At 35.2% G+C, this 103,460-nt stretch overlaps 5 protein-coding genes across 6 annotated transcripts; 3 read left to right on the top strand and 2 right to left on the bottom strand.

Moving 5' to 3' along the window:
- The first annotated feature begins 17,758 nt into the window (after positions 1-17,758).
- LOC129001001 (general transcription factor 3C polypeptide 5-like) lies at positions 17,759-27,819 on the top strand. 2 transcript variants are annotated; one of them, XM_054428124.1, is made up of 9 exons: positions 17,759-17,809; positions 20,233-20,350; positions 21,125-21,323; positions 21,807-21,970; positions 23,043-23,246; positions 24,578-24,788; positions 25,975-26,177; positions 26,514-26,688; positions 27,681-27,819. In XM_054428124.1, exons 2-9 carry the CDS (start codon positions 20,312-20,314, stop codon positions 27,779-27,781), a joined length of 1,296 nt encoding a protein of 431 aa, XP_054284099.1. In that variant the 5' UTR covers positions 17,759-17,809; positions 20,233-20,311; the 3' UTR covers positions 27,782-27,819. The 2 variants fall into 2 exon arrangements, with proteins under 2 accessions (XP_054284099.1, XP_054284098.1); XM_054428123.1 differs by having other exon boundaries at positions 17,765-18,009.
- A 563-nt stretch (positions 27,820-28,382) lies between these two features.
- LOC129000955 (transcription initiation factor IIB) lies at positions 28,383-32,885 on the bottom strand. Its single transcript, XM_054428052.1, has 7 exons — positions 32,605-32,885; positions 31,532-31,642; positions 31,168-31,354; positions 30,640-30,855; positions 29,997-30,129; positions 29,022-29,143; positions 28,383-28,668 (listed from the first exon to the last, which is right to left on the bottom strand). Exons 1-7 carry the CDS (start codon positions 32,616-32,618, stop codon positions 28,507-28,509), a joined length of 945 nt encoding a protein of 314 aa, XP_054284027.1. The 5' UTR covers positions 32,619-32,885; the 3' UTR covers positions 28,383-28,506.
- A 3,835-nt stretch (positions 32,886-36,720) lies between these two features.
- LOC129001450 (FMR1-interacting protein NUFIP1-like) lies at positions 36,721-56,589 on the bottom strand. The gene is made up of 7 exons (XM_054428739.1): positions 55,848-56,589; positions 44,126-44,352; positions 41,901-41,998; positions 40,968-41,135; positions 39,336-39,500; positions 37,244-37,656; positions 36,721-36,887 (listed from the first exon to the last, which is right to left on the bottom strand). The coding sequence occupies exons 1-7, from the start codon at positions 56,367-56,369 to the stop codon at positions 36,789-36,791; spliced, it is 1,692 nt and encodes a 563-aa protein (XP_054284714.1). The 5' UTR covers positions 56,370-56,589; the 3' UTR covers positions 36,721-36,788.
- Positions 56,590-58,753: 2,164 nt separating this feature from the next.
- On the top strand, positions 58,754-70,294 carry LOC129001781 (transmembrane protein 18-like). The gene is made up of 5 exons (XM_054429223.1): positions 58,754-58,896; positions 61,234-61,351; positions 63,367-63,421; positions 64,641-64,734; positions 67,393-70,294. The coding sequence occupies exons 1-5, from the start codon at positions 58,837-58,839 to the stop codon at positions 67,516-67,518; spliced, it is 453 nt and encodes a 150-aa protein (XP_054285198.1). The 5' UTR covers positions 58,754-58,836; the 3' UTR covers positions 67,519-70,294.
- Positions 70,295-79,466: 9,172 nt separating this feature from the next.
- On the top strand, positions 79,467-96,311 carry LOC129000084 (clavesin-1-like). Its single transcript, XM_054426962.1, has 7 exons — positions 79,467-79,710; positions 82,781-82,872; positions 86,150-86,306; positions 88,175-88,368; positions 92,888-92,998; positions 94,451-94,601; positions 95,495-96,311. The coding sequence occupies exons 1-7, from the start codon at positions 79,506-79,508 to the stop codon at positions 95,524-95,526; spliced, it is 942 nt and encodes a 313-aa protein (XP_054282937.1). The 5' UTR covers positions 79,467-79,505; the 3' UTR covers positions 95,527-96,311.
- Positions 96,312-103,460: the final 7,149 nt, after the last annotated feature.

Here is a 103,460-nt window from a genome sequence, read left to right as displayed (position 1 = left end):
TCAAAATCTATGTCCATAGGTTCAACATTTTCTAATTTCATGTTTGCTCCACAATTGTCAAAATCTATGTCCATAGGTTTAACATTTTCTATTCTAGAAACGTTCATTCTCCTCCTGAATGCATCATCGCTTATTTCACTATGAGTAGGTGGATGATAGTTAATGTTTGTTTCTGATGCAGGTGTATAAAGAACCAGTCTGCTGTTTGCCATCGCCATCGCCTCTATATAGAGAACAGTATTTTCGCAGTCAAATGAATTATTCAGCCGGTTAGCAGAAAGCTATTTCAGAGATTGCTGTAACTATTTCGGTTGCAGATAAAATATCAACTTAAAACCTTGAACGATAATAAGTTCTTGAGTTCACACTGGGCCGAATGAACCTCTCTGTTTTACACAAACATACATTCACTCAACCTGCTCTGCTACATTTATTTGTTAACATAAAAATTTCAACTTGATATATAATTTTTCTGGAAAAACCAATGCTTATTACTATGTAGTTAGTTTTTACCTTAACATATTTTTTATAATTTCTTTAAGCAAATGAAAAATCATTATTGTTTTTTAACACCATTAAAAACATGAAAAATGTAGTAAGCGAGGAACTTTTTTGATTTGAAGCTTTTTTTGATACAGAGTCTGCTTGTATCATTTTTAAGCGATTAAAAATAGGCATAAAATCGCTTGGCGCGGCATTGGCGCTAGGAGCTCGGCCGGCATCAGTTTACGGGATCTAGATACTGCGTTTCTAGCATTTATCATTTTATTACATCAAATATGTCATTACATTACGAAGAATAGTAACTAAATTTACAAGCGTATGTTTATGCATTTTAATGCTTACCGGTAGTCTATAGTTAACAAAACTATGAGCTATAAGGTTTTATGGAAATGTCCAAAGTGTACTTAGGTCGCACAGTATTCTGTGGTGTATAATTCCAAATGAACTCAACATATTGCACAACAATACACCTCAAGCCGTAGGACAGTAGCCAGACTATGAATGTGTTTAGTGTAACAACATGTGGTGTTGTCCATTCTTCATCATTGACACCACTCTTACTATACAGCCCAGTACACCGGAACAAACCAACCGCCTTTTACAAAAGTTCTCTCTAATATATCAGCTAGATCCGTACATTAAACTAACCTAGATACACAGTGTAGCAATGGTGTTACACTACTAGCTACAAGGTTTTATGCTTGTCCACAGTGTACCGACCGGTCGCACAGTATTCTGTGGTGTATAATTCCAAATGAACTCAACATATTGCACAACATTACACCTCAAGCCGTAGGACAGTAGCCAGACTATGAATGTGTTTAGTGTAACAACATGTGGTGTTGTCCATTCTTCATCATTGACACCACTCTTACTATACAGCCCAGTACACCGGAACAAACCAACCGCCTTTTACAAAAGTTCTCTCTAATATATCAGCTAGATCCGTACATTAAACTAACCTAGATACACAGTGTAGCAATGGTGTTACACTACTAGCTATAAGGTTTTATGCTTGTCCACAGTGTACCGACCGGTCGCACAGTATTCTGTGGTGTATAATTCCAAATGAACTCAACATATTGCACAACATTACACCTCAAGCCGTAGGACAGTAGCCAGACTATGAATGTGTTTAGTGTAACAACATGTGGTGTTGTCCATTTTTCATCATTGACACTGCTCATACCGCACAGCACAGTACACCGGAACAAACCAACAACCTTTTACAAAAGTTCTCTCTAATATATCAGCTAGATCCGTTCATTAAACTAACCTAGATACACAGTGTAGCAATTGTGTTACACTACTAGCTATAAGGTTTTATGCTTGTCCACAGTGTACCGACCCGGTCGCACAGTATTCTGTGGTGTATAATTCCAAATGAACTCAACATATTGCACAACATTACACCTCAAGCCGTAGGACAATAGCCAGACTATGAATGTGTTTAGTGTAACAACATGTGGTGTTTCCATTCTTCATCATTGACACCACTCCTACCATACAGCCCAGTACAACAGAACAAACCAACAACTTTTTACAAAAGTTCTCTCTAATATATCAGCTAGATCCGTACATTTAACTAACCTAGATACACAGTGTAGCAATTGTGTTACACTACTAGCTATAAGGTTTTATGCTTGGCCACAGTGTACCGACCGGTGTCCACCGTCACTGGTGCTGACAGGGAAAATACACCTTGGTGCATTCTTTATCAGACACACAGTAACAGCAGCCCGACTAAGTGACAGCGACAGCCCTTGGGTCGAGTCGTGCACAATAGCTAGTTTTACACCCAGCACACCAGAACGGAACAATAACCATTTACAAACATTCTCTAACACAGCGGCATGATCTGTACATTTAACTAGTCTAAATACATAATCTTGTAACAGTGTTACACTATGAGTTATAAGGTTTTATAGCAATGTCCAAAGTGTACCGACCGGTCGCACAGTATTCTGTGGTGTATAATTCCAAATGAACTCAACATATTGCACAACATTACACCTCAAGCCGTAGGACAGTAGCCAGACTATGAATGTGTTTAGTGTAACAACATGTAGTGTTGTCCATTCTTCATCATTGACACCACTCCTACCATACAGCCCAGCACACCAGAACAAACCAACCGCCTTTTACAAAAGTTCTCTCTAATATATCAGCTAGATCCGTACATTAAACTAACCTAGATACACAGTGTAGCAATGGTGTTACACTACTAGCTATAAGGTTTTATGATTGTCCACAGTGTACCGACCGGTGTCCACCGTCACTGTTGCTGACAGGGAAAATACACCTTGGTGCACTCTGTATGTAGCAATGGTGTTACACTACTAGCTACAAGGTTTTATGCTTGTCCACAGTGTACCGACCGGTCGCACAGTATTCTGTGGTGTATAATTCCAAATGAACTCAACATATTGCACAACATTACACCTCAAGCCGTAGGACAGTAGCCAGACTATGAATGTGTTTAGTGTAACAACATGTGGTGTTGTCCATTTTTCATCATTGACACCGCTCATACCGCACAGCCCAGTACACCGGAACAAACCAACAACCTTTTACAAAAGTTCTCTCTAATATATCAGCTAGATCCGTTCATTAAACTAACCTAGATACACAGTGTAGCAATTGTGTTACACTACTAGCTATAAGGTTTTATGCTTGTCCACAGTGTACCGACCGGTGTCCACCGTCACTGGTGCTGACAGGGAAAATACACCTTGGTGCATTCTGTATCAGACACACAGTAACAGCAGCCCGACTAAGTGACAGCGACAGCCCTTGGGTCGAGTCGTGCACAATAGCCAGTTTTACACCCAGCACACCAGAACAGAGCAATAACCTTTTACAAACATTCTCTAACACAGCGGCATGATCTGTACATTTAACTGGTCTAAATACATAATCTAGTGACAGTGTTACACTATGAGCCATAAGGTTTTATAGTAATGTCCAAAGTGTACCGACCGGTCACACAGTATTCTGTGGTGTATAATTCCAAATGAACTCAACATATTGCACAACATTACACCTCAAGCCGTAGGACAGTAGCCAGACTATGAATGTGTTTAGTGTAACAACATGTAGTGTTGTCCATTCTTCATCATTGACACCACTCCTACCATACAGCCCAGCACACCAGAACAAACCAACCGCCTTTTACAAAAGTTCTCTCTAATATATCAGCTAGATCCGTTCATTAAACTAACCTAGATACACAGTGTAGCAATTGTGTTACACTACTAGCTATAAGGTTTTATGATTGTCCACAGTGTACCGACCGGTGTCCACCGTCACTGGTGCTGACAGGGAAAATACACCTTGGTGCATTCTGTATCAGACACACAGTACCAGCAGCCCGACTAAGTGACAGCGACAGCCCTTGGGTCGAGTCGTGCACAATAGCTAGTTTTACACCCAGCACACCAGAACGGAACAATAACCATTTACAAACATTCTCTAACACAGCGGCATGATCTGTACATTTAACTAGTCTAAATACATAATCTTGTAACAGTGTTACACTATGAGTTATAAGGTTTTATAGCAATGTCCAAAGTGTACCGACCGGTCGCACAGTATTCTGTGGTGTATAATTCCAAATGAACTCAACATATTGCACAACATTACACCTCAAGCCGTAGGACAGTAGCCAGACTATGAATGTGTTTAGTGTAACAACATGTAGTGTTGTCCATTCTTCATCATTGACACCACTCCTACCATACAGCCCAGCACACCAGAACAAACCAACCGCCTTTTACAAAAGTTCTCTCTAATATATCAGCTAGATCCGTACATTAAACTAACCTAGATACACAGTGTAGCAATGGTGTTACACTACTAGCTATAAGGTTTTATGATTGTCCACAGTGTACCGACCGGTGTCCACCGTCACTGTTGCTGACAGGGAAAATACACCTTGGTGCACTCTGTATGTAGCAATGGTGTTACACTACTAGCTACAAGGTTTTATGCTTGTCCACAGTTTACCGACCGGTCGCACAGTATTCTGTGGTGTATAATTCCAAATGAACTCAACATATTGCACAACATTACACCTCAAGCCGTAGGACAGTAGCCAGACTATGAATGTGTTTAGTGTAACAACATGTGGTGTTGTCCATTTTTCATCATTGACACCGCTCATACCGCACAGCCCAGTACACCGGAACAAACCAACAACCTTTTACAAAAGTTCTCTCTAATATATCAGCTAGATCCGTTCATTAAACTAACCTAGATACACAGTGTAGCAATTGTGTTACACTACTAGCTATAAGGTTTTATGCTTGTCCACAGTGTACCGACCGGTGTCCACCGTCACTGGTGCTGACAGGGAAAATACACCTTGGTGCATTCTGTATCAGACACACAGTAACAGCAGCCCGACTAAGTGACAGCGACAGCCCTTGGGTCGAGTCGTGCACAATAGCCAGTTTTACACCCAGCACACCAGAACGGAGCAATAACCTTTTACAAACATTCTCTAACACAGCGGCATGATCTGTACATTTAACTGGTCTAAATACATAATCTAGTGACAGTGTTACACTATGAGCCATAAGGTTTTATAGTAATGTCCAAAGTGTACCGACCGGTCACACAGTATTCTGTGGTGTATAATTCCAAATGAACTCAACATATTGCACAACATTACACCTCAAGCCGTAGGACAGTAGCCAGACTATGAATGTGTTTAGTGTAACAACATGTAGTGTTGTCCATTCTTCATCATTGACACCACTCCTACCATACAGCCCAGCACACCAGAACAAACCAACCGCCTTTTACAAAAGTTCTCTCTAATATATCAGCTAGATCCGTTCATTAAACTAACCTAGATACACAGTGTAGCAATTGTGTTACACTACTAGCTATAAGGTTTTATGATTGTCCACAGTGTACCGACCGGTGTCCACCGTCACTGGTGCTGACAGGGAAAATACACCTTGGTGCATTCTGTATCAGACACACAGTACCAGCAGCCCGACTAAGTGACAGCGACAGCCCTTGGGTCGAGTCGTGCACAATAGCCAGTTTTACACCCAGCACACCAGAACGGAGCAATAACCTTTTACGTTTGTGTGGACAACATTACACCTCAAGCCGTAGGACAGTAGCCAGACTATGAATGTGTTTAGTGTAACAACATGTAGTGTTGTCCATTCTTCATCATTGACACCACTCCTACCATACAGCCCAGCACACCAGAACAAACCAACCGCCTTTTACAAAAGTTCTCTCTAATATATCAGCTAGATCCGTACATTAAACTAACCTAGATACACAGTGTAGCAATGGTGTTACACTACTAGCTATAAGGTTTTATGCTTGTCCACAGTGTACCGACCGGTCGCACAGTATTCTGTGGTGTATAATTCCAAATGAACTCAACATATTGCACAACATTACACCTCAAGCCGTAGTAGGACAGTAGCCAGACTATGAATGTGTTTAGTGTAACAACATGTGGTGTTGTCCATTCTTCATCATTGACACCACTCCTACCATACAGCCCAGTACAACAGAACAAACCAACAACTTTTTACAAAAGTTCTCTCTAATATATCAGCTAGATCCGTACATTAAACTAACCTAGATACACAGTGTAGCAATGGTGTTACACTACTAGCTACAAGGTTTCATGCTTGTCCACAGTGTACCGACCGGTCGCACAGTATTCTGTGGTGTATAATTCCAAATGAACTCAACATATTGCACAACATTACACCTCAAGCCGTAGGACAGTAGCCAGACTATGAATGTGTTTAGTGTAACAACATGTGGTGTTGTCCATTTTTCATCATTGACACCGCTCATACCGCACAGCCCAGTACACCGGAACAAACCAACAACCTTTTACAAAAGTTCTCTCTAATATATCAGCTAGATCCGTTCATTAAACTAACCTAGATACACAGTGTAGCAATTGTGTTACACTACTAGCTATAAGGTTTTATGCTTGTCCACAGTGTACCGACCGGTGTCCACCGTCACTGGTGCTGACAGGGAAAATACACCTTGGTGCATTCTGTATCAGACACACAGTACCAGCAGCCCGACTAAGTGACAGCGACAGCCCTTGGGTCGAGTCGTGCACAATAGCCAGTTTTACACCCAGCACACCAGAACGGAGCAATAACCTTTTACAAACATTCTCTAACACAGCGGCATGATCTGTACATTTAACTGGTCTAAATACATAATCTAGTGACAGTGTTACACTATGAGCTATAAGGTTTTATAGTAATGTCCAAAGTGTACCGACCGGTCACACAGTATTCTGTGGTGTATAATTCCAAATGAACTCAACATATTGCACAACATTACACCTCAAGCCGTAGGACAGTAGCCAGACTATGAATGTGTTTAGTGTAACAACATGTAGTGTTGTCCATTCTTCATCATTGACACCACTCCTACCATACAGCCCAGCACACCAGAACAAACCAACCGCCTTTTACAAAAGTTCTCTCTAATATATCAGCTAGATCCGTACATTAAACTAACCTAGATACACAGTGTAGCAATGGTGTTACACTACTAGCTATAAGGTTTTATGCTTGTCCACAGTGTACCGACCGGTCGCACAGTATTCTGTGGTGTATAATTCCAAATGAACTCAACATATTGCACAACATTACACCTCAAGCCGTAGGACAGTAGCCAGACTATGAATGTGTTTAGTGTAACAACATGTGGTGTTGTCCATTTTTCATCATTGACACTGCTCATACCGCACAGCACAGTACACCGGAACAAACCAACAACCTTTTACAAAAGTTCTGTCTAATATATCAGCTAGATCCGTTCATTAAACTAACCTAGATACACAGTGTAGCAATTGTGTTACACTACTAGCTATAAGGTTTTATGCTTGTCCACAGTGTACCGACCCGGTCGCACAGTATTCTGTGGTGTATAATTCCAAATGAACTCAACATATTGCACAACATTACACCTCAAGCCGTAGGACAGTAGCCAGACTATGAATGTGTTTAGTGTAACAACATGTGGTGTTTCCATTCTTCATCATTGACACCACTCCTACCATACAGCCCAGTACAACAGAACAAACGAACAACTTTTTACAAAAGTTCTCTCTAATATATCAGCTAGATCCGTACATTTAACTAACCTAGATACACAGTGTAGCAATGGTGTTACACTACTAGCTATAAGGTTTTATGCTTGGCCACAGTGTACCGACCGGTGTCCACCGTCACTGGTGCTGACAGGGAAAATACACCTTGGTGCACTCTGTATCAGACACACAGTAACAGCAGCCCGACTAAGTGACAGCGACAGCCCTTGGGTCGAGTCGTGCACAATAGCTAGTTTTACACCCAGCACACCAGAACGGAACAACAACCTTTTACAAACATTCTCTAACACAGCGGCATGATCTGTACATTTAACTAGTCTAAATACATAATCTAGTAACAGTGTTACACTATGAGTTATAAGGTTTTATAGCAATGTCCAAAGTGTACCGACCGGTCGCACAGTATTCTGTGGTGTATAATTCCAAATGAATTCAACATATTGCACAACATTACACCTCAAGCCGTAGGACAGTAGCCAGACTATGAATGTGTTTAGTGTAACAACATGTAGTGTTGTCCATTCTTCATCATTGACACCACTCCTACCATACAGCCCAGCACACCAGAACAAACCAACCGCCTTTTACAAAAGTTCTCTCTAATATATCAGCTAGATCCGTACATTAAACTAACCTAGATACACAGTGTAGCAATTGTGTTACACTACTAGCTATAAGGTTTTATGATTGTCCACAGTGTACCGACCGGTGTCCACCGTCACTGGTGCTGACAGGGAAAATACACCTTGGTGCACTCTGTATGTAGCAATGGTGTTACACTACTAGCTACAAGGTTTTATGCTTGTCCACAGTGTACCGACCGGTCGCACAGTATTCTGTGGTGTATAATTCCAAATGAACTCAACATATTGCACAACATTACACCTCAAGCCGTAGGACAGTAGCCAGACTATGAATGTGTTTAGTGTAACAACATGTGGTGTTGTCCATTTTTCATCATTGACACCGCTCATACCGCACAGCCCAGTACACCGGAACAAACCAACAACCTTTTACAAAAGTTCTCTCTAATATATCAGCTAGATCCGTTCATTAAACTAACCTAGATACACAGTGTAGCAATTGTGTTACACTACTAGCTATAAGGTTTTATGCTTGTCCACAGTGTACCGACCGGTGTCCACCGTCACTGGTGCTGACAGGGAAAATACACCTTGGTGCACTCTGTATCAGACACACAGTAACAGCAGCCCGACTAAGTGACAGCGACAGCCCTTGGGTCGAGTCGTGCACAATAGCCAGTTTTACACCCAGCACACCAGAACGGAGCAATAACCTTTTACAAACATTCTCTAACACAGCGGCATGATCTGTACATTTAACTGGTCTAAATACATAATCTAGTGACAGTGTTACACTATGAGCTATAAGGTTTTATAGCAATGTCCAAAGTGTACCGACCGGTCGCACAGTATTCTGTGGTGTATAATTCCAAATGAACTCAACATATTGCACAACATTACAACTCAAGCCGTAGGACAGTAGCCAGACTATGAATGTGTTTAGTGTAACAACATGTAGTGTTGTCCATTCTTCATCATTGACACCACTCCTACCATACAGCCCAGCACACCAGAACAAACCAACCGCCTTTTACAAAAGTTCTCTCTAATATATCAGCTAGATCCGTTCATTAAACTAACCTAGATACACAGTGTAGCAATTGTGTTACACTACTAGCTATAAGGTTTTATGATTGTCCACAGTGTACCGACCGGTGTCCACCGTCACTGGTGCTGACAGGGAAAATACACCTTGGTGCATTCTGTATCAGACACACAGTAACAGCAGCCTGACTAAGTGACAGCGACAGCCCTTGGGTCGAGTCGTGCACAATAGCCAGTTTTACACCCAGCACACCAGAACTGAGCAATAACCTTTTACAAACATTCTCTAACAAAGCGGCAAGATCTGTACATTTAACTAGTCTAAATACATAATCTAGTTACAGTGTTACACTATGAGCTATAAGGTTTTATGGAAATGTCCAAAGTGTACCGACCGGTCGCACAGTATTCTGTGGTGTATAATTCCAAATGAACTCAACATATTGCACAACATTACACCTCAAGCCGTAGGACAGTAGCTAGACTATGAATGTATTTAGTGTAACAACATGTGGTGTTGTCCATTTTTCATCATTGACACCACTCCTGCCATACAGCCCAGCACACTAGAACAAACCAACCGCCTTTTACAAAAGTTCTCTCTAATATATCAGCTAGATCCGTACGTTAAACTAATCTAGATACACAGTGTAGCAATGGTGTTACACTACTAGCTATAAGGTTTTATGCTTGCCCACAGTGTACCGACCGGTGTCCACCGTCACCGTAACAACATGTGGTGTTGTTCATTCTTCATCATTGACACCACTCCTACCATACAGCCCAGCACACCAGAACAAACCAACAACCTTTTACAAAAGTTCTCTCTAATATATCAGCTAGATCCGTACATTAAACTAACCTAGATACACAGTGTAGCAATGGTGTTACACTATTAGCTACAAGGTTTTATGCTTGTCCACAGTGTACCGACCGGTCGCACAGTATTCTGTGGTGTATAATTCCAAATGAACTCAACATATTGCACAACATTACACCTCAAGCCGTAGGACAGTAGCCAGACTATGAATGTGTTTAGTGTAACAACATGTAGTGTTGTCCATTCTTCATCATTGACACCACTCCTACCATACAGCCCAGCACACCAGAACAAACCAACCGCCTTTTACAAAAGTTCTCTCTAATATATCAGCTAGATCCGTACGTTAAACTAATCTAGATACACAGTGTAGCAATGGTGTTACACTACTAGCTATAAGGTTTTATGCTTGTCCACAGTGTACCGACCGGTGTCCACCGTCACCGTAACAACATGTGGTGTTGTCCATTCTTCTGTCCATTCTTCATCATTGACACCACTCCTACCATACAGCCCAGCACTCCAGAACAAACCAACCGCCTTTTACAAAAGTTCTCTCTAATATATCAGCTAGATCCGTACATTAAACTAACCTAGATACACAGTGTAGCAATTGTGTTACACTACTAGCTATAAGGTTTTATGCTTGTCCACAGTGTACCGACCGGTGTCCGCCGTCACCGTAACAACATGTGGTGTTGTCCATTCTTCATCATTGACACCACTCCTACCATACAGCCGAGCACACCAGAACAAACCAACCGCCTTTTACTAAAGTTATTGAGCTGGTAGAAAATCAATATCAATACTAAAGTTTATGTAGAAATATTTCAATACTTAGTCTTGAGAAAAATAATATTGCTGCTATTGAGGGATTGCTCTGGGGCCTGGGGCCCTCTGAGCTACAAACCTGTCAGAGACACCCTTCAAAAAAATGTTAAACCAAGAAACACGTCCGTTGCCGCTTTACTACCAGGGCACTAGAGGTGGACAGGAATACAAATCTCACTTTACAGAGAAACACTACAACACAGAGGCTAGTCACTGGCAAATCTTCCTAGCACTCTCTGTTCTCCTGGTACTTTGTATGACAAGAGAGAACCAAGACTGCAGTATCTACGTTCCCCAAGGTTGAAGTTGAAATTGTATTTTCATCACTCCTTAACGAAAGTAACTATTTTCGATAACAGCTGACATCAATGAAAGTAGTCGTTTCCCAAGCTATAATTTAGGGCGAGGGAAAATCAATCAGCTGATTTTCCCTCGCTCTAAATTTACTTTCCCTCGCTCTCAATTAGTTCTCCATTTATTCACTACGCGCGCTAGTGTTTTGTTACGGTTTAATTTAATGATTTTAATCAGCTGTATGTATTTTTAAAAGTTGTATTATTCTTTTATTTTGATGTTTAAACAAAATTTATTGAGAAATATACGTAGGTTTCTTTTTAGAAGGTTTTATTTTATTTTGATGTTCAATCAAATTAATTGAGAAATAAAATTGTTTCAATATTACTGAGGTCTGCTATTCTGTGTTTGTGTATTTTTGCGTCGTGATGAAAAGTATCGTTCATAACTCGTACCGAAAGTTATTATCCGGCACTTGCTCCATTATTCCCGTCCTCGGCTTCGCCTCGTACGTGAAAATAGCTCTCACATACTCGGCTTCGCCTCGCACGTGAAATTGGGGTTCCCTGTGTTCGGCTTCGCCTCACACAAAAACTTGAGCGCGCGACGGAAAATGCCACTTTCGGTCCTAGTAATGAAATATACTATTACTCGAGAATCTCTTGAGTCTTAAGTCTTACATTGGTACAGCATTTATTGTTTTTAACGAAAGTCGCAACAACTAACAAGTCGGCATAGTAATTTTATTATTAATGCATCTACAGGTACATTCTGCACATTTTGTCGCCACGCCGACATTTCAACAAAGGCTTGTTACATTCACTTTACTTTAAAATCGTTGACTCCCTTTGGCATCATTGAAATAGTTTTTAGGCTTGCAAAAATATATTAATTTAGTTGGAAATTAATGGTCTTTAAAACGTACTCTACTTCTTTTTGTGATATAAGAAATAAATTAGCTCTTCAGTTCTTCATGACCACTCCAACTATGTATTTAGAGTTCACTCATTTGGTTGAAATGAATCGAAGGCATAAAAACAAAACAAGTCGCGTTGAAGATCACAGACATATCCTCATCTCTATCTCTCATACAACGTTGTCTTTCTCGTTCCCTAGACAGTCTACACATCAACACTGACTACTGACAATCCCTCTAAGGCCTCTCGCCCACTATACGATTTCGGTCGTACGACACTGTGTCGTACGATATTCTTATCATATGTGTGGTCCTCGCCCACTTTACGACACTTTGTCGGATAAATGGCCAGTTGCTCGGTAGTCCTGGAAGAGTGAGGTGTGGGTGTGTTGCGCAATATCTTAAAACAGTGGTTCTGTATCAAATAGTAAAACAATGATTCCGTTACGTGTTGTTGCAATGTGGATGCTGTGGCGTAGATTAAGCGATAGTGGCCAATGTAGGCCTACAGCATTAAAGAAACATTTATTTTTATGTGTAAATTATTTTTTAGTTAATGTATTGAAAGAAATTTTCAAATTATATTAGTCCATGCATTTTACAAGTTTTTAAATTTACCATAACTATCATAGGGTTTTGGGATAGTCTGGTAAAAAGTATGTATGTTAATTGTTTTTGGATTAGTTTTTAAATGGATTTAATTTTATCAATATAATCTACAAAAATATATATTTATATGTTTTAGTGAAACTTTTTTACACAATAATATAATTAATAATTAAGATTATACAATAATAATAGCCAAACTCGCATTTTTCAATAATTATTTTGGTATATTTACTCATAAGTGATGCAGTATTTAAACATAATATAAGGAAAAATATAAACAAATTGTAAAAAATAAATAGGAAGATCAAAATTACGCAAAATAATGGTTGGAAAATAAGACCAAGTGATATATCAAACATTATAATAAAAAAGTATGAATGAATTGTAAAAAATATTTATTCACGATAAAAAATACGCAAAGTGATATAACAACTATAATAATGACTAAGTATGAGTTAATTGCAAAAAGTATATATAAGACTACTGGGGAGAACGCACGACATACGATAAAAATCGTATAGTGGGCGAGCGCCCATTTGATTGTGTACGCCACTGCGAGTGAAACAGTCGTACGACAGTCGTGGATCACAGTGGCAGTGGACGACTGCTTCACGACAGTTTGTCGTAGTCGTGCGTACAGTGGGCGAGCTCTCATAAGATCCAATGGTTCACTGTGGAAATGTTGTCGTTCCGACACAGTGTCGTACGACCGAAATCGTATAGTGGGCGAGGGGCCTAACATCAAACGCCAATCGTATGCCGTTTCGCCACGGTCGGTCTTGGCCCGTTCTCTGCCGAATCGACAAATCGGATCGTCCTAAACGCTCGGCTCTCCCTCTGGAACCAATCACAGACCGCTGATCCGAGCCGCGAGTGCAACAGAACCAATCCTGACCGGTCTGTGATCAGGAGAACAGAGGACAGAAGAAACGCAGTTGCAAAGAGTCCGTTTTCACCACATTTTACTTTGTCAGGACACCATTGTGAAAATAAAGTTACTTGTTATTAAAATAGTGGTCTATATTCATTGGTATAGGACGACTAGGACTAAGAATTTAATTTGTATTGACAATATTTCTAAGGAGATTATTTTCTGTCTAACGATTAACTCTTCTGTAGTGTTCGTAGCATAATAATCTAATAATTATTTATAATAAGTTTTATTAATTATTTTACACATCTTAGTAACTTACTGTTGTACAACGGGAAAAGTGTTTATTACAAGTTATAAGTAAACAATCACATGCACACACAACATGCGCAAGTTCCCAATTTTTTTACACTTAGCTAATTCATGTGTTTACTTGCATATAGTATTTGTATTTCTGCAAATTATGACAGTTTTGTTAATGAAAGTACAATTAATTAGTAGACCCTACCACTGTCCTATTAACTGTATTTTTTCAATTAAGGAACGTTATTAGATAATATGATTGTGTTAACTTTATATGATAACTCAATAAATAACTTGTTAAACTAAATTAGGTGATACAAGTTGGTTATAGGGTTAAAGTGTAAAATATGATTGATTTCGAGTTTAGTAATTTATCATACTTTGGACTTGATTTTGTTTATTGTTGTTGAGAAAAACTGGCAGAATTTTTCTTTTACAATTAATTGTTGAATCGAGCACAAACTTTTAATTCGCTTATTCCAATCTATCAATCCAAATTTGTCAATAAACTTGTTGTTTCGCTTCTAGTACTTCTACCAATTAATTATACAAAATCGCCGAATTTACAACCTCAATTAGCTAGGCCTACTTGGACCCCTTGAAACCTCACCCGTTCTAGTTTGATTGGATTATAGCATGAATAATAAGTGATGTTAAAATTTATATTAACCTCAATAGCAGTATAAATGCTACCACTTTTGCTTTGTAAAGAATGATTTGATTACAAAACGTTTAGTAACACATCTTCTCAGTTTCTGTCAGCGCTCATTGAACGCATTCAAAGTGACGGAAGTAGTCTTAATTAAAATGCAAGAGCCAATTGTAGTATCCAAAAGTAATACTAAAATATAGTATCTTTCACTACTAGTCACGAAAGTGACTCACTTCGGGGCACGGGGCGAAATAGCTTTTCCCATGCTCGTCTTCGACTCACATGCAACATGCAAAACATTACTGTCTCGTCCCGAAATGGGACTTTCGTGTCGAGTTTTGAACGATACTTTTTATCACGATGAAAAAATTCCTTCATGAAACTTCTGATATTTCGTAATCTATTAATTTTTCTAATACAAACACAACTTTCTTCAGTTGTAACCACGATTACTAGAAAAATACTGGTATGGATCATAAACATAAACAAATGACGATTTTGGCTCGAAAATAAACATTATTTAACATTGCTTAAATGGAACTGCCAAAACATATGTTCAATGCTATTAGTGTATAGGATTCGGGCCAACAACGTCATTTGTTTATGTTTATGATCCATACCGCTATTTTTCTAGTAATCGTGGTTGTAACTTTATTGATGTCAGGCAAAGTAATTGTGTTAGTGAAAGTAAAGTTTATGTCAGGAAAAGTCAGCTGATCACTATTTGTTTTTTGTGTATGGAAATTGACGATTTTCAAAGAGCTCAGCTGTATGGAACTGGGCTGTTTTCGAATATCTACTAACTGAGTGATAAAAGTTAATTCTAAACCCGTTTTTATTCCAAACGCAATATGATAACCAAACAAAAGTGCCAATGTTATGTTTCTATATGTGAAAAGACAAATAAATAAAATATTAAATAAATAAGAATAACCTAAATAAAAAAAATACAAACAGTTTTCATCCTGACTTTTAAAACTTAAAAAATACTAACTAAGGTAATTTTTTGCATGCTTAATAATTTGAGTTGACAGATAAGTACTGTGATGGGAGATAAACATGTGGTTGAAGACGGAGAGTTTTAAATGTCCGCCTGTGACCGTTCCGCTGCTACCATTGGCGGACCGGGAGAATGCGGGCCAATCACCATGCAGCAAGTTTATAAATGACCGGGAGGACGCGCTCAGAGCCAATGTGTGACGCGTTGGTATCAGGATGGCAGAGGTGCGTAGCGGCCCGCAACAGCTGTTCGTTACAGCGCGCCACAAGTCATAGCCCGACCCATCCACGGTAATTTTTCACAGATTACATAGGATATAATTACACATTGATTCTGAAAACGACGATCCTCGCTGGGTGATAAATATCTAGGAAAGTCAGAAAACGCAATACTTGTACCTACATAAAGGTGGACGTACCAAGTGAAGCTGGTAAGTGTGTGTATTGAAATTAAAATTTGAATTTAAAATTGATCATCATCATCATCAGTCTTGTCTAGTAAAATAATGCATTAAAATAAATGCATTTCAACAACAATTCAAAAGCTTTACATTTACCCTATTCTCAAAATAAGTTTCCACTGTAGGCCTACAGTAGGGTAGGGGGGTAGGAAGTGCACTAGGTTAACAACTGTACTTATTCAGAGGCAATTTTTGGCTCCCTTCATTGAGTATTGTCAAGAAATGCGTTAAGTAAATTGTAGAAAATTGTTTTACAGTATCTTTCGGAATATTATCTTTAACTTTGGTCGATTTCCTCACCACTTAAAAGTTATTTGCAAAAACGTTAAGCAACCTCAGAATTTATTATTGTGGTGAAAAAAGTTGGCGATTTCTTTTTAACTTTGTTTTGTATAGTTAAATTTAAAGTTCTATTGGGTAGATTTTGTTAATAATGTTTCGCTGGAAGGCAAGGCATTGCTTTTTCATTTGATGTGTAGTTTATAGCGGTAAGTTTAATGGTTTAGTATAAAAGCACAGAAAACATACTATCATTGACTATTATTTATTTATTTATTCCAACGGGAACACTATTGGACTATTGGATACTTACTATGTACTAGAAGTTATAAAGCTTTAAAACCCCAATATTCATGTATAAACACCCAGTACATACAGACATTGACTATATAACTATGACTGTAATCTGCGGGTAATTTTTGGTGAAAGTGGTTACTTTAGGCCATCGATCTCGATCTCTATTACGCCATAACCGCCATTGTTGCTTAGTTGTATATATATATATGTTTAGTGTTTTTAATGTTTTTTAATGTAAATAAGACGAAATCAATACAACTTTGTTGGTCAAGGATGAAGTAACCAAGTATCAAGTAAGTAAGTACAGTACAATTAAATAGAGATCGATGCTTTGCTTTAGGCCAGGCGCACACAGGCGATTTTGAGTTGCGCAACAGTTGCCCGACTAATCGGGGGACTGTTGCGCAACTCTCTCGGAGACTCTGAAGTCTAGCGACAGTTGAGCTGGAGTGCGCACACAGGCAACTTTTTAGTCGCGGATCTAGTCTTGAGACGTGTTGGAAATACATTCGTTACAGCGTTCCGAATGGATTTCAATGATACAGCCGTAGTATGTGCTTTGTTGCTGAAGTTTCGCGCGCGAAAGAAAAAGAGAAGATACTGGGTTCATCCCATATATATAGTGAGCGACTTGTGAAAGGACAGAGTCAATGACTTTAAATATAGTCGGCCTCTTCTCAACTTCATCAACTAATTGTTCGACATCCTCACCACGCACACTCATACTTGCAATTTTCTAAAATCTTCACACAACAAGAGAGCAAACACTAGTGACAGTTCTGGCCACGAGTAGTTGAATTCCTGGGGTGAGACTGAGCGACACAGCAACTATTTAGTTGCATGTGTGCGCATCTACACTTGTTTCAATGGATACCAAACCTGGAGCGACAGTCCCGCAACAATTCAGTCGCAGAGCAGTCGCTGGCAAATTGGGTCCGGGAACATCGGTTGCAACAGTTGCGCGACTGTCCCCAGACTGTTTCCTTCGTGTGCGCACTCCAATTTAAAACAATGTTGAACATTTTAGTCGGGCAACTGTTGCGCGACTCAAAATCGCCTGTGTGCGCCTGGCCTTAGGCAGGTTGGCAGGTTCAGTGGACAAGTGGAGGAGTTGGCAAACCTGACCAACAATTGCGTCTGCGCCGTCTGCTGACTGAGTGACTGACCGACTGACAAAAGTTTGAAAAAAGAGGTTATGTATTTGTTTACTGTCACACTCACACAAGTAAGTTAGTTATTGGAAAGCAAAACAAGACATAAGTTAGAAAATTTACTTAATCGTTTGTATATTTGCTGAAATGATAAAATGACCTCACCATAAACATTTGCAGTCTTATATTTTCTTTGGAAAGAAGGTTATCTAGCATCAAGTCAAGTGATAAACAAGTTAGATCTGTTGGTTGTATGTGTATCATAACAAGACATGTAAGTAAGATTAAGGTCTATTCATGTCATACTTAATGCACGTTAAGTATCAACATACTATCTTACACGATTACTAGAAAAATACCGGTATGGATCATAAACATCAACAAATGACGTTTTTGGCCCGCTATCTTATAGTCCTACTATAAATTTCTATTACAATCAATATAGTTTAAGTTTTATTTAGGCAAAGTTTCCTTGTTGATCAAATCAATACTTTTATGTTCGATTATGGAGTCGGATAATCGAATATCAAAGTTTTGCCACTTTGATTTACAAGATGGGGTAAGTTACAGTTTCTTAACTGGGCTACGCTAATATCGATTGAAATTATCGATTAATAATCGATATATTTAACTATATCAATTATAAAATTAAACTGTCATAACCTAACCTAACTAACCAAACTTGCTGATAATGAAAAAATCGAATGAAGGTTTACTAATCGAATTGATAGTTTCAATCGATATTAGCGTAGCCCAGTTAAGGAACTGTACCCCATACACTAGATCAAACAAAAATATCATAATTTCATGAAAATATTTAACCTAAACCAGTTGATATTTTCAATTACGACTAGGGCCTTCTCAACTGTTAAAAGTGTCATAAAATGCTTTATATCCTAACCTAACCACCTTGAATTGCAATAAAAACTATAAAGTAGGCTATGAAGAGTTTTTAGTACAGTAGTCCTATTATTCATCAACGGATTCACCATTTACAAATAATATAGGCCTACGTGTTTTACACACTTAAGAGCAGAATGAAATGATATCAATTGCATTGCAAATAACAAAAACAGCAAGTTATATATTTAAGCTTTGAAAAAAAAACAACATTGCAACAAAAATAGCAACAACAAGACATCAACATTGTCAATTTGGCTAAATATTGAGTTAATTTAATCACAGTAAGTTATCGAAGTTCTGCTAAAAATGACCAAACCTACTTTCTGAAGTTTATATGAGTTCAGAAAAGTCTAGTAAGTAATTATCTTGTAGGGCCTAGATCAAGAACTCTTTTGGTTATTCAATTATCATCTCTTATTCTATTGAACTTTAAGCTCCGTAAGTTAAACTAATTACAGGTACCTAAACTTACTTAGGTCGAGAACACTGATCATGTGTATTTACGAAGATTATTGTGGGCTTCACTCACCTTTATTTTTGTCTGTGATGTTCAGGACTCGTTAAAACACATATATACACACAACACGAAATCGTCCATGGCTTAAAAAATCCGATGTTTAGCGGAACTCAAAACGACTCAGAACCAGATCAGAAACAGAACTGATCATGTGGTTGTAAGTTAGGTGATAATTACCAGAACTGTAAAAAGAAAAACAATGTTTGGGAAGTTAGGCTCTATAGTTTTAATGTTTGAAAAATCTAACGTAATTTAGGCCTAGACGTAAATTTACTTATGTTTTATTAAAATAGAATAGGCCTTAGAAACGTTGTTGCTAAAAACAAGGACTCCCGTTTTTTTGTAAACAATCAAGTATTATTTATATTTAAATTATTTTATAGTACTTTGCCTGTTTTATTCGAAGTAATTTTTTCCTGGTATAAAATTGACTTCTAAAAGGGTGCTCTTAACCCCCTTTTTTCCAGGATTGACACACTAATGTAGACAAAGTAGCGGTAACCTATTTTTAAATCCCAATATAATCTGCACTAGTACGGGCTGTCCAGTAAGTAATCTTGTAGTCAGAGATTCAGATTTTTAGTCTATTAATGGTAATTTTCATGTCATCGGATGTCTGTACATCTTCCAGTCCAGTTGTGTTGCTTTTCAAAAAAGTTGTGAAATATTATGTCAAAAGGTTTTAAAACTTAAATGTGTGTTCAGCTTCACTTTTGAGCAGAGCCTAAAAGCTCAAATGATTGAAAAGCTTAGACAGAAAATCAAGCCAGCTTTTTCTCACAATGTCAAAACTTATTGCGATTGCAGAAACCATCTGCAGAAATTGCACAGAAAATTCACAAAATGTCTCTGCTATCAGGGGTAATTGTTATGTTTTGTCGTGATCTATATAACTTACCCAATTTTTACATTTTCCTACAACATTTTCCAAACAAGTCGTCAGCTTTTTAAAGTATATTGTACAGAGTAATATTTAGGTTGTGAACTGTCTTTGTACAGAACATACATTAACATGATGTTGAATAGGTAATTCATTTGAGAGATTAAACAGGTTCAATTTATTTTTTTATTTTTCAGGAATACAGAAGCAAAACATAATTTTGACACAAGTTTCGTCTGTGTTCAGTACCCAGGAGTTGTAAAAAATGATGATAAAATGCTGGAGTCTATGGGAGGTATAAAAAAAATCTCGAAGGTAAGAGTTGAAAATTATTAACGATAAGTTTAACTGTTTCTGTGAGGGTAGAAGTTAAGGTAGCCTTCTTAGCCTAGGTGTTCTATGGATACGTGGTATTATGCATGGTCCACCTGCATTTTTATAGCTCTCGATGAAACAATTTTTTTGTATCAGTGGCTGTTGTTTAATACTGTATAGACCTAAATCTTCTACCAAAACCAAAATCCTTTTTTGGGGAATCACTGGAGATGTCTACCCAAGACGTTGAATTTTCCATAGGAAATCCTACCATCCCTTCAAAATGGCTGGCTGGAGCATTATTAGAACTTAAACATAATTGTTTGAGGTTATACAGTCAAAGGTACAGCATAATACCGGTACGGCAATTAAAAATACAGACTAGGAAACTTCTAAAGTTATTTTTTTTAAGATTTGTTCACAAATTGGTTTTATCAGTACCTTTTTGGTTAATTCCTTTGATACCTAGTCAAAAATTACTAGCAAAGAGAATGTTATTATATACCTAATATATTTTATTAAAAAAAAGCTTTGGGGAGCAAACTCGTCTAGTTGGGGTTTCGATTCTTGAGGTCCTGGGTTTAAATCCTACCAATCACCAGATGTTCTGGTGTGTTTGCAACAATCTGATATATTTTGATGAAGCACCTTAAGACCTTGGTCCACCCTTTATAGAAAAGAGGTCTTTTATTTTGACCATTACTATTTAATGTTTTCTCTTGTGATTGTATGTATCAACAGAAAGATGTAGCTGATAACAGTATGTTTTACCAGGTATATTCAGAGAGAAATCGCAGGCTAGAGCTTCGGTTTCGCCCAGACGATGTGTATTGTCGACCCGCTTGTGCTGATAGACAGAAGGTCACAGGACTTTTGATGTCCGTCAAAGTAAGAAGAAAAAAGAATAGTGGAGAAATAATAAATATAACTCCCACTGTGTTAGGCAAAGTCTGTGTAGCGTTCAAATTCACAAGTAAGTTAAATCTTTTATTGTTGTATATGGTTATAGGCTTTAGGGCTCTGTTGGTATTGACTAGGATGTATATTTTGGGCTCAAATAAATTTATTGGACCACTGACTTCATAAACTGGCTGGATATAGTGCTTGCCTCCTGAAGTCCACCAATTTTAAATTAAATTGGGTGTTTTGCTAGCCTAGTGATTGGTGTAGACTTCAGTGTGGGAAGGCCGGGTTCAATTCTCCACACATCCACAATCCTATGGGTTTGGACCACTTTCCCTAAAAGTGTTTCACTAACACTCTCTTCTCTGAAAAGAGACCACCGGCGTAGACAAGAACAAACAAAACTTATCTGATAGCATTTTAAGGTTTGAAAAAATTTTAGTTTTCAATATTAACTGAATGGAGAACTCTAGTACCGGTTCCTTAATAAGTATATTTTGGGCTCCATTCTACAACTGAATCCCAGATAAATAGGGATTATTGTTTGTTTTAGGTTTATGTGACTTTCAATACCTGGCTATGGACAACTCGAGTGGTCAAATGGAATGTATTTATGACAAGTTGGTTCCCAAAGGTATTTTAACTCCCGAGTGGTTCACACAACCAGCCCCGTATTTCCTACCACCTGCTACGTTCTCCAGAATGGACACTGTACAGGTAAACCAATGCTCGTTAGATTTAGTGTTCAACATTTATTGAGCTTTAACTTTTTACCATAGTATACACACCACTTGGCCGCTTTGAACAGTAGGAGTTAGTCATTTTCCCATAAAAACCTGGGATTACTAAAATAAAATAAAAAATTCGCTTAAATTATGATCAGTATGTAGCAGCCTATGTAGAGTTGTATTGAAAGAGAGGAGTAAACACATCGTCTAAGTTTTAGTAGAAGTGTTCAAGTAAGTAATAATCAAAACTAGGGATCAGCTAGCTTAACTGGTAGATAGAGTCCAGATTAGCTTTGGTAATACACAAAAAACAAAACAGTAAAACTTAATATTTCCCTGTTACTAGGAACTTCCTCAGAAGGAAGAAAAAATAAGACTGGCAGTTAAAGTTCAAATTTAAAAGTTCCACAAAAGTTCTGCCAACTCCAAGGATGAAATATTAAGTTTTACTGTTTTGTGTGTGTTACCAAAGCTAATCTGGACTCTTATCTACCAGGTAGAGCTGATCCCTATCCTTGTACATAATAATCCTAATCAGCCAATTGGCTTTTCCTTCATTTCTAATAATCAAAACTGACTTAAAAACGGTCTTTATTAGGAAATAAATAGATAGCTCGGTCAAGTTTAAACTGGAAGAAATTTGTTAGGAAAAGTAAAATCATACAGAAAAGTATTACATCCAACAACGTAAAATTACTAAAAAAAACATTATATCCAACAACGCACTTAAAAAATGTTATTTGGAAGCATTGGGACGAGACCCAGTCACTGAAAGTGCTTTGCCCTTGGAATGAGGAGCCTGTTTCTATCTACAGTATTTCCCCAGGTGAAATATTTATAATGTACTAGGAACAAACAGCCTTTACGAAAGCAAACCACACTTAGATGGGAATGCCACTAAAACAATTGGAGATTATACTGTTCTGTCCGATTTTAAACAGCTATTTTATTTTTACAAGTTCCTTTTACATTGCTCCCTAATCGTTGGTGTCATAATAAACCTGGTAAAATATGTCCGATGATGAATATTTTGAGGTGAATAATGAACCATCTGTCACCAGAACTACCAATATCGCCAGGAGAGTGTTGACACCAACACTAGTGTCCAACCTTACCACATCGGCCGCACCAGACGACGTCGCTCAGGTCATGCCATCTTTGTCACCTTCTCTACTGCCTCACTCCCTCTCAAACCTCGGCCTTCTGCGCTCAAGTTTCTTGAAATCAAGTTCTTGTGTGGAGACCACTTTAAGAGGATAAAAGAGGTTGGTGTGTAAACATTTTACTTGCATTATCACTGGGTGTAAGGTGTTTCAGGGTAAGAGCTATAAACTTCACTAGTGTCTTGAGATCAAGAGTAACAAAAGCATACAGACACATGTCAGTTTCGCAACTGTAAGGTGTGGTAATGTTTTGGCCATGTTTGTTGTTATTTAGCTAAATTAATTGTAGAGCCTTACTCATTAAGTCAAAATTTGAGAAACAATTGCAATTTCCAAAGATTGAAAAGGTTTTATAAAACGGAAATTGTTCCTATTGGTGACAAAATAAGGGTTGATGTTGCTTTGCTGGTTAAAAATGTTTTATACTCATGATTTAACCAGCCGTTTCCTTGGTTAAACAAGGCTTTTCTTCCATTCATAAACTGTTACTGATATCCCTCCATATACGAGGGTTGTCCGCAGATTAAGGTCTCTAAGCTCATGTCACAGCCAAGGAAGACAGTTCAAATATGAAACCAATAGTTTGTCGTGTTCCTTCCTTCATTCCCACTATTATAGCTGGTCCCACCCTTATGGGACGGTTAGTTTCTTTACAGTATTGAAAAACAAAATGAAGGAAAACTGATGCTCTTGCCCAGTATGAATTGTGTTCCGTGATAGTCTTTTTTAAGAAATGGGTCAATCCATGTTGACATATATATATGCAGAGCAAAGTGGCCTAGGTAGCTCACAGCACCGTACTGATCTTCACACAAGGAGTGTTCATCCGTTTCCACTGATACAATGATAGAATTCAAAGGAAACTGAATGTGATGTTCGATGTGTTTCAGACTCAAGGACAAACTGTAATCCTTGACAGTCTTATATTGTCGTCCCTATTAGTTCGCCAGTTTCTCTCATTAAGGCAAACCGCGATCTGAAAGCAAAATTCCCTTAATGAGACTGTCACGATCTACCTACACCACAAAAACCATTGTGAACATTTTTAAGACTACCGGTACCTCCAAATTTCCTTCACTTTTTGCACAAATTTGAAATTTTCTACATTGCGATGGACTTGGTGGTTGACAATTGAGACATAAGAAATCTAATCTCAGTATGCAGTTTTTGCTTGGCAGTAGCATCAATTGTCTTTCACGCCATTTCTGAATACCATTACATGACCAATAGTCCCATAGGAGTGGGAACCTGCTAGTAGGGAATGCAATAAGCAACTTGACGTTGGTCTCAGATTTGAAGTTTGGACAATCTTGCTTGGATGTGACAGGAAGTCGATGGAGACCTTAATTTAATAACAACCCTCATATAAGCCCACCATAAACCACCACATCTACTTTCTACACTGTCACTAACACTAATTTCATTTTGTGTAGATGTTTCAAGAGCGCCCAGTATGGTCCAAGGTTGCTCTGATGTGTGTCACTGGCTACAATCAAGAGCAGATGAAGTACTTGTTACCGTCCGTTGCTTACTACTTTGTAACTGGACCATTCCGCATTATGTGGGTCCGTTTTGGATTCGACCCTCGCAAAGACCCAAGTGCTCGGATTTACCAGTCCATCGACTACCGTATTAGAATACAAGGTAAGAAGGCATGTGTTCTTTGTGGGTAGAAATATTTGAACTTAGACAAAATAATAAAAGGTTGCTAATCCTGAGAAATGTTTGATGCATTTTGATGATAAAAAAATCATCCAATCTTTTGTAGTTATTTGGGGTTTTAATTAGTGATTGAGACTTCACAATTATTTTTCAATCAGTTTATCAACTACAAGGATGTCATGTCACTCATTGTACAATATCACTAGTTAAATAAGATGGGCATACAACTTGGTGTATTGGAACCCAAACAGGATCAGGGCATAAAATAACATGTTAACTGGGCGACACCAGTGACTATGGGTGGTGCCAGCATATTTTTTTAATGATTCACGTTTTAAATGTATCGGAATTTAAAAAGTATTCTAGAGCGAAAATTGCACATTGAGGAAACACGTTAAAAATCATATTATGTCATAATTATATCTACAGATAATTACAGATTTTTTTAAATCGCATACTTATAAATAAATTTGTATTACAATAATTATGGTTTTGATTTTTACCTGTATAAAAATAAGTGGGAATATACAATTTAGTTTTAGGTTTTACGTAAATATTTTAAACATGTTTGTGTTCACAAATTGTTTAATGTTTGTAGTAGTACACTTTAGAAATTGAGCTATGATTTTAGCCCAAGAGGTTGTGAAGGGAGCCTCTTGGCCTCTTACAATGTTCAAGAAGTTAAGTGAGATTATTTAATGAAATGAAGAGAATATATATGATATAATGAGGACAGATTATATAAGTGAAATTGAAATTATACTATTTACAAGCAAATATAATCGGAACATTCATGAAAAGATACGTAGAAATGTGTCATTTTCACTTTATTTTAAGCAAAATTTTTCCGGAGGAGAACCCCCAGGCCCCCGTTTTTCTGGGGGGGAGGGTGGGGTATTCCACACCCCCCGATACCCCGGTAAGTCTGGCGCAACTGTCGCCCAGTGGAAATCTCTTAAAATATGCTCTGAACAGGATGTGTAGAATATAGATACCTTGCATAGTACCATTGTACTGACTGAGGTCAGTGGGACCTTTTACCAGGACCATAATTTAGCCTAGTTCTAGATAGCTGGGCCCAGTTTAAAACACAATCCTTATAATTCATCTTCACCTTAACCCAAGCATGGTTTTAGCGTTGTAGTTGGTGATTCATCACATTTTACAGGTGGTGGAACAAACTACGTGAAAGCTAAGCGCAGTTACACACAGTACTTGTTGCCGTACAAGTCCACGCCGGCCAGTCGGCCGAAGACAGCTGTTATCTCTCAACAGGCCGAGGAGAAACCTGCGGAACCGAATGTAGTTCATGAGAACCAATATGTCTTTCGGCCTGGAACCATCCCTCCTTCTAGGCAGATGTTCTATCAGGTGATTTTTGTTAATGTCGGATCAACACTATATTCTGGCATTTCACATGCTTTTTTGTTTTTATCATCTATGCAGAGCTACAGTCACAATATCTGTCTTGTGTATTCCATGAAAGATACAATAGTAATAAAAACACAGTGTTTTTGTACCTAATATTCCAATATAGCTGGCCTTTGGTGAATCAATGTCCTTTGGGGGTCCTAATTGCATGAATTAAAATTTAAATTTATATGTTGATGTCAATTTACTGATTTCCGTCGAATATACAAACTTTTAAACAAAGCCGTTGTCAACCAGACGTTGTGGTAACACTTGTTCTCTGTTTGCATGTGACAGCTGTGTGATATCAAGGTGCCAGAGATTGAAGCCATGGTTGAAAGGTTACCACGGTTGCCACCCAGCTCCAAATGTCACGAGAGGCTTGGCTGGTTGCCGCCCGGGTTTGCGGAACAATGCCGAGACATCATGAACAGCCTGGTGTCCCAACAGATACAAAGAGAGCAGGCTGCAGGTAATCAAACTATTGGCTACAATGATAATTTTGTTATTCATTTTAAAATTAACTTTTGTTCCAGTTAGAGTTTATGTTACATTATGTAGGGGTGCATCTGTGAATGACCGTTTTGTATAAAAGCTTTTGGGTCAGAAAAAATTACACACTGTTAGATCTGGTAAAAATTCTCTTACTCTGTACAAAATACAAAGTTTTTCTGTATAGCTGGTAAATTCATCCCAAATATTCAAAAATAAAAATATTGTTATTGTATTATTATATCAATGAATGACCGATCATCAAAAATGTGCAACGTCGATGTGTCCAACATTGTTTTGTATGAAAATGCCATGAATCACATAAAATGAAACTTTATTCAACTTGAAAAGAATAACATGACTTGCTTGTAAAAACTATAAACATACATTGACCTACTGTTTTTGTTTTGACAAAAAAAAATTTTATTTTAAATAATTATTATCACAATATTGTGTTACTTTAAATACAGTTGTAAGAGATTGAACATGATTAACTGGTAGATCGGCAGTCATTTACTTGTGCACATACCCCACCATAGCATAACCGACTAATAGACAATAGGCAATAGACAATTCCTTTATTACAATTTCATCAAGAAATGTTACAGCTTAAAATTTCTGTTTAAATTTCTGATTGTTACAGCGATCAAATGTTACAACTAAGTTGTATAATTAGGAAGTACAGGCAATATGTTCATACTCCCTTCACTGTAGATTAAATTGTTGTTTTTTCTAACCCTCTGTTTGGACATAATATAACCCACTAAGTTTTATAGTTAGGAAGTACAGTCAATATGTTCATACGTTTCCCTTCACTGTGAAAACTTAAGCTTAAAGAATCATTCACTGGTACACTCATCCTATCGAATTACATTCCCAACATCTCACTCAAGAATTTTTCATCTAATTACCTGATATCACTTGATGCAATATCAACGACTTTCCAAAACGAATCCGTTTCTTTGTCAACAGATTCCCAACCTGGAACCAGTGAAGCGTATGATGATCAAGGAGATTCTCAAGATGAAGATCAATATAATGAAGATGACGTTGACTGGGAAGACTATGAGTAAACCAATGTCTGGTTGTTATGTAAATAAACAATTTTTTAAAAGTGTAATACATGATTCCATCTAAATTTTAAATGTGTAGGTTCTTTCTGTGTAAAGTACTATGATATTTTTTTAAATTTATAATTGTCTGAGTAGGTATAAGACAAAAAATATAGGTTACTTAAAGTAACTATGAAGACTTTGAAAGTGAACACTCTACAAAATGTTATCAGCCACAGATGACTTAGTGATATCATTTTAGACTCAAGCTAAATCCCTGGGATAATTGACCCTTTGCATGGATTGGTAATTCACCAAAGGAGTTTCAATATTGTCCGTACAATTCGGACTGTATTGACTTTATGCAATCATGAATACGTCAAGGAAGAAAGGATGGATATTGAATACACAACTAACTTAAAGAAAAGAGTTCTAGGTAGGTAGTTGAAAGCACACAACAAAAATCTTAACACAATAAACTTGATATTTCAAAAGATAGAAGTTGAAATACCTTGTTTCATGTGCTGTGAACTTTTTTGTGTGCTTTCAACTACTTGGAACTCTATAATTTTTCCTCCAAAATCTTGGCTTAAGGTGATTTGAACAAGAATGACATCCCAAAAACAACTTACAAAACGAAATATTTTATTATAATACAAACATTTTGCGAATGTGCAACATGGAAAAAATCGTACACATAATTAAAAAACCTACCAAAGTCCTTAGGTCTCAAATTGAACACAAATTTACATTTGAGGTAAAAGTTCGATCGGAGTAGAGAACTTGAAGTCTTCCGGGAACAGTTTGATTGCGTGGGGATACATCAGTTTGTAGGATTGTCTGATTGTGACATCCGCCACACCTGCTATGTCTCCGATCTCCTTCTGACACTTTTTGTCGTCTGAGGCCTACAACCATAGAGAGGATCGTAGAAACATAATCAGAAATATTTTATACTACCATCACAATAATTCTGTAACAAGTTGTGTATTACATCATCGATTTCTACGAAAAGAATTTCAAAGCTCGCGCACTGCTCAATTTGTTTGGCTATATAGAAAAGAAGAATTTTGTTTCTCTTGTGTCACATTTTTTTCCTGGACGAATTTTCAAAACGTTCCCTATTTCCTCAATAACTTCCATGAACAAAATTACAGTGAGGCAAAATATTCATTGACGGACAAAAACACAAACTGAACAAATCATAGATTAAATACACCAGAATAATTGACTCTAGCCGAAGCCGAGAATGTTCCATTACCTGAGAGGCCATGTAGATAGCAGCAGCTGCTACAGAGATGGGTGACCGACCAGGCACAATGTCCAACTCTACGGCCTTCCTGGCAATGTGTGTGGCTGCCCTCTGCACCATGTTGGGTAGTCCTACAAACATACATCACATTACACTACAAAGCTCCAGTGACATTGCACATTATTGTCAATACTAAGACTAGCTAACTAAACGTTTTATTTAAACACTCAAATTTAATTTTTTAGTACTGACTACAATACTTAGAAAAAGGCCTCAAGCTTTAGATTATAACTGGGGAAAAGTTACTGCCTAATAGTGATTCTTGTTTCCACCATCTTGGCATTCATAAATTTTTTTTATAGATTCATTTAGCCTAAATTGTTACGATTGCAAAATTTGAATTTGATTTTGTAAGCTGTATAAACATGCTGAAAAAATAAATTTTTTGTCGTCCGTTTTAAATCAACCCTTCTTGTCGTCTGTTTGAACGACTTTGATTTAAAAACAAGATATTACTGGGATTTTTCCTGGGAAATGAAATAATAGTCGAAAATGAGTGTGAATGGATATATGAACATTTTAAATCTATACTTACTTAGCCTATACAGTTTAGGGTAATGAAATGAGTATGAACTATTGTAACAGAAAACTAAACAAAGGAGGTGACACACGGAACTGAACTCAGGAGGCTATACGCGGTGACAGCACCAGTAATCAAACTATTCATTAGCCCCAGGCTAACTATGTAATTTAATCTACATTGTCGAAACAGGACAGTTATATTTTGTGTCCATCTATTTCATATTCATATTTGTGTTTTGCCTTGTGATTAATGACAAATCCCTTGGAAATTCACATTCCCCTGAAGTTAACATTTAACTAGCTGTGAATTATGTTAATTGATTCAGAATAACATCATTGTGGCAAAACATTCACTAACCTCCACATGTAATGTGTAAACGGATAATATGAAGAAGAAATTACCCAAATTAGAACAGAATCTTGACATGAAGTCTCCTGTTGTTATGAGATCCACACTGGTCTCCAAAGCCTTCAGAATCAACTTGAAACATCTTCCAATCTCCTTCTTACTGATCTTGCTGACAGCACAAATTTCCTGGTAAATTCATTAAGTTAAGAAACCACAAATAAAACTGAGTTGATAACAAGGTTGTATTTTAACCGCCAAATGATCTACCATAATTTCTACACACCAATAAAAATTGCACTGAAATAGTTTAAACCTCAAGTTTACCAACACTTGCATTTTAATTTAAAACTAATCACACCTCATTGATACACAACCTAAGACATATGAACTGTTAAGATTACTGCTTAGCGGTTATAGCAAGAATATATTATTTATTATGTATTTTTGTTACTCTATTTCCAGAGTAAGTTTAAAAGCTACTATCTGATAAATGTACAAAGACTGACAACTTGCGTTTGAGCAATGTTGCCAGCATACTAACAGACTGGTCACAGTAGGCCTAACCGATCGTCAGTTTTGTTTAATATATAAGGCTGCTAATGACTCTCAGAGCAGTTTCTATTTAAATGTTGACTGGCAACTTGCTAAATTAATATTATCAAAGAATTGTGGACAGTACAATTTCATAATACCGACCTTAAAAGTACGAGGAACACCCTCCTGACGACAAGCTATATACAGACAGGCAGAAGCGATCGCATCATTGGCTCTTCCCTTGAGATTTTTGCCGTCATGAACCTGTTTAAACAAGTTGTTTGCTCGGTCGACAATCGTCTTAGGCAGATTGATGCGGTCTGCCATGCTGTTGATCTCACGGAATGAGTTGATCAATGCTCTATCTGAACTACTCATCTGGAAAAAATTGTTTTACATTAGTTAAAAGTAATTATCAAAGATGGCTGGATCCAGTTTTGAACCATGGATTACATTTTTTGACTTTTCAAAGATTTGAAACAGTGACCCTATGTTTATCTATTCAGCTAGGAAGGTATGTAGTAAATTATTAGTAGTGGAATGCATACAGCTTTTATTCAAGGATATGATCAATGAAAGATATAAGTTAAGATAGTTCTGTAAGTTGTAGACAAAAATCAAATACCTACAATATATTTTACAAAAACGATCAGGGAAGGAAATTATTTAAGCAAAAGGAGGCCTACTTACAGTACGACGATTTTGGTATTTGGATACACCAAATTCATCAAACGAAGCATCGCCCCTGCCCGGTCCAATCATTGTAGAGAGATCAGATCCGTTCAACAGTGGGTTCTCAGGACCTCCAACACGAGAAGGGTCGACTCCATTTTTCTCATTACTGAAGGTTCGCCATTCTGAACCAACGTCTATCACACTGTAAGGGTAAGAAGTGTTATAAACTGATACATATAGCCCAACTAAAATCCTACTAATTCTACCATAGGAAACGACAGGTATATTCCTGCATCACCAAGTATACGCTTCTCATGATTAAGTTGTGAATAAAATTATTATCTACCACCTACAAATTGTAAACTTTTAGCAAACTTACCGATCACCTACAACAAGACCACATTCAGAACAAATCTGATCACCAGCTCTATAATCCTCAATGAGGGGAGCGTCCGGATGCTGATTGCAGCATACTTTGTTAACATCCATTCTGAAAAATAAAACATTTAAGTTAGCTTAACTTAGCTTGAATAAAATAAAATAAAACTTATAGGCCCTGGCCTAATTATTCTAAACAATATTTGAACAGCATAGGCAATGTTTGGGGTAGACTACACTTCCATATCTGTTGACACAAACAACCGAATGAGTAAGTTAATATTGACTAAACTTATTTGATTGTTTAATTCGATATATCGTTTGGTTAGGTTAACCTTACCTAACTAACCAGACGATATATCGAATAGGCTATAATCATATAGCTTATCGATCAATATTTTCATTCGGTTGTTTGTGCCAACAGATATGGAAGTGTAGGCCTATCCCCTATACAACCGAATATGGTTTGAATATGCTATATTGCGTAGAATCTCATGTATTTTAATGTATTTGGCTTTGGTTTGATTTAGCCTTTAATTTGGCCTAATGCCTATTGACTAGGTTACCATCTAGGAAGGTGGACATAAGTTATTTAATTCAAAGTTACAAGTATAATAATCCCAAGTGTTTATTGCCAAATAAATCAAGGTCTAAAACTTATTGACTGCTCTTTATTTCTCGAACTAGCCTAGGGGGTACAGTTTCTTAACTGGGCTACGCTAATATCGATTGAAACTATCGATTCGATTAGTAAACCTTCATGCGATTTTTTCACCATCAGCAAGTTTGGTTGGTTAGGTTAAGTTATGATAGTTTTATTTTATAATAGATATATTTTAAAATATCGATTATTAATCAATATTTTCAATTCGATAGTTTCAATCAATATTAGCATAAGTTTAGCCCAGTTATGAAACTGTACCCAGCCTAGGTCTAATGAATGTGTTTATTGACTCTTCTCTTACAAAGGCATTACTTTATGTTATCCTATTCAAGACCAGTGGATTATTAGCATAACAGGGCCTAGGCCTATTAGAGTTTAGGATTTATGCTAATAGTAATGCAGAATCCTACCTGTAAGAAGCCATCGTAATCTTATTCAATCTGTTAGCCTTTTTTGACTTTGAAAAGCACAGTTGCAAAACAGACTATAAAAACTATATAATTTTTAAAATACACGGGGAAAAGTTAGATATAAACAATTCAGTCTGAATCTTGTACCAATGAAACGACACCAAAAAAATTAATTGCAAGTATTTGTTAACATAATAACATGAACGCAAAAACACAGTTTTCACAATAAAGGTTGTCTTTCTTTGACAAATTGACAGATGATCAGATGATATTCTGGTTGGTCGGTTTGTGGTACGGTAATGGTAACTAGCGGCTAGAGCCTGACCACCAAATCTGTTCGGGAGCGAAACTTCTATCCAATCGACGTTCTGTACCCACGAGCACCTCAGCTTCCACATGCACAGAAGGCCTTGGAACAGTTCCTGGGATAACAGGTATTTGTGTAATAAGCTTCACTGTATATCTTTATTGCACCTGTTTAGATAGTTGTTTCTTTCAGCAGTTGCAGTTGCGAACTGTGCATTATGATTTTGTAAAGGTAAAGGTGTTTATTCTTTACTGTTTGTTTACTTTTGACTTGAGCTGCTTGAAAATGTGTTTTATGATTATGAAAATTAAAGTGTTGTGAGTGTGCTGAAGCTGATTTGATATTAGGTATATTGACAATTAAATGTTTTGCGTGCATGAATTATTTATGAAGTGTTAAATGTTCACTTAAACTGTATTTTTCGGACTCCTCAAGAAGAGAGGTTAGGTTGGGTTTGTGTGTGAATTTGTTAGATTACAGTTTTGGTGTTGGTGGTCTAAGTTAAGGCATTGAGTATGGTTAAGGTAAACTTAGGCCTACCTACTCTTATAAATAGATAAGTTATTAATTTAACTTTTTCAAAGGCAATAACTTCTAAGACCTAAACTCAACTGAAAGGCCCAAAACTAACTTAATTAACCTAGACCTAGACCTACCACTACCAAAACTGCAATCCAACAAATTCACACACAAACACAACTCAACCTAACCTATTAACAATCACTCTTGAGGAATCCGAAAAATATATGTTAAGTGAACATTTAAAACTTCATAAATAATTCATGCACGCAAAACATTTAATTGTCAATACCCGATAACAAATCAGCTTCAGCACACTCACAACACTTTAATTTTCATAATCATAAAACACATTTTCAAGCAGCTCAAGTCAAAAGTAAACAAACAGTAAAGAATGAACACCTTTTACCTTTACAAAATCATAATGCACAATTCGCAACTGTAACTGTTGAAAGAAACAACTATCTAAACAGGTGCAATAAAGATATACAGTGAAGCTTATTACAACAATAGCTGTTATCCCAGGAACTGTCCCAAGGCCTTCTGTGCATGTGGAAGCTGAGGTGCTCGTGGGTACAGAACGTCGAGTGGATAGAAGTTTAGCTCCCGAACAGATTTGGTGGGCAGGCACTAGCCGCTACTGTACTACTATAATGGTATGACACCTCAGTCGAGTCTTTTTCTAACGTACTGGTTTGAGTGACAGAAGTGTGTCGAGTGCCGCTGGAGCGTTTTGATTCAATCCAGAGTAACTAAAACCATTGACTACGGAGATGCATGACGGAGATGTACATTAATCATAAACCATAGATTAATAGCTCAAGCTCATTTAATCAATGATCTAAGTTACTATTAGAATAAAATTGCATTCTAGAGTTTATGGTAAATAGATCAATGTTCAAAACAATTTACACATATCCAATGGAACTTTTTTTCAATCCTCAGTTGAAGTTTATATGTTACAAATCTGAGTTGTTACACTATGTAAAGTGCAAAAACATTGCAGCTATTCAACCAAGAGGGGGAGGGGGGGGTTTATTTGGCAATAATAAGTAATTCTAGTCATAATAGTAAAGATAAGATTCTTAAACAGCAAATAGGAATCTACCACCAAATGTACAAACACTCCTAATGGAAAAAAATTGCAAGCTATGGCCACCATTACTAAAATTTCTAAAAGAAACAGAAATCCAATTTTAATAATAGCCCAACAAGACATAAAAAATAAAATAACATAAAATGTTCCAGATTGGAAAAATATAGGGAACCGGGTAAAACTATTTAGGATAACATCTAAGACCCTAAAATAATCAAAACTCTTTGTACACTAGCAAAATGTCAAAATATTGCCTAGTAAACTTTAAGTCCAAAAAGAGGCTTACCAGGAAGCTTTTACGTTGGCTCTTTTCTTTCTTTGTGTGTTCTCAGAGAGAACCGTTCTCCCTATAATCTATTTAAAGTGCAAGGTTTTTCAAAGTCCCCAGAGATTTGTTTGAACTGAAAGCTAAGAGGAATAAAATTATCCAAGAAATTATGGTGATTTTTGAAGAAATGCTGAAATGAGTACGGTAACCGATGGAATTTTTAAGGGCTTACAAAGAAATGTCATGTATGTTATTTATTTGAAGTAGTTCGCGAACCAGCACTATGGGACTATGGGAACGGGGGTTTATGGTGGGTTTTATGGGGTAAAAATTGATTTTTCCCATTTTTAACCCTTAAATCACAAAATATCATAATTTCTCCCCGAACCCATTTGTAAAGCTTAAAAAAAGAAATAATTTTGTATATATTGAAGCATGGTTGTATGCGCCCAACGGTTACAAAGATAATTTAAAAAATTGTAAATTAAAAATTACCATGTTATTCTTATGGAGAATAAACAACCTGTTGTAGTTTCCTTGTTTAAAGATATTTTAACCAAATTTGGAATTTTTTAAAATTTAACACTAAGCAATCAACATTGCAATAAAAAACACACCTCCATGTCCCCTGTAGCAGCAAACCTAAGTACTCACTAAATGCTATTTTTTAATAGGAAACAAATCTGACAATTTTTAGGTAATATTTTAGTAGAAATTCAGCCAGGTAAATGGAAATTCGCTTAGTCTGCAGGTTTGCTGCGATAGGGGTATTTATAAATCCAGGGTAAATAGTATTGAATTTGACTATTCATTAATTGGGGTGCTGTCATTGCCTCACTCTGTATATCCCTCTAAAAATGGGGGGGGGGGGGGTGACAACCACCATGCAAAACCTAGTTGTCTAATCGCCCCCACTTAAAATTTGTTAGAAAAAAAAAACAAACAAGAATAGGTTAATAACACTTTCAAAGTAACTGTTTAAACTCATAAATATTTCTGTTAATGGATTTCAATTTTCACTTTTGAACTTAACATAGTAAAAATGTGGTTAACAAGCTAAGGCTTAATATTAGGGCAGAGCTTGACAAAAATTACCCTGACATACAAGTCAACAGAAATTACTTAAAATGATCAGATAAGTTGTCAAAATGATATCATTATTCAACAATGTATTCTTCTGTAAATTGAATGTTAAGAAGACTATTTTAATCTTAGTGGAAACTTTTACCTGGCCACTCTCAAAATAAAAGTTACACTCATACCTCACATAAAAACTACCTTCCTAAAGTCATGACACTTTCAGTCCTTCAAATACAAACTTACCTCAGAGATTTTAAACCAACATAAAATTTAAGTTTAGACTATACTCAGTCATTGATCTGACTCAGAGCCCCATTGCACTAACAAAAGTGGTAATCCCGAGGCCGGCACATGTCCAGAACAAATAATAGAAGAAAATGTTTGATTATGTTAATCTTGATGGCCAATACAATATATTGGTGCTAGGTGCTATACTTTAAGGTTTGTTGGGAAAGAGATACCCTCCAATTATGGTTCACGTTGATTGTTTCAGTTTTTTGTAGTATTCGATTGCCCCACATTGGAAAGGTGCACCACTCATTTTACTATCTATCTTCATATGACCGAAATCATAGTTAATTTAAAAAGGGAACTGGACCCATATACAAAATATCTTACGATAAAAACATTCAAATTTGAAGGTAAGCACTCTCATACTTGGGTACCTTGTCAGTCATATCAGGTTTAGATTGTCAGATATGATGAGGCTATTGTTATACAAGATCCATAAAGAGACACTTCAGACAATTATTAGCAAATGTTAACTATTCAATTTAAATCATGTGTCTGTGTACACTAAAATAAAAATAGGAAAATATAATTTCACAGGTGGATGAAAATACAAAGCTGGATCTACATCAGTTTATTAGCCTCAAAAAATGTACAAAATGTGATTTTACTGGTTGCAAACAATCTCAAGATTTACTACCACAGCCGAAGAAATTGTTGTTGACGACGTAGCGTACACACTGAAGAATAGCGGTCCTTTCATGACGTATCTCATTTTGCAGGAGCTACAAAGAAAAGAGAAAAGACAGGCATGAATTTAACAATCACATACAACAATCAAGACAACTGAACATTCGATTTTGTTAATATCAACAATTGAGGCGGAATTAGTAAAATAAAATTTAATTAAAGAAACAATGACTGTTGAATGAAATACTAAGCCAAACTGACGAGCCAATTTAAAAGCGTGTCGCTGGCTTTCGGAATATTTTTGAAATTTCTATACGTATCGTAAAACTCACATATTGTATGGCTAATTTTATTTTAAGATAATAAACAAATTATTAATGCCCTGTAGGCCTAATGTAGAACTAGCAATTTTGAACCTGGATGTTTAAATACTTCTAACATAAAAACTTACCTTTTCCAAAAGTGAGAGCTGTATCCTTTTCATTGGTGGTCGAACTGGAGGTTTGGGCCTTGTGATAGTTTTTACTGCCTCGTTTTTGGATTTCACAGTTTTGTCCTCTTGAGGCCTGTCAGTTTGTGGATTTAACTTTGGGATTGGGGCATTCGTAGTGTCCTCTCTGTGAATAACAGTTTCCTCTGGCCCACTTTCTGGATTGTCTTTCTCTTGTGTTATTTCTTCAGATTTTATTATACCAGTCTCTTCTGGTCCACTATCTGAATCGTCTTTCTCTGGTTTGATTACGCCAGCTTTTAATCTTAGAAAACCATCACAAGGCAATTTTTGTTGGTTGGATATGGGTCCGTTTGTTTCATTCTTCACAGTTGAAACTGTAGGAGCTGCAGGAACGTTGTCTTTACATTCATCTGTAAATAATTTACTGTGTAAACACAAAGAATACCAAGACTAAGAATAAGCACTACAACATTAGGATTTAAGCAATGATGTACAGTCACTAATAATGATATTTATTCAGAAAATTTACAACAAAATACGGAAACTGGTGCCAGATGTCTTTAATTATTGAGTTTTATCTAAAATAATGAAACAATTTGACGAAGATTAACTTGAGTCCAGTTATAAGGTAGAGTTCTATTGAACCCAAAATTACAAATTTTAAAAGAATTTGTAATAAATAGCTAAACAGGTAAACTAATAGGGAAGAGATTTTCTAAACCAAACAATCAAGCATTTAAAGTTTGAATAGTCGTAAAACTCTTTTGTATAGGTTTGATCAACTTTATCTAGTTTGACACAGGAAAAAAACATAACACAAACTTACAAGTGTGACTCCCTCAACAACACTTACTTTACAAAACATTTGATCCAACTAGGACCACAATCCATTCTAAGTCTTTGGCAAGACACACATTTTTGACATAATAATTGTAGCGTTTGGTACCAAGGTGTTTAGTTCAACCTCCACAATAGTTTCAATGTCCCGCCCAGAAGGCAAACATAGTCAAGCCATTGTACAACCGAGGAGGACGGTGCTCGCGCATGCGCAGCGGGCACATCAGGTTAGACTAGTGAACCACAGTGTCTGTCATGCCCCATCGTTGGAACGAGGAAGATGGCTTCGTAGACTCGTGGGACATGGGGGTAAGGCCCCTTGTGAGGTATTGTATGGTGTTATACGTTAATTAATTTAGTTCCAATAAACTTATTCTTTGCATATTTCAGCTATAAACAACATTAATGTAATTTCCAGTGTCAGTGTTTTAATTCCAATATTAATTAAATTAATACCTCATGTTGTGTCCGGTCACTTGATCTGTAATTATTATATTCGTTGAAGGATAATAGTACAGTATTTCTGTAGGAAAAAAAAATCATTAATTAGTACCCCCATGTAATATATCCCCATATATTCCCATACATCTATATGCAAGTTTGAAGCCAAGAAAATAGATGAAGTTCAGTACCATCTCAACAAAGTTTGCTAGTGTATTGGATTGAATATTAATAACCAATGTATAGTTCGGCCGCTTAGAAAGCGACCTCCTCCAGCATTGGTTTAGCATTAGCGCGAAGGTCGTTTTCTAAGCGGCCGAACTATAGTATCATAGCAAACAGCTGATTGATTTATCACTTAACACAGAATATTGTCATTAGTCGATGACCATCTCAACAGATAGCACCAAATTTTTTTGGCTTCAAAGTTTTACATTACATGGGAAGTCTAGGTATTAGCAATCATCAAAGCTGGCTTTTTGGGCCTGTGATTCGCAGTAACCTGCGTCCTCTGATTAAATTTAAGGCCCATCGTTTCCAACATGAATGGTTATGTCGTAAAAGTCAATCAATCGACAATAATCATCAATACCACTCCACCATAAAGGTATACTCAGGACTGGAATGACTCTAGCCAAAAAACATCTAATTAAATACAATATTTATTATACACCCTAGACAACATCAGGCCTTTAAAATTATTCAATTAAATTAAATCTATGTTGCTTTGTTGTTTTAATGTTTCTTCATTACCTACTAAGTACATAAAAGTATCATAATTAATCTTTGAGTAAACATACGAATAAATTACCATCGGTGTCAGACCCATAATTCGCCATTAGGGAAGCCAAAACACTGCTGAACAAGGGTTTGGAAACTGCCACATCTTGCATGGTGTTTGGCTCCGATTCATCGTCACTTATATGTTTTTCTTCTCCAACACCCATAGGTTCATCGTTGACTACAAGGAAAGCACCTGAAAAGTATTATGATATGTTATAACAGGCAATTAGTTACCAATGCAACATAATAAAATCAAACAAAACGGCAACCTCAAGCATTTCCTAGGTTTAGGTGTAGTATTAGATTGTCTACAAATCGTAAAATATGTTAGACCTAGGCGGATAAGCACACACTTATTAGGCACACGGGGAAGCAATTATTACAAGGAGTCACAATAATGATCACGACAAACTACATCACACTAGAATATCGGTAAAAATACTCATAAATATAAAATACCCCCGCCGCAGCAAACCTGCCGACTAAGCGAATTTCCATTTGTCTGAATTGATTTTCAGTTAAATATTTTATAACATTAGGTTTAACGAGTACCTAGGTTTGCTGCTACAAGGAAACTAATAAAGTGTGTTTTTGAGTAAAATATTGATAGCTTAGTACAAAATAAATAAATTTGCCAAGTTTGATCAAAATATATCCATAAACAAGCAAACTACAACATTTGACAATATTCTCCATAAGAATAACATGGGAATTTTAAATTTACAATTTTTTAAATTTTCTCCGTTACTAATAATCGAACAAAAATACTTTTATATACTAAATTATTTGTTTTTTTAAGCTCTTTAAAAAGGTCTAAAGAGAAATCGGGAAATTTTGTGTTTTGAGGGTCAAAAGTGAGAAAAACCAATTTTTACCCCATAAAACCCCCCGTAAAGCCTCGTTCCCATGGTCCGATCGTGCTGGTTCGCGAACTCATTCAAGTTTATCCCGCTTTACACCTTTAAACCAAATTTCATCAAAATCGGACAAAAATTACTCAAGTTATCGCGTTCACGGACGTATATATATATATATATAAGTCTATATATATATATATATACATATATAAAAATTTGAACGAATGGTGTTTTTGGCCTCTGGGGACATCAAAATGAAAAAGTAAATCGGTCCCGGGTCTAGGTCTTACCGTGCCACCTACGGTAATAGCTACTTCCCTATAGGGAAATTCGCTAACAATACAAATTACTTTGAATTACACAGTATAATATTGACTAGGCCTATATAACTAAGTACAAATCACTCGGCCAAGAAAATAGCAGGCAGAGAGATTTAGCTTCTCCAGGAAATTTCACCCTCTTCCATTGCCAAAACTGGGTTTCAATCATCATTCTAAGCTATAACTCTCAATCAAGATCGACTTAGCCTCAGGCCGGCTTTTATAAACGGGCAGACTGGGCATAATGCCCAGGGGCGCCGGTGGTTTAAGGGCGCCCGCTGGGTGCCCCCAAACCTCCGCCCGCCAGCACTAGGAAAAAAAGGGGGGCGCTGCTCTTGGGTTTGCCAAGGGCTCCACTGACCCTTAATGCGGCCCTGCTTAGCCTAAATAATTTAAGTATTTTAAAAACACATTTAGACTCAGATTTAATCTTCGGTTTATTTGAGGGGTAGCCTACCTACATATTTTGTACATTTTACTCACCAGTTCCAGGGAATTTGGGTAAGTCTCCCCTCCACGCATCTGGATCTTTCCACTTGGTTTCATTATTAGTAACATGTTTGTCCCTTTGTTTCTGTCGATTACCATCTACATTATTTTTATTCTGGTTTCGCCGTCTCTTCCGGTCTTGCCAACTATCGTGCCTCTTATCTGAAAAAAAACAACAAATTTTTGTAAAATACAAGTGGTTAGATTTGAGGTATAGGAAGTAGGAAGGAAAATATAGTATAATTTTAGAGTGATCACTGTTGAAACAAAAACAGGAATCGTCTCTTTTATTTTAAGATTTTGAGCATGTAACGATGCAATTAGTTAATGATAATTGATAATTCCTTGACTAGTACAGTGGTTTGGATCCCATCGTAAGCTGTAAGAAAAGTCTCTAAGGTAGTACGAACTATATAGCTGTGGTTACGATATCTTGTCATAAAAAGCAATTTGTTAGTACAGTAAAAGTTCATAGACCGGTATCTGCTGGTCCAGTACTATCTATTATCCGGTGTCGGAATACAAATAAAAAAAGTTTTATGCTGTTTTAAGCCATCTTAACGCTTTTGAAAAAAAACTATGGGAGCGATTGATTACACTGTACCTAGATACAAAACAGTATTATTATTACAAAGGATGGTAACAAATTATTATTTGGACAAAACTAACGATAAGAAAGAGATGGAAGAGGTTATTATCGTAACTTGAATTCAACAAACTTCTCAGTGCAGATTTTTTCTTAAAAGTTTCAATTGATTGCGAATATATAATTTGTCAAGTGTATTTAATCACATTATTTATTATTTCTACCCTTATACCTAATTGTTTTATGCCTCGCTATTGTTTTACAGAAAGGTAGTTCAACAATCAGATAGTATGTATTTTAGGATTAATGTTCAATTTTATCACTAGAAAATTCAAACTTACGGCGGGAGTTTCCTTCCATAGGCATTCTTTCACCGCGCTGGATCATTTCCGATTGTTGAGCCTCTTTCCTCTCCACATTTACTTTAGTAGGGTAGCGACTGAAATGCAAACAAACCAATCAGAATGATAAATACCCCCGCTGCGCAAACTTGCCGACTAAGCGAATGCTGAAATCCCATTTGTCTAAATTTATTTTCATCCAAGTCTATTTAAATAACATTAGGTTTAATGAGTACGGTAGCTAGGTTTGCTACTACAAGGAAACTAATAGTGTGTTTTTTTGGTAAATTAGCTTAGCATAAAATACAAAAAATTTTCCAAGTTAGATAAAAATATTTCCATTCACAAGCAAACTACAATATTTTACATAAATACCCCCGCCGCAGCAAACCTGCAGACTTAGCGAATTTCCATTTGCCTGATTGGATTTACTCTAAAATGTCTCCTTAAAAATATCACATTTATTCCCCATTTAAACAGAATTAATTTAATGAGTACTTAGGTTTGCTGCAACAGGGAGGGTAAACGTTTTTTTTAAATGTAAAATGTTAAAAGGTACTGTAGTTTAGTAAGAAATTAATGTATTTTCCAAATTTGATCAAAATAAGTTCATAAACAAGCAAACTACAACAGTAGACTTATTCTCCATAAGAATAACATGGGAATTTAAAATTAATATTTTTTGGAATTTTCTCCGTAACAATTAGGCGCATAACAACGCTTCAATATACTAAATTATTTGTTTTTTTAAGCTCTACAAAATGGTTTAGAAAGAAATTGTGAAATGTTGCGTTTTTAGGGTAAAAAATGGGGAAAACCAAATTTTACCCCATAAAACCCCCCATAAACCCCCGTTAACATAGTCCGATCATGCTGGTTTGCGAACTCATTCAAGTTTATCCCACCTTACAATTTCAAACCAAATTTGATCAAAATCGGACAAAAATTACTCAAGTTATCGTGCGGATGGACATATATATATATATATATCTACATATAGATATATAAAAATTTGAACAAATGGTGTTTTTGGCCTCTGGGGACATCAAAATGAAAAAGTAAATCGGTCCCGGGCCTAGGTCTTACCATGAGACCTACGGTAATAGCTAGTTCCCTATAGGGAAATTCGCTAAAACAACATGGTAATTTTAAATTTACAATATTTTGAATTTTCTCAGTTACTAACAACCGCGCAAAAACACTTTGATATAGTAAATTATTTGTTTTTTTTAAGCTCTTTAAAAAGGTCTAAAGAAAAATTGGAAATTTTTGTGTTTTGAGGGTCAAAAATGAGAAAAACAATTTTTTACGCCATAAAACCCCGTTCCCATGGTCCGATCTTGCTGGTTTGCTAACTTATTCAAGTTTATCCCACCTTATACCTTTAAACCAAATTTCATCAAAATCTGACAAAAATTACTCAAGTTTTGGCGTTGATGGACGTTTATAAAAATTTGAGCGAATGGTGTTTTTGGCCTCTGGGGACATCACAATGAAAAAGCTTAGGTCCCGGGCCTAGGTCTTACCGTGCTACTTACAGTAATAGCTACTTCCCTAAAGGAAAATTTGCTAAAACATGGAACTTTGGCTAAGAACAAAAACCAGCATCAAACCAACCAAGTTTACCACAGTCAAAGATCATCAAGGTTTAAGCTAAGGTTTTCTCAGGAAACAGGTTCCATGGTGGTTAGGAAAATCTTATACAGGGTGGGGAAAAATGTCCAGGAAAGTTAAATATTCCAAAAATATAACACAGAGAGAGCTTGGCACAAAGTTACTGGGCATCAAAACAATTTTAACACTTTATTCAGTGTTTTTCTACTTCCTCAGGCAGACATAAGTCAGAAGAAAATCTTTAAAAGTAAGGATAGGTTGATATGCACATTAAAATTAAAGGTCTTTGTTAGTCAAATACAATGCCGCAAACCTAAACTCATAAGAACAACGGAGTCTAAAATGGCAGCCAAGATGACTTAAATTTGCTATTTAGAATTTTTGAATGGCGACAATTTTTGACTCAGTTGTTCTTTTATTTATTTAAAGCCTAGTGACCATAAACAGCTGGATCTTGTTTAGAACCTTTAAAAAATCTCTTGACATTTCTCAAGATCAAACTGGTAACCCCACTAATTACTCAGCGAGCCTAATGAACACTTGGCTACCCAACTTTTTATAACCAAACACTAACCTCGGTTAGTCTCCGTCCGACTTTTTCCAAAACTCACCTTTTTCTAGCAGCGATCCACTTAGCAACCTCCTCTGGGCTTTGAGAGAAGACAATACTCTTGTACAGCCCTGTGTCGTGTTGTAACTTGACGTGTTTATCCACGACCTTCGGATGAGCAGTAAACACACACCCGTCTCTTCCGCAGACAACATGTTCCGCAACATGGGCGTCCAGCAGTTCCTGGCTTTTGAAGGTACGGTCACAAGCTTCACAGAAAAATTCACCCTAAAAATCAAAATGAAATGTTACAAACTCGATCGTCTTGGAATATAGGGAGAAGGATTTGGAAAACAAACACCTAACTGGGCAACAATTGCTTTACTTATTGACCTTAAACAATCTACGATATAAACTAACATAATTGGAACTAAAATATTCATATTACTAAAGCTTAGTTGCCAGATAATACTTTTAAATGATGTGTTACGTGTAAAAAGGATATTATGTTATGTTTGTTAATAAATGTTTTCAGTGGATATTATTATGGTACCTACCACCACTAAGAGTTTTTTTTTTTTTTATATAGGAAAGAACCAAACCCTGGCCTTATCAATATTCAATGTCAACCTGATCATTGAATACAGAAATGAAAAATGGGTCATTACAGTGGCCTACTAAGGATGTTATATATATATTTTTTAATTCTGTAAGTAATTTTATTTATGACCAGACATGTTCATCACAGCATTGTATTCTTTTAAGTTAGTTATCAGACATCATTATTATAGTTTTGGAGTTATGAATTAAATCGTCATACTCAATACTTCAATGCTTAACATTTCTTTGTACCCATGGGCACAGAAATAAATTATTTTCGGTCAATCCTTGATCGACCTTACCAAAACAAAAACACACTCAAGCAAGATTTTTGTCTTAAAGAATAACATTCTAGCTGAACAAAAAAATTGAATAGTATCAATTATAAAAAAAATGAAATTATCTTTAGAAGACTAATATGAGATTGAATTATACAAAAATATTGTTAGGAAAAATTTAAACTAAAAAAAAAACTGATCATTGAAATAACCAGTAATGATTTTTAAAGTTAAAACTTTTGAAAAACAAAAATATGTTTAATTTAAACAAAATATGCTTTTATAGTTACCTGGTCATCCAAATACTCAGCTATCTGGTGCCATTCCGTCAGGAATTTCAAAAATTATGAAACTTTACAGCAATCAAATTGTACAACAGAATCCAAAATTCCGTTGCAACAGCTTTAACATAAGACATTGAAAAGTTTTTGTGATCTTGTAAATTAATTACTCTTTCAACAGAATGGTATCTCTGTTGATGAATCCAAATGGACTGAAATGAATTGCTAGAATAGGATATACGCAATGGTGTCCATTCGTATCACCAATGCTTTCTATCAAATCAAAATTAATTGTAATGATAAGTAATCCAAGACATTCAAATTGAATTTAGCTTTAAAATCAGTACAAACAACAGTGATTGTAAAACAGAAACAAATTATACTTTGAAAACTTAATGAATTTTGTAATTTGAAAAGTTTTCCCAAAGGATTTAATCTTGAAAATATTCAAACTTGAAAAAACATTTTGCATGCTTATCTAGTTTCATGTAGTTAAAAGTTTAAAACACTTTTAGTTTAACATGTCTATTAGCTGTGGGATGTAATTATATGATACATTTTTGTTTAGTAAATTATGTCCTTCTGATTTGATGGTAACTGTTGATTTTATTTTGTATTATTCGATAATTTACAGGAAAAAGTAGCCTACTTGTTCAACGCTGAGTTGTAGCAACTGTACAACAAACATTAAGAGATTGTACTGGGATTTGTTTAAAATTTGAACAATATTTCCACTAAGACAGACTATAAATTTTAAGTTTAAAGAGTTTCATTTTTTCGGTACAAAAATGTACGCCTAATTTATTGGTTTTAACTGCCAGTGGTTGGAAATGAAAACTGTGATTAATACAAATTTTACAAGCATTTTGGGAATATGGGACATGGGTGAATAATCAAATCCATCAAAAATATATTAGATTGTCTACATGTATTTTACTACAATTAAAAAATCTTATCGGCTTAATTTACAATGAGATTTTATATACCCTGAAGATATTTATTTGTACTTATTGAGATTGTGTTGGATTTCAGTTAATTTTTATAGCTAAACCAGTTATTAACAACATTTTTGCCATACTGCAGCAGAAACAGCCGTTAAAGGGGGGTCTACATGCAAGGATTGTGCGAACGTTTTATCTGCGCAGGTAAAACGTTGCAGTCAAGTCGTTGCAAAGAAATGCATCCACACGGTATAGGTTTCAGCTACAACTTTTAGTGTAGTTTTGTGATAACGTTCAGTGTATGTGCATGTAATATCAAGGAAGATGTGTTTATGTGGTCGATTTCTGCAGCCAGTGTTACAAGAAAGCAAAGAAATAAGTCTGAGAGACTACGACGCTCACTATGGTCAAGACGTTGGTTACTAAAAAGACAACCAATTTCATAATAGTTTCTCTGTTCACATTTGAATCTACTGCTTTGTATTTTTCAAAAGTATCTAAGTCTTTTTCTTATCACAGTCACTATGTTCCTTACTCTTGACCCTCCATAAATTAAGGAAAACTTCTGTACAGTTCAATGAATTCATCAATAAAATCACGGGAACATTGGTGAAGATCTGCGATCGTAATTAAAAAACACACTTATACTTCTTGACAGCACATGAAGACAACACTACATATTGGGGTTTTGAGTGTGAAGACGGAGTTGAAACGGATGACAGTGTACAAACGCAACGACTTGTCTGAAAACGTTGTCAAAACTATGCTCTCCCCAATAGTTTTATCGCTCCGTCTTTCGTCTCCGCGCAGTTCTCAAAAATGCACAGTTTTGCGGTACACACGCAATGATTTGACTGCAACGTTTTACTTGCGCAGGTAAAACGTACAGGTAAATCCTTGCGTGTAGACCGGCCTTTATACATGCGTTGCGGGTCTAAAGTAGCTCTTTTCTCCCTAGGGAGTAAAAAGTGTGTTTAGAGAATGGAATGCCCCGGAATGAAGAGAGTAGGAGTTTGTTCCGTTATTTATCCATGTTTTAAACATTTCTGTGGATTTAAAAAAAATGGTCTTTTCTGTTAAAATCACAGGATTTACTCATATTGAAAAGTACCCGTATTAGCAAAATTGAAAAGAATTTGGAAGTAGTTTTTTGGGGTTATCTTAACATGATTGTTTTCTAACATGGTTTGCTGGTGCAATATGACAAAAAAGTCTATCACAGGGGCAAAATGTATCTTTTCAACCCTCGCTCATTTTCCAACTTCTGCTTTGCCTCAGTCATAATCTTGAGCTGTGATTGAAAAGAGTAACTTAACACCCTAGAGACGAAATATACTATTATGTATCAGCTGTACATCAACTGTGCAAAACTTTGTTAAATGGCAGTGAGTGGTTCTCATTTGTACTTTAGACATACTGTTCATTCACAAGTAAATAGGTTGATACATGTGTGTAATAACATGTTGAATAATGTCCATATCTTGTCATGTATTTTAGTTATTTTCAGCCTTATTATTATTGCAAAGGCATCTAGCTAAAAATAACTTTTGTTAAAATTTTTAAACAAATAAGTCAATATATAATAAGTTCAAAGTCATTAAATGTAAAAGATTATGAACACACTGCATATAATGGACTGATTCACAGAAGAAATCCAGTAAAAAATTTAATATAGTACTTCTAAATAAAGAATTGTAGAAGCCCTGAGTCTACAACTGATAAATATATTTGTTTAACACATTGAAATGGTATTTGATTTTTTATATGAACAAAACCGCAATCCACACATTTAGTTTTAATACTAAACAAAATATCATCTGAATTAATTTAGAACTGAAATAATTTTCAATTCTTCTATTATTAACTATATTATTGTAAAATTAAAAATACAAAACGATGCTTTACTTCACGTCATTTCAGAATTTTCGAGTATACAACTGATTAATTATTAAAATGATTAAATGTTATTTTATATTAATAAGAACACAGTACACACACATAGTTTTAATACCTCAACTAAACCACGTATTCTATAAATTAGGATACTTAAGAACAAAAATAATTTTCCTATTTTGAACTATAATTTTTTAGGTTTATAAATAACTGAGGTAGTTCTCAACTTACACACAAAGTCAAATGCTAAAATCCTAAATGGCTTGATTAAACATTAAAATACTTTTAATTTTCACAGTAACAGTGAAAATATATATTTAGTTAAAACACAGAAATGATATTAGAAACCATCAACTACATTTACGAATGATTACATCAACCCTTGGCCTTTAAAAGCAATACTTCACATAATAAGCAATCCACAGTTAAAACTAGATTTATAGATAAATCTAAGAAAATCACTTTAATTACTTCTCCTCCGTTTTATCCTTTGGGCGTTGCTCCAAACATGATTTGATCAACATCCTGCAAAAAATAGATTATGTTAGTAAGATTTCAAGATGGGTAGAAGATTTAGAATACAGAAACAAATCAATGAAAATAATTGACCTGGTCCTAATTACAGAATCATAAACAAACTAGTTGTACAATGCATATGTCTGCTTGCAATATTGAGCGGAACAAGTTATTATTATTTCATAATTATTATTAGTTTTTTAGAGGCTTACTGTAAGAAAGGACCATGTGGTTCTAAGTTCGCCTCAATAAAGAAGCATTTTCATTTCAACAAGTTTATTAATTTAGGAAATGTAACCACAAATTGATTGTTCCCAATAAACTCGGGTTCACATAAATGGGAAGTATATTTACAGTACCCAAAGTCAATGGGAGGTCTACATGCAGTATCTACAATGATACAACTGGTTCACTTCTATGGAATATCTAATTGCAGTATCTAAATTCAATGCTGCATATGTTTCACATAAATAGAAAGTCTAATTGCAGCCAATGATCTGATTCACATAAATGAGATGTCTACTTGCACAGATTTTGAATTCATTAATTAGTACATCTGGTTCACGTGGGTGGGATGTTTAATTGCAGTGGTACACATATGGTTCACGACAATAGGACATCAACTTGCAGTATACAAAGTAAATGATGTATATCTGTTTCACGTCTATGGCATTTCTACTTGCAGTATCAAAAGTCAATTTCACATCTGATTTTAAGTAAAATACCCCCTCTGCAGCAAACCTGCAGACTAAGCGAATTTCAACTTGTCTGATTACATATTTACAAAAATATTTCCATAAATAAGAAATATTTATTCTGAATTTAAATAACATTAGATTTAACGAGTGCTTAGGTTTCCTGCTACGGGGAAGGTAAACAGTGTTTTTTGACCAAACGTCAATAGTATATAGGATGAAATAAATAAATTTGCCAAATTTAATCAAAATATAGGCTATCCATAAACAAGTCAACTACAACAGTTTTCATTTTCTCCGTAAAAATAACATGGGAATTTTAAATTTGTCCTTTTTTTAATTTTCTCCGTAACCCTTAGGTATACAACAATGCTTCAATATACTAAATAATTTCTTTTTTAAGCTCTACAAAATGGTTGGGAAAGAAATTCCAAAATTTTATGTTTTTAGGGTCTAAAATGGGAAAAACCCATTTTTACCCCATAAACCCCCATTCCCATGGTCCGATCATGCTGGTTCGCAAACTCGTTCAAATGAATGTAGGTTTACACAGGGTGTCTAGTTTATTTCCATTACAAAATTCAAGACTAATTCCAGATTTTTCAAGACTAGTTTTTTCAACAATTAGTGGGTGTTGATACCAAAATGTATCGATTCTCAATTCTTGGTACCGATACCAATTTTTATAGCTTAACCAAATTTTCTAAATAATACTACACCAACCCCTGTCTTTGTCATAAAGTAGTATTATGATAATGTCGTGTTTTCAAGTAAAGAAATAATGCAGAAATAAAAAAATTCTAACTAGCGAATTTGGTTTTTTTTTATCACGAAATCTTACGCGTACCGTACGTTTGACTGCGATCATCATTGACTGCAGCGGTTACAGAAATGTGATCATCGTCGACCAAGATCACGGCAAAATCATGAACATTTCCTACGGCCTTGTAGACATCAATGACATCATCGTCATCTCCCGCGGTCACGGAAACGTTATCATCGACGTCCGCAATCACGGCAAAATCATGAACATTTCCCGCGGCCGTGTAGACATCATCGTCGTCTCCCACGGTCACGGAAACGTCATCGTCATCTTCCGCGGTCACGGAAACGTCATCGTCGTCTCCCGCGGTCACGAAAACGTCATCGTCATCTCCCGCGGTCACAGAAACGTCATCGTCATCTCCGGCGATCGCGACAAAATCATGAACAAATCCCGCGGCCGAGCAGATAACATCGTCGCCTCCCGCGGTCACGGAAACGTCATCGTCATCTCCCGCGATCGCGACAAAATCATGAACATTTCCCGCGGCCGTGTAGACATCATCGTCGTCTCCCGCGGTCACGGAAACGTCATCGTCGTCTCCCGCGGTCACGGAAACGTCATCGTCATCTCCCGCGGTCACGGAAACGTCATCGTCATCTCCCGCGATCGCGACAAAATCATGAACAAATCCCGCGGCCGAGCAGATATCATCGTCGTCTCCCGCGGTCACGGAAACGTCATCGTCATCTCCCGCGGTCACGGAAACGTCATCGTCATCTCCCGCGGTCACGGAAACGTCAACGTCATCTCCCGCGGTCACGGAAACGTCATCGTCGTCGTCCGCGATAGCGACAAAATCATGAACATTTCCCGCGGCCGAGCAGATATCATCATTGGTTTTCGCGGTTACTTAAACGCAAGACGACGATCGCGGCAAAATCAATTCCCGACTTTGAAATCAAATTTTAAGACTAAATCCCGACTTTTCAAGACCATTTTAAAATTCAATAATAATTCCCGACTTTCCCAATTTTCCCGACTACTAGACACCCTGTTTACACGTTTATACCAAATTAAAACAAAATCGGATGATTTTTGTTCGCGTTATCAAGCTAACGGACACACACACATATATATATATATAAATATGGCCAATATATATATGAATTTGAACGGATGGTGTTTTTGGCCCCTGGGGACCTCAAAACAAAAAAGTAAATCGGTCCCGGGTCCACCCTTACCATGAGACTACGGTAATAGCTTATTCCCTATATGGGAAATTCGCTAAAAGGATGTCTACTTGCAATATCTAAAGTCAATCGGCACATCTGGTTAAGTGAATGGGATGTCTCCTTGCAGTATATAAAGACAATGGTACATCTGGTTGACGTAATTGGGATTTCTACTTGCAGTTTCCAAAGTCAATGGTATACGTGTTTCATATAAATGGGATATTTGCAGTAAGTCAATGGTGCATAGGCTCTATATAGTTTTTCATTTAAAGGTTTTTCTGTAGTGGATTGTGCGATTGTGTTCAACGCCAACGGCATTGATCCAATCGTTTTTTACTTTTGTTCTGTATTTGTAATGTTCTTGTTTAAATTGCTTGAAGTTTGTTACGACTCTTGTAATTACGGTTTTATTGTTATATTGCAAAAGCTGTCATGGCAACCAATTTACCCATAAGGCCTGTGTTCAATTTCTAAAAGGTTAAAATTTACGTAGGGAAAATCCCCTGTAGTCTGATTTGTACCATTTCAGATTTATACCTTCTCGTCGTTGTTTACTACGGCTGACGTAAATTTTGAATGGATCACTTCAGCCGTTCAGGAGGAGTATGTGGAAAACAAAACCAGGAGTGTGGTATAAGAGCTTTGCTTGCTCTACTCAAAAAAACAAATTAATATTGAGTTACCATTTCATCAGATTACAATAAATTCAAGTTTATTTATTTATATTATTTATAGTTTTGGGTAGGCTTACCTATATGTATTGGTTAATCAGTGGCAAAACCAAAGTTGAATATTAGCGAAGCAAAACATAATTTAAAATAACAGTTCAAGTTGCTAAATGTTTGTTAGAGAAAAAACAACAACAGCTTGTCAAAAGTTAACATCAAGCAAAACAGGCTGCCTGAAAAAAATTTAAGTTACCAGTTGATGAAACTAAATATCAGTGACATTAGGCGAGGATATAAAGTAAAAACGCAAGACCTGAGCTAACGATTGCCTGCTCTCAAAATATGTCCGCTCTCTCACTAATTCTGCAATTAATTATTTAGCCTAATTTATTTTGTGTCCACGCCATTAGCATTTAAAAATTGTTTAGTTAAGGGAATGGTGTAAACCCGTTGTCTTATTAGTATCTAACGTCAACCTTTTATTTAGTTAGCTATATTAATTCCAATGAAAAATTACATCTTACTCCAGTAACAATCACACAAAGAATGGAACCAGCACTGAATTAAATCACAGTCTGCATTCTTTCAGAATCGTGCAAAAAAGGCAGGGTCCGAGAGCTTTTTTTTTTTAGGTTTGATTTTTTCTGTGACTAATAGGACCTTAAAATGTAAATCCGTTACTTTTTCACGACATCGGTGACCCCTTAGTAAATCAGAGACTTTAATGATTTCCGTGACTGGTAGAAACCCTGTAAATACAATAACACAGCACTCCTACTCAAAGTGAAAAAATTCAAAAGCAAACATAGTGGACTCGTAAAGCTAAACGAAGGTGTATATTTTCAATACATAGGCCTAGGTAACTAATATCATACCACATTAAAAATAGCGGGCAATACTTACAGCTTCAGGATGAGATCCCACATACTCCAACTTGGCCGTGTTAGTCATTTTACCAACAAGTATTCTTTGATCTTTGTAAGCTTGCCAATCACTTTCGGTTTTCTTTTCTTTAGCAGTTTCTAACAGCTGATATTTCTTTTGTATTTCGACTTTCAATGCTTCCGTTACCCACGGTTTATTCAGCTCCATTTCCTAAATTATTAATGGACTAATAAAAAAACTCAAGATCCAAACGTTAGGACCATATACGAAAACTAAACTGCCTTTTACTAGACCGATTATTATGATTATTAAATGTGCATTAAGGTGTCTACGAGGATCATAGACAATGTTGTAACTGCTGACAAATTGCTTTGAAATAGTCTACTATTTTTCAGTACAGGATTAGGCTTGGATATGACAAAATATTGGTTTTTAAAGAGTTTAAGAGGGTTCTACTCAGTCAATTCAAGATGGCGGCTAAACATGCTACTGTTCCTGAATATGCCTCTACGGTACAAGCTCTCAACATTCTAAATTTAACTAATTTGTTTCCAATGATTGTGTGCTTGTTGTGCTCATAACATAGCCTATCAGAGCTTGCAGTGGGTGGAGTAAAAATAATTTTCAACTATTATTTAGAAGTTAAAATTCAACAATTGCATATGGAAAAGACTAATTTAGCCTACAGATTTTCAGAATGATTAATTAAACTTAAAATACCATACTTAAAGAAACAATTATGAAGTTTTAGTTCAACCAGTGCATAGTTCCTTTGTGAATATTATACACTGTATTTCAACTTGATTGACACTTTAATAATGCCAGGAGGTTTTTTTTGTAGGACCATGCTTACGTGGTAAACAGCCGGCGGGTGGAACCCTCTTAACAAGATTTTGTCATTGCTTTTCAACTTTCGAGATTACTCATTCAAATTGTATACTCTTCGAGCTTGGGTTGTTGGGCTTACTTTTGTAAACATAAAAAGAAATAGCCTAATTTACGACCAGCAAATGAGGTGACCGAGGGGATTTAAATGATAGAAAAAAGGTAAATGGGGTTCAAAAACTTTCTTTGACTGTATGATTTTCCATACCTAAAATACACAAAGGCAGTATCCATTCATTGCCATAATAGAGGCAAAAAGCTTGTCAACATTATTTGATGAAAATTCCCCTATGTTTTAACATTGAAGCCGTAGGTTCTGATGATGCCCCTCCGTCAAACCAGTTGTTAATCTAAAAATCAATAAACTTATGCCCTAATTCATTGTCATAACTTAAGCGGTGAGTTTTGAACACCTTAGACCCTATACCAGCAACTTCTGGTCACACAATAAGTTAGGCTATGGATGAAATTAATTCCATTTCCATGGTACCACCAATCCAAACCTTGCCAATCTGCACTAATTTAAGTTACTTAACTTCGTCCAGCTTAACTTATCCAAATGGATGTGAAAATTCCAATAAATCAACATTAAGTTAAGCCACCTTGTCCAAACCATATTTTGGAAGAGGGAAATTAAGTTAAGTCACTGAACTAAAATAGCCTAAACATAAAATTAAACTAGGCTACCGTAATTTAAATTAAAGGCCTTTTTTAAGTGTGTGTTTTAGGAAAATACTAAGTACCGGTACCGTAACATAAAGTCTAGCCTGTATTACCGGTACTTGACAACTGGGCAATTATTTAGTATGAGGTGCCTCCAAAGGAATTTTCTATTTCGATACTTTTTTAAGTTTTTTTACCTCCTGAATCCAAATATACCATTATTTGTCACAACAAATGAATACTATTGAATATATCACTGTTTAAAAATACAACTTTTGTATAAACAAAGTAGCAAGGATAAGATTTACAAGAGGAATGATCTGAGACTAATTCCATGTATAACTTAAACTTAGTTCTTATTTAGGAATGTTAAGGTGGTGGGTCGAGCTGTTAAACGTATTTGGGGGCTGTATTAAGTGTTTTGAAGTTAGGTTGGATTAGGAAGAGTAGGGTTTAGGTTATAATGAATCAAGTTGTTGGTTTAAGCTACCTAAAGACTGTTTTTATACAATTAAAACCCTGAAAAAACCCTTCAAAATAGCATTCATAATAGTGTTTTGGAGTGTTTTTATGGGTTTTAATTGTATAAAAACAGTCTTTAGGTAGCTTAAACCAACAACTTGATTCATTATAACCTAAACTTAAACTCTACCTTACCGGTACCTAATCCAACCTACCTTCAATGAATAAATACAGTCACAAATTCACATAACTTAAAGCCCGGCCGACCACCCTGACATGCCTTTTCTGACATCAAAAGGAGTTTGCTGACGTTCTAGAAGTTTGGTTCAGTTAGGTTATGTTAGAACAGCAGCCCCATTTTCTTACATACGGTAATCCCATTGTAGACAATTTACTATGGGGATTAACTTCTTATATTGTGATTCCACTCTAGTAAATGTTGCCTGTCTTATACCGCACCTTGTTTAAACATTGAAATACATTTCGACAGCTAGGATCTTAGTTAATATTCAATTGCTGTGAAAAATAACTTGGTAGGCCTATGTATTCCAGTTATACTTAACTTTTAGATTCATGACGTAAAAAACTAAAATAAAGTTTAACATCAAAATTAAAAATTTGTTTGGGGACATCTAAGTTAGGCTACTAACTTAGGCCTAGGCCCTACTATAAATAATTACCGACAGCTGACTGGGAAACCAGGAGTTTTAAGAGAATTTTGTTGACTGGGAAAATGTCCATGAATCATGCAAGAAAAATTTGAAATTTTGGAATGATGGCTAAAAGCATTAGGCAAACGTCGATTCATCACACGACACTACGTTGATTCTATTTTAAGTTATAAGGTCATTGAGTGTACGAACACAACCACAGGAGATAATTAGGTAGCCTATCCATGTAACTTAGGCTAAGTTAACGCAAGTTAGGCCTAGGCTTGACTTAATATTCGTTAAGTTAATTTAGAACTAAGTTAAAGTGAACCAACACTAACTTAAGTAACTCAAATTGTGAGACTAACCTCAGTCTTCTCTTTCCGTTTGGGATTCTTCTTTGCCCGTCCATTGGCAGTAGGTCCCAGCCTCTTCACTCCTCTTCTCGCAACACCTCCTCTCCCTCTAACAAAGGGCTGGCCTGGATGCATTGGTGGAGGTCTTCTGAGTGGTGGCATGGGGGCCATTGGCAAAGGTGGCATTCTAACACCAGGTCTATGAAGCATCGGAGGTGGAGGGAGTGGTCTTCTACCCATGGGAGGAGGTAAATCTCTGGGAGGAAGAGGGGGACGATGTGGTAGAGGTAATCTTCTTGGAGGTAGGCCTAGTGGAGGTGGCAGGCCTAGGCCAGGTGGAGGTGGTGGAGCTGGACCCATTCTGGGAGGTGGCAATCTAGGTGGACCTGGCCTTACTGGATGTCCTCTAAATGGTCTACCTCTATGCATTCCAAATGGAGGCATGATAGGTTCAGGTCTCATATGCATAGGCATCGGTCTCCCCATTCCTCTGCCTGGTGGCCCTGGTCTCGGCATACCTCTTAACCTTACCATGTCAGAAGCTCGTGCCTTAGCCTAACTATCCGAGGAAACAAATAGGCCTACCTTAACAATAGTTTGTATATTTAAATATGTAAAATTAATATTAAAATACACAGAAACAAATTTTAAGCTTGAGAACACAACAAAGAATCTCACACTTCACAATAACTGATCAAATAAATATAAAACAATGATGAAGCATTACATTTATTTACTAAAGGTTAACAAGATGGCGTCGTTGACTGTCGTTCGTCGTGCCAAGCCAAGCCAATGCCAAATAAATTAGATGCCTAGTTATTCACACTACTTTCTTGCCATCTTTTCCTTTGAGCATAGATTAAACACACTCTTGTGAGTCTTGATCTCAGTGTCTACGATAGAGGTCAATGCTACGATCTAATCTTATTGGGCTAATGGGCTACAGTTATGACCACCTTTGGTCATAACTGTAGGTAATATAAATTGAAAATGTATTTCAGTACATGTAAAATGGAGTCAATATTTTCTGTTCCAGTAACCAAGCTTTCGCATTCGTAAATACGCATAAGCTGCCACCGCATTTAAGCCCCCCACACACTACCAGACCAGACCTCCAGACCAGACCGTCTGGCTGCAACCAGACCGTCTTGGACGGCTCTACACACTCCCAGACCAGACATTCCAACATTCATAATTGAGAGACCGTGGTGAGAACTCCAACAAATGGATGATGAAGACTGTCACGATGGTCGGCCGTCTGACAGACAGCGCTACACACTCACAGACCAGACAAAAATAGTGGTGGGGGAACCTCAGACCGTCTGTGGTCTGAGGGTTCAACCATCAGACACGCAGACAGTCTGGTCCGAGAAAATCGGTCTGCAGACAGTCCCTCACACGATAAGACAAGTGCCAGACGCCAGACCAGACGGTCTGGTCTGGAGGTCTGGTCTGGTAGTGTGTGGGGGGCTTTAGCTGCTAGCTAGTTACATCGATCTCTAATTATTACAACAATAGAGATCGATGGCTAGTTATAGCCTCCAAACAAAAACAGCTGTAACAGCACTAATTACAGTGATGTTAATTCACTAGGTTAAGAATGTTGACTCAATTCAATGTACAATTAAAGATATTGATGAAAGGGTCAAAATCCATTACGTGCCAGCAACTCTATTTTTTCCCCAATTACACGTCTATAACTTATTGAAACCTTTTATAGGTAATAAATAATGAAAAATATAAAATTCAGAAAATGCTTTTGATAAAACGCTTTCTAGATTTGGAGAATACACACAAAATAGTAGGATAACTACTGCAAATTTTAAGCTTCGAGAAGTTTTTGGTTGGTTGGGTTAAGATTACACTGTTCCAACCAAACTTCACAGATAAGATAAGACCGTAAACAATGCCTTCGTAAATGCATGGAAATGATTCCATTTCACAAAGTACTCTGTCATTGAAAGCTACGTTTTTTACACTTTAATTTTCATATTAAGAAGTTTTATGGAGTTGTGGGCACGTAACGGATAATACCACTTCAAAGGCCGCCGCGGTAGAATTGGCAACGTCGCAATGATGTTTAGCACCATTCGTGCACCTCCTATAAGCTACGACCGATTATACAATTAATTCATCGTTCAGTAATGTACACAATTACAATGGATTTCGTCAAAAAGAATATATGCAAAGGCTAATTTTTAAAATCTAGATCATTGTTTATCAATTTAACAAAAAAAAAAAAATATATATCGTACTCGTACATTGGATCGATTTTAAGCCACTACAGTTTGTTAGAAAATACATTTAAAGGCAAAGAGCTGAAATCAATCAACAGGAAGCTGATTATTAAATATTTTAAGACCCAAGTACGTATGATAATTTTGAGTTCTTGACAGCCTTACTCTATCTAAATCGAATGTACCTCCATTTCTTGTTTGGCAGTTATGGATACTACAGTAACTCTAATTATATAGGCCTAGTTGTGGTATTTTTTATATCGAAAATAGACACTTCATTTATGTACTAATTACTGTTAATATGGTAGACAGTGTTAAACAACACTACTGACAGAAGACTAAAGGTATTAAATTATATGAGATCTGAGCACGGCCACCTTTAACTCCAGCCCGCGGCCGTGAGACGGGAAGCTTTCTTAAGGGGACGTCTGTCACTAAACAACTCTACTTGCGACGTAACAAATTCAACCAAGTCACATTATTTTCCTTCCACCATGGCCACGGTCTATAGTTAAAAGTGGTCGTGCATCTGAGGTTTGTTCATCGGTTTTGGTCTCTTCTTTGACCTGTGTTTAGACAGAGCTACTGGACTGCTGAGGTCTTTGTCTTTGTTTCTGAATTTTTTTTGTTAACCAGAGACCAGCCGAAATCAGACCCAGCCGTGGAGGCGTGACAGCTAATGGTTGAATGATTCTTATGGTTGTGAATATTTATGTAAAGTGTCAAGTCAATGTAGTCAAACTCATCGAAGTCATCTAACTACGATGGAAGAATCAAAACAAAATGTTTTACCTGAATTCAGCCTGCTGTTATTCCTGCAAAGTGTAAGAATTTTAACTTAGGATTTTTTTGATTATAAATTGCTTTGTAACAAAATAATTGTTGAATTCAAAAGGCTAAATTAGGCTAGGTTAAATTAGTTGTAAAAATACAATTTCATAAGTCCTATGTTCATTTGGGGTTGGTAGGGCCTATGTTGAATAAAATCTGGGCTTTAAGAAGTATTTGAGGGTTATTTGTGTAAGTTAATGTAAGTTATTTGTGTCAAAATAATATAGGGATCGATACCTAACTATACAGTCGTCATTAATATACAAACAATACACAATGTTAAATAGTAACTTTGATTTATGATTTAATAATACGTTTTTAAAACATTAACAATCTTGTACCCTAGGCTGCAATGACGATTTGTCAATATCCTTGTCATATCCTTTGATCATAGGCTATTCTTATCTCAATCTTAGGTCTAAGTAGGCCTTAATCCTCAATGATTTTAAACCAAGTAAAAACTTTGGACCTATTTTTGCCATTTTGCTTTAAATCATTATCATCTCCTGTTGTGATGAGTTAGACAAAACTTGACACATGCTCCATTATCGATTGTTTCAATCAGTAGCCTAGTATACAAAGTTTGGTATGTTGTTTTGCTAAGGTAGGGCCCTATTGATTAATTTGATACTTTTATGTTCAATATTAAAGGACAATGTAGTCGGAAGTCAGATATATTAAAGTTTCGCCATAAATATTATAATTTATCTTCAAGCTTTTTATTTTTTTTCATAGGGGATGTGTAGCCTATGGTTTATCTGAGTGCCTCCTCACTACGTTTGCAGCCTGGCTGCCCGGAGCATGAACTAAGAGTCTTTTGCTGGATCTCTCTCATTATTAAATTTATTCTCCAGTATAGGCTAATTCAATTCATTTCAAAATATCTTTATTGATTCAACAATACAACAAAATAACAATTGACAAATAATATAGGCTACATTAGATAGAACACAAGACATAGTTAAAACCAATACAAATTGAGACTAAATAGTTACTAGTTAGGTTCCTCATTTTCTCGTGTTGAGAAACTATAACAATCTAAAAGAGGTACTGGAGAACAAAAACAAATAATAAATTATGCTATGAATAAAAATAAAACATAAATAATGGCAAATTTGAATTCAAACAATTTAAGTATATACACTAATTTATAATATAATCAATTAATTAAGACAGATCTGACGTTTTCTTCCTGAAAACATTGATGTTTTCACAACGTATTGGTACATTGATGGTTGACCTGTCGATGCTCATCCCTACTTCATACCAATGGGATAGTTTTAGAAGAAATTAATATATGGTTGGTAGCTTATTAATATATGGAATACTTGAACAGAACTGGTAGCCTATAGCCCCTGCCCCCCCCCCTCGCAAGTTTGTTTGCCCCCTCACCCGATAATCTTTAAAAACATGTTCACATGTATTACCAACTAAACTTGCATTTTTGCATTAAACTTGACAAGGTATCTCCCGAGGCCCCGAGGCGTCATCATCGTTTTCCATGATCGAGAATCCCGGTCAAGGCTCACGGGTCCCCCTAGTTGCTGGCCCGAATCCTATAGGGTACTAATATCATTAACATATGATTTTGACAATTCCATTTTAGCAATGTTAAATAATCTTTATTTTTGGGCCAGTAACATCATTTGTGATGTGGAAAGCGAATAAGGACCTCTTGTCGGGAATGTTCGATTTTGAGTTATATACATATTTGAATTCCTTATTTAATTCTGAATCATTTGGTGCAAGTCCCATGCACCTGCCATTTTTAGCGAATTTCCCATATAGGGAATAAGCTATTACCGTAGTACTCATGGTAAGACCTGGACGCGGGACCGATTTTTTTTTCGTTTTTAGGTCCCCAGAGGCCAAAAACACCATCTGTTCAAATTCATATATATATATGTGTCCGTCAACACGATAACTCGAGCAAAAATGATCCGATTTTGATGAAATTTGGTACAAACGTGTAAACCTACGTTTATTCGAATGAGTTCGCGATCCAGCATGATCGGACCATGGGAACGGGAGTTTACGGGGGGTTTTATGGGGTAAAAATAGGGTTTTCCTATTTACTTAATTACTTAGGCCTATATCGGCCGTACTGAAAATTTTGCATCGCCGACAAGAGGTCCCTTTTCGCTTTCCACATCACATTTATGTTTATAATCCATACCGAGGTCTGTTTAAGTATTTGTAGTTTGTAGTGTTTATGATATTTTAAAAATTAACACATTAGGAAAAAATTGAACAATTTATCATTTAAAAAAATATAAATTTTAATTGTACATTGCTCTTAGTATTTTTTAAGTCAAGCTTTAATGTTTCAGATTGAATGGCGAGACCCTTGGTTAATAGGTTTAGTCATGTTCCACATCACTATCACCGTTATGGCCATCCTTACCAGGAATCACAGCAACTTCCAAGTTGTCCTATTTCTGATGTTATGTAAGTTTCGGAATTTTAGTTTATATTTAAAACTCAAAATAATTATAAAAATCAAGGATGGAGATTTTTAGCTGTTTGGAAATTATTCTTCAATATTTTCTTCATAACATTTTTGTGTTTATAAGCAATACCAAATTTATAGTTGTCATGAGATTATTTTTTTCCAATCAGACACTATATTTGAACATTGTCTTATTAGGGAGACTATGGTTTTGGCTGCAATGGCTTTATTCAGCTATGTAACATGCTAATTTGCTATGGATATAAATATGAAAATAAAGTTTAGTCTAGGTAAAATTTGATAAAATTGTTAATCCAAACTTATGCATTATATGTCTTATAATTTTTGGGTCTAGTCTTTACTAAAGCCACACCCAATTTTTCCACTCTAATGCTAGAAACTCACAAGATAGTGCTATTCATATTCAGTCAAACTGCTCGTTAGCTAATTGTGGTAAAATTGTTAATCCAAACTTATGCATTATATGTCTTATAATTTTTGGGTCTAGTCTTTACTAAAGCCACACCCAATTTTTCCACTCTAATGCTAGAAACTCACAAGATAGTGCTATTCATATTCAGTCACTGCTCGTTAGCTAATTGTGAATAGGCCCTAACTGTATCTTTTGTGAGTGGTCTAAATTTTAAAATTTTATTGGAGAGTACTCACTATTGATGCGTGATGAGTCCAGTATGTTTCCGACTTGATTGACTCACCTTGCAAGCTGCCGCTTAATCTAGTTACGAATTGAGTCAGGCTCGACTCGGACCCGTCAGCTGGTTCTGAGTTTGTGTGTGTTCTTCTTCTCTGTGATTGTTCGTAGTTTAACAAGCTGCAAGTTGAGTCAGACCCAACTTTAATAAAATAAGTCTTATGTCATTTTGGTTCTTGATTTTGGCCAAAAGTGTACAGTAGTACAGTTTTGTGAGTCGGACTAGCTTTTTTTCAATAACGGTTCAGGGTTGCGAGTCAAGTTAGCTGTAGTCTAGAGTTCAGATAACTTCAGACGTTCTTTGCGTGAGCTCTTTGAGTGTAGATTGTACATTTCTGCTTCCTTCAGATTTACTCGTCAGATTTTACTCGTAATAGGCTTCTTCACTCGAGTTGAAAACAAACTGACTTGAGTCCGTAGCCTACTCAACTTAATAACTTGACTTGTCATGTCACTAGTGCTGTCAACTTATCAGACTGGCGTAGTGATAGACCTAACAAATCGCGTAAGGACAAGGTTATACGTAATGTAAATTAAATTGAATATAATAATGTTAAAACTTTAAAAATTGTATTATAGAATGTATATTGCAAAAGATGTTATCATTGCTTCTAAATAATCAATGGGAAAAACAAGAATAAATACCTCTACGTTTTTACTATTTACAAAATGCAGGACCAACATAGAACATTTTAATACAAAAATAATGTTAAAAGGTCGGATTTACTTAGGAATTCCGTTACGTTGAGGGTTTTTGTTTAGGAATTCCTATATTAGGTAACCGGTAATAAAGATCACTTTAAGAAAACAATAATAATAATACAAAAAAAGGTTTAAATTACCTGCATACGTCAAGTGATCCTAGATTGTAGTTTGTTGACTACAGCTGTTTAGTGTTTATAAACACATCTTCAGGTCACACCGTCTACCGGCGCCGCGCACGTCTGATGCCTTTTTTATACTTCACGTTTTTTATATTTGTTTTTTGGCCAATTAATGTTAAATGTTTCGTGTACGTGTTATTTGTGAACTTTCAACCTCTTGATGACCGTTCCATGGAATAAATCAATGTAACATTTGACCTGAAGATGTGTTTATAAATACAAAACAGCTGTAGTCAACCAACTACAATCTAGGATCACTTGACAGATACAGGTAATTTAAACCTTTTGTTGTAAAAATCTGTGATCCAGAGGCTATACCATAAAAATAAAACAATAATGACTGGTATTTAAAGTCAATTTACAAGTAGGCCTACATTTATTAAGACTTGCACTAATAACATTATAACATTGTTTTCAGTGCTGCTGGTGTACTTCTCAGAAAATATTAATGAAGTGGCTTCAAATCATTGGAGGTAACTAGCTATAAATCAATGTTGCGATTTTCTTTATTATCTTAATAGCTGAATTTATCTATACTTAACTTATCTTGAGTGTGAGAGTGAATTAAGTACAAATAATTGTACCCGGGTGATTGCATGAACAATAGCACAATTTGTTATCAGGATAATCAGTTTTGAGCACTCCAAGCATAATGCTTGGGAAATATTATTTTGAGATTAAATTTTTATAATACTTTTATACAGGGTGTTTTTTATGCAACCTAAATGAAAAGTTCTGTGTGACACGGTTTAGTGACAAAACTAGCTTAAATGTTGGTACCCCTGTTTAATTCAATTCATCACTGATCTGCTGATATGCATTGTTGCATAATTATCCATGAGGTTTAGTGTTACAGTAAACCCCCTCTTAACGGGCTTCACATTAACCAATCTGCCCTCACTCGTAAAATATTACAATTTGTTTTAACCGACCTTGTTTTTAGAGCAGTTTGGTTAAAGCGCCATTTTCTATGAATCTCGGCATTTCCTCTCCCTTGCCCAACGATGGGAACAGTACGCTCAAATCTACAGGATGTTACTGGCTATAAATAAACATCCTGTCTCTTAAAGAAATTGATGCTTGTATCTTTAATTTCTACAACACGTTCTGTACTGTTTTACGATAGAATTTGAAAGCATAAATTAATATTACCAAAGGTATTAAAATAAGTATTTTTATTAAAATAAGGGGTTTATTTGTGAATTTGCTACTATCAATACTATAGAAAAAAGGAGAAGAGTGCAGATTATTTTGTAAATAAAGCACACATGACTTCAGAATAATGATTATAAAATGTATAGCACTTAATTGTTTTAAGTTTTTAGGGGTTGCCCATTTTAACTGACCTTTTGATTACCCGACCTATGTCCGGTCCCAGGAAGGACGGTTATGAGGGTGTGTACTGTATCGGGACTTTATTACAAAAGACTCAACGCAATGTTTTTGCTAGCTCACATAGAGTATGTTTTATAGGCTAGATCTAAGTTTTTTGTTTTTCACAAATCTAGTTTCCGAGCATTTTTGAAAAGTCTATAATGGAGGTATTGGGTACTGGAACCACACCTAGAAACTTAATATGAAACCTTTCTTGTTGATATCTTTTAAAACTCTTTTTCAGTAACCCCCGATATGAAAGTACATTTATGAAGATTTCTTGTTAAATGTTAAACTCATATTTCTGTTTTGTTTCAGAACGTTTTCTAGACAGCAATACTTTGACAATAAAGGACTATTTATTTCACTGGTCTTTTCAGTTCCTATACTTTTGAACTGCATGCTCATGGTTGTAAGTATGAGTTCATAAAATTCTTAATTGTTTTTTACACACCCATTGCAGTTATGCTGGTGATGCAGTGGCGTAGCGACATTGAATAACTTTAGATTGAGTGGTGCGGTTTCTCCAGAGCGGTAGGCTCTGGGGTCGGCACATCTCAAGAAAATAACATTGTCTTTGTTCCAAATGTTGGATATGTTTACACTTTATATACCTATATTTATATAAAGGTTTAGCGATTTGATGAACATATAATATTTATGAGCAATTAAAGCAGTTATGAAACGAAGTGTCGATATCCCAAGCCTGCTGGAATTTTCTCGGCCAACTATTGGTTTTTGACATCCCGGGTGTTCACGCATCTAGACCACCTATCCCTGTGGGATGTAATATTTTTACCATTTTCACCCCCCTGCAGGCCATTTATGTATTTCAAAATCATCGAATAAAAATTGCAATAGTATTCTTTGAAGATTCAATTTCTTGAGTCTGTTGATCTAAAGATGGCAGGAACTAACTCCTATGTAACTTGTAATTTGATGTAAAATTAGGTGTTGTTAAAATTGGTTGTATTTTTTATGCTGATCAACATTACGTGTGGAATGAGTAGATAAGCAGTATTAACATCAGTTATCATAAATTTTGAGTAGTGGGCATTTATTAGGCCTATGTCATTACCATGTCTATAATCCGTGTTCATGGCACTATCGTGTTCATATTTCCCAATAGTGCAGAAATTTTGGTCTCCCACAATTGTGAGGGCTTCATCATCAACCTCCGTGATCTCAGAAAAATCTTGAACATCCCCCCACATAGTGAAGACATCATTGTTGTATCCAATTATCGTGAAAAAGTTTTAACCATCTAAAGCGATCCAGAGACATCACTATTGTCTGCTGCAATTGTGGCAAAACCTTGAATATCCCCCACTATAGTAAATACATCATCTTCTTATCCCAAGATCGCTGCAAAATTGAGAGCATCTTCCCTTATTGCGAAGAGATGATCTACTCCAGTTGTTGTCAAATCTTGAACATCTGCCGTGATTGCGGCAAAATCATTACATTAACGTCTCACGCGATCAGGGAAACATGATCGTGTCTCGTGATTGCAGTGAAATTATTGCATAACATCCGACAAACCAAAACTGATTATCCATCAATCCTCGGGTTCAGTCTTGATGAAAACCAGTAAACCAACAATCGGTTTTAAATCGGCTGAAAACTGACTCGACCCTTTAACAAGGTATTTATGTATACAACTGGGTGATACATAAATAGTTTGGGGGAGGGGGGGGGGGGCTTGAGGTGTTTACTGCTCCAGGGTGCTCCAAACCTGGCTACGCCACTGTCGTGATAGTAGTTGTCACTGAATACCTGTGACCATTTTGCTGATAAATTACTTTATTACGTATTTATTACAATCATGTCTAATAACAGCAATTGTATGGAAATCAGAAGTGAATCAGAGCACTTAGTTCTATAAAACCTTGACCGGTAGCAGCATAATGTGCTATTTGCCCTTGTATACTTGTTAAGAACTATAGTCCGTTCATAAAATTTAGGCGGTTTAAGGGGAAGACTTCCTGGTTTTTTTTTTGCTTGATGTATACATCAGCTGATCAGCTTTGGCGTTTTATAATTAGGTTGAAGTGGAGGGGATGGAAGAACTTTCCCTCAAACCACATAAGTTTTGTGAATGGAATATAGTCTGATAAGTGTTATCTAGACTTCATTTAGTAAATTAAAAATGTATTTGATAAATAGTCAGAGTAGTAAACTATTCAAAGTGCTTGCAGTCTTCAGATTCAAAGAATTGAATTTCATTTAGTCATTGTAGTGTGTCAGTAGTTCCAGTGAATGCCCTGAAAAAAGTTGTCTGCAACTAGACCAAAATGTCAGTACTCGGTATGGATTAAATAGCACATTAAATCATTTTCAGAACATAGATAAGCACACTCCCTTAGTAGATTAGTCATCCTTATGGATCAGCTGAAGACAATGTTCCATCTCGTGCTGTTGGGGAAGTGTTTTTGTTTGCAATTTGTTTCTTATTGATTCAGTTATGTAAAACATGGTTTAACAAAATAAAACAATCTAATCATAAAATTAACCCTAGTTTTCTCGACACTAGCCCTCAGTGTCACCAACATGAACTAGATATGAAAAACAAGCTTTAGATTTTACAATGGGGTGAGAAATCTACTGTATGTGGTAAGAAGTTTCCGTCTGACACAGTTGTAATCAAAAGACCTTGTTTGCTACTAAAACCTTCTACTTCCAGCCACTACTAACAAAAAGGTTAACTTTGAAATCTGGCTTATTCTTCAGAATAATTTCATATGCTCTTCTTAAGTAGGCCTTCGCGGCCAGTGTCATGAGACTCTATCTATGACTTCTGTCTATGGACTTTCTATTATTCCATGGTGGTGTTTTTTTTTTTGGTGTCAACTGCGTTGCCACCTAGGATGCCACTTCGCAGAAACGGGGAATCGTCTGGCAACAGTCTATTAGTGACGACACAGTTGACGTTATAAAACAAAAAGCACCACCGTGAACTCTCATGACTTTATATTATGTGTTCCACTTCAATTTGATACTTTTTTTTAGGTCTACACTTTATTTACAAAAATTGAATGAAACTGAGTTTGATTTTGACATGTGTTTACAGAGCAGCTGGTTGTATCAGTCCAGTCAGCTGATGACACAGTTGAAGCAGGCTCAGTTGCGCCAACATCAGCGAAGAATAACACCAACAAACAACTCTGCAGACGACGCTCGGCTCAAGTCTGACTAACCTCACTCTCAGTGCCTGTCAATCTTGCCATAAACGTCACGAATTGTTAAACTGATTTCAATCACAAATTTGATGCCTCGATTGAAAACAGTCATTTGTTACTGTATCTTTGTAAACGTAGATGTGTTTATACTCGAAAGGTAGGTAGTGAATTGTGTCGATTTTGTGAATTTTTACCGACTGGAGTTTTTATAATGTTTTTCATCGTAGAAATGTTAGTAATTTAAAGACTGGTTTTGTCTGTAATAAACTTTGATGTTTACTTACTGTAACTTTGAAAATTCTGGTTTTGACTAGTTTTTAAATTTATTGTTCTGGATTAGTTTTAAAATCAGTTAATGACCAAAACATCCTTGATCACTAATAGACATGGTTTGGAGTAAAGAGTGGGACATGGAAGTCTGATCCAAAGGTGTTTTTCAGTAAAACTTCTATTAACTGTCAATCCATGGGGGAAAATGAATAGGCTGATGATAGGAATTCCTTTTTTAAACCCTAAGATTTTGGAAAATTACAATAATGTTAAAAATAAATAACAGTCAACAGTGTACACATGAATTAAACATACAGTATACTCGAGATCATGCAAGCCCTGGTTATCCGAGCTATGGGTTAGGGTTATCCTAGGTTGCTAAAGACCTATATATAATTTTTTTTAATCAATACAATTTTTTTTAATTTAATACAGTATTTTCCTGTTTATTGTAAAGTAAAAAAATTCAAGTCATTATGATTTGTTTAAAAGAATAATTGAAATAACCTTAAGGTATTATTTTAACTTAAGAATGATTCGCAATAACCTAGAAAATGAAAATCACTCAGTACTCAACTTGCTGTCGACCATTGGCAAGCTGGACGTTTCAAAGAGTGACCAGTTAATCAGTTAATTGAGGTTCCACTGTACCTTTTATAACATTTCTTACTTTATTTCTATTCAACTTAGATTTGGAACCTAACCAGTATTTCCTGACAAGAAATAACAACTATCCGTGATTGTAATTAGCTTTTGAGACTCCAAAAATAATAATTAGATATAAACACTCAACTTAATTTTTAAGAGAGTACACACTTTTGAAAACCAAATTTTTAAGAAACCTAATTGTTTTTATCAATTGTGGGAAGAATTTGTTTACATTATAATCTTCTTTCTCTCTTCCTTTACTGTCATAAATATAATTATTGTTTAATGCACTACTTGTTCAACTACTTAGATTTGTCAGATAAACACATCACAAAATATATAATTTGTAAGTTCTCTAAAACATTACCAGTAAGGTACCTGAAACACAGGATTTAACTTGTATTTATTACATTAAAAAATTTACATCCGATTTAGGCCTACATTCAGTCAGTTTAACCACATAATATTTTTTAATGAAAAGCAATTTTTTTTTTTAAATACTTGATTAAGAGGTTTGTACGCATGAATAAATATCTAAATAGGTTAGAAAATGAAAATTGTATACAACCAGGCTATGTTCGGTTCTAACGTATAATGTATTACCGAAGCTCCTGATGCAGGTAATTACCTTAGCGATATTGAAGCACTATCAAAAAAACTTGTCCTTGTCTTAAGATTCACCCCATTTCCTAAACTATGTCATTTCAGTGCCTATTTTTGTGCTTTAGAAACTTTTTTAGTACTTTTGACTCTATCAATACTTAGGAAATCAACTATCCGCATTAGTTGTAGGATAAAGCTTACCAATGTTTAGTTTATTAAGTTGTGTAGATAATCAATCAAACTTTTTATGTAAATCGGATGTTTATCGAAAGTTTATGAATCGATATTTAAGTCAAAAACATTTTGTGAGATTATTTGCATAAATTTTATAATGCATGACAATTGGTTGCCATTTTGACCACGGTTTTTTCTTTCCAGAATCTTAAGTGCTGTCTAATTTTGTAAAGACTTTTTGAGTTTTGAGTAAGCCAGTTTTTTGGAACTTATGGTAAATCTTTTTTATATACTGTGATATTAAGATCTAGTTTTACTATGGTGGAATTGATTTTGATGTGGTCCAGTAAAACAGCATTTATTTTTATTTTTTATTTTCATAGTACATTTTTTCATTTACATAAGCTCCACTAACAGCCTGGGCTATGGGAACTGATACAGAAAGTAAAAAAGGCAATCAACACAAAACTTATTGTACAATTGATGGGTTGTTGCCTTATTAGTGTTTTTACTAGTTTTTCGCTTAGTCAATATTTTCTCTTTGAAATGCCAGTAATATTTTAGCTTTGAAATAATTTTTAATCACTACTTTTGAATAAAGTGCAAATAATATACTGAAATGCCAAAGGGTATTTTCTTTAGTACAAAAATATAAATGTAAAATAGAATGTTGATATTTTCAAATAGTCGATACTTTGTGAATTTATTTTTATCCCTGTCCCATAATTATCCTAAAATGAACCTTAAATCTGCCTTATAATTTCTTGACAAAACAAAAAATCTATTTTAGTCTTATAGTCAAGTTATCTCCAATGATCCATATATGAATAAATATAATGATAAAGTATATGATCAGGTTTGCAACATTTTAATGCTCTATGACTTTGTTAAAGCTAATGGTATGTTTCTTTCTAGATCGTCTTTAGATTATTTCTTTGTTGTAAGTGCTTAATTATTTATATTGCATTCCTCTTTGCCTTATGTTAGAAACCTTGAGTATTTTGTTAATGTTAGTGTATACGTAATAACTCCTTGTAATACTAATTTTGGTGTTGTAACCAGGAGTTAAGTGTAAATAAAGAGTGTTGATATTGATAATGAATAATTTTTTCCACCCTTTATTACACTGAAAAATGATGTTATAGGTACCAATATTTATTGACCTATTGGTGGATTTTTTAAATGAATGATTTTTTTATGAATAAACGGAAAGATCTTGATAAAAAACCGAACAAAACCTCACTTTGGTTCATGATAATTATTTACTTCCACTACCATTGATTTCCAATTCAAAAGGAAAGTTGACTGTTTATTGCCAGTAAAAGCTTCAGACAACATATTAGTTAAGAATTAAAATGGCAAAATATTCAATTTGTTTTTGTAACTATCTGACTGTACTTAACTAGTTTAATTTGTCAATTTGATTGCTTGTTCTAATTTGACAAATTAAAAAGGATATACTTTTTGCATCATGAAAATTTATTTGAATTATTATACTACTAAAAATTAATGGTTAAATATCATCTATGACTCAAAATTTACAAACAAAATAAATTTACCCATTGCACTCCTAATTGAACACTGCAGCCTATATGAAACTTTTACTTGCGATGGATTGGTATTGAAATTAGGTATGATCTTTGGTTGAATGGTTTATAAGTTTATTTTACAGGAGACGTCGTCAAGGGGGGGGGGGGTGTGATCAAGGGTTCGATCCTGTCTAAGTGTGTTGGTGTGTCGGTGGCTCAGTTGGTAGCGTCACGGACTTCGGGCCCAAGGCAGCGATGTCGTGGGTTCGGATCCTGGTCACTGCCGCAAACATTTTATCAGTATAGTTCACCTTAGTACTGTACCGGCTCATCCCCTTGCTTTGCTGGATACGTTCCACGCACAGATCTGTAGTCTATGTAGACAGGCAAATGCAAGGTTAAACCAAGCCAACCTCTTTAAAAAAAGTCAAGATTGGTAAGTAGCCTATGAGGAGGTAATGATATAAACCATAAGGTTGGTGATGACCACCTATAGTCTGTATGATGGTACCTGTCCACCCTGGGGGTACTTGCCAATGGTTATATGGTTACCAAACGAGCCAGAGCCGGGTAGTTGGAGGATCAGGACTCAGGAGACAGGTTTCTTTTCACAGACTTGTCTATTAAATAATCGTACTGACATAATGAAAGGTTGTGTATTTCTATTTGAACAAAAACCCCAATCTAAATCTAAAACAATAACACAAAACATAATGTTGAACAATTACCATATGTTATCAACATAACTACTACTGTCACAGACTATAGTGGATTATATGTGTTGTTTGTCTGAACTTACAAAATTAAGTTATTTAACATATTCCGTTATTATTACGAACTTTCCTCGACACAAACTTGAATAATTTTCAATGCTTTTCACTGTTTATGTGACAATGTGTTTTGTATTTTATTTTAACTGTAATTTTCCAAAAAATTGTGTCCTGGCAAAATATTGATGACACATTTTGACGTATTGGTAGGCCTACTTTAAATCAAACATAACCCTTATTGTTCTATCTGAATCTTATAGTTGATAAATTAATTACACGAATTACAGTATTGATAATACCGTATTGATAACGCCTTAAAAAGAAGGAACTTTATGTCTGCTGGTATGATGACGATGACAAAGAAAAAGATTGAAGAAAACATTCCTACAGAAAATATTTCCCATCACTTCATGAAAGCTCCTTTTCAATTTTACTGACAATTTCTTATAAATTATAGGTTTCTAATTGACTTGATCCCATAGTAAACTTTTAGCTGGATCAAATGTACCGATTCCATACAGGATGGAACCTTTTAAATGTAATAAACTATTGAATGTAAATTTGAACGAGTGTCAGAGTGCAATTTTTCGACAGTTTTATTTATGTGGTGCCTGGCAGACATGCTGACTCCTCAGACGAACGACCTTGACCTGACCACATGGCTTCTGACGTCACCAAGTCAGCATTGTTGCTGAAGATATTGTCATATGATGAAACCAACGACTGGCTTCAACTTCCAAATGCATGCGAGATTTCAGTATTATGTATTATGATTATGTAGTCAGTTACAAACTCCAAACCAGAATAATCGGCAAGTCGAAGGCTAGTTAGAGATAGTGAAAAGAATTAAATTAATTGTATGATACATCAATCAGGTATATTTAGATAAATATTTAGTATACATGGTTGATTTGCAGTTTTTAAGTTCAGCCAAGTAAAACTTTGTTCCATTTGCTTTTTCGCACACTCTGAAGGGATTCGTATACCCGCACCGATCCACCCCCTGAAGAAACAATCTCTCTAGGATACATTATTAAAAATGGGACTCCATTGCCATTTGAGGAAACTTGAGAGAACTTGCCCCTTGAACCACTACTGATAAAGCAAGGTAAGGTTTACTAGGCAAAACTCTCTCCAGTTGTGAAGTTTTTACAACCATTAAGTGGTTCCATTTTTTGTAATAGGCCTAAAGCAATTTTTTTAGTTCAAACCCCTATCCAACGCAAAGTAGGAGTACAGAATAATTATTAACATAAAAAAACGAACTGTCCATAATTTTCTTACGGATTTTAAGCTACAAGTCCCTCGTTTGCTCCGTTTCTTGGTTGCAAATGTCTAATAGAGTTGCAATATGACGAAATCAGCTACTTATAAAAGAGAATAGAATAAGATATTCCTCATCTTACTCTGATAGGTATCGTTGCAGAAATAGGCACTGCAAGGCAATATTTGGGTTAATTTGCCATCCAAGGGTCTTATAAATAGGTCCTCTATATTGAATTGAATGTTCACAAGTATATAAATTTGATTTTACGGTGTTTTAAACTTCACAAAAACGCTCGTACGATTTTGATTAAAATTAAGTATGCTATGACCCGTTCAACTAAAAAAAAATGTACAACCCCATATAGTGCAAGAATTACGGTTCAAAGGCTATGTAATTTTTTGTGAATTTCCCTATGAAATATCAGTTACTCCCAGAACTCCCACCGCTTACCTAGGGTTGTTGACAAGCTAATGGGAGAAAGTATGTGTCAGTTTCTGATTCTGATACAGTTTATTTAATACTATACAAGTTGGTGGTTGAAAAAACGTGTAATGCGTTAATGTATTTATTTCTAGGCACGAGATTCATTTGAAGTGCAGATTCCTTATTTATAACAAGTTAAAATTCCAACACGCTATCAGGCATAGTAATTTATATATGTAGAAAAAACAAAACAAAACTATACCCTATATTATTCATAGACATGAGTTAGAGTCTTGAATAGTAATCAATCATAATCTCTAATTACATAACCTTTTCAAAACGATTCAGTGAATCACTCCCTCGGTTGAAATACGAGGGAATAAATATTTTTCTTTTTAATATGAGACAATTTTGTTTGTCTTATTTATCGGCAACGATAGACACGGTTTATATGGCTAATCAAATATTGATTTATTGATATCGCCCGTGAGAAAGTCTACAGATAGTACATAATATTAGTGTGGATTACGGTAAACTATGATTCGTAAAATCCATTATCACTATTTTGAGACAGCGTGCCATCCTTATAATAATACGGGAAGGTGATTTCTACGAGACACCACTCCTCCGTTAATAATGGACGGATTTTTACAAACGATGTGTCAAAATTAAGTATTTTTTGTGTAGACGCCCCCTTTCACCAATTCCTGTAATCAAAGTCCTCGGGATTTGCCCCACAGACCATCAAAATCCCAATGTATTTCTTATGAAGAAAATATTTTGTTTACTTTAACAGACGAATAATTTGTATTAACAAATTGCATACTATATCAGCTGTTCATAGTAAACACATGATACACACAAGAGCGTTCGTCTTCATTTGCGATAACTGGAGTGCAGTTATTGATTATATTGTCTTTGAGTTGACACTTTTAAGTCATCGGAAATTATGACTGATATTTGTTTTGAAATACTTTGCAATTGCTCGAATTCGAGCAACATGTGCACTAGTAATGATAAATAGGTGCGTACTTTGGACTGAATGCGAATGCAAGATTGTAGAATGGAGTGAGATTATCATCTGGGTAACATCAGTTTCCTTAAAAACCAGATGTTTCTTGAGCCACGAACATTTAACTCCAATCATCAAAAACAGCTGGGCCCAGTTACGAACCCTCTATCGGCCTTACTAATGAACAAACTGGTGACCTTTTTGATTGACAGTTGAACACTTTAACTACTCACCACTCATATACTCATCTATGTTATTTATTTTAAATATATAATGCATAAAGCAGTTATGATTCAAACAATGTCAGTAGTCTGATTAAAATGAGTTTATTTTATTTCATAAAGACAATTTTTCATGGTAAAATGGAACCTCTTACATTTTGTTGTATCATACGAATATAAGAAGCATAACGAAATCGCAAATATTTGAAAAATGTTGAAAGCTTTCTAAATGTAGATTTTTTGATAAACATAGCCCAAATGGGAAAGGTGTAGGAAACAAGTTTTTTTACACTAATGCGATCTATCTTACGGCTTCAGCAGGCGAAATTTCATTTTGAACTTAGCTAACTAGTTTAAATTGCAGAATGATAAATTACTAAAACTAGATTTATATGAAAAAATAAAACAGTCACTACTTTTGCTTTTTTACCTTTTGAGAAATGTTAATTTTGAACAGGGATGCGAGCTGGGCAGCTAAGTAGTTATATAGTGCTCGCCTGCCAGTCAGAAGGTCCCTGGTTTGATTCTTAGAATGGTCAGTAGCTTTTTGATGCCTTAAAAATAGTTCCAGCTGTATATATTTTGATTTTTATAAATGATCCTGGCTAAAATAATTGGCCACAACTGTTAGACCGACATGCCACTTGTTCGTCAAGCCAGTTGACCGACATTTTACGACAATTGTCGACCAAATGACCTGTCGGTCAAATGGCATTCACTCTAAGACACAACTAGATGTAGTAACCATGCTTCTCAGACCATCCTTTCTATTCAACACTCACACTGCATTTTGGCTTAAAGCATGAACACATTACGTCACTGACAGTAAATCCGAATTTTTGTACTAAAAACATCTTCTCTTAAATTACAAAGTACCTGTGCCATTTAAGCACAACAAAGCACTATCAAGTCCGTTAGATGAGTCGCACCTTATCAGTTCAAAGGTTGGCACGCGCGTGTGATTAGGCGCTTTTCAGGTGGACGAAGTCCCTTGTAGTAGTACAATAGACAAAGAACCCGACAAGTAAATATACGGGATATCAGCTGTATCGTCGTCCACATTGCATTGTCGTGTCTTCCAAGCAACATCACAGCATGGAGGCAGGTATGTAAATAAAGATATTTTTAAAAGTTTTAAACCTTATTATCTGCTAAATTGGAAGCAAATTTTTATTTTTAGACTAGGGAATATTATAGTTTTTACGATATTGTATAACATGCATATGGTTCTATTTGAGTTTATGCCTGTGAGGAGTTGTTAAAGAAAATATTTGTCTATAGGTTTACTAGCTTCAAAATATAATTGTTCGATTTCGGAAGAATTTATTTATCTATTTTCATTACACTTATAACGAGGTACTATTAAATTAGGTAAATATAAGACAAAATGGCTGAATTTTTATGTTGATTGTAAAATGAATTCTTCCTCAAAGTTTTGGAGAAGAAATGTAATTTAATGATTTTGTTCCTTAAAATCAAAGGACTAACCCTAAAGTAAACGATTCTCGGGGTTTAGAATATAATAAAATAGAAAAATATTGTAAAAAAAGCTATTATCTGGGGAGGCACTAGAGGCATTATTTTGATTAACTTCTTGATCAGCATCGTGTTATTAAATTACCTGAAAAAAACAAAAAGATATACGTCTAATAACACTAGTATTAATATATTTACACTTATACTGTTGACTTACAAGACGGTAATTACATATGAAAGATGGTAAGTGGTGATCAATTTCGATTAGATACTCCAATCATCATCAGACCCAATAGGCAAATAGGTCTGATGATGATTGGAGTGTCCAATCGAAATCGATCACCACTTACCATTTATGAATTGAACTTGAACCTGTTATGATGGAATTATCAACATTTTATGTGAACTAAATACTACATAATAAAACAATTTACTAAAGTCTAAAATGTTTTTAGTAGTTTAAATATCCAAAATACTGTACTCAACTTTTTAATCCTTGTTATTTAATATGTGTAAAAAATACTCCGGAATACGTAATCAATCATGACAAATATTATTATTGACTGACGTTATATATGTTATCTTTTACCATGGTAAAAAACTTGTAGACTTTTAGATCAACTGAGCAGATATTGATGATTGTAAAAAAAACTTGTTTCCCAACACTTTTGACCTCAAAGATGATCGTCAGACTTTATCACGATTATGCGCATCAGATCATTTATGACGTAAACATGAGACAATGAGTGTAATCATTTTGTTATTAGTTTTTTAAATTACCTTTATACTTAATTACATTAATAATATACTCCTCCCAAAAGGTTTAAAGGTGTATAAAGACGATTTGTGAATTCAATTTAGTAGGGGATATCCTAAGGCTAGAGTCATGTTATGGAAAATATTGTTAGTAGAGTTATTCAAGAGATTTCTTCCACGTATCTCCCAAAATTAACAGTTTTTGCCCTAAATTTATCATTTTTTGATTAGTTTTTTAAATTACCTTTCTACTTAATTAATAATATACTCCTCCCAAAAGGTTTAAAGGTTTATAAAGACGATTTGTTAATTCAGTTTAGTAGGGGATATCCTTAAAGCTAGAGTCATGTTATGGAAAATAGTTTTAGTAGAGTTATTCAAGAGATTTCTTCCACGTCTCTCCCAAAATTAACAGTTTTTGCCCTAAATTTATCACAGTTGCCTAAACTTGATATAAGTTTGCTTATCTACACGCACTCGCTTTTATGACGTAAATTTTGAACGTTGACCAACGACGCATTTATAGATATTTTTTAGGACAACAAAACAAAAATGATCTGGTTTTTGATAAGCTATAGCAGCACAACATTTCGGTATGTGTCAAAGTTTGTTTTTCTACAGATTTTAGAAAGGTTCATTTCCAAAAGAACTTTTTAACTCTGTTATTTTGGATAGTTTTTAGATTAAATTATTCCTAGATTTAAGTCCAAAAATACTAATTTAAACTAGATGTTATTGATTAATTTAATCTACGTGGCTTACAGTACTTGTTGTCCATAGTTGGGTGCTACCTTTTTAAAAATTATCTATATATTAATAGGCAAGCATGTTTCTTTAAAATCTTTTTTCTCAGCTCGTGTGCATCGCAGGGAAAATCTACGTATACTGACTGTTGTAAAGATATTTTCCTGTAGATGTGCAGAATCCTTTTATAAAATAGGCTAAAAAATAAGCACAGACATTAATTTTAAATTTCAAAGAAATTAACATGGGGGGTGACGAAAAAAACAAAATATAACCAGAAAATCAAAACAAATGGAAGAAATTCCAATCACAAGTTTATTAATGTTAATGTTGTGTCGTGGGGTAAAATAGAGATGTCTGTACATTACATATTTTTGGTCGAGTTTTCGACCACTGGACGACCTCTAGTGCTTATAAATTGACAAAACTAGTGGAAATACAAAATACAATATAACAAAGAAACCTCGGTATTTTTTGTACGAATGTTAAAAAAAAATATATGCACAGACAAAACCTAGGACTGTACATGGCTAAACAATGCTAATACAATGCCCCTTTCAAGTCAATGAAACTTTTTACTACGAAATGATAATGGCGTCTTTGTCTGTTATCTTAAAACTCGCCAAAAGAAAAATTAAAACAAAAAATCTTAGATAAGTACTAAAAGTCTATTGACCTTACGAGCCAAAATGATTTTTATTTGTTTTCTAATGTTACTCGTGAATGCCTTTATTGATTTGCCTAATTTCCTATCCTGTGTTCAAGCGCATGATTAACATAATCTGTTACTGCAATTAATTGTCCCAACGCAATCATAATTTTTATACAGGGTGTTTCAGACCTGTTTACCAATATGTTACCACCTGTTTCTAGGTTAAAATCTGTTGCTAATTTCAGAATATCACAAACAAACTTTACGAGAGTCTCAAATCATTTGTAGAATCGCCATTTTGTCTTTCCAAATAGTATCATAGGCTACTTGTTATAAACTGATTAATTTATCGATACTTCTTTATAAATTCAGTTGTAATCAAGATTCTTATAGTAAAAAAATCATAAAAATCCCTAGCTTAAAAACTATAAATTATTTCTTAATATAATTCCCAAATAAACACATTTATTTGACTAAAAAAATAAGGCACAGTTTCTAAATAATGTGAACAAACTAAATTTGTATTAAATCATCCCTAATAAATGTTTAAAAAAATCTGTTTCTTAATATTAGTTTTTAATCAGTTGTTTATTTATTTTTTATATTTTGTTTTGATTATTATTTAGAATCATTTATTCAAATTTACCCGTGCTAAGCTTGTATTCATTGGCAACTCTCAGTGTTAAGTAATTCCTGGTTACTATGTACTAAATAATTGATTTGAATTTTTAACAGGTAAACGTTATAAGTTGAAAATATACCTTAGAAAATGCAGTGATAGGCCTAAATATTTGTCATAATTAATGTTGCTATCTAACAAAGTTATAGATTGTTCATTCACTAGACCAAGGTTTGGACAATCCTCTGAAAAAATTTAAAAACCTAGTAAAACACATAAAGTAACAAAAATAACACAACTAATGTATAATCTAACAGATCATGCGATCATTTTCCATTACAACTAGTAAAACGAAGATGGTAAAACAAGGTTTTCACGACGTTTCAGGATCTGGAATCTGACCCCGTCCTCAGGTGAGACATTTTCTAAAAAAAAATACAAGAAAAGTACACAACTCCAGCCGAAGCTGGGAAAATCAATAAAAGCCACCCACAAACAGTCAAATACAGGTAGAACAAAAATAAAACCTTAAAAGTCCTTAATTTAAACCCTTAGACAAAACACTATGATATGTGGGTCAATGATTCAATGTGTTCTATTAAAAACAAATAGTCCAAAATACCAAGCGCTTACTAATTTACTTATCACCCAGAATTATGCTAGATTTAAGTTACAAGCCGGGTAAACAAACCTATTGGACACTCTGAAATCATGCCATTTCAAGAAACTTAACAAAAATCCCTGTGTAAACAAACGGGTGCTTATCAGTGAGCTGATAAGCTATAAGACGATGCTGCGGAGCGTCGCGGTCAGTCGGTCTGTATCTCCCGGACTCTCACCATGTCTCCCCGCCCTCTAGCCCCCTTGGACAACAACTCCGACATGAGGATGAGGTGTGCTGCAAACATGTCGGGGGTGGACCCTAGGTTCCGGATACAGACGGAGCCGCTGGACCAGGAGGCGCAGAGGGTAGCGGAACAGCAGCTGCGCGAGACCCCGGCCAGGGTGCGCGAGGCTACAGAGCAACTCAGGAGTCTGATGAGAGGTTAGTCGAACAAAAAGTATACAGTCATGTAGTAAAAGTTCCTAGTTAAATTCTATGCAGTGTTTAAATTTCAACCACAGTAACCTGACTAAATACATTTACCTAAAAAAATCTTGTAACAACAGTAGCGGCAAAACGCACCCGCTTCCATTAGGAGATTAACGTAATCTGCAGGGTGTTACAAAAATCATAGAGCGCTACTAATCATTGAATGTGGCACAACAAATAAAAATCTAAATTTTTTTAATTCCTAATTCCATCCATAGTCAATGTTTTTATCCAACTGTTTTCCTGTTTCCATTACTAGTACATTCCCATAATCTGCAGGGTGTGCCATACAGTTCAGTGGGCAACATAAAAAATGTACAGCAGTAAAAAAAAAAAAAAAAAAAAAAAAAATGTATGTATGTATGTGTATGTATGTATGTATGTATGTGTGTGTATGTATGTGAAATGTATGTATGTGCAGTGTTGTATCAAAATGTAACAATAAGTCGAAAAAGTTTGGTAAAATTCGTTCTATTTCGGATTAATTTAGCAGTAATTTGCCACTTTGTATTAAGATAATTTAGGAAACCTATAAGGATGTTTATACACTTGGCAAATATCGTAATGTAGATATTTCGGTGTACAAATTACTAAACATATTCTTCAAACTAAAATTTTTAAAATCTTGAAAGTCCTGAACATTTGAAACTCAGGAAAATCTGGATAAAAGTGACTAATTGTAGGCTATATGTCAGTTATTAAATAACGTAAAAAATTACGCAATTCAGTAAAAAACAAAAACAAAACAAAAAATACCGAGCTACGTTAAACAATTCGTAAAAAATCAAAGAAGAAATCTCATTGTTAATCGTTTTAAGGGATAGAATGTAACCGATAGGGTTCGATCCGCCGGCTGTTACCACGTAAACATGGTACAAAAAAGAACCTCGTGGCATTATTAAAGTGTTTGTCGAGTTGAAATGAACTGTAAAATATCCACAAAGATCCAAACTATGCACTGGATGAACTGAAACTTCGTAACTGTTTCTTTAAGTATTTACAAAATCATTTTGAAAATCCGTAAATTAGTCTTTTTCGCATGTGATTTAGCTTCTAAATAATAATTAACACTAGGCGAAACCCGTCGAAATCGACGGTTACTTTCAAGGCTTACGTTAATTAACGGAATAAAAATATCTTGAACTGAACGGGTAGAACCCTCTTAAGAATAAAACTTTTAATAAACCACTGCGTTATGGAAGCGGTAAGAGGATAAGAAAGAAAGTGCGTCAGGGTAGATGTCATTTTCCAGGTGACTTGAGCAATAAAGATATGTTGTGAGAAAATGTTTTCTGGGTAATTTGTAGAGATAGGTAGGCCTAAAATACTTATTATGTTTAAAACTATTAAAATTAACATCACAAATCTTTTATTTTCATGGTTTTAATTTACACACAAAGATTACAAATGAATGAAATACAATGAATAAGTAAAAAATAAGCTACAGCCTCTTAGCTTTACGAAAACAATTGCTGAGCTGTTTAAAACTACAACTTCATACCAAGTTTTATAAAAGAGGAGTTTTTCAATAACGACAGAATTACTGAATTAATAAGATTTAACACTTTAATCCTTATCCTTATATATAATACGTGAAGGCGATTTCTACGGAACACTACTCCTCCGTTAATAATGGACGGATTTTTACAAACGAGGTGTCAAAATGAAGTATTTTTTTGTGTAGACGCCCCCTTTCACCAATTTCTGTAATAAAAGTCTTCGGGCTTCGCCCCACAGGCAATCAAAATCCCAATGTATTTCTTATGAAGAAAAGACTTTGTTTACTTAAACAGACGAATAATTTGTATTAACTGCAGCTGTTCATAGTAACCACATGATACACACAAGAGCGTTCGTTTTTAGAGTGAGTTCGTTTACAGTATCAATAACTGGAGTAGAGTGATTGATTACATCATCTTGTAGTTGACTCTTTTAAGTAATCGGAAATTGTGACTGTGCCATTGCTCGAATTTAAGCAACAGGTGCACTAGTAGTTTTTATTGGATATATATTTTTTGTTCTTATTAAATTAGGTTAAACTTTGCTCTGTCGTTATGAAACAGTTAGTGTGTGGCTAGTATTTTCCTAAAAGAAGCATTTTAATTTTTAAAACTGTCAAACCGAAACAATGCCTTTTAAAACACAGAGCGATAGTAAAATCAATTGTTTTATTTCGTAACAAAAGAAAAAAAGAAGAAATTGCGCGGTTGGTTGATCCAAGGAGTGACCCAGAACCTTGTTTGCGACACCATTGTTTTCATCAAGAGTTCAACTTATTTATGTCTAAACCTTTGCGCCCGATAAGTCATAAACAGCTGATTTATAACCACAACAATAGACAAGACTCGTTGAATTGATTTAGCTTTATCTAATTGAAAACTGCTTACTGGAGTGATTAATGGGTTTAATAATTAAAAACCTTGGTCGACATTGATTATGTGTTTTTCTGCTATATTATTAGAGATACTGTAATGTTTAGTTATTGTATTTTATTAATCCATTTAATTGATAGGGTTTAGTATATTTTTCAATTTAGCTAGGCGTGTCTTGACAGCGCAGTTTAGTCGATAAAATAATTGTTGAAGCTGGCTAACTTATAGAACTTTTAAACCATAGCTACCGTATTTCTCAGATGTATGGTAAACAAACATACCTATCACGTTAGGGTTTACATTTTGTGTTATATTGACTGCATCTAAAAATAAATAGCCTTTATTTTATTAGCCTTTGGTACATTTCTAATGCACTATGGCTGATTTTGATCTACGATTTAACACTTCTTAAATTCATGTTAATTGTTTCATACCTGAATAAAAATATTTTGTTGAAATTGGCACAACTTTTAGAACTTTTAAACAATATCTATTACTCAGACGTTGTTTGGTAAATAAATATACTTAGGGTATAAACTTTGTATTATATTGGCTGCATGTAAAATAAAATATCCTATAGTGAATTTCCAATGCACTGTGGTTCATTTTGATTAACGATTTTACTTTTAGATTTATTTCAACTGTTTCAGAGGAAGGCAACCTGAATTTCAGAGACGACGATGAAATTCTCCTCATCTTCCTGAGGCCGACCAAGTTTTATCCTGAAAGTGCGCTTGCTTTGGTAAATATTTTTATGCTTGGTTACAGGTCTCTGATTATTTATTAAGGCATGATCTTGCATCCCAAACAACTCCTATGAAATTACATTTAAAATATATGAATACCATTTTCTTTAGATAATGTACGGTTGGATTTTTTAGCTAGAAGCAGTTAAGGTGTGGTGGAATATCTTTGAAGATGAACCTATTTGGCTGTAGTGCGATCAAACTGTCAAATTTTGAGGTTAAATCAAAACAAAACAAACTGGAATGTTGTCAATAATTATGGGCCATGTTTTAAAGAATGCTCATTTGAGAAAGAATGAAATAATTTAGTATATTTCATTGTCACATTGTCCGATTTATTAGCAAATTTCAGTATTTAGGGTACTGAATTTTACAAATCAAACTCGTATCTTGCTTCCTTGGCTTATAGTATAACACGTTCCTGTTTGGTATCTGGTGGTAACTAACTTATCTGATACATTAGTAAACTACAGTATTAGCAATACAATTAGCTGTTTGTTATTTATAATTTAAATGGGTCAAAACGAACTTGAAACCCTCAAATGGTGGCTCCTATATTTTAATTGATATGTTAAGAGATTCAAACGAAACATAAATCATCATTAGGTCTATGTCCCAACAGTTTATCATGTGTATCCCAGTCACAGCAACCACATTATTCTATTAATGATCGACATTAATTATACAAGAAGAATCAATATTTACATATTTGCTCATGTTAATTCATTGTTTTGAAAGCAACCATCACTTATAATTTGGAGACAATTTTTTAATATCAACTTATTCATTATTGATTTGGATTTTTTCCTAAATCACGTCTCTATTTCACGGTACGGTATGCTCAAATGACCAAGTGATTTTATAAAAATAGAGTAAGTTTGAAGTATATTTAACTATTATTAATTATTGTCAATTCTATGAATATGCCAGTTTGTTTGTTTTGGTTTAACCTAAAATTTTTACACGTATGAGCACACTAGCTGGCCCGACAGACGTCGTCCTGTCCTATTGTGGTTTTATGTCACATGCTCGTTCATTTTCAAGATGAGCTCGTTCGCATGGCTCAATCACGTCCTGGTTGAAGTTCGTTCGCTACGCTCACTCATCTTTAGGTTGAAGCTCGTTCGCTACACTAACTCGCCTCCAGGTTGAAGTTCGTTCGCTACGCTCACTCACATTTTGGTTGCAAATTAGCTATTCTCATAACTTAAAAATACCCCCGCCGCAGCAAACCTGCAGACTAAGCGAATTTCCATTTGACTGAGTGGATTTACACTGAAATGTCTACTTTAAAATATAACATTTATTCTTGATTTAAATAGAATTAGTTTAACAAGTACTTAGGTTTGCTCCATCAGGGAGGGTAAAACTGTTTTTTTTTTTTTGTAAAATGTGAATAGTTAGTAAGAAATAAAAACATTTTCCAAATTTGATCAAAATATGTTCACAAACAAGCAAACTACAACAGTTTACTTATTCTCCATAAGAATAACATGGGAATTTTAAATTTACAATTTTTTGGAATTTTCTCCGTAACCATTAGGCGCATAATAACGCTTCAATATACTAAATTGTTTGTTTTTTTAAGCTCTACAAAATGGTTTGGAAAGAAATTGCTAAATTTTATGTTTTTCGGGTCAAAAATGGGAAAAACCTATTTTTATTCCATAAAACCCCCCGTAAACCCCCGTTCCCATGGTCCGATCATGCTGGATCGCGAACTCGTTCGAATAAACGTACGTTTACACGTTTGTACCAAATTTCATCAAAATCGGATCATTTTTGCTCGAGTTATCGTGCTGACGGACACACACACACACACACACACATATATATATATATATATATATATATGAATTTGAAAGGATGGTGTTTTTGGCCTCTAGGGACCTCAAAACGAAAAAAAATCGGTCCCGCGTCCAGGTCTTACCATGAGTACTACGGTAATAGCTTATTCCCTATATGGGAAATTCGCTAAAATATAGTGCTGCACCCTGTTGGTAAACCTATTAAATTTTTAATGTTATTGAACATCACAGAATCAGATAGTTTAGTTGAACCAGCTGTTAAGATTCTTTAATTCCATTTAAATATGAGTACTCATAAGGTTAACATGGGAAACTCCAGAGCCACTGGGGCGGAGCCCTTTTGACGGATCTGCACCAAACTTCACACAAACCATCCTTGAATAATGCTTAATAATGCCTGAAATCTTCATTACAATCTGTCGAGCGGTTTTGGAGTCCATAAAGGACAAACATACAAACAAACATACATTGGATTTTATAGATATAGTTGATCGCACTACAGCCAAATAGGTTCATCTTCAAAGATATTCCACCACACCTTAAATTCTTCTAGTTAAAAAAATCCAACTGTACAGCAAGTAGACTTTTCAGCCTAATGAAAAATAGGCCCTTTTGTGTATGTTAAGTTTTACATTTCACGTTTGGTATGCAACAATTGATTCAAATTAAATATTTCTCTTTTATTTTAGGGCAGAGAATTTATTTTTGGTATGCACTATTTCCGTTTAAATGCCGAAAGAGTAATTCACAAGGATAGATCTATTTGGTTTTAATTTTGAAGTTAGTAATAACTTCTAATAATAACCTCTAAGTGAAGAGAACATGTCAACAAAATAAAAAGATGCTGAACGTAAACAAGCAATGATATTGTCTTTAGCTAATCCTTAAGAGGGTTCCCTACCCCCATTGAAAAACGTCAGAAAACCGCTTCGCGCGGTATCATATAGCGATTCTAGTTTTAACATTTAAATTGTGAACCAAACACCATTTTGTACATAAAGAGTGGTTATACTAAGTTTGCTTTTTAAAAAATGTCTATGCTTACGCAATCAAGGGCAACGACTTGTCAAAGTTAGTGAACTTTAACTGTAAAGTTCACTAACTTTGACAAGTCGTTGCCCTTGATTGCGTAAGCATAGACATTTTTTAAAAAGCAAACTTAGTATAACCACTCTTTATGTACAAAATGGTGTTTGGTTCACAATTTAAATGTTAAAACTAGAATCGCTATATGATACCGCGCGAAGTGGTTTTCTGACGTTTTTCAATGGGGGTAGGGAACCCTCTTAAGAGTGGTGGTGGTGGTGGTTAAGGGAAGTTGTGTAATGTGTATGTTATAAATGGAAGGTGGTTTAGTTATACCTTGGACAAAACATACTCATTGTGTTGGTAGTCTAAGGTTATACTTGTTCTGTTCTGCGCATAACCAAACAATCAGTTTCAACCACATCTTGTCTGTTATCAGATGAAGAGGGTGGCGCAGTTCAAGGAGAAGAACTCCAACATTCTGTCCGAACTCTCGTCGTCCTCCGAGAGGGAAGCTCTACAGAAGTCTAGGGTAGTGAACGTCCTGACTGACCGAGACCATCTGGGCAGGAGAATACTGGTGGCCAACGTAGGAGGTGAGCACATCATACAAGAGTAACGTTGGACCATAAATTAATTGAAAAGTGTATTTCATCACTAGGGCGTGAAGTGACTCTTTTCGACCCGAGCTCCAGTTTCACGACCAAAGGTTGAAAAGACATTTTTTCTCTGTGTATGTATATTTTTCGTCTTATTGCTAAGACAGAAAACGAAAATACTTTTCATATAAGGATAACCTCTCAAAACAATCTCCAATTTGTTTTCAATTTTGCGAATAATCAGCTGTTTAATAAGTGATATATGCTGTTTACAATCATCACTAATGCTAGAATATTTAAAATCAATGAACAGTTTCTTCTCTTGTTTACTATCTGACTGTGATTAAACATTCAACTAAAGTATCACCTGTTATTAAATTGCAGTTCACATTAAAAACTGCATAAAGAAAGTTTGGCAGCATCACTGGATCTTTAACAGTGAACCCTAGAAATAAATTAAACGCTAGAAGGGTGAAGCCCTGAATGCAATCCTTTTTACCCACCATTCATTACTCTACTAGATCATAAGCTTTAAAATGACACCTAAGTCGTAAAAATCGGTTTAGTACGACAAAAAAGGGGAGTAACAGAGAAACCCCTTGTACGAAGTAAATAGATAAGACCAGTTTTGAACAAAAAGTTTGTTAATTTAATCTAGTGGATACAATGATTGTTTCCGGGCTACACGCACTGACCCTCTAATTAATTCTCGGTATAGATACAACTGACACCCAATAAACCAATCATATATCGAGGAGTTTTGTTGCTAATTCTGGGAACATCACTTTCATAACACTTTGTTAGACAAAGGGGCTCCTAGCCAAGGTCAAATACGAGACCTCCGTTATCAATTAAACTTTGGTTTTTCAATTTGTGTGGAATCGATGGCAGAACGTTCTCACTTTGTTCCCTTATCCGTAGGATATCTGGTGAACTTGGACTTGGCCTGTAGGAAATGCATAAATCAATGTGTTATCAATTTAATTAAATTAATTAAATTGATGCGTCGCGTCGCAGTAAAAGATTTATCAAAGAAAGTTTGCATTCACGGATTTAGACTGTGATCTTTGTGGGTGCAGAAATTTGCACTTTGGTGTAAAAGTACAGTTTTGAAATAAAATAAAATCTCGATGTGTGTTTTCGAAGGTTATTTACGTGAAATGTTAGCAAAATGTTATGTAAAATAGAAATTACTGTAGTATAGAACAATTTTAGAGTGGATATTAAAATTGTAAGAAATCTACGTACTAAATATTATTTTGAGTTCAATGCATGGGTAAATTAATCCATGGTTCTATTAGTACTATACCTGTGCACAATTTTTAGATATAGCTGTATGATAGCGAAAATTAAAAATACCAGTGTGGCGTGAATATTATTTCAACTACTGTATTAACACATGCCTGTTGAGGGAAATACAGCCTACCAACTTTCCAACATCATTACAATTGACACATTTTGGTAATTTCCTTATCGTCTGTCATTACAAAATGAAATTCAAATACTGAGTATGAATTCAATAAAAAAATCACTAGTCTCTAATTTCTAAACGGACAGCCACAGGCGTTTCAAATGCTAGCTTTAGCATGGAGTATAGGTTCTGTATGGTACTCTAAATGGACGGTAAAAGACCGTCAGCTGTGCTGCGGTTCCCATAGGTTCTGGCGCACACCGCTGGGAGTGCCATGAAGTTACGGCCTAACGCTATGTAACTATACGGCTCCCAGTGGTGTGTGCCAGAACCTATGGTAACCACTGCACGGTGGTAAAACCTAACTCATTGAAAGCAAAATTTAATTCTTTTAACAAATGTAAATTGCTTAGTGGTTTATCTGGTCATGTAAAGTTGAAATGTTTCTCCTTAGCTGCCTGGGACACGAACATCCTGAGCTCCGACGCACTGTTCCGTCTGTTCTACATGATCCATCTGGCAGCCATCTTGGAGCCCGAGACACAAGTTCGAGGGGTCGTAGTCATCTTGGACTTTGAGAACTTGGGAATGAAGCAGATCGCAGCGATGAGCCCATCATTCTCATACAACCTGCTGACTTTCATACAGGTAACAATTATACAGTATTGTAATATCAACGTAAAAATATTATAATTTTAAATTTATTCTGAGATTAGTGTTATAATCTTTACTAGGCTACACAGGGTCTTCTATACATTGTGAATAACCCCACTTTTATAGCAATTTTATTAAAATTACCTTTCCCTATAATTGAGCAACTCTCTCTCTTTTAAATGATGAAATGTTTGTTAACCATTAAGAAACCCTTACGTCAAGCTCGTAAGAGATAAAAGTACAAGCTGGTATATTACTGGTTGGTTTTGATTTTTTAAATACAAACTCCTATTTAGGGGTGGATGAGTGAATGATGAAATTCAAAATCATGTTGAAATGTGCGTGACATCACCCTGGTCGCGTACTAAAGGATATTTAAAAACTTTATAGCCATAAAAAGAACAAAAGTGATGGAACGTAAAGTTTCAGTTAAATTAAGGTCTAACATTTCTTGTCATAGCTTTTTGAAAATCTGTCGTATCAAAATCGGATTTGTAGCATTAATTTACTTTTTTTTAAGTTCTTTAATGATGTGCTACTTGATAGTGGTTGCCATTTAAATATTTTAAACTACCCCCAGCAACCCCTTTTTGGAGGAGGGGGTGAATTTTAAAATACCACTGAAACGTACTTAACATTACCCTCGTGTATCAAAGCTCGTTTGATTATATACTAAAATTGGTGCTTGTCCAAACCTTGGGGTGGATTTTTACTCACAGGCAACTTAAATCACAACTGTACTTACATAGATACATTTAGTTTCCACCCTACGACCAACTGAGCAAATCGGCCACGTGTGACAGGCACTTGACAAGCATATAATAATTTTACACAAAATTGGTCAAGTCTACGCGCAAATGAAGGTGCAATTAGTCATCAAATTTATTTCTAGCAATCAAAAGTTTAGTCAGAGCAGAACCGCATCCCAGTCTATAACAGCACGACCAGTCATGACTTGACTGCGTGCTTATCACAGGACTTTGGTCAGTTCGTCAGCCGATCGCTGATACAGCTCTGTGTTCATCCACAAGCCAATCTGCGAATGACGTAGCAGGATTCGGCCTAGTTATCGCTATTCAAAATTGGATTATCATCGGGTATCTGCTGATTTTGGGTAGCAAATGGTGTCTTTCGGGAGCCAAAATAAAATAATACTAAAATAAATAAATATAAACGAAATTCAAGAAATTGTATTTGTCAATTGGTTGTTTTTGAACAAATTTATAAAGTAACAGTTAGTTAACATCCACAACCAAACCTTATACAAAAAAGAAACTTAAAATGAGTGCTTTATGTTTACATCGAAATAAAAATGGCTTAATTGATTTGAAGATCAATATAACACAAGAAACAAGTGGATTAATTAGTATCTTATCATCTGTACCTAATTGGCATGGACAAAAATAGTTCAATATAGACCGTCAGCCGTGCTGCGGTTACCATAGGTTCTGGCGCACACCGCTGGGAGCGCCATCTAGTTACGGCGTACAGCACGTTCTTTAACTTGGACAACGTAACCCGTTTAGATTTCTGATCTCGGTCCTCAATAGGCGTAGATTAACAATAAAACATACTGAAATGTTATGTATCCTAAGTTAAAAAAATGGATAATTCTTTTAATTTTTTGGTAAAAAAAACTACCACAGACTTTATCTTTTTTTTGGAAAGATTAAATCAATATTTACCACTAAGTAAAAAAAATTGTTTCTGGTCGTTAATCGAGAATAAAATTGAAGGTAACACGTTGTAATGCATTTATAATAAGTTTTTAGTTAGCTATATAAAAAAAAAAACTACCACAGTCTCTTTATCGAGAATTAACGCCGTGACAATATTAGTTTGCTAATGTTAATTTTCTTCCCTTTAATCAAATATTTTTTTGTAATTATATACTCAAGAGTATGCGAACATTAATTTTAAAATATATACCATAAAAATCATATTGATTAAAAGGTCGACCCATTTGCTATGAGTCTTTAGACAACTCATACCTCCCAATAATACGTTGTAAGATTTTAAAAGGTTAAAATCACAAACAATTTAACACTGCAAAATTCTTTCAAAGAAAACGGTTCACAATTAAATTGAAAACTAAGTCAAACACGGTTTGCACCAGCACAACTTTAACACAAGGTTATCTCGTGTTGGCGCAAAAAGTGCGCTCGTAGCGTGAAATTCGCGTAATTAGCACCAAGGGTCGGCGCAAGGCGGGTTATCTAAGGTTCAAACGTCTTTGAAACTCACACAAAGTCTCTTTGTCGTGCAATTGAGAAATAATCTTACTGAATACAAAGCTAAAAGTATAATTTTACAGGTACTTTTTAGCAGAAACTCATTTATGTTTTTTAAAAATTGATTACTATAGCTTTGTGATAATATATGTAACATGAAACGAGATTTAAGCGTGTAATAAAAAAAAAATATTCTTCAAGAATTTGCTAAAAACGGGCCTTATTGCTACAAGTATAAACATGCTGTCAGTGGTATAGGGTTTCAAGCTCGTTAGAAATCGGATGCATAATTTAAATTACCATATATTATGATCTAGAAACTAAAATGAAAAAGTTAATTATCATTTCTCGGAGTTTAAATTACAACTAGATTCTACTGAAGAATCTGATTCTGAACTGTGTCTTATCATATAAAAAAAAAAAAAAAAATTAAATATAGACCATATGTACTCTTTGATAATTTAATTGAACAGCTGATTTTACAAATATGTTTGTTTATTTTTGTTCTTTGTTATTGTTTTGATTTTGTAACCAAATACAATGTTTAGTGCTCTCGAGTTTTCAATATTTAATTAGTGATATTATGAACAATACTTGGAGTTAAAATGAATAATATCAAGGAGAAACGTGAATATGAATATTTTAAGATTAGACAGATTTCATTAGGAATAAATCATTAGTTCTGAACACACGCAATATTGAAGTCCAGCTGTTATAAAAGTTGATGGACGGGAGTTCTGGCCGAAAGTCATGGATTCGAATCCCGTAAATCAATACGCATTTTTAAACTACAGTACATAGCAATTTCATAACGTCGTGGTTCGGTTACCTCCCAACAAAAATCTATATTTTGGATAAAGCTCTATTGGAAAATAATACACTTAAAATAAAATGTCAACTAATTCAAATGTTTTGTTTGTTTGTGGTCAGAATGTGTCACATATTAATTTACATAGAACCCTTATCAGATTGTCCGTATTGCTGATAACAGTTTGTGTACATCAATATTGAATGCATTCCGTCTGATTGCAAACAAGTGTTCAACACCTAACTACGCTCAATTAAATATTATTTTTAATTTATTCTTTGTTTATGGAAGAATTAAATAATCAATGAATTCGAGTTAGTAAAAGGTTGAAACAAAAGTTTATGCTAGAAAATTTTAGATAACATAATAAATTATATTTTATAACTTTACAAAGGGGTGTATGCGTGTAGATGGGGTTAATGTGGTGTCATTATTGGCTCATGGAAAATGTGACGTTGCTGGGATAGCCTATCTATTCCAATGACGTCATAGAACAAGATATTCTACGCTCATTTGATTATACAGGGTGAATAAAAAGTCAAGACCCCCCCCCCTCTATTATTTTTCCAAGTAAATATACAGAGATATCCTTTTGGTGGTTGAGCAATCTTAGCAAAAAGTTTCATTTTATCATTTTGAAATTTTTGAGTGTCCCTCTAAAAGGGGGGGGGGATTTGGGGGTCAACTCAAATATTTTAAATGTAAACCCCCTTCAAGTGACACCTCATTTTGAAGTGTTTACAAAAACTTAAAGAATGGTGAAAACTAGAGGTCGCTATCTCTTCTCTATCCAAAATGGTAGCCCGTCAAATGTTGTGGAAAATCAACGGTAAAATTGTTAATTTTGGCTGCCATTTTGGATAGAGAAGAGATAGCGAGCTCTGGTTTTCACCATTCTTTAAGTTTTTGTAAACATTTCAAAATGATGTGTCACTTGAAGGGGGTTTACATTAAACATTTTTGAGTGTCCCCCAAAAGGGGGGATTCGGGGGACAGCTAAAAAAGTTTCAATAGAAACCCCTATCAAGTGACACCTCATTTTGAAGTGTTTAAAAAAACTTAAAGAATGGTGAAAACCAGAGCTCGCTATCTCTTCTCTATCCAAAATGGCAGCCAATATTAACAATTTTACCATTGATTTTCCACAACATTTGACGGGCTACCATATTGGATAGAGAAGAGATAGTGACCTCTAGTTTTCACCATTCTTTAAGTTTTTGTAAACACTTCAAAATGAGGTGTCACTTGAGGGGGTTTACATTTAAAATATTTGAGTTGCCCCCCAAATCCCCCCTTTTGGGGGGACACTCAAAAATTTTAAAATGATAAAATGAAACTTCCTGCTAAGATTGCTCGACCACCAAAAGGATATCTCTGTATATTTACTTAGAAAAATATATGAAGGGGGGTCTTGACTTTTTATTCACCCTGTATTTACGTAGTGTTAAGGTTAACCAGCTCTGTGATTTTACAGGAGGCGATGCCATTGCGTCTAAAAGAGGTGCACATCGTGAAAGAACCATTCCTGTTCAAAGTTGTCTGGAAGCTCTTCAAGCCTTTGGTGAAAGAGAAGCTAAGAAATAGAGTAAGTTACGTCAATTGAATGTAGATATAAGATCTGAACGCACCCCGAATTTAAATTACTGTGTTTTTCTTCAGAAATATTACAATGGATTCCACACAATTTTCACAAAGGTATAGCTTGTCAGTGGCGAAGATGCAACGGATTCTTTTGCTGTGTCCAAAAGCTAGAAATCAAGATTATATTTTCAATTCAGAATTAAATTTATGATTGACATTCAATAGACTTGTGTGCCATTTGATCGACATGTAAATTGTTCGACGAGCCAGTTCATCGACATAAAAAGTTTTCGATCAAGTGGCTTGTTAACAAAATGACTTTTCGGTTAAGTAGTCTACACCTTGTGACACGAGTGGAGGCTTTAATTTTATTAAACAACCTTTGATACTTTAATAATATATTCTACGTAAAAAATGAGGTAACAATATTTTGTTGGCGTTTACAATGTACCTAACATGTTCAACGATGTAAACATGAAGCACATTTCAAAACTCCACACTCATAGAACAAATAGCGGAGTGAAAGAAAACAATTTGCTTATCTTTGTGTGTTTTGTGTCTTGCTAAATTAGCTAAAAATAAAACTGAATACAATGAGTCAGTTTTCTGTATAGTTTCATCGTTTACTCCCAGAAAACCTTTGGTAATACCCGAAAATGAATCACAGTTTTTAAAAGAAACTGACATATACTAAGGCTGAAATAATGGTTTATACTTGCACACTTACTTCTTTTTTAATAGGGATATCAGTAATTTTTTCAGCTTACATTAGGCTCACGATTCTTTACTAAAATATCATGCCACTAAAAATACCAGATATTATTTTGAATAATTATACCGTCTAAAATTCTTAAGAAGGACAACATTTTGCCTCCCATGGTTAATAGGCTAATACGCCTTTCGTGTGTATCATAATGTCATAATTTAATTAATTTTATTATAATGTCATAACATTTACCATGAACTGAAAACGTAAAACAAACCTCCCTAAATTTTGTTCATTGCAGCTTCTGAAAAACTTAAGATGGGTAGAAATCTTGCCTTGGTAAACTGTTTAATGTTGCCACATTCTTCTAAAGTGAAGTTGTTACATCGCCATATATGTACGTGTCATATTGTATCGTGTGTAGACAAGGGGACTTCTAAAAACTTTAAAAGAAATAATTACCATTGGCTTGAAGCTATATGGTAATGAATTCCCTCAATGGATCAAATGCCATGGTGTTAATTTGCAGATCCACCTATTTAAAGAAAGGACACTACTAAGATAAGTACTCCCTTCCCTAATTTATTAACACGAAATAGCGTACAAGGTCAAAGATGAACATTTGGCTTTCAGGTTCGAATTTCTTTTTATTTTAACTTCACAAGCACAAAATATCATGTTTACTTTACAAAAAATGTCTGACTATGATTTAGAAATGTATGAATCACTAACGACAATATTTTTTCTCAGCTGTACATGCACGGGTCCAAGATGGCGTCACTTCACAAGCACCTGGAACCCAAGTGTCTGCCAGAGAACTATGGAGGAACTCTGCCAATGATTGACTACAGCAGTGCGGACTGGTACCCTGCATTGGTTGCCATCGAACCACATCTCAGAGGTAAGGGGGGGAGGTTTGGGGGGGGGTTTAGTTCTTGGGACTTTGGTTTAAGGTATAGATAGTACCATAGATAAAAAATACTCCCATAGCAGATTTATCAATGTTCAAGTTGAAGCCAATCTTATTGTTAGTTCCATCCAGTGCACTGTAGAGATCGTGTTTTTTTACAATAATTTGTTTCTTGTTATTTCGGTATTTTGAAACCTCATCTAGCCAAATAAAACACTCTAATCATAAACAATAACTCGTCTCCTTGTTATATTGCCAAACAGTAAGCACAAATCATTAAATGAACCCTAAAATAATATAAACAATATTTCTTCGACACTAGTGATCAGTGTCCCAAATATGAACTAGATACGAAAAACGAACTTTAAATTTTACAATGATAAGAAGGCTTCTTGTGTTGGTTAGTCGATCATGGTACTTCATAGATTTCCTTAGGAACAGCTTAAAACTTAAATAGGTTAGCTAGAACGAATGAAATAGGGTGAAAAGAGACTTTTTGCCCGTATGATGAACTATATATTTCAAAATATCTTTGTTTTTAATTTTATCGTGTCGAACTATTGGCTAGAATGCAACAATAAGCTACAACCAATCATTCTAAAGCGATTGCTCACAATCAAAGTTTACAACAGTACTTACAAAATCTGACTGTTACTCACTAGGGACTAAAAAGGCTTGTTACTCCTTATACCTTAGACCCGCAACGTATGTATTAAAACAACTGTTTTTGCTGCAGTATGAAATAGAATTTATGGTTATGTGAAAAATTTCAGTGTCACTTTTTAACTAAACAAAAACATTTCAGTGGGTAATTTTTTGTTTTTTAGATCCCTAGTCTGTTACACTACAAGATATATTTATAGTGAAAAATCTATGTTTTTCAGAATGGAACTCATTTGGGTACAGGAGAAACTAACTGCCAGATCACAGAAACCGTCCTAATGGATCAACCTTCAAAAGAATATCTATAATACTACCCAGAAACATATTGTGATAATGGCTTGTGATCTCTCAAAAAACTAACTATAGTATTTACGCCTATAATTGTTAATTTTTATAATTACTGTAATTTGGTAATTGAAAATATTTTTAAAAGAAAAGGCATCATTATTCCGTTGATGTCCGTATTATTATAGTGGAGGGAAGAAGATCTGTAATGAAATAGTCAAACATAAATCTTTTAAAAATTATAGTCTTAGACTTAGTTTATTTTTGAGCGGGTTTGACATCTCGCTTTTCACTGCATTTATTGTTGATTTAGAATTTAAGAAAATTGCTTGTTTTATTCAATTTATGATTGATTTATACCAACTACTGTTGTAAGAAGAATTAATTTTAGTATTTTTATAAGGTTTAAGATAAAGATAAGTGTAAATATATTTATATACTTAGTTGTGTTAAAAATGCATTTAAAGTTTTCGTAGATGTTAGAAACATTACATTTGATTTTAGAATTATCTATTTAGATCAATTTGACTCAGACTTTTTTAAATTTTCTTTTTAATATTTCAACAATTTTAAGACATTGTAGCTTTCATTAACACTTAATTGTTCCTTTTATAGTTTGATAATCTCGTTGCATGTGACATTTCGAATTTACAATGTGATACTTGGTGTTTTATATGTAAGAGATTAGTTTTATACTATTTGTACTCAGTCAATGTAAAACAATAAAAATAAAAATGCACTTAACTACAAAAATGTATTTAATTTATTAGACAAGACATATACAGAGATATACAAGAGAGATATACAAGACATGTATGGGGAAGATATGAACTCCTCCCTTAAATACAGACGTACCTTGCTTAGGTTTTGGTGTTCCAGAATCATGTGATTGCTAAAAAAAATATTATATGGAAGTAGTATCTGTAATCAATACAAATTAATCCTTCATACTATAAAATAGCTTTATAGCTATCCTTTAAAACTACACTTATCATTACGAAAAATAAACGGTAAATAATGAGTGCTATCACGTGCTACTTAGGACCTAAAAAACTATCAATCAATTAGTGATCCAGTTTTTCCAAGCAAAACCACATCAAATTGATTAAAAATGTTGTCGAACGGTTGGTTACTTCGGTATATTTTTAATTTTGAGTTTCTCATGTTAAAGTTTTGAAACAATTCTAAATTTGATCTACAGTATTTTAAGACAGAATATTAAGTATAATGACATAGGTACCTTTTCCATACCTTTTCCTCAAAAGGTATGGAATGGAAATGAGTATAGCCAGGGCAGGGTCTATTTAAATTATATACACTAGCAGAGTATACACTTTCACACGGGGTTGATGTATGTTTGGATTTAAAATTGTAGAAAAAATATCAAAATAATTCAAGTAATGTACTACTTATAGGATATATTGTACAGTATGTTTTTGGATTTTCATCCACAGGTAAAAAAGTAGTAGTCAGTCAGTTGGTAAGTGTAAGAGAGGTCCATGTGGCCCTAACTTTGGCTGTTTAAATAATCATAATCATATTCATTTCATTTTTTAAATTTTCATTTCATAACTTTAACAATTGTTTACAAAAAAGTTGTTAATACAGCACCTATTACTGTATACACTCTTACTTGATTCCAATAGGCAATAATCAATGAACCATAAAAATATAAATAAAAATACCTGCCACTTGCTTGTATAGAATATAATATTATGAATATTTGATTTTTAAACCAGCTGTGTGGGATTGAATTAATTAATGTGCATTTGACAGTTCTGCTTGTTTACATTGAAATGTCATATCAAAATTTAAACATGGTGAATTCATAGAGACGAATGGATTATAACTGTAGGTGAGTTTTCTCATTCACCAATCAACATTTACTTTTAAACGCCTCACCTCAGATTTTAAAGCCAAAGGGGTAAAGCCCTTGGTCAGTATTGAATAGAACTGAGTTGTTGGTCCAGCGATGTACAAATATAAGGATAGTAGGGTTCGTTATAGTGAAAATCGGCATTAAAGTAATAACGATTTCATGAATATATAAGTGGAGATTGATAAGTTCATAAGTTGATAATAGTAAAGTATTATATGAAGTAAATAGATTGTAGTAGATCGGAGGCCAGGAAATGTCGGAACCCTATTTGCAATTATTTACAAATTTACAAGTTAGTAAACTTTTGTATAAGATAAGTACATTGATGTAGATTGATAAGTTAATAAGTTGATAATAGTAAAGTATTATATGAAGTAAATAGACTATAGTATATATTCATGTACATATTTATGAAAATAGCTTAAGTAATGTTTGTTTCCCTGTCGGTTAGCCATAAACTTTATGGCATATCCAGTTCCGCCACGAGGAGGCCAGGAAACGTCGGAACCATATTTGCAATTATTTAAAAAATATACAAGTTAGTAAACTTTTGAATAAGATAAGTAGATTGATGTAGATTAATAAGTTAACAAGTTGATAATAGTAAAGTATTATATGAAGTAAATAGATTATAGTAGACTAGCTGTACCCGCGGGCATTGCCCCGTTTAACTTCATATGTGAGCTCGTTCGCATGGCTCAATCACGTCCTGGTTGAAGTTCGTTCGCTACGCTCACTCACCTTTAGGTTGGAGCTCGTTCGCTGCGCTCACACGTCCTGGTTGAAGTTCATTCGCTACGCTCACTCACCTTTACGGTTGCAGCTCGTTCGCTGCGCTCACTTGCCTTCAGGTTAGCTCGTTCGCTACGCTAACTCGCCTCCGGGTTGAAGTTCGTTCGCTGCGCTCACTCACCTTTTGGTTGCAAATTAGCTGTTCTCATAAATTTAAAAAAATAATAGTGCTGCACTCTGTTGGTAATCCTAGTAACTTTAATGCTATTGAACATCACAGAACAGAACCAACTTGTTTAATTGAAACAGCTGTTATGATTCATTAATTCCATTTAAATATGAGTACTCATTAGGTTAACATGGGAAACTCCAGAGCCACTGGGGCGGAGCCCGAGAGTCCGATCAGAATAAAAACCACTCAGTTTTCCTATTTAATGCCTAAAGAATCAGTGTACCAAATTTCAGCCTCCTAGGTAATTGGGAAGTGGGAGAATTAGTGATGAGTGAGTCAGTCAGTCAGTGAGGGCTTTGCCTTTTATATATATAGATATTCATGTATATATTTATTAAAATAGATGAAGTAGTGTTTGTTTCCCTGTTGGTTAGCCATAAACTTTATGGCATATCCAGTTCCGCCACGAGGAGGCCAGGAAACGTCGGAACCATATTTACAATCATTCACAAATGTACAAGTTAGTAAACTTTACTAACTACTTAAAGGAAATATATACAAAAACTAAACTAACTACTAAAAAAAGAAAAAAAATATATACAACAACGGGGACTTTTGATAAGGTAGGCTCCCTATCGTACTTTTAAACTAGAATATTAAACACACAAAAAACGACTTATTTCTAAAAAAAAGCAACTTCAACTGCTTAGAAAGTAGAAATTGGCTGGTTCCTTAACCGCAGTGCCAGATAACACATATTCTGCCTGATACATCTATCAGAATTCATTGAGTTGTTCGTTTCATCGAGAAAAGCGACAAATTACATAGTTATACAGGGTGTCCCGTAAGTAAGTACAAATAATTTAGGATTAGTTTTATTGGGTCAAAATAAAACGTAAAATAAAGAATGACATTTTTTTCCTAAATACCTTGTTAGTGAGATATTTGACACTTTGTTTTTTGTGTTTAAAATTCATTTCTCAAAAACTGTTAAAGATATCTAAAATTAGGTATGCAATTGTATCAAGTCATAACGTATTTAAAAAATAACCATTACAAAATACTTCTTTTTCAAAATGGTGGCTATTTTAGATTTTATAATTAACTAGCTGTTGCACACCGGCTTCGCCCCGTTTGACTTCATAAGTATTAAAAAAACTAGATTGCCGTACCGAGTTGCGTGACATTTCGAGTGGCTTTTCGTGGTTACTTCGAAGAACAACATTGTACTTAATAAGCTGTCAGTGCAGAGCTCTAGAAAAGTATTAAAATAAAAGATGACTATCTCCATTAAGCCTGTGGTTATATTGACTCTACTCATGGAAAAATTCGGCTCAATTGGTCAAGTAGTTTTCACGTTATTTACATACTCCAAACATTCATTCGATAATATTAGTGCCTTCCACACAAGTCATTGACTTCATCAGTAATGGGCTAAAACTATTAACACGCTACTCCGTTTCCCAGACACTATTTTTGAGGAAGACAAACACGATACGTTTTTATACAAATTGGAAAAAAATAAAGTCAATAAGTTGATGAATTATGCACTTGAAAATAAAATTACCATATTTTCACAATAACACACCAATTTAGTATTTGACAGTTCTCATTGTGTATCACAGCTGTTTGATGAGCTGAGTGAGTCAATCAGGGCTTTGCATTTCATAGGTATAAAAACTTCTTAATCAGTAAAATGCGTGTTATTAGTTTTACGATGAGTAAATAAAAGTACGCCTAATACACTTAAATGTTATTGTACGCATTTATATTGAATCCTCGGACTGTTCATAGACATGTATTTTTTTGTAACATTTAACTTTACCGTGAGGCTAATAAAAATACCCCGCTGCAGCAAACCTGCCGACTAAGCGAATGTCGACTTGTCTAAATTGATGTTCAATACACACATATTAATAGCTTAGTATAAGATAAATAAATTTGCTAAGTTTGATCAAAATATATCCATAAACAAGCAAACTACAACATTTGACAATATTCTCCAAAAGAATAACATGGGAATTTTAAAATTACAATTTTTTGAATTTTCTCCATTACCAAAAACAACACAAAACACACAAAAACATTACAAAAACTCTTTGATATAGGCCCTACTAAATTATATGTTATCTCTAATCTTTTTAAAAAGGTCTTGTGATAAATTGGGAAATTTTGTGTTTTTAGAGCCAAGAATTAGAGAAACCAATTTTTCGCCATAAGCCCCCCCCCCCCTCGGTAAAACCCCCTTTCTATGGTCTGATCATACTGGTTCGCTCATTCAAGTTTATGCCGCATTACACCTTTAAACCAAATTTCATCAAAATCTGACATAAATTACTCAAGTTATCGTGTTCACGGACACATATACACATATATAGAAATTTGAAAGAATGGTGTTTTTGGCCTCTGGGGACATTAAAATGAAAAAGTAAATCGGTCCCGGGCCAAGGTCTTACCTTGCCACCTACGTTAATAGCTACTTCCCCATAGGGAAATTCGTTAATACGTCTAATAACACTTAAACATTTAAGTGTTATTGGACGTATTATTTACTCTTCGGACTGTTTATGGACATGCGTTAATTTTTTTCAATATTTAACTTTACTGAGTCGATAGTTTAACCACTTATTGTGTACAGTTGAGACCAGTAAATAGGTCAATGAACAGATCAAAGAAAAGATAAATTGAAAGACTAATAGTGAAGAATTAATCAATTATAAACAAATGATAACTTATCCAAGTCAAGTAGTGCCTACAAGAGACGAAGCACCACCTTCAACACAGAGGAGTGTTGTGGTGTTGCGGAGAATTTTCCAAGCTACTTCAAACCTCTTAAAAGACCAGCGTTGTATTTTTGTTATCTTGGCTATTTAAAATATATCATGAATAGATGGTAATTATCCGTGAAAACTCATAAATTATTGTTAAACCCTCAAACTTAAAATCCTAAACATTTCTTTTTTTATTTACTGTACCTACATTTCTCATACGATGGTTACAAATTCAGGATTCTTTTATTGCTGTATCAATGGTCAGTTTTCAATTATCAATTAATTGAGATAGGGACGCCACCTAGGCGTATTTAAGCCCAAAATGTGAGTGAAGGATGAGTGTGGAATGTTGTGAGATCTTTGTAGCTTTGATACCGACTATGATCAGCTGTTTCATTAGCCAGGATAAATTTATTTAAAGCGCAATGGCCAGGAACAGCTGTGTCTAGTTTCGAGCCATCAAAAAGCTACTGACTATTCTCAGGATCGAACCGGTTACCTTTTTTGTCGTAAGGCGAGCACTTATACCTTTCAGCTACCCAACCATTGTGACGGCACATTTTAAAACTGATTAACTTGTTTAATCTTGTCTATCTGAATAGCTGAATTTGATTGAATATTTTGCGAAAATGATTAATCAATGTGTAATTAAAAATATATTTGATACAACTATGGGAAAACAGTTAGTAACTAGTTCTAGTAACTTGAGTAAATAGCATGGTCTGTAATGAGTAAAGACATAACTTAGACCTGTTAGCGAACAATGATTAAGAACAGTTAGGCATAACTTTCCCATGGTTCATTCTCGTTCATCTAACTTTATCATATACTTATACAGTTAGTAGCTTATTTACCCTTTGCAAGTCTTTGGCGAGTAATTTGGAAAAAATAAGTCTACAAAAATTAAAATGCAGGCAAAATAAAAAATAAAATGGGGTTTGTTAATAAGATTTGGTTACATTTGTAATATTGGATATATATTTTTAACTACTAACCAAGTTGGTAGTTTACTTTAACATCTGATTAGGTTTAAATTACCATGGGCTTTAGAGAGAGGCTGAAAGTAATTTGCAGTATGTTGAGCTACGCGCGCACTACGGCGGCACGGCACGGACGGGCGGTACGGCACGGACGGCATTTTTAAGAGGGGTTGCGCGCACTAGGACGGCACGGAACGGACGGACGGGACGGGACATCCGCACATCCGCAATTTAGGACAGTTGACACTCTGCGAGCTAAAAATTGTGGGTAAAGATGGATGTAGATAAAGTGGTGATAGTAGGTTATATTTTAGCAGTGGAAGAGGAGACAAGAAGGTGCAAGCAACGATTTTAGATACACCACATAAGAAAAGGACTAAGTTTTGGAGAGTTCCACACCTTGTTTCCTGATCTTGTAAGAGGATTATGTGTAAAACTTACCTGATCGTTTCATAATAGATCATTTTTCTGCCCATATATTGTCACGCCGGACAATAATTAAAATATTCCGGATGTCGCATGTTGTACAGTTTCGGGTATTTCTCAACGAGAAAAATCTACTTACTAACATCTGATGTTTACAACACACGAAAACACTGCTACTTGACAGAGATCAGTTGAGAATGGCGGATGTCCCGTGCCGCCCGCCCGGTCGGTGTGCAGTGCTCCCGCCGGTACGGGCGGTACGGGCGTCACGGCAGCTCGGAAATGTCCTGGAGTTCTGTCTCCCGGACTTTTTAACAAACGGCGGAAGCTGCCGAACGTCCGTTGCCGGCCGTACCGCCGTAGTGGGCGCACTCATATGACATTCAATGTTATTAACTTTTAAAAATTGCCGTGCCGCCCACCCGTCCGTGCCGTGCCGCCGTAGTGCGCGCGCAGGTAACCGTTTTGCCTCTTGTTTTGTTGTTGTTGTTGTACACAAAATGGTTAAATCCCCGAGCGAAGGATGACGAGGATTTTTAAAAATAAACTATTAGGAATTTTCTGAACAGTTTATTTTATACAGGGTGAGTTTCTACTAAGTGCGTTAATTTTTACCAACCATTCTACTCACTAAAAGGAACAAAAAAATGCCAGAAAGAATTTTCTAACCCCACCCGTTAAGCTGTAGTGACAGATTTTGTGTATTTTATAAATTACCTGTAGTAGCATCACTAAAACTATCATAGAAGCCAAACCAAAACAGTTACAGCATTATACCTTACACCAATGAAAAGAACGTTAAATTTCCCATAGAATCATTGCAACAACTTTAACATATAACCCTATTTACCCCGCTTTAAAACTCACATAACATAGACAATGAAGTTTGCTGATAACTTCTTTACAACTTTAAAGTGCCGTTTCACCTATTAACATTAATGT

The sequence above is a fragment of the Macrosteles quadrilineatus genome, unplaced genomic scaffold (assembly GCF_028750875.1).
Source record: "Macrosteles quadrilineatus isolate MER2022 unplaced genomic scaffold, UCM_ALF_1.0 Scaffold_8__2_contigs__length_117827958, whole genome shotgun sequence".
Lineage (NCBI taxonomy): Eukaryota > Metazoa > Arthropoda > Insecta > Hemiptera > Cicadellidae > Macrosteles > Macrosteles quadrilineatus.
Note: the sequence above shows the minus strand (reverse complement) of the source record. Positions and strands in the feature narration are given on the sequence as shown.

What these genes read in the sequence shown, in the direction of transcription:
- LOC129000955 (XM_054428052.1), bottom strand. An exon ending in GGTCTTGTTGTAGGTGATCG is followed by an intron (nt 31,355 to 31,531) that starts GTAAGTTTGCTA and finishes TTACCCTTACAG; the next exon opens with TGTGATAGACGTTGGTTCAG. An exon ending in AATACCAAAATCGTCGTACT is followed by an intron (nt 30,856 to 31,167) that starts GTAAGTAGGCCT and finishes AATTTTTTCCAG; the next exon opens with ATGAGTAGTTCAGATAGAGC.
- LOC129001001 (XM_054428123.1), top strand. An exon ending in GTATAAAAAAAATCTCGAAG is followed by an intron (nt 20,351 to 21,124) that starts GTAAGAGTTGAA and finishes ATGTTTTACCAG; the next exon opens with GTATATTCAGAGAGAAATCG. An exon ending in CTAGGCAGATGTTCTATCAG is followed by an intron (nt 26,178 to 26,513) that starts GTGATTTTTGTT and finishes TGCATGTGACAG; the next exon opens with CTGTGTGATATCAAGGTGCC.
- LOC129001450 (XM_054428739.1), bottom strand. Translation starts at nt 56,369, where the DNA reads ATGGTAAGGTTAAGAGGTATGCCGAGACCAGGGCCACCAGGCAGAGGA. An exon ending in AACGGAAAGAGAAGACTGAG is followed by an intron (nt 44,353 to 55,847) that starts GTTAGTCTCACA and finishes TTTGATTTTTAG; the next exon opens with GGTGAATTTTTCTGTGAAGC. An exon ending in ACCCAAATTCCCTGGAACTG is followed by an intron (nt 39,501 to 40,967) that starts GTGAGTAAAATG and finishes AATACTTTTCAG; the next exon opens with GTGCTTTCCTTGTAGTCAAC.
- LOC129000084 (XM_054426962.1), top strand. Translation starts at nt 79,506, where the DNA reads ATGTCTCCCCGCCCTCTAGCCCCCTTGGACAACAACTCCGACATGAGG. An exon ending in ACCTGCTGACTTTCATACAG is followed by an intron (nt 88,369 to 92,887) that starts GTAACAATTATA and finishes GTGATTTTACAG; the next exon opens with GAGGCGATGCCATTGCGTCT. An exon ending in CATCGAACCACATCTCAGAG is followed by an intron (nt 94,602 to 95,494) that starts GTAAGGGGGGGA and finishes TATGTTTTTCAG; the next exon opens with AATGGAACTCATTTGGGTAC.
- LOC129001781 (XM_054429223.1), top strand. Translation starts at nt 58,837, where the DNA reads ATGGAAGAATCAAAACAAAATGTTTTACCTGAATTCAGCCTGCTGTTA. An exon ending in GTGGCTTCAAATCATTGGAG is followed by an intron (nt 63,422 to 64,640) that starts GTAACTAGCTAT and finishes GTTTTGTTTCAG; the next exon opens with AACGTTTTCTAGACAGCAAT. An exon ending in TGAACTGCATGCTCATGGTT is followed by an intron (nt 64,735 to 67,392) that starts GTAAGTATGAGT and finishes ATGTGTTTACAG; the next exon opens with AGCAGCTGGTTGTATCAGTC.